Source organism: Pyrus communis, chromosome 9, assembly GCF_041283825.1.
Source record: "Pyrus communis isolate YQ-2024b chromosome 9, ASM4128382v1, whole genome shotgun sequence".
NCBI lineage: Eukaryota > Viridiplantae > Streptophyta > Magnoliopsida > Rosales > Rosaceae > Pyrus > Pyrus communis.
The window spans coordinates 27,653,507-27,797,685 of record NC_142573.1 but is presented as its reverse complement, the minus strand read 5'-3'; the positions used below and the strand labels follow the sequence as shown (position 1 = coordinate 27,797,685).

Here is a 144,179-nt window from a genome sequence, read left to right as displayed (position 1 = left end):
TGAAGAATTCACGATCGATCAATTCGGCGGAAGTATGCGCCCAATTCTTATCTTTTCAGACAGAAATGTTGGGAGCATAATCTTTTCACAAGCTTACCCTACTTACCAGAAAGAGTTCCACGTGGGTGTGAGGTTGGAGTCGTCTTGTGGTAAGAGGCTGGTGAAGATTATGGTGCAGGTGAGTAGTAGATTGCATCATTATCTTCACGCTGAATTGAATGGTCACCACTCATTATCTTACTACAATTCATAACCATCATATCGCACTTTGGTAGACCTTTTCGATGATGTGATGTGTTCGCCTCAACGCAGCTTTCCATTACTTGGCACTAAGATCCTTCGGTTTGTGAGCACGTGAGCGTGATGTTTGTGCGATCTTTTAGTAAGAGTTGGATGAAGGTCTGAGTACAGAAGGTCAGCGGATTGTATCACCATCTTACTATAATTCATAGGCATCACATCGGTTCTTTTCCAATTTTATGTGCCGTCTCAACTCATCTTTTCACTGTTTCACTTCAAGACTCTTTTGTTGTGAGTACGTGGTTATTGAAACACTTCTAGTAGATCTATTTAGTGCACTCTGGGTTGGCACCCCAGCGCGGTCGAGGCGAGAATCGAAAAATCTTTACACTTCTCTCGAAAGGTGTGTACTCTCATTTATTTTTTTTGGTCGATCACTTGAGAGTCCTTCTTTCCATCAACATTGACCTTGTTTTACTAGAAATCTGCAACTAAGCAAAATTGGAGAGGTGGTTTGAGCACTACAATGATTCCCAAGAGATACTGCTTGTTGGGAAAGGTGACTTTTCGTTTTCTGCTTGCTTGGCTGGAGCTTTTGGGTCTACTATTAACATGGTAGCCACTTCCTTTGAATCCCAAGGTACAGTTTTCAAATGGGTTCTTTGTTGGCAAAACACTGGTGTAGTTGGTCACTTTTGGAAGAATTGAGGAGGTTAGTATGCTTGATGCTTGATACTAGATAGAGTTTTATGACGACAGTTTCTGTTTTGTTCGGTTTGAGTACGCCATTTTTGCGACATGGTACGAGAGTTCTACAAGGAATACTGGTTAGCTGAGGAGTATTGTGAACTAGTATTCGAAAGATTGAATTTACGATGCGTGAAATTGTGCACCCTCAGCATATTACTGCTTGCTTATCAAGACAACAAATGTGTGATCGATATCACGGGCGGCCGACTGTGGTATTGAAAACTTATTCGTTGGGTTCGTTAAGCAAGTGGGCAGGAAGATTCGTCTTCAGCAGTTGGTACGGATTTGCTATTGTTAGGACTTAACCTAGAGACGCATCTTTTCTTGGAGTACGTGACGTTTCGTATGCTTAGGCGAGACCCACTCTTATTTTTCAGTTTTGAGTTTCAGTTTTGATTTTCAGTGTAAGTATTTTAACTTCCTTTTCTTTAATTATTTGTTTTTGTCGTTAAAATGTTTTGGGGGAGGTATTCTCGTTTTCAGTTTTAAGTTTAGCACGAATTTTTGACCTATATGTTAGTACATATCTATTTTGACGCTATAGTATTTTGCGTACTTATTTTTGAACTTACGTCTATATATGTTTTCGACTTTATATCTTATTAAAGTATGTTTCTACTTTTACACTGATGGGGAAGAAAGTAAGAGCTTGGAGGCATGATAGAGGATTTGGCAACCGCTTGCGACGGTGTGGCATATTCTCTTTGATGCACCCACTCTGACTTGAATTCTCTTTATACATATATTCTTTTTCCTATTTTCGAGTATTTCGTTTTAAGTTGTGATTTTAAATTTCGGGACGAAATTCTTTTAAGTGGGGTAGATTGTAACAACCCGTCCCAGAATTTACGTAAGAAAATGGGTATTTTTGTATTTTCACTATGTTTGGGGGATACATTCCTTTTAAAAATTGTTTTTGAGTCTTAATTGGTGAGCCCAAGGGGCCCACCCCCTGTTTTTGTTCCCCGGTTCTTTCCCTTTCCTTTTCTTTTATTTTTTTTTTTCTGAAAAGTCTTCTCTTCTCTCTTCTCTCTTTCTTCCTCTGTGCTCTCTCTTTCCCCCTCCTCTCGGTGCTCTTTCCTCCGACAAGAACACACACACACACACACACACACACACACCCATGCCCACACCTATAACTCTTTTCTAACCCCGTGGTTGTCTTTTGGACGTCAAACCATGAAGAAACCACATCGGAGACATTTCCCAATTTTCCGGCGAGCACCGCCCCTTTCGAGGCAATTTCCGGCCAAACCAAGGCGAGTTGGCCGGCGTGTGAGGTATCAATCTCTTCGTCTCGCTGAGTACTACAACTTTCCTTTTTGTTTCACCCAATTTCATTGAGTATTGAAGAAGTTATACTCATTTGAATCTTACCCAGTTTCCGGCGACCTCAGTGACTTTCGAGGCAATTTCTGGCCCAACCACGGTGAGTTGGCCGGCGTGCGAGGTATCAATCTCTTCGTCTCGCTGAGTACTACAACTTTCCGTTTTGTTTCACCTAATTTCATTGAGGATTGAAGAAGTTATACTCATTTGAATCTTACCCAGTTTCCGGCATACACCCGTGGCTTCCAGGCTGTTTTCTGGCCAACTCCGAGCATGATGACGGGAACCAAGGGTATATTTCGATTCCTTACCTTTGGAGCTTCAATTTGGTATATTGAATGACATGTTTTGGTTGAGTTTTGAGCTCCAACGGAGCATGGGAATTCTCCGGCTGAAAACCGGCCTTCCCCCCTCCTTGGAATCCGGCGACCACCAAACCCAAAGGCCTTAGGGCCCTGGTTGCAAGCCCAAACCCATTACCCTTTTAATTGGGCCATTGGGCCATGAGGTTTCAAACCCAAACCCACTTTCCTTCTAACCCAAACCCAACCCACCTAACACCTAAACCCAATTACCCTAACCCAAAACCCTAAAGCCCAAAACCCGTGACCCGTGACCCGTGACCCTTGACCCGTTGACCGTTGACCCGGTCAACGGTCAACGTTGACTTTGAGCGTTGACTTTTTGGGTTTTCGTGCAGGACCCCTCCTAGGCTAATTTCGACGTCCTGAACTTGTTTCCGATGTCCGTTTTCCCAAATGCAATCATTTGAGTATAGTTTGACTAAGTGTACCCTTTATGTGCTTAGGGGTGTTTATCTGCGGCGTTTCCTTCTTCGCTAGATGGCATGGCTTTTCGAAGGCAAAATACTGTGAGTGGACCCCTTCTGAAAATACATGTTTTGATAGTAGAAATGCATACATGAAAGCATGATTTGATGATTATGATTTATGAACGTTTTACGAGATAACATGCTTACTGAGGCTAGTTTGAATTATTACTATTTTTCCTATAACCCATGTTCTTATAGAATATCTGATGGATGACGATATGATATTTATAACATGTTTAGAACACTTCTTTATAGTATAGATGATGGATGACTTTATACTATGAAGTTGATTTTCAATATATGTATGTTCACTGATTTTGTACTTACCTAGTGGTCCTTTCCGCTACGGGACGTAGGGATAGATCCGGTCCGTCCCGGGCGACGGTTTGGTGTTGGCATAGGGCCTGAAGTGTGTTTTCCTCTAACTGTCTGCTCAGAGACGGGGAGCCGGCAAGGGGCCTGAAGTGTATTTTCCTCTGACTGTCTGCTCAGAGATGGGGCCTGAAGTGTTATATCGGACATTCACTAGTGTTTATTATTTATGCGAATTATGATTTGAGACATTGCACGACATGCTAGGTTTCAGAAAACCTATGTTTATCATTATATATATGTGTTTTCATAAAACCTGGGGGTTAGTATGTTGATAACTGTTTTATTATATTTATATATATATATATATATATATATATATGTCAACTTGGTCCACTCATGTTTGTTTTGCGCCCCCTTCAGGACTTAGAATCGAGGCATACAATCTCGACGTCCAGGCACTTCTGCATCGGCATCTTCGAGTCCTCGTGGTGTAGGACCCACTCCTTTGTCTCATTCAATTTTATATTATTTTCTTTTAGTGTTCTAGATTAGTGGTGTGCTCTGAACACGGTCCTTATTTGCATATTCATTATTCTTTTATATTTATAAGCCTTATTTATCATTTGTTTTCAGCATTTGCACTCAATAAATGGCTTTCGTCACCTTCGGGTGTCGGCCAGCACGTGCCTATCCTGGTATTCGGGGAATATCGGGGTTGGGCCGTGTCAATGGTTGTCAATTAGAAAATTTATCTCTGTAAAAACATGTTTCCAAGTAGAAAATTCCCTATAATCGCCTTCAACGCCATTGTGTTGTTTAGAATAACGTCGATGAACTTAACTACTCTTACCCACAGACTTAATCTACTGTGATATTTACAAAAAATGATGTAAAGGGCCGACGGTTTTTATCTGTATCTTTTAGATTCTCTATATGTAAAGTGAGCACCTACATTTGGTAAAACATTCTGAAATACCTAAAATACCCTTCTCTAAGAAAAAAATTCAACAAAAAATAGCCAAATATATTACGGATAGCTTAGTAAGATGACACAAATAAGAAAATAAAGAAATTAAGTAAAAAAAAATCGGCGTCACTCACGTACAGACCATGTTTGGGGGAATGTTTAGAATGATCATCCATTGGATAAAACACACCCGCAGTTGAGATAAATAATGGGAATAAAAGTCATAGACTCAGCTTGGGAATATACGAAGGAGGACTACTCGAAATATTTGAAGGAGGATTTAAGCATTGTTTCTTATTATATCATTTCATTACGTAACTATATAATGGGAATAAAAGTCTTAGACTCAGTAATCCTAGAGTAGAGTCTAGTATGACTAACAACTAAGTAAACCAACTATTCAATTAATCATATCAATAACTATATAAATTATTCAACAATCAACAATTCAATTATTCAGTAATTAACAATTTCATTCATCAATAATCAACAATTTCATTCATTAATAATCATATTGTGGATGCAAATTTCCACATTCCTTTGATTGACGAATCTCTTGACATAGTCCCGGAGTGACTCATTTGGATTCTTCTTGATGTTGAAGAGATGATCAGACTTCTCCTTGATCGAGTGGTAGGATGAGTACTCTTTAGTGAAAACTACGGAAAACTCATCAAAACTCCGGATGGACTATAGAGGCAGGGTATGAAACTAATCATGTGCCTCGTCCTGCAAAGTAGTGGCGAATATCTTGCACATTAAGGCGCGTTGGCACTGTAAAGGATCATCATGCTGCGATAGTGCTTCAAGTGCCTTTTCGAGTCTCCATCTCCCTTGAATAGGTGAAATACGGCGTATTGAACTTACGTGGAGGTTCTGTCTGCTCGACCTTGTCCGTGAGAGGTGATTTACCCATGTGTGCCACATCCTTGTGAAGGGCTTTGTCTGTGGTCTCGATGTGCTGGAATCCGTGCAATCGCTCAGTCAGGAGCTTCTCTACTTCTTCTTGAATTTTCCTCTATCGAGACATCAGGGCTTCCGATTGCCCCAATCATGACCTGCTAGTCTCGGATATTCTTCCTTATGCTTGGCTTATCTATGTCGTGGCTGCTGTGCATGTAGTACATTCATGGCAGGCTAGCAGATTACTCGTAGGCTGCTGGTTGAACTTGAGTCGGATTGTGTGACTGCTTCTCCCTGTCTGCCAAGCTGCCTACTCTGATGTGAGGTGGAAAATTATCATTGCGGGCCTAGCCGTGTATGAATACTTTGCCTGGAAGGTTGCCCATGTCGATTATTGGAGTGTGGCCCCAACCGTAAATGTTTACTCGTCCAGTGGCCTAACTGAGAGTGCACGATCCTCCGCTCGCTAAGACGAGAGTCTAAGCTATCTCGGAGGCCGAGGTGGAAGTGTACACTGCCATAACGCTCGGTTTGTGGTTGGTCGAAGGGTTGTTTGTTAGGACGTCGGTTGAGAGAAATGTCATCGTCTACCCTTATCCTACTTCTAGACACCTTATTCGGGGTACAATGTATCTCGGTACGCTGCAAGAACTGACTTACTAAGGTAGTCTGCTGCACGAGGGCGTTTGTCAGCTTGCGGGACTTGTCGGGATAGGTGTTATTTGCCATTTAGAGTGGAAAAGTCGGGACGGTAGACGTCTGCTTGAGTTGTGGAAGTGTAAGGGAGTCCAGGTGCAAAGCTTGACCCATCATGAATCAAATCTATAGTAAAGTAGGGTGAAAATACCATTGGTTCAATCGTTGGCCTTGGGATATAGATCTAGGGTGGTTGAACTGATTTTAGACCATGCTGAACCTTTTAAAGGGTTGTGGGAGCAGGTTAGGCGCATGGGCGTTGGGCCACCTCGGTTGGCGTGGCTTGGGCTGCCTCGGTGTGGGCAGCTCACATCCAAGTAAAGGTGGCAGACGCTAAAGGCTGTTGTCGAGGGCAAGAAGCCTTTAAACATAACATTTACATTGCATGCTGGCTGCTTGCGTCGTGGGCCTCCTGCACTAGGATTTCTTTGCATTGAGCGGAGGTTGCCCCTTGGGCAACTACAGCGGCGGTTACCGCTGCTAGTATAACCATGGTACCTTATGGTGGTAAATGTGCAGTCTTTACCATGGCAAGCCTCAATGAGCAATGGCGTAGAGCCACGTCACGATCTCCATCGGTTAGTCCATGTCCTTCAACGTATAGGGTCCCATTGGTTGTAGTTTTTGAATTTTCTGCCATCATAGTCGTGGATCTATGAACGAAAGAAATTGAAAACGAGAGTTTTCTTCGAGTTTTCGGATCAGAGCTCTCAATAAAAGTACCAATTTGTGGATGCAAATTTTCGTCTTCATTTGATTGACGAATCTGCACCTGCAAAATAATAACACCTAAGAGCAACTCCACCGAGAACATTAGCTCGATGGACTGGTGACTTCCCCATCCCAATAGCCCTAGCTGCAAGCTCCAACCCATGCGGGCGTGTGGGGCTGAGGGGGGCCCGAGCGAGAGGCCCAGCTCGAATTGGTGGCCTGAGAGCCTAAGGGTTGTGTGATGTGTGGCTGACGTCAGGGTGGCCCGGCTCGAATTCATCTGTTTTCCTTTGTTGAAATCTGGAAAAAGAATGGGATGCATGTAGGGAATTAAGCCCTCAAATTAAACCACAAGAATTGCAACACAACAAGATTTAAAGCTCAAGAACAAAAGATAGTGATAGAAACATCACCTGGGTTCGAGATTGAGAGCTCAAGCTCTCGGCTTCAATGGTAAGACCTCGCACCATGCACCGATGCCGCATGCAATGCCATGGTTGGGTTCCTTGAGTTCTAAGGATTCCAAAAATATTATTTTTGAGCTTGATTTGTTGAAGGTTTGAAGGGGAAGGAGGAAAAGAGTTCACGAAAGTGAGCTGGAAAAGAGGGAGAGAAAGAAAGGAAAAAGGAAGAGAGAGATAGAAAGAAGAGAGAGAGAGAGAGGAAGAACCAGTCAAATGAGGGTAAAAAGGGAAAATGTGATAGGGATGCCTGATGGATTGGGTGAGGAAAAAATACTAATATTTTATTGCTTATTGCATGGCTATTCAGTTTAGAGGTGGGGATGCAAAAGACAATTATTGTTCATTAAAGACAGGTACTGTTCATTGAGTGGATTCAATAGTGAGTTACTCTAAGGGGCCTTTGCAACGCTGGAGTTGCTCTAAGATTAAGGGCAAAAGTCTCACGCGCCCACGATGAATAGAGAGGCTTTGGCTGAAGAATCTTCAATGTCAAAGTTAGAATTTTAAGAAGAATGTGTTCGAGTGTTTGTGGGAAGCAAAGAACCTCTTTAGGGGTAGCTAAAGCTTATTGGATTTTGGAGATAAAGTGTGTATTTATAGGAGAAATGGAGGAAATGGGTCGGCCTTCTAGGGTTTAAGGGTGGCCAGGCCTTGGGTTGATGTTGGATGAGAATATTCAAAGATAGTTGTGTAAATAAATATCTTAAAGTAATTATGTAAATATTCTAAATAAATGAGATTAAGATTACTTACTTGAAAGATGTTTTCTCTGATAAGGATTACTTAAGCCGTCGTTGATCTCTGTCTACTCTACCTTAGCTGCGCGTGGTGAATGAGGTTGCTCCGGTTCATTTAATAAGGACTGTTTTGTCTTTCTTAAGAAATAATTCACGTGTCAACAAAATGATTTTTGAAATTATTTTTAACTCTACGCATATAATTCATATCAATAATCAATAAGCATATAACGCTATAATTCCTTATTAACATCACAAAATTTCATATTAAATTATCAATTAAGTTTAGAGATTTAAATTTGAAAATTAGGTACTTACCTTGTTATAGGCTTGGCTTGGAACTTTGATGTTGTTGGCTTGAAAGCTGGAAAGTGAAGGTTGTATGTGACGGAAGGGGCCTAATGGCAAAAGTGTTGTCTCCTCTGTCTTCTTCTGCTCTCTTCGTCGGTGGCCGTGTGTGCGAGCTGGGTGGGAGGATTGGGGGACGCGTGGTTCCCCTAATGATATTTTTTTTTTGGGTTTTTAATCAACCAAAACCACGCCGTTTGGCGTCTGATACGGTTAATTATCAAAACACCGCCGCGCGCAGTGCCGGCTGCGCAGCAGCAGAACCGTTCCAGATTTTCGGACGAAACCAGAGGGGCGACTACTCGCTCCTGAGCGATATTTCCGGCAAGAGGAGGAGTGGCCCTATGTAGTTTCGCTTCTGCCCTGTTTAGTATGATTTTGAACCGCATTCAAGTCAGTGCCTTGTCCGTGTTCTCTGATGTGATTTCATAATAATATAAAATTTGTAAAACTATATTCAATTTAGAATTTAAGATATTTAAATGGATTTACAAATTTATAGATTTTTATAGAGTTTAATTGATTTGTAGAGATTTTATGTAAAATGTTGATTGAATTTTCTCGAAATCTCATGAAAAAATGTGAAATTTGTGGATGCTTAAAATAAATTACAAGATCTCTCCAATTCCTTCTAATTCTTTAACATTTTCAAATTTTTTAAAATTAAATTCTAATTAAATATATCTGGATTTCTAATGATTTTAATAAACTATCTTAAAATCTTGATTGAATACATATTGAATTTTAGTGAATCACTTAAAATCCTGATTAAATACACTAGATTTATTAAAAAAATTAAAATTCATCAAAATTCCAATTAAATACACTTCCTTACGGGTAATAGAAAGCAACAACATTACTAGCCATTCAAATTATTCCCATTTTCTACATAAATTCCACTCGAATAATTTTTGAAATATGGTTAAAAAGGCACTGTCCAATGAAACGTATACATTCACAATGAAATGCCACTTCCACTACGCATTACTAGCCGTTCAAATTATTCCCATTTTCTACATAAATTCCACTCGAATAATTTTTGAAATATGCTTAAAAAGGCACTGTCCAATGAAACGTATACATTCATAATGAAATGCCACTTCCACTACGCAGTGTCGCGAGCAAACATTGATCATCACCACTGCCCAGAAAAATCACATACATGAACATCATAAATGGGCTGAAATTTGACAATGCAATCATTATTTAATTATTTGATTGATATTTAAAATTACATCCGACTCAGCCTCGACGAACCCAAACCCTTAGCCATCTGTCTGAGCACAAACTTCTGAATCTTCCCGGTCGAAGTCTTGGGAAGCTCGTCCTTAAACACCACCGTTTTTGGCACCATGTATTTCGGCAGCTTCTTCCTGCAATACTCCATGATCTCATTCTCGGTCGGCTTCGCCGTCACATCACTCTTCAAGCTCACAAACGCGCACGGCGTCTCCCCCCAAAACTCGTCAGGCCTCGCCACAACCGCCGCCTCGTCGACAGCCGGGTTCGCATACAGCACTGACTCCACCTCCACGCTGCTCAGGTTCTCGCCCCCGCTTATAATAACGTCCTTGGATCTGTCCTTGATTTCCAAATAGCCATCGGGATGAATTACCCCCACGTCACCAGTATAAAACCACCCGTCTTTCATGCACTTGGCCGTTCCCGATGGGTCCTTCAGATACCCGAGCATCACGCACCCGCCTCTCAGAACGATCTCGCCGATTGACATTCCGTCGTGTTTTACGCTGAGTCCCGAGTCCGGGTCAACCACGTCGACTCGGGTCATTCCGACCGTCCTCACTCCTTGCCTCGACTTCAGCCTCGCTCTCTCCGTCGCCGGCAACAAATTCCACTTCCCCTTCCACGCGCACGACACCACCACCCCCGCCGTTTCGGTCAGCCCGTACCCGTGACTCACCACGAAACCCATGGACTCGGTCCGGATGAGAACCTGTGCCGGCGGCGGCGCTCCGCCGGTTAGGATGTGTACCGGGTACTCGAGTTTCTCGGTTCCGGACCGGACGTTTGTGAGCATGTTCAGCACCACGGGCGCACCGCACATGTGGGTGACACGGTATCGTTTGATCAAGGCGTAGATGATTTGGCCGTCGAACTTACGAACACAGATGTTCGTCCCACCGACGGCTGCCATCCCGTATGGAAAGTTCCACCCGTTAGAGTGGAACATTGGTAGGGTCCACAGGTACACGGGTTGTTTGGGTACGCCCCAGTCGATCAGGGAATCGACGGTGATGATGAAAGCGCCTCTGTGGCAGTGAACTACTCCCTTGGGAGACGATGTGGTACCCGACGTGTAATTCAGCGTTATCGGGTCCCACTCGTTCGACGGCGGGACCCACTCGAACCCCTCGTCGCCTGTCTCCACGAGGTTCTCGTACGTGCAGAGGAAGTGGTCGAGTTGTGCTGCGCGTGACGGCTCGCCGGAATCGTTGGCGATGAGGACGAGTCTAGGGGAGGGGGTGTTTGGCGGGAAGAGAGAGATGGCTTCAAGGATTAGGGATTGCAATTCGTAGTCGACGAAGACTAGTTTTGATTCGCTGTGGCGCAGGAGTAGGGAGACGGTGCGGGTGTCGAGGCGGATGTTGATGGTGTTGAGGATGGCGCCGGACATGGGCACGGCGAAGTGTAGCTCGTACATGGCGGGGACGTTTGGGGAGAGGACAGACACCACGTGGCCTCTGTCGATGCCAAGGGATGATATGGAGGAAGCGACGCGGAGACAGCGACGGTGGGTCTGCGTCCACGTGTAGGTGGTGTCTTCGTAGACAACGGAGGGGCAGTCGCCGTAAACGGTGGCTGCTCTTTCCAGAAATCCCAAGGGGGTTAGAGGAGATGAGTTGACTGACGTGGGCTTCAGGTCTTCCATTATTTCTGTATGGAGTTGTTCACGGATGGTCTGAGCTAGCTGTGTTGTTCTGATGTGGGTTCTGTCAATGGAGAGTGCCTTGTTTAATATATAGAACGGAATAGATCCTCTTCGGATAGAATCTGGAAGATCAATTAATCGTATTCATTTATTATACATATTAAAAATTATTTTAAATTTAAAATTAAACATAAATAATATTTAACAAAAACTAACTCTATATGATAAAATTTTAACAAAAAAATCCGAAGAGAATTCTTGTTCAGATAGAACGACCTACTTTGGCCAAGGACAAAAATAATAACAAAAGAAGGACCACAAAGTACTGACAAATTTTGGTAATTTTTTTTTTTAAATTAATCATTTCGTCGTGCACGTTGTGTCTACATGGCGGAACTTGTTTTGTTCTTATAAAGAGTTGAAGTCTTGCTAAAATATTCAGTGTCAATTGTTTTTTTTACAACTGTTAGATTAAAAGGTCTTTCTTGAGTTTTAGTTCGGGTGTCTTCATCCCTCTATTCTTTTTTTTTTTTTTTTTCCAAGATACTGGCCACTTGAAAAGTTTTCTTTGTTATGAGCTATAACCTAAATTACATATTAATAAAATTTTGTTCGTCAATTAAAATTCTATCAAATTACCACTCTAACTCTCTTATCAGAATTGAACAAAGATAAAAAAAACATAGACAATTTAGCAATTACGCCAAACTCAAATTTTACTGTTATTTATACTAACATCACAGCTATGTAAATATAACATATCCTATTTAAAAATTAAAAAGTAAATAAATAAAAGGTAAATTACATTTTCATACATTAGGTTTGGGGCCTATTTCGATTCCTTACAACATCTTCAAAACATTTCACTTTTATACCTTAAGTACTATTTTATTTCAAAATAATACATCCGTTACATTTTCCATCCATGGATCCGTTAAGTGCTGACGTAGTTGTTAAATGTGTGCCACGTGGCAAATTTTTTTTTTTAATTTTATTTTAAAATCTGACTTTTCTCAAAAAAAAAAAAAAAAAAAAAAATTAAAACCCATCCCATCTCCCCGCAACCACCCCCCACATCCCTAAACCTGCAACATCAACAACAAGAAAGAATAAGGAAAAAAATAAAAAATAAAAAACCTAGGAAACACAGATCCCATCACCCCACCCCCACCCCCCGCGGCGGCCGAAACCCCATTTGAATTGAATCTTCAACCAGGAAAGAACAAAAAAAAAAAAAAAAACTTACAAAACCCAAAACCACCCCCCACCCCACCATGTTTCCCATCTGTAACCCATAAAAGAAGGGGAACAAAAAAATAAATAAAACCCATCCCATCCGCAACCCAGAAAAGAAGGGGAACCAGAAAAAAAGAAGGAAAAAAAAAAACAAAAAAAACCCATCTCCTTTTCCCTGCAATCCAGATCCCGTCTTCTTAATAAGTGTGAATTTAAGGAGTGGGATGTGTAGAGGAGGTGCGTGGGTGGGTGCGGAACAAGATGGCTTTTTTTTTTTTTTTTTCCCCTAATTCTTCTTCTTCTTCTGGGGTGGGGGTGGGGGTGGGGGAAGGAAGATAAAGTGGGGGTTGCGTTTGTTTTTGGTTTTTTTTTTTTTAATTTATTTTTATAAGAAGATTTAGGTTTTAAAAAAAAAAATTATTTTTTTACCACGTGACATATATGTGGCAGTCACGTTAGCACTTAACGGATCGATGGATAGAAAATGTAACGGATGTATTATTTTGAAATAAAATAGTATTTAAGGTATGAAAGTAAAATGTTTTAAAGATGTTGTAAGGAATTGAAATAGGCCTCAAACCTAAGGTATAAAAATGTAATTTACCCATAAATAAACCTCACAATTTCTCCCTCTCTTACTCACTCTTCCGTTTTTGTATTTGTATTTGTTTTTTTTTTTTTTTTTTTTTTTTTTTTGAGTTGTCAATTTAGTTGAACATGTGAAGCTTGTGTGCCAATTGCTAGTAATTATGAGGTGAATAGACACTAATAACTTAAAAAGTAAAAGACTATATTTAGCATTCAATATTTAATTATTTTGTAGGGATAGAAAAATGGCTTAATTGCAAATCAGGGAGAGGATAGAAAATACTCTTCTGAGTAATGATATTCATACTATATTTTTATACTACATTTCTATGCCACCTTAGGTGGCATCTGATATGAACAGCTACATCATTTGAAAAATTTGTAAAACCCAAGAAAAGGAAGAAGAAAGACTCATCGTATATCACAATTATCATTTAATTAACTAGTTTTTCTTAATTATTAGTTTATTAAATAATGAACTAAATTTAAAAATCTGATTAATTCAAATTATGTGGTTGTCCACATTAAATGCCACCTAAGATGATATGAAAATATGGTACAAAAATATGAATGAATAGCATTATTCAATTTTTTTTTTTTTTACGACAGAAGATGGCGCCTGGTAGGGCCAAATTAAGTAAAAGGTGGATAGAGAAAAGGGCAAGCATGATACACGAACACAATCCATCTTCTTCATTTTGACGGCAGCGCTGCAACTCAAAATTCCAGACTCCAGCAAATAAAACCTTACTGGGATAATAGTGGGGATACTTGTTTATTCGGTATCAGGCCATCCCCCTGACTCGTCTAGCGCCCCCCACCCATATACCCCAAAAAAAAAAAAAATGTGAGGCGACCAGACGGACCTCCCCCCAACCCCCCAAAAAAACACAAAAAAAGAAATGTGAAGTGACCAGCACCCACCCACCCCCCCCCTAATATACCCAAAAAAAAAAAAAAAAATGTGAGGTGACCAGACCTCCCCCAACCCCCCAAAAAAATGTTTTAGGACACATATTTGGGCTCTTAATCATGTTTTAGGAAAGAATTCTTGATATGATTAATGGTTATCCACCCCACCCTCAAATCACAAACATACACACCTTCCCCACCCCAAACTTAGTCCCCACACACCACATATCTTCTAGACTGATTAGTTATAAGATCCTTACAATAAGCAACAAGAATAGTTGAAATTGTTATTCTACAAGGAGCATCATAATGCAGCTACAAAACAGTAGATAAAATATCAACCAAATAAATCACGAACAAAAAGTCATCTTTGTCAAGATATCAACCAATTAGCAACCCTGATATACATAACGATCGATATATCTCAACCAAATAAATCACAAACAAAAAGTCATCTTCATCTGTCAATCATGTTTCTCTTTAACAAAATGTATATTAACAGCCTTAATATACATAACAATATCGTTGAAATCACCAAGAAAATGAAAACATAGAAAATTTTATGTCATGTGAAGCCTTCAAACATACATTTTTTTATCAACGTGTTTTCTACTTTTATTGGTTAAAGTTTTGTTCTACGATAGTAGATAAGAGTGACATGGAAAACTTGAAAAAAGAAATCATCTTAGTTCATATACATTGAAAGTGATTCGGGATATATTTAAAATTTTTAATTTACATTTAAAAATCTTATGGGGCCTAAATAATCATTTTATATAAGGGTGTATAAGTCATTTAATAAAAAAATTTAATGTTGGGAGTATTTAATAATATGTGGAGTGTTAACAAAAAAAACCATTCACCAATAAAATAATAGCTCTTTTGATGGATTTAAAGGGTTTGTAGAGTTCGTATTTAGGAATATATTTTATTTTTGAATAGTGCTATATTTACCATTTATTTGTATTATCTATCTAATAGAGGTAGGACCTACTAACGTATATAAGTCTCATCTCTCTTAATGAGATGATACAAATGATGGTACAAAAATTAAAAATGAGTTATATTATATAGGAATTATAAGGTAATGCTAGAGAGACCAAAATTTTAAACAAAAATTGCAAACCAAATGATGTGTCACAAATAGGAAATAAGCATGTTAATCAACGCTTAAGTAATAATCCAATCATCAACAACGACATCATTTAGTTTGCAATTTTGGTTTAAAAAAATTTGATCTTTCTAGCATTATCAAAATCATGTGACTTTGGCAAGTCATTTTATCTCAAACCACAGGGAAAAAAAAACACAAGCTCTAAAACCGAAAGATCTACAAAATTGTAGTTTAGACAATCTCCAAAGGAAATGTCAAATTATAAGAGTTAAATTACAATTGATGACTAATATAGTTGTCACATCCCGGCCCAGGGCGAATCACTTCCCAGGCCTGCTCCACCATCGTAGCACGATATTGTCCGCTTTGGGCTTACCATTCCCTCACGGTTTTGTTTTTGGGAACTCACGAGCAACTTCCCAGTGGGTCACCCATCATGGGATTGCTCTCGCACGCTACTCGCTTAACTTCGGGGTTCCATCTTCGGAGTTCCCATGGAACCCGAAGTCAAATGAGCTCCCAAAAGGCCTCGTGCTAGGTAGGGATGGGAATATACATATAAGAATCACTCCCCTGGGCGATGTGGGATGTCACAATCCACCCCCCCTTAGGGGCCCGACGTGCTCATCGGCACACCACGACCAGGGTTAGGCTTTGATACCAAATTGTCACATCCCATCCCGGGGCAGATCACTTCCTGGGCCCGCTCCACCATCGTAGCACGATATTGTCCGCTTTGGGCTTACCATTCCCTCACGGTTTTGTTTTTGGGAACTCACGAACAACTTCCCAGTGGGTCACCCATCATGGGATTGCTCTCGCACGCTACTCGCTTAACTTCGGAGTTCCCATGGAACCCAAAGCCAAATGAGCTCTCAAAAGGCCTCGTGCTAGGTAGGGATGAGAATATAAATATAATGATCACTCCCTTGGGCGATGTGGGATGTCACATAGTAACTGAAGCCTTATGTCAAATTTGTATTTCTCCAACTGAAAATGTTATTTTTATTATTTAACTAGAGCTTTAAATGGTTGTAGTTATTAAAAAAATGCTAAAACAAATTTTTTATTGGTTGATATGTTAGTAGAACAAGGGACTCACCATTAAAATGAATTAAAAATAAATTTGACATTGATATCAAATTTGACTCTAAATCACAAAGCCTTCAAATCCAGTTAGCAAATAACAATTCGGTTGGAGAGACTTTTGATGTCAAATATGCACAGTGACATTCCACCTAAGATTTTGATATCTCCTTTAGAGATGCTCTTACAAGTGACCAAACTCAAATTATAAGTTATTCAGTCAGTCAAACCTCCCTCAATTTCATTTGTTTCCTACAAACTGCATCGAAACGTACTTCCAAATTCAATTGATCAAGAAATTCACATGTTTTATAATAATAAATTATATCCTTAATCAGCATCCCTACATGAAAATAAGTCCAACAAATCCATATATTTCACTCATAAAAGTTAAAACATCCAAATCATTTAATGTAGAGATGCTCTTACAAGTGACTAAACTCATTTGCTTTAGAGATGCTCTTACAAGTGACCAAACTCAAATTATAAATTATTTAGTCAGTCAACCCTCCCTCGATTTCATTTGTTTCCTCCAAACTGCATCAAAACGTACTTCCAAATTCAATCGATCAAGAAATTCACATGTTTTATAATGATAAATTATGTCCTTAATCAGCGTCCCTACATGAAAATAAGTCCAACAAATCCATATATTTCACTCATAAAAGTTAAAACATCCAAATCATTTAATGTTTTGGAGCATTTTTAATACAGAGATACAAATATAAAGAGAATTGATATTAACACTTCAAAAATTTCATCTTATAATTTAAATTTTCTATAATTAAAAAAATACACTTACAAAAAATGTTAAACGAAAATTTGAAAGTTTTAATAATAGTTTTCAATATAAAAAATAAAAATTAAATTTCTTTATGCATCGAAAGTGGCACAGTAATAAAAAGCAAAGGGAAAACTTTAATAATCAGATCAATTCCCTTATACGTACAAGTCATCATTCAGTTTCAGGAGGGGTCAATTTTCCGTTACTTCTTGTTGTATGTTATTGTAATTACTCAATAAAATATTAACCGAATCAGTTGCTACCATATCTTATAACAGGATTTGGATTCCATTTGGGTTTAAATTGTGAGAATCTTAAGAATCCTCAAATCCTAATCATTCATCGTAAATCATGCGGTTATAAATTATTTTAATTTTTTTATTTAAAATTAAACACAAATAGTACTAAACGAAAACTGATCATACGATATATGATGAACAACTAAGATGTAAGGATCCGGAAAGGATCCTCATCCCTTATTACATATCTAAACTGTTACAACATGACAATATGATTTTTACAGTAAAATATTTATCGTCAATATGGTTCCCACGTATTATTTTTCCTACAAATGTAATAGATAATATTCGGTTGACCAAAATTTTAAATTAAAATTACAAATCATGTGATGCATCATCAATATAAAAAAATACGTTAATTAATATTTAAATAATAATTTAATCGTTCAAAAAAAATTTTAATTCAATCATTAACAACAATTACGTGATTCATAAAATTTAGTCTTTAGCATTACCAATAATAAATAATTTGACAGATGTGGCCTGTCGATCGCATTTGGTGAGATAAAGATGGACTAAATAAATAGTAGCATGTAATAGGAAAGAAACATGTTATCCACGCCTTAGAACTTGGACACGGTTGTTGACTGTCAAATTGTTTGAATTCGATCACTGATTGGTTGTTAACTAATTGTGACAACATATTGTTTGTCTTTTATTCACATAAATTTTGAAGGTGGTGCATATAACTTTTTTTCTTTTCGAAAAGGAGATTTTTTTGAAGATTAGGAAGACTCATAAAAGGCATTTCAGCATCATAAATTGAATTTAGAATATGCCGTGTGAAATACAGGTCTGAAATTCGTCTTTAACTACTCAGCATAATAGTTTGGTGATGCATATTACTTAATTAAACTTTATTTTTCATAATACAATTGTATAACATATAAACTCATCATGTTATTATAGATCTTCTAGTCCATGATGGGACTATGTTATTTTTTGGTACGGGACATTCTTTTTGCTTTTGATCAAATTGAAATCTTCGGAAACGATTTTATGGAAGCTCAAATAAAAGAACTTCTATCCTCCTTTGTACTCATTTAATAACCTCATCAATGAATATTATGCTGGTTCAAAAAATCAATGTTATTATTTTATACTACATTAAGAAGAGGATGATTATTTAAATACGAGACACCATAGGTAAAAAAGAAAGATCATATTCAACGAAGCAATCAACCAATTGCAAATCCCTCATCCTTGCATGATTTTTGATTTAGTACTCTATTTTGCGTGATCGTGTGGTTGGTGTCTGTGTTGCGAAAACTAGATAATCAAAATTAGCTTCATTAAGCTTTGAATTTTTGTGCTCACAAGTATATGAATAAGGTGACATTATAGCATATAAGAACGGATATTGTCTCATAAAGATTGAATTGATTCTAAAAATATTAGGGTAAATTACACAAAACTACCTTAACTATGGGTCGAACCACAATCTCATATCTCATATTTTAAACATTGTAATGTCATACCTGAACTTATGATTTCGTTGCAATATTAGACCTTCGTTAAATTTTTTGTCAATTTTGTTGTTAAATGATGACATGGCAGGAGTAAAACCCACTCATTTGCCAACTGAAATAAAAAATTAATTATTTTATTGATTTATTTATTAATTTTTTATTTAACCATTAAAATTAATTTAAAAAAAAAAAAAAAAAAAAAAACTTTCTCATCAAGACCGTCTGTTTTCTCTTGGCCTTTTTTCTCGATCGATTCTTGGCCCTCTGATTCCTCTTGAGAACCGACGACGATGATGAAGAAAGAAGAAATAAACAGGGCCTCAAGGCTCCCTTCGCCACACTGTGTCGCATGCAGACTTACGCCCTTGCCTGGGTTGACTCTACCTATAATACATTCTCAGGTCCAGAAGGTCGGCGGCGAGAACCCGACGAGGAACGATCGGTTCATCTTCAAGGTCCCGTATGATTTCTCTCAAGCAAGATCTCCCAGGTCTCCGTCCAGATCTACGCCGTGGGCTGCTTCAGCGATCACCTCGTCGGCAGCGTTCGATTTCTTATCAACGACTTTCTCAATGTCGCGTCCAAAGTTCTGTCGTTTACAGATATCTAGATTCGGAGACCTTCTGGAAGATTCCGTTAGTTCTACTTAATTCCATTGAGGAAATTGCCATTTTCTTCTCAATTTTCATGTAATTCCCCTATTGGTTGCCTAAAGATCAAAACAATATTATTTAGTACATTTAACCTCATCAAATATACAAAATCCCAATGAAATATATGACCAAAATATGTGAAATATAACCAGACCAGTTTGCACGCCTTTTGCATAAAAAAAAAAAAAAAAAAAAGGCATGTAGCTAGCTGTGTTTTTTTATTTAAAAATGCTTTCAATCTTTTAAAATTTCATACCAAACGAACTATTTATATACTTGTCAATTAAAGGCCTCCTCGTCCACGATAAGGCCACCGATAAAAATATTGGCGAACTGTCACAAAAATGAAATAAAATACTGGAACCTTGACAGCGAGGAAGATTCCATTGTTGGACTTTTGACTTCTTCCAAGTCATATATTAAGTAGGTGTCTCAACTGATTTAGGTGTTATTTTGGAAGTTACTGCTTTATTTACACTGGAAAGAAGGGAGGAAGGTTTCAACTTTGTTCGAAGAAAACCCCTTACCTACCGAGAAGAGGATGATGCTTGCATCTCCTTTTAGGGGATGAGCTTATTTTCCTATTTACTAGTAATGTATTTTTACCGTAAATTTTTTTATAATTAAAATTGTCAATGTTCTAATTTTTATATGAAGATCATTCTTATAATGTATCTTCACTGTAAAACTTTTATAAGAAAAACTGTTCAATCTTCTAATCTTCATGTATGAAATAATAAGAGATTGATGACTAAACGATCTCCGATTAGATTTTTTTTTTTTTTATTTATTTTTTTTTTTTGGCAGGAATGATCTTCAAATGAAGAATAAGAAATTGAATAGTTCCGATTATGAATATTAGTTTTTCTTTTATACTTTACTTGGATCGTTCAATTCAACTGCTGCTCACTCTTTGACAAAGATATGTTATTTGCAAGTGGCATGGGAATGAGCTCATCTCACCAAAAGAATGCAAGTATTATTCCGAAAAGGAAAAAAAAATTGTGTGGGGGCTCATCTTGTCATCAAACTTTGTTAAATGACATTTAAAACTCGCATTGTAATAAGTTTTCAATATAATCTATTATCATTTTTGTATATTTTAAATTGTCTTAATCATTTTTTCTAATAATTAATACACCTCAGGGATGGACACTTAGAACTGAAAACCGAAGTACGAACCAAATCAACCGCACCGAGCGGTTCGTTTTTTGCAATTTGGAAACAGTTCCAGTTTTAAACCGAACTGTAGTGTAGAGAAACCATTTGATTTTAGTTTCGAACATCGAAAACCGTACCAAAAGGCAAACCATTAACATTAGGGTTCCGAGCTGCATGTGATGGGAACTTCTACAGTCTACTTGTGTGAGAAATTATTAAGCGACGATTGACATACCTACTTGTGTGATGACAACTTTTACAGTCTATTCGTTATCCCAACAAATCCAATTTTTTTGGGGATGCAGGGTCCCTTTTTAAATTATTAAGAGGTCATTCAAGCTTTCATATACTTCCAAAGGTGTCGATTTAATTTCTTAGCTTTTAAGAACGTAAAAAATGGCAACTTTTTGGAGAAAATGAAAGCTGCCCAATAAATGGCAAAAAGAACTAAAGAAGGAAAGATCCAGGAAATGGGAAGTGAGAAATACCAAGACCACTTTCCTATGTAATATACTAATGTTGTTGAGAGAGGAAGACAGATAATTTTTTTCATGTTGTATGTAAATGATTTGAAATCAAACCAAAATCGTTTGAAATGGTACCAAATAAAAACCAAATGGTTTGGTTCCATTTCGGTTTTAACTTCAAAATTGTACCGGACCGAACGACAAAAATTTCAATCTTTGATTTCACTCAAAACCGCATCAAACCTAACCATACCTATACACGATGATATTATCTAATGGTTCATTTTTTTTTTCTCTTTCTCCTCCCTCCATTTTATCTTCCCAAATTGTCTCTGTCGTGTGCAGTCTTCTTCCCCACCCTGTCTTTCCTTTCTTCATAATTTTGTTAGATAGATATTAGAGAAGTTGTAATTGTTTGCTTTTGGATTCTTTGTGATAAACCAGCACAGACTTCATTGCATTTCCAATCCATATTTTCATCAATTACATCTTCCCGTTAAATTTTCCAATGACTTTTAGATCCCTAGATTCCCTATACATGAAACTCTATCTATTATCACCAAGCTTAAAACGCCCATGAACGAATGTCGCGTCTAAGAAGAACAAAAACTGGAAGAAAAGAGGGAAAAAAACAGGGGTCATTAGATGAATCTGTGTATATTAATTACGAGAAAAATTAATTATAATGATTTTAAAAATAAAAAGGTGATAAAAATTACACCAAGTTTATCACGTGGCAAATTTTATGTGGTTTTTAGTGCTGTTCCGTAAAACACAGCCACATGTTGAACTCTGCATAAGTTTTTCTCAATGACTATGACAATCCAACACTTCCTATAAATGATTATGTTAATTAACTTAAGCCTTAACTTAATTTTTTTTCTCTATTTACCCCCAATCTATCCTCTTTACTAATTCACTTTTTTTCTTTGGTCAAGATTACTAATCACATTAACACTATATTACGCGGGAATTGGATCCTCTCATGAGCAAAGGCTTGGGATCCTCCTGATCCAATAGCACGTGTTGTTGAATTTTGATCCAACGGCTACAATTCTTATAATTTTTAGAGAAATTCAGTATTTGTAATCGTTTAATCAAAATCTAACCGTCCGTGCTATTGGGTCAGAAGGATCCTAAATCTTTGCTTAAGAGAGGATCCAATTCCTATTACGTGGAGTAAGACATCACCTACACATTATAATAGTGTGACATCGCAATTCGCAATCCCACTCACAAAAGTATGGTCTAACTTGTCTTTTCAAATATTTAAATAAATAATTTCCAATACATGGCTCCACCTTTCAATCGCTTTCTCCCGAGTTGTTGTAGAGATGACGATGGATTAAATATAAAAAATCATTAAATGGTTATTAAAGTAGTGATAATTTTTAAAGGATTTTTTATCGTTAAAGAGGTTGTTTTTGGGTTAGTATCCATCACTAAAAATTTATTGTATTTTATAAAAAAAAAAAAGTGTAAAAGAAAATGAGGATAATTGATATGATTGCTTGGTGGTAAAGCTTTATAAAAAAAGTAAAATTATTTTGTGTTTGACAATTTATTTTCTATGTTGCTTATAACTTTTATTTTGATTATTTTTTTAAAGTTTTGTTGACAGAGTTTATTTGGTTTTCTCACTCTGTTTTTGTTCATAAAAAAGATTTTATTAATAGATAGTTTAGATAATATGAGTTCAACTCTATTATATAGCAATTTAGTCCGATAATATGTTGGTATATGAAAGCATAATTAAATAATAATAGTGTGTGATTAAACTGAAATACCATATTTAATCATAAATCAGTTTTATGTAAATTTTTCTCTAATATAGAAAATCTCCTTTATAAAAACTTGAAAACCAAAATGTTTGAATGCGGTCCATGGTTGTTAGCAACAATATTTTGTTTGTCCTTTTTATTCGCATTTTGCAGTTGGTAAAATTAACTAAAGGACTAAACACCCATCTCTTTCTTTCAAGCATGTACATTTCCGTAGAATATTCTCAATTAGATAAGTTCACACAAACTTGTCAGGGAGTTACAAATACTTGTCTTTGAATTGAAAAATATTCAAACAATGATAGCATAGTCTTATTCCATTAAGTAGAGGTCGTTGTATGAATTTTAGAACGCCACTGCACTCAATTTTCCTCTTATCTAATTTGACTTCTTCCAGCCCATCCTCTAATTCGTGTACCTGCAAAATTTAGTTAGAGAGAGCTTAAAAAGCTCAGTACAGATTTTAGGCCATCACAATAAGTAATTGACAAAATTCGATTATCAAGGAAACAATTAAAAACACATAGTACTTTTGGATGCAACGTAAAACACCTCGTCTATTCCTGTTGGTTCATTTGATAGAACACGAAGACATGTATGTTTCATACCATACATTTACCACTACAGTGGTGGTATGGAAGTTCTATTATATAAACCAACTCCTGTAAAGGCATGCGCACTTTGGGCTAATCTGACACTTTGTTAGTCGTCTTGCTTGACACTTTGTTGCTAGTATTGAATTATTTGATAAAGATCCTGTACATATTCGACTGACCTGAGATTTGGTGCCACCAAGAGTCAAATCCGGATCTTCTCTGGATCCTCTTTATAAGGATTCCAGAGATTTGCGAATTGTGTCCGTTCGTCGTTCATTCATACATCATGCGGTCAGAAATCATTTTAATTTTTTATTATTTAAAATTGAAGACAAACAGTACTTGACGAAAACTAACCGTATGATGTACGATAAATGAACACGATTCGCATATTCCCGAGATCCTAATAAAGAGGATTAGGAGAGGATCCTAATAGCCAAGGGTCAAGCTTAACTACACAAAAGTTCCTATCCACTACCCCAATTTTCATGAATTTTCTTAATAAGCCAACTCATTTTCACACACCTTTCTTTTTCCACAAAGCATCGACAATCAGAAATGAATTCTCAAAACCAAACCATATACAGAAACACAATCATATTCAATTAACATTCATAATCATTAGGGACGGCGGCGCCGGATTCTGGCGAGATGGGAGATACACAATCGGTGAGAAGGAAACCTCAGACAGAGAGAAAAAGAGGGTCTAATATAACTAAACTTTGTTTTAAATGAGAATCCCCTTTGCATAAAGGGCTTGTCACAAAAAAAAATTCTTATCTATTTCATTTAGCTGGAGGTGGCCTAAACTTTAACTCCCCATGCTTGAGTTTGCATGAGCTGTTGAGTTGTGGGAAACAATGATCTGAATTTGTAGTGTCCAACTTCAATTTTACGTAACACTTAATGTCACATCTTCGTCCGGGCTCCCATCACATCCTGGGCTCAACTCTACAGTAGCACGATATTGTCTGCTTTGGGCCCCGACCACACCCTCACGGTTTTATTTTTGGGAACTCACACGAGAACTTCCCAGTGAGTTACCCATCCTGAGATTACTCTCGCGCGAACTCGCTTAACTTTAGAGTTCCGATGAACTTCGAAGCCAATGAGCTTCCTAAAGGCCTCGTGCTAGGTAGAGATGGGAATATACATATAAGGCTTACAAGATCCACTCCCCTGGGCGATGTGGGATGTTACAATCCACTCCCTTTTGAGGCCTGACGTCCTCGTCGGCACATATCCGGCCAGGGATTGGCTCTGATACCAAATTGTCACATCCCAGCTCGAGCCCCCACCACATCCCGGGCTCGACTTCATCGTAGCACAATATTGTCCGCTTTGGGCCCCGACCATGCCCTCACAGTTTTGTTTTTGGGAACTCACATAAGAACTTCCTAGTAGGTCACCCATCCTAGGATTGCTTTCGCGCGAACTCGGTTAACTTCGGAGTTTCAAGCCAGTGAACTCCCAAAAGGCCTCGTGCTAGGTAGAGATGAGAATATACATATAAGGCTTATAGGATCCACTCCCCTAGACGATGTGGGATGTTACACTCAATACCACGTGCGTTTTAATTTCTAAATTGATATATATAGGGAATTGTTATTGGCACTCCAAAAATCTCATTCTACACTTGTAAGAAGTGTAGAATGAGATTTTTGGAGTGCTAATAACTTCCCTGTATTATTAATTTTTTTTTACATATTTCCCTATATATAATAATACTTCCCTATATATATAATTGTTAAATCCTTTATTTTTAAATTTTTTTTTGTATCTTTTAGCGTCTGCCAAGCTACTACTATTGAAAATATTATTGATTTTTTTTTATATTATTTTATAAATAAGGAGATATTGTTTTATTCATAACTTTTTTGGTTGTACAAAACATATTATCTACACTAAGGGGTGAAAGTAGACTAAGTCTCACACTAGGCTAACCATTGTAAAATGATTCAAATTCGTCTTTAGTGAAAACCGAACTTAAGACCTCTCACAGTACAAAAAATGGATCTTTTGATATAGACGTCTCAATTTTGAATTTTCTAGATCAAACATCCATGCCTTTTAGTGATTTGATTAAATTTTTTTTGTCATAATTTTGGTGCTATGACACACCCCGACCCAGAAAGTCCACTTGGACCCTGAATCGAGCTGTGCTGGCCGACACCTGGAAGGTGACGAAGCCATAAAATGTGATAGTGTACAAAAAGTGAATAAATTTGAATCTAAAAGTGTCTAAGTACCAGAGTGCGCTACGAGTGGGAGTGAACCCATTTCACACGCGATGTCAGAGCATAAGTAAGGTATAGTAGTATGGGTAAGAATCATACCCTCAAAAATATCCATCAATACTAAGATTCGCCACAGATTCTTGTCGATACAAACTCAGCAGCTAAAACCTGGAGGGCACCAAACAGAAGGTGTGAGTAAGCAATAAAACCAAGCTTCCCAAAGTTATTACCTCTCTAAAAGTAATGCCCCTAAATGTAAAACCCGTATCGTTTTCCATAAGACAGTACAACATATATACATATATCCAAACCATACTCAGAAATGACCAAAACCACGGTTTGCCATTAACTCTACCATACATTAATAAGTAGGCCAAATGAACTAAATCAATACAAAGTGATATATCAGTCCGAGTCATCTAAAATGACATGTACAACTTATCCGTATCTCATCAATCATGGCTAGCATATAAGTCGGAGTCACCTCTAGTGACCTGTACGACTTATCCATATCTCATCAATCCTGGCTAGCATATAAGTCGGAGTCACCTCTAGTGACCTGTACGACTTATCCATATCTCATCAATCATGGCTAGCATATAAGTCGGAGTCACCTCTAGTAACTTGTACGACTTATCCATATCTCATCAATCCTGGCTAGTATATAAGTCGGAGTCACCTATAGTGACCTGTACGACTTATCCATATCTCATCAATCCTGGCTAGCATATAGCTCAATAAGTATACCTGCACACGAGTCGGAACCACCTAAAGTGGTCTGTACGACAGGACTGGGTGTAAATAAATACGCTCAAGTGCTACGATCACGTGAAGACTGGGCGAATAATCGCGGGTCACCTACGAGTCGGAACCACCTAAAGTGGTCTGTGCGACAGGGCTGTGCACCTACCTTGGATCCAAGGTGAGCGTAAGGTGCGGGAGGTGAACATCACGTGAAGGACTGTGCCCTGGCCACGGGCGGGAGCACTAACACCGGGGTGCAGGTTTATGAGCTCTCAATGCATCTCAATATAACATGTGCAACTCATAGCAACCAGTACGACAGTATCGAAGTTGCCTAACACATAACTGTAGTCATGCTATAACGCAATCGATTCAACTAGTACCATAAACTCACCTGAACTTACCTGGGTGTCCTAAGTTCACCTTTGCACTTGAAAGCATTCCCAATAATTATATGCAAGTAATATACATATTGATATACCATGATGCAATCTAATACTCAACCATGTCGTAGCATGTTCAATTATAAACAATACAGTGAGAAGTGTACAATCAATAACGCCCTACTCCCAAACTACTTATTTTCAGGGATAATTATCCATGACGACCCAATTAACACTAATTTAGCTAACTAATTCATAAAACTAAAACTTGCCTTTACCAATTTCCTTCGCCTTACTCAATTTCCCAAGCAAGGCTTTTGTCTCAAATATTTTATGGCTGCATCTAACGTCTCGTTAGACTGCCTACGTACCCTAAATAGGGATCAAGCCATTCGTAGTTCATATAGGTACTTCAAGCATTCACAATAATTATATATGAAAGTAATATACCTAATCAATTTAAAAGTGTTGATAGAACTCTCAACAATATGTACGATAAAAAGGAAAAGATCCACTTACCTGGAGTCCATGCTATGATTCTCTAGCGCACACATCGAGGCGTCCTGAATGATTGGTCCCTATGACCAATTATCAAATCACATCTCAGAACTCTTATCTGAAGAATACGTAATTCACATAAAACACAACCTCAACGACATTCTAAAATAGTTTGATACCCATTGACCACAAGTCAACCGTCGATCAAAGATCGACGGTAGGGTTTACAACCCTGTATAACTTGACCCGGAAGATCCGCATATCAGATTTCCAATCCACAACTCCCAACGATCCACAATATGTTTCTAGAATAACATACTAAAATTTCATTACGATCCAACGGTCAGATCTCCGCCAATTGCCTAAAACAAGTGGCCATGAACATTTATTTTACTAACTTACAAATCCAATTCAGGAAGATCCGTAAGTCGGATTCCCGATCCATAAATTCCTATGATCTTTAAATATTACGTATTATAATGTATCCAATTTTGATGACGATCCAACGGTCGGATCATCGATTCACATTTTTATCAAGTAACGTATCGTAACGAATTTAGGTTCCAACTATCAACCTACGTCATTCAAATGACAAAACTGAAATCAAAACATTCGACATAGCCTAAAAATAGCATTGGCGGCTTACTGGCCACGCGCCGCCGCGGGTGGCGGTCGGCCGTCCCGACTTGCCGGAAAATCCAACTATTTCCAAAAATTCTCAAACTTCACAGAAATGAAGATCTCAGTGAGTGGAGCAACTTTCATACCTGCCACGAAGTCCAAAAGTGGACGGAAGATGGTCAATTTTGCCTACGAAGCCGGCGGGTGCCTAAAACTTCCCGACGTCGATTCGTCGTCTACGGTGGTCCAACGGGGTCAAGGTTGGTTGGGTTTTGCTCCTGGGATGATGGGCTACAAAGCCCAAGTGGTGGCATCGGCCATTGCTTTGCCGATTTGCCGGAAAATCGAAAAGGGTGGCCGGAGCACCATTGATTTTCGTCAACTTTCGTGGCCTCAAACCGCCCCATACCATGGTTAATCAAGGTGGTTCTTGGGTGGGTTTTGTAGAGGGGAATGAGAGCTTCAAGATGGTGGTGGTAGCATCGAAAAAATCCACCGGAGTTGGCCGGAATTGGCCTTGGAAGATGGACTCGCGGTGGTGCGGGTATGGGTGCACGGGAAGCTCTCTTCCCCTTTTTTTTTTTTTTTTTTTTTTTTTTCTTTCTTTTTGATTGGCTGCAAGCTTCACTTTTATTTTCTAATTGGTTCCTTGTCGCTTTAATTTAATTGGTCCACTAATCCCACAAGGTGGGAATTCAAATATTTAAATAACCAATTTCAAACGTCCATAAGTATACCGTTATAATCCGGACTCGCAAACGGATTTCGCCTATACGTTCGTACCAAAAAGTACTACGAGGATATGCTTAAAGAATAAGTCTCACATCTCTCAAGTCGATGGTCAACGGAAGTCAAAGTCCTTGCCTCTAGGGCAATTTCGTAAATTCACGCTTTTAAAATAAAATAAAAACGTAAAATTTGGAACGGGTTGTCACATGCTATATGCACATTATATTGTAACAAATTTCCTATAATCTAGCCTTTTGATTACACTCTCCTCTATTAGAGATAATTGTAAAAAAAAAAAAAAAAGTGGGTTAGATTCAATTTATTTTCACAATAATGCTACAATTTAACAATAATTATCTACGATTGAAGATATTTTCTTTCCAAAATAGTTTAAAATATTTTTAAATCCCTCAAAATCAAACGTACCGAAATGAGTTTTTCTTTTCGTACGTTAAGAGAAAATAGGATTGAAAATAGTATAAATGTACCAATGCACAATGTGTACAAAATAAAACGTACCAAAATAAAAATAATGTACCAATATTAATAATATATATCAAATCAAACGTACCAAAATCGCAAATAAACGTACCAATTAATGATTTTTGTAAATTCAAACGTACCCGCAAATAATATATACGTAATATATTATACCTAATAATAATTCGTCAACAACTATACTTAAAAAAACAACAAAAAAAATATATACATAATTTCACAAAAAAATTGAAAATTACATGAGCTTTTATGTTGATCACCATGTGACATCCCACATCGCCCAGGGGAGTGATCCTTATATGTATATTCTCATCCCTACCTAGCACGAGGCCTTTTGGGAGCTCACTGGCTTCGGGTTCCGTAGGAACTCCGAAGTTAAGCGAGAAGGGGGCTAGAGCACTCCCAGGATGGGTGACCCATTGGGAAGTTGCTCGTGAGTTCCCAAAAACAAAACCGTGAGGGCATGGTCGGGGCCCAAAGCGGACAATATCGTGCTACGGTGGTGGAGCGGGCCCGGGAAGTGGTCCCCCCCGGGTCGGGATGTGACAATTTGGTATCAGAGCCTAACCCTGGTCGTGACAATTGGTATCAGAGTCTAACCCTGACCGCGTGTGTGCCGACGAAGATGCCGGGCCCCTAAAGGGGGTGGATTGTGACATCCCACATCGCCTAGGGGAGTGATCCTTATATGTATATTCCCATCCCTACCTAGCACGAGGCCTTTTGGGAGCTCACTGGCTTCGGGTTCCGTAGGAACTCCGAAGTTGAGCGAGAAGGAGGCTTAAGCAATCCCATGATGGGTGACCCACTGGGAAGTTGCTCGTGAGTTCCCAAAAACAAAACCGTGAGGGCGTGGTCGGGGCCCAAAGCGGACAATATCGTGCTACGGTGGTGGAGCAGGCCCCGGGCCGGGATGTGACACACCAACTATTTGAAAAAGAAAAAACCATTTGAAAAAAAAATAATATTAAATGTTTGCATAAAAAGCATATTTTTAAGAAGAGAAAAAATAGTTTAACTACTAAAATCTCCACTAAATAAGGAAAAGTGCATCCTGCAGGTAAAATGATAAATTCAAAATTTATTTTAATTTTAAAAAATAAATGTGACTATTGGTTAAAACGCTTTAATCAAAATTTAAAAAGACATAAATGTTTAATCTAAATGATATAGAAAAAACGTAAAAAATTCCAATTTTCCCAAAAAAAAAATACCGATAAACTGTAGTATAAAGCGGCGTATTCATGACTTAAACATACTAAAGGATATCGAAATCTAGAAAAACCGAAAAAACCGAAAACAAAAAAGTTTGGAAAAAAAAAAAAGAACTGAAAAATAACGCAACATTGCCTTTATAATTACGTCGGGAGAATTAAATCAACGGAAAAAGGAAGGGAATTGTTATTAGGCCAATTACAGTTCCCAAAAAAAAGACTTGGGTCTTCGCCGTTTCAGTTTTCTTCTTCCGAATTGGGGATAAATTGAGTTTTCGCCATTTCGTATCCAGTTCCACATCTTTACAGTATCGATCGATCGAGAGAGAAGGAATGGGAGTGCTGTCGAACAAGATTGAGAGGGATCTTCTGAAACCTGGAGATCACATCTATTCATGGCGCCACGCGTACCTCTATTCCCACCACGGTTCTCCTTTTCTCCTTTCTCTCCTTTTAATTATTTTAATTTTTATGTGTTTATTCATTTATTTGCATATCAGGAATTGTTTGTTGATGCTTTTCCGCTTTTTGTTTCTGGGTCTGTTTTTCCTTCACTTAAGTATCAAAAGATTGGATTTTTATTGTTAGTTTCTGGGTCTGTTTTTCGTACTAGATCTTTCTGTCTGATCAGTGATCACAGTAAGATTAGTTCCTGAATCCACAGTTCAATAGCCTACTAGTACTATCTGAAAATTTCAATCATTTCTACTACTTTTTGTTGTTGTTAATTAGTGGGATCGTATAATTTGCGGAAACTGTTGTGTGCGTGTGGACATGGCTGCAGGCGACAATGGGTTGCTGTTTATATATATTTGTATGTGAATGTTGCTAGTAAGTATTGTTCAAGTAGGGGTATTGGTTTAAATTCAGCTTAAGTGGAAGAGGAAAATTCGAATAGCAAGTCAGGCGAAAACGAAGGACAGAAAAAAAATAATGATTCTTTAACCTTGAGGAAGTTAAGTTTTGTTATCAGACTGAAATGGTTTGAGACATCATTGAGTTTACAGTCAAGCAATTTGCACGGTTAGTCACTGGATCAGCATATTCACCACTACTTAGAAATTGTGATTAGAAGAATGTCGATCGAAATGATTTTTCTTTAACTTGGAAGCAGTTATTTTGGTTATTGGTGACTGCAATGAGTTTACAGTAGAGCAATTTGTATAGTTATTCAATTGTCAGTGGATCAGCGGCTTTTACTGATTATGAAATCCCTAGTTCTAATCGTCAATTGATTGCATTGCTGGTATGAGTCGTGATTAAAAGAATGTTATTGATCAATGTGGACGTACGGTATGCATTATTTTTTTTGGGTCAGTCTCCCTCTGGCACACACTTATACACAAGAATACTCTGGGGTTGGACTTTTGGAATATGATTCCATTATTTAGATTGAGAGGGCGAATTAGGAGAATTGAGTGGTTTTGTTGAAGTTATATATTCCATTTGGAGCATGTACTGAAGGAGTCCTCACATCTTAGTTCTCTACCTATGTGTCTGTAGTTTTGATGATTTTTTTGAAAACTTGCGCAGTTTAGTTTTCTTTCATCCATAGTTTTTCTTCTTTGTACTTCCATCAGTTTTCGTTATTGTATGAGGACAACTTTTGTGTATTTTACTTTTAAATCCTGCATTTAATTCACCTTGGAAGGCATGGCATTGCTGATCGTTTATCTGCTATGTGATCTCAGGGATATACGTTGGTGAAGGAAAGGTTATTCACTTCACTCGAGGAGCTGGCCAGGAAACTGGCACCGGAACTGTGTTAGATCGCTTCCTTCTAAGCAGCTCTCCATCCCATTCTTCGGACAATCCCTGCCCAAACTGCGGAGACCAATCGACACTTGATGGTGTCATCTCTTCTTGCATAGATTGTTTTCTATCAGGCGGTGATCTTTACCTCTTTGAATATGGTGTCAATCCAGTTTTCTTTATTGCCAAACCTAGAGGGGGTACCTGTACCCTTGCCCGGTCTGACCCACCCGAAGATGTCCTTCATCGCGCTTCTTTCCTTCTGCAGAATGGTTTTGGTAGTTATGACATTTTCAAAAACAACTGTGAAGACTTTGCTATATATTGCAAAACAGGTTTGCTTGTGTTCACTAGCATTAGTGTGGGCAGGAGTGGACAGGCAGCCTCCATTGTAGCTGCCGCAACAGCTGTTGTTTCTTCACCGCTTCGCTTTTTGACTACCAGTTTTACTGGTCTGGGTGTTGTAGGCTGTGGCATGTATTGCATTAGTAGATTTGTTTCTGATATCGGAATACGCCGAGATGTTAAGAAAGTACCGGTGGAGAGACTGATTACCCCCTGTGCCCTAGACGAGTCAGTGGTTGCAACTGAAGTGCTCAAGAAAGAATAATTTGTGTGCATAAACCGAATTCGTATGGCTTCAAAAGTCGAATATTTTGGTTGTATTATACATTGATTGTTGAGTGTTGGTATTAGTAGTTTATAATTGCTTGTATTTTTCGCGGTTGTGACGATAACGGTGAATGATATATTCATTCGTTGGTTTATGTATTTTGCTTTGATTTGTTCACTTGGTGTACTTTGTTCATCCCTCTGTTTTTTGCTACATTTATATCATGCCCATGAAATGCCCTGTAAATTTGGTGCGAAAATCACTGATGCGAGAAACGAAACAAGTTCGCTATTCTTGCAGCAAACTTAAGAACTTTCACAACCAACCTCTTACCGTCGACAAATATTGTAAGCTGTTATTTAATCATATAATTACATGTACAGATACAAATACAGGGATGACAACAAAATCTGTTGTGTTACAAGAAAGTACACAATCAATCAACATCCAAAAACTGAATGATATACCAAATGTTAATCCAACAATGAAATCTCCAGCTAGTAAGGCCAAATACTACCGCCGCCTGGCTTTTTTACGAGAATCTGACTGTATTCCGGCCTCGATGTCTGCAGTTTACACATTCAAATGTTAAGATCTAAAACTTTTAACCATTTAAATTGAACATTTACCAGGCCCTCTTGAAATGTGTAATATAGAAGAGATTAAGGAATGAACTCCAAGATCATTACATGGGTACATAAGAAGGATTTGCAAGTGACACCTTCCAAGTAGGGATTTCAAATCCCTCTCACATGGCTTTGTAATGGTCATGGAGAGTTTTTTGTAATGCCGTCGTCCCTCCTATTCAACTTTTTTGATCAACTAATAACTTCCCATCAATCCCTTGGAACTTGGAAATCCCTTAACCCGAAAATCGCCTAAAGTGAATCTTTATATCATCAAATCATAATATTATTGGTATGTGATAGTCTTTATCAAGGGTTTCTCACCCCAAGTTTATTTATGTTGTCTAAATAATGCAAGGTAGTAACCCAGCAAACATCAACTGCAATCAATTACTCTAGCAGCTTAATCATCATCCACTGAGGAAATTAAGGATTAATCATCATCCATTGCTGAAATTAAGGATTAATTTCAAATTTCTAGAAAAAGGTGATTAGCGTAAACAATCTTAGACTTAGCATGAATAGACAAAAAACCACCCACAAAGAAATCAATTTGTTATGAAGCTTCTATTCAATGGGATGTTTGGGCCTTAAATGCATCCTTGGTTTCAGATTAATGCAATCTAATTGGCATATACTGATATTTAGTTCTATCTTTGGAGGGTCTTTCTTTCTACTTGTTAACTAATGGAACTAGAAGGCATTTTGCGCCACAACGTGAAGGGGTAAATGAGTATGTTGTGTGAACTTCGGAATGGAGAATTCTTCTCTGGGTTTTGTTTACTCCTATTTAACTGCAATGATTCTATGACCAAATCAGATTTTGGCTAAGCTGTATTAGGTACAGGTTTCGACAGGTTGACCAGGGTATTTTGCTTTGACTATGCACTTGCAATTAACTTTTGGCACTAAACCAAAACCATTTTTTTGGTTCTTTCTTTTACTACTTAGCTTCCTAGAAATGCATAAACCTTAGATTCCTTTCTTACTTATGTTAAACCTTCATTTCAGCTACATTCATGAGAGGCTTGCTATTTCTAAACTACATAACCCCCATATAACAGACTGCGACTGCAATCCCTCGAAACAAGAGTGCTGGGGGTCAAAAGATTGATTCGGGGGTAAGTCCCGCAGAAATAAGCAAAAGCTGAACCTTTCTTTTTAAAAGTTACTTAATCTGTTATACAAGCGATGTCGGGGCAGGGGGACTTGAACATAGGATCTCAGGTGCAAGGGTAAACGCTCTTAACCACTTTGAGATACAAACCCTTGCCCTTTAGTAGCACTTCTCTCTCCGAATAGGTCCCAAATTCGAATACCCCTATCCCTATTGATTATAAAAAACTACTAGCAAACCCTTGGTTAATAATTTAAACGTTTTCGGTTCTATAATTATGTGCTCTTACATTACATCAAATATCCAGAACAGTTTTGCCCTATTCAATCAGCAAGAGTTAAAAAAATTCAAGGATTTGTATAATTTGTTCGTCCCTAAAATTAACATATCACATGAGGTGATTAATTATATGAACCGAATCAATTTCAAGAAAATTAAAATTGCATAATTAACGAAATTAACATAATATAATGACAATTAGGAAATCAAAATCCAAAAATAAAGAATCCAAGGAAAGAATCAGAAGAAAAATTGAGAAAAAGACGAATTGGGAACTTACGAGATCTTTGAAAATGATGAAAGCGATTACGAAGAAAAGAACAAAGAGGATTTCGAACTCGGCGAATCGAAAGAACCGAAAGACCGACTTGACGCCCCCAGTCAATGCGGCCTCGTTCGAATTCCGGCTGCTGACTCGTTTCGCCATCGTTGCAGTGGTGGCTCTGTATCGTGTGCCTTCGTTTACCTTGGTAGTTGGTAGTAAAGGGGTTCGCGAGGATGGCATTGATTTTGTCCAGTTTCCTTTTAAATTAATAAAAGAAAAATACAGAAAAGTCAGATTCAGATAAAAAGTAAAACAGAATATTAGTCAATGTGCAAATTTAGCTTATTCTTGTTGTAAAATCGACAGTGTGTGTGCAGTGGAATAAGACACAAAATTTACGAGGTTCCTCTACAGTCAGTGTGACTGGAGTACGTCCTCGGGCAGCAGTAGTGCTTTCATTATAATTTGGAATAATAAGAGTACAAAGATAACTCTATTTATTCTCTCCTCTCCTCTTCCTCTCTTTCTTTCTCTGCTCTTTTTCTTTTTTCTCTTTTATCTTTTCTGTTACACGAAAACATATGGAGTGCTCTATTTATAGAGCAACTCCATATTGATGCATTAACTGCATATTGAAATTTGTAACGCGTCTTCTGACAGCACAATTCATTTTCGACTTTCATTTTCTACAAATGGAACTGTGGGCATTCATTGCCCATGAGACTTTTCAACACTCCCCCTTGGATGCCCACATATCAACATGAGTTGCCTCGTTAAGATCTCGATCTATTTTTGGATGCTCCCCCTTGATGAGTATCTCCCCCTGATTTCAAATTATTTAGGCTGATCATTAATCCTGCTGCTTTAGTCATTTAGCGGTGATAGTTGCCGAATGAGGTGTTTCACTTGTTGTTAACTTTCCACAGACTTGTTCTTGAACTGGGTTTGAGGGCCTTCTGCTAGACTTCTTCCAAAGGTCTGAATTTACCTATTTTATTTGGAACTGAATTTGATTCAAGGATGGTGGACACTTGATCTTGAATCGTACTTATGATTTCTTCAAAGACCGTCTAGGCTTGATCTTGAATGAAATTGGACCATGAAGAGCTTCATGTGATAAGTGATCTTAGACTTTGTCGGGGATGAACTGACATGTGTTTGTTGTGGTTGTCTCCACATGCTTCAATGTATCATTTTCACTTGCCTTACTTGCTCCCCTTGCAGAAGTGGTATTTTCCTTATGCAGGTTTGGCATCTTCTCGTGTAGTATTTGTCCTCTGATACAGGAGTGGGATGCAAACCTGGTATTTGAATGGACCATCACTTCTTGGTGGCAACGCAAGTTTGAGTGGAGGTTCCGACATATTGCTTTCTCTGTCCTTGTCTTGGCAGGTAAGAACAAGGACAAAGGAAAGGACAGGGAGATTGCATGATATGAGATACTCTTGCTCTCGTCCCTGATGATATGAGATACTCTTACTCTGGTATGACTTGTTTGTAAAGGTATTCTCGGAGAGGAAGAAAACTGAGTATTTCGAGATACTTCGTGAAATATGCATTCTCGGAGATGAGGAAGAGTTAGATATTTTTCAGTTATGCCTTGCCATGAAGGACAGAGGTTGAATATATATGGATTTCCCAATAGCAGGTAGTAGTGCTGTGCCTTTACTCTTGTCAGCAACTGTGGTGTAATTAGAACAGTAAGATTCACGCGTTTTCAACTTTATCAGAGATCTTTGACAAAGTTGCACGTGATATCCAAGAGCTGAGATTGCGTCTGAGAAAATGTTGACAAACATCATGCAGAGAAATCCGGCTTTTGAAATTTGAAAATCGGTGTCTCTTCGATTTTTGAATAAGTGGTCATGTTGCCCCTCCTTTTATAGAGATATCAATTTTGTTCAGAAACACTCAGAAAATTGTTGCCTGCAGAAATTTCCCTTTCTTGCACTTCTGAGATTTTATCTGACTTCCTTCATCATTTCTGAAAATGGCTTGCCCATCTAACATTTGCTTAGATTTGAGTCTCAGGATTGATACAGGCGAGCAGCGTCAGGATAACATATGGCGCCCGTCCTTCTCATCTTCTAATGGTCCTCTTACGGTTGGGGACTCTGTGATGAAGGATAACATAACTGCTACAGTGGTAGCCAGGAATCTTCTCACTCCAAAGGACAACAGAATCCTTTCAAACCGGTCTGATGAGGCAGCCGTTCAAGACTCATTGGCTCTCAGTGTTCAATGTGCGGGCTCTGTATCCAATATGGGCCAGCGCTTACTTGCTCGAACTCACCAAGTTGAATCATTAATGGCTGAGGTGGCAAGTCTTAAACAAGAGATTAGAGGGCTTAAGCATGAGAATAAAGTGTTACACATGCTTGCAAATAATTACTCTACGAGCATGAAAAGAAAGCTCGACCAGCTACTGGAATCCGAAGGTCGGACTCAAAATGACAATCGGGGGTTCGAGTCTTTATTCCAAAGACATCCATTGTCTTAGCTGTCTGGAGTTTCACCAAGTATTGAGACTCCAAATAATCAACTTCTGGTGTCTTCCCCTTCTAGGGTACTTCCGAGTACTGAGGCTTCACATGAGTAACCTTTGTGAAGGTTCCTTTTTGTTTGTTTGTTTTAACTCATGTGTATATAATTGCTCGGAGATATTAATATATAAGCTTTATTTCATTCAGTGTATTGTGTTAAATACAATAAAGCATATATTTCACTAAGATGTGGTACTTCTGGACCAAATATCAATTTATCTTTACCCCTCGCGAAGATAAATGATCATTCTTAGTGTATTAATTATTTGAGTATTCAACTCATAATCTTCAATTCATATGATTCTTTAATGTCGTAAACATCATGGATAAAATTCGTGTTGGCATATTGTTCGATTCTGCAGTTCGAGACAATATTTCTCTCAACACTTTATAATCTTTCTTGACTCTTCAGGAGTCCCAATTTAATATCATCAACTCTTGCAAGAGATTTTAGTATGTTGCAACAATACCATAATGGAAGTACTCACTAAGGCAATTTATACCATTCATTGGTATTGAGTACATAATTTATGCTTTACCCTTCCGGGGCTTTCTTCAAGCAATTTGAATCCTTCAGGGATTTTCTACATTTCATGACACATTTTCCTCTAGAATTTATACAGAGCAATTTGCTTCCATGTATATTTGAAGGATTTATTTATGGAGATATTATGTGGGCGACTCATAACCCTTCATATATAATTCTCCATTCATATGAACTCGTTTCCAACCCTGTGTCTTATCATATGAGTGTATTTCACGGTATTACAAATGCCCATATGTAACCTTCTAGGTTCAACATCTTTTGGCTATTTGTATTGTATCCAAGTATATAGGTATATTTTTCCACGTTCTTACAAAATTATAATGGATTTGCCTTTATCCATTTTTAGCCCATAATTTTGTTGATGGAAAAAAAACGGGACTCAATATCACCACAGCTCATTGATGAATTTAGTAGCTACTGGTAAAAACCAAAATTACCATTGGTTATCATCAATCTGTGATCCCACATTCTCATGTGCATGCGCATGCATAAAAGTTTTTCATTTCTTTTGGGATATCCATTGCTTCTTCAAGGGCATTACACTATCTCTTCTAGGATAGTCATAATTTAGAGAATGCGGATCATAACCTCCTTTTGAGCGTTATAGAGCTTGGATTTTAATCTCCACTTCGGGAGTTGAGTCATTAGAACCTATACGTCTATCATGCTTCATGCATGAGACATCAATACTCTCATGTCTGCGGATTGACCTTTTCGGGACAAGTATCCTTGCAACAACTGTCATGCTTCTGGCATGCGACAGTTATGCAATAGTTCAGTAGTGCCATATTTTTCTTCTTTCGAAGGACTGAACCTTTTGAGTCTGAGGGTCTGCCACGCTTCAGGCGTGCAACAGATAAATCATTTGCTGCCATATTATTTTGTCCAACAGGGACATTAATTCTTGTAGGCACATTTGCAGCAAGCATATGTGATTTTATCACTTTCGTTTCATCATTAAATGCATCTAGCATTTGATTTGCATATCGTTGCATCATTCAATTATTCTCACTTCGTTTGTAAATTGATTGCTTCATGAATCAAAATAAGACAAATTCTCTTCGTTCTTCTGGAACGGTTTTTTCTTATCATTCTTTTGGAATGATATTTGTTCATCGTTTTTCTAAAACGAAGTTATTTTCTCCCCCTAACGGCAGGAAAATTGTCTTATCAAAATGACAGTCCGCAAACCACGCGGTAAATATATCCCCAGTCAAGGGTTTTAAATATTGAATGATAGATGATGTCCAACATCAATGCCTAATCCGCAATGATGCTTCATTTTAGTATGTTGTGGCAGTGCAATAGGCACATAGATAACACAACCAAAAACTCGTAAATGTATAATGTTTGGCTGGTTCCCAAACACGAGTTGTACTAAGAAGTATTGATGGTTATCAACAGGTCTCAACCAAATCAATAATGTATCATGTAAAATGACATGTACCCATGTAAAAAACTGGCAATTTTATTTTCATCAGCAGAACGCGGGTAATCAATTTCATCCGCTTAATAAATGCTTCTGCTAAACCATTTTTGAGTATGGACATAAGGAACTTCTGGTCCTTATTTAATAGTCTGCAGACTGAGACTCTTATGACTTTTATTACAATTAAGTTGAGGCACTGCGGCACTTCAAACTTAAGGTACTTATCAAGGAACTTCATGTCCTGATCTTTTTGTTTGATGGAACTTCAGGTCCAATCATTTTTATTTTATGAGGATCAAGAAACTGCAGGTTCTGATCTGATCAAGGAACTTCGGGTCCAGTATGTACTCATCGTAACAAAAAGAAGTACAATAAATAAATTAAAGCAATAGGCGGTAATTCCAGCCATAATGAATAAATTGCATTTAAGTAAATAAAGCTTGTGACAATGGCTTTAATTTAGCACCATTCACATAAATCAAAACTTAAAGCAGTAGGCGGTAAAACCGTCCATGATAAATAAATTGCTTTAAAGGAAATAGAACTTGTGAAAGGGTTTTAAACCAACACCAATTCACATAAATAACAAGAAGTATCATACCTCCTTTTATTTATTATTTTTCTTTCTTTTTGTCAGCACTTATTAAAACCTGCAACATGGTGCTGTGCACCAACAGAAACCTATTTATGTTATGTTGACCAAATGGTGCCATGCACCATTCAAATCCTTTTTTTTTTTTTTTTATATATATATTTTTTCTTAGGTTGCAGTTAACATCTCCTTTTTTTTCTTCTTCATATGTGCCTTGCCATTCCATCAATCCCCCTTTTCTATTATTTTTCTTCCTTCTCTGTCTCTGCCAGTCTCGAAACACAAGGCCAGCTGGGTAGTTATGGAGGTTGCCCAAATTCAATTCAGAGACTGGCGTTGTTCTTGCATGACCCAGGGAACATGACATCGTTAAGCAAGAACCTCCTTACAGAGACATAGATGACAGTGGGGTTGACGGAGGCACAAGAGAGGGAGGTCTGTGTGGATTCATTCTTGCCATCACCATCTCAAACAACCAAGTATTCATGGGAGTTCTCAAGATCCGTCGAAAACAACGTGATCTGGGTTTCCAAGTCTGATGAGATTCTTCTGGATCTCTGGAAACCAGTTGTCAAGTACGAGTTTTCTCATCTCGTGACGACTTCAGGTCGTAAATTTCAATTCTCACTGGAATTCGGTGGGGCGCTTCTGGCGCAGTGGGAGAGACGAAAAATGGACATACCTTTTATTCTGTGAGATTTTAGATGACTGAGGTGAGAGGTGGATAGTGCTTTACCGGATTTATGGTGTTATGCTTTCCACTGACATGAGAGCTTTTCGTGCTGATAACGTGTTGTAAAATCGACAGTGTGTGTGCAGTGGAATAAGACACAAAATTTACGAGGTTCCTCTACAGTCAGTGTGACTGGAGTACGTCCTCGGGCAGCAGTAGTGCTTTCATTATAATTTGGAATAATAAGAGTACAAAGATAACTCTATTTATTCTCTCCTCTCCTCTTCCTCTCTTTCTTTCTCTGCTCTTTTTCTTTTTTCTCTTTTATCTTTTCTGTTACACGAAAACATATGGAGTGCTCTATTTATAGAGCAACTCCATATTGATGCATTAACTGCATATTGAAATTTGTAACGCGTCTTCTGACAGCACAATTCATTTTCGACTTTCATTTTCTACAAATGGAACTGTGGGCATTCATTGCCCATGAGACTTTTCAACAATTCTTACATTTTTGCCACATAACTAAATTTATTAAGGCATTCTACACTAAATTATATTAAACCTAAGTTTGATTTCTATAAGGCTCTCAGAGTATCTCGGAAAAAGTTAGTGTTATACCAATGCATTGAATGGAAATTACATTTTTACAGAGGGTCGGCAAATTTGAACGTGATATAATTTATTGAACTCATGAGTTCAATATATCAAATTCATGATTGTGGTATCAACATATTGAACTCACATTAATGTAGCATTTCTGTTACTTAGGAAGTCTGATTCTAATATATAGGTACCACATTCACTTGAACCATTGTGGAAAACCTAATATTATTATTGCAAGTTTGTTAGGCCTTCTATGTATATTAAACGCATATAGTAATCACACTTTTAGAGTAAGCCAAAACACTTGAGTGTGATGCTAATATATTGAAATCACACTAGCGTAGCATTGTTATAAGTATCAACTCAATCTGACTAATTCATATACAAATATCACACTCATGCAAATTACTATAATATAACCTTTCAACGAGTCGTGCTTGTGTTAATATGTTATCTTAATATGTTATCTTGTATCAACTTGTTAAGCTATCGACTGAAGAAATTCAAACTCGAACATGACTTTGTAACACATGTTAACAACTTCTTACTTTTGCCAAATAAAACTTGAAATTTCATCTCAAAGGAGGGAAAGATTGATAAAACCAAAAGATCCAATTATAATCTTCTAAAATGGTATTTTTGCTAGAGCTAGGTACCCCTATTTTTTTTTTTTTTTGTTGAAAGCGACTCAAAATTTGTTACAATTGGTTCTTGTCTCAATTTATTTGTTGAATGCATATCTCGCGAGGCGAATTTTCATAAACACTCAAGTTTTGGAGAGACTTTTCATTATAAGAGAACACGATTCAGTATATAAGTGTTACAAACTAATTTGTTAGAAACTTGAAATTTTTTTTTTAATTAATTGTTTTGTCATACTTCATCCAAACTGTGTTTCCGATGTTCTTCAAGTTTTGAGAACTCTATCAACAGGCTCCAAAATATAATTATGTTTTTGATGAAATCTCACATAATTCTATTCATAGATAAAGACTTAACATAACAGATACAAGTAAGTTTTTCAACACATTTCAATATTTTAGAGGATCAGACATCATTTGGGGTGTGACTATTATGTTGCTTTTGGAAATGTGCAATGAAAAATACTTATATGTAACTGAAAAGAAATTAATCAAATTTTTAATATGATGTAATTATTTGGACTTGTTGAGGGCAATATAAGTTAGGTAATTTGGTGCTACAGAGACCTGCTCAAAATCCCTAAATTGCCAGTTGCAACTTGAACGAACGAGAGGCTCTCCCTTTTCCTCTGTGCAGGTAAATCCATGGCGTCAACGAGTCAACGATCCCTCCTCCTCATCGCCCTCATCACCCTCTCCCTCTTCGCCATCTCCGCCACCGCATCAAGGCCCTGCAAAACCCTCTTCGTTTCCTCCTACTCCTTCTCCCTCCGCCGTCTCCCATCCTCCTCTTCCTCCTCCGGCTTCGTCACCGTCGTCACCGAAATCGGCCAGCTCCGCCCTGTACACATCCACCCTGCCCGCTCAGAAGACGTCTTCGTCCCACACCACCACCACCACCACCACCACGACAGCGAGAAGCGGACTCAGACGGCACCGCTCTTTCCCTTCATCGGAACGGCTTCTTCGTCGTCGTCCTACGACCTCAGCTCCCTGCGCGATCGCACCAAGGACATCCTTAGCGTCGTCGTTTCGCTGCTTTTCGGCGTTGGCTGCGGCGCGCTCACCGCCGCCACTATGTACCTGGCTTGGTCCGTCTTCATCAGTCGCCACGACGACAGCGGCTCCAGCTCTTTCGATGACGATTTCAAAGACTTCAGCCCGAAGAAGGTGGGTTATGTCAAGATTCCGGAGGTGACCGCTGACTCCGTTTCCCCACCACCGTCTACGGTCAAGGAAGCCGCCGCCGCCGCAGTGTGAATAGCGTCATGATGATGGCAAGTTGGTAATTCCATAAATACCTTATAATTAAACAAATGTGCCCCTTGGATGATGAGAAGTTTGTGACTGTGTTGTGGTTTGGTGATAAAATAAGCTTAAATCGTACGCCGTGGTCTGTATTTATCGAATTACTACTTAATTATTGTCCTCTCAGTCTTTTCCTATATAGTTTATCCAGATAGGACACATTTGAAATGTTGTTGTATTTCGTATTCGTTATATACGCAAGCAATTGTGTTGATGCTGCCGATGGATGGACACTGAACATGCTTATGCATAATGCAAATACACTGAAGATGTTGAGCATTAAACCCTTACTGCTAGAACATAACTTATTCTAGGGGGTTTTGTTAACTGTTTTAGCCTTCTACGGAATTGGCATTCTTCATAAGAATTGGGGATGGTCGGTTTTATGCGATGTCCCTAAGTTTCAATTTCCCACCCATGAATGTGTTCCTGGTTTATTGTCTTTCCTTCAGCTTCATATTGCTACACCACCGTGTAATTGTTTTTCATGGTGTAAATGTTGTGGGTTCTCTCTATTGATACCCATTGGGTAGTTGCTGTGATGAGTTTAGTTGTTCTTGAGCATTTTGTTGTTACAACTTGCATGATTGGGTTTTTGCCTTTGTTTTTGGTGGCAAATGTGCATTTTCTTTCTCGGCTATGTTTTCTGTCTTTGTTTCGTATGAAAAATTACATTATATTTGAAACATATGATCTATAACTGGCTGGGTTATTTAGTGGTTGTTAGTACTATGATTGGGAAGATCTGGTTGAGTCAGATAGCATAATTCAAATTGCGAAGAATATGTTACCGCAATAGCTTGGATTGTTTGATTTATCAATTCGTAGGCGATAGATGAGCATCTTAATGTGTTTGCAGTGAGCCTTCACTTAGTGATAGAGAATGAACTAGGGAGTTACAGGATGTGAGGGAGTTTAATAATGGGAGGTGGTGGTTCGTAACTATGAATGCTTATGGGTTATTTAAGTTGTAGCAAATATTGAACAAATTAGAGTCTTATATAGGTTGGAACACGGTAATTGATTGGTGTTATGTGGTAGATCGTTGTTGGGTTAGTTGGGTTATGGTGTCGAATGTGAAATATGAAGGCGGAGAGAATGAACAACAGATTGTTGGGTCATTAGAGATGGGTTATGGGTTGCAAGTGAATTATAATTGGAGAGGTTGAGTTGTGACCGTTGTGAAGGCAGATGATAGCTCTAATAATCGACGATTGTGGAAGGTACTTGTTAGCTAGACTGGTGTAATCGGTTAGCCTTCCTCTTGCAAGTAATCACGGTGTCCGTGAGTTTCACTCTTCCAGGTGATATTTCTGATATGAATTCGTGTCACATCCCTATCAAACCAATGAGACTTCAAATGCTTATCAATCGGAAGCGACAACAACATGATATCGTCCATGAACACATGCGACCTATCTCCAGCGACAAACTCAAAAACATCGCCATAGGCTTCGACTGAGCTACATCCCGGTACCTTTCTCACCATTTTCTCCTCCATTTACTTAGCATTGTGATAGACCCTATAAAAGAAGACGAGTCATAAGGGCAAATATGTAACAATTTCAGGGGGGCACATCCTAACTGAATGGCACTCGCAGGTTCTCTTTTCCATATGTTCTTCCCGATGACCTATCCGACAGCCGCATCCGAAGTAGTGATTCCCTTCCTCGCTCAGGAAAGTAAGAAGGAAAGGCATAAAAGCAAGTACTGCGAACCACATCGTCCCACTGGTTGGTGGAGGCGTACATGTTTGGAAGAAGAACATGCACTCCACCCTGCTCTAAACTTTTCCCAGACAAATGCTCGACCATTTATTTTTATAACTCAACATATCCATGAACTCCACAGGCATTGAGCAATGCAACCAAGACTTACGAGTCTGGTTCCACCGGCATCTTCCTCTCTACTTTCTTTGCCTCTTCTAGCATACCAGCTTGTCCTAGTAAATCCACCAAACAACCACAGTGCTGTACCTCGGGCCGTATCAGTGTTATACTTTCAAAGACTTGCAGTCCCGAATCCACCAAACCCATCCGACTGCAAGCACTCAATACGCATATGAACGTAACCATGGACTGCATGAGTGATGATGAAAGAATTGTTGGAAAATAATAAATTTGGAAATAGACTCAGCCCGTTTGAATTAGGTTTTGTTAGAGATTAAGATTTAGTTTATTATAAATAGAATGCCTGTTATTTACTTAGAACAAGCTGTCAAGATGTAGTTGTTCAATTATAGCCGTCTCGGCAGTCTCGTTTAATCAATAATATTCATAGTATATTTCGTTTGTTAGTCGCCTTGGCTCCACATGGTATCCCATATTGACTGTATCTCTAAGAAAAAAAGAGTTTAAATATCCTAACTCTACTTCATCAAACATTGAGGCCGTTTGTGATAAAACCTCGCACTTGACGGACTGTGCACTTGATAATTCATTACCAAGTTGAGAACAATATCGATGTTGTTGGAAGTAGGCATTTGGCCCATCTCTCTGATAATTATATAATTTTACATGGTATCAGAGCTAGGGAGTGGGTCGTATTGCCACGTGATGAGTGGGTTTCATTGGCCTCGTGCAATGATGGTGGGTCCCTTGGCCTTACGTGTAGGGTGAATCTCCTTTGGCCTTGTGTGATGATGGTGGGTCCCTTGGCCCCGTGTGTATGGGTAAGTCCCCTTTGCTTTGAGTGGTTGCCGATGTGTGGATCTCCCACGTGTGACCCACTAATTGGGTTTCATGTGAGGGAACGTGTTGAAATATCCTATGTCGCTCTTTTATGAGAAAATAAGAGTTTAAATATCTTAACCCCACTCAAACTAATACTGAGGCCTTTTGTGATAAAGCCCTATACTTGACGGATCGTGCAGATGGTGATTAATAAGTTGGGGACAGTATCGGTGTTGTTGGAAGTGGGTGTTGCCGTCTCTATGATAATTCTACGTATGCAAAAACCGACGACGATATAGCTGCAAGAAGTAGTACTGCAATGTTGGTAATGCAGAGAGGGAAGGTTGAAGGTGCTGCTGCTGAAATTGAAGTAAAATGCAGGTAATTCATGGTCTTATTTCTCTATCTCCTCTGATTCTTCTCCTCTCTGAGTATATGTATATAATTGTTTATCGTTTTCTCCTTGAAAATCGTAACGGGGAAAGGAAAAAAACAAACCAAACATCACATGTACGTGCTTACATTTTTGTTTGACAGTTTTTCTCCGTTGTCTTTATCTGGTGCATGCGTTTCGAAGGTTTAAGCCCTAATTAAGTAAATTAAGGAATCTTTTAAACACAATCGTTATGCTCAGTGATAACATTATCTAAGTATATCCTAGTATAAGAGAATCACAAACTCAACTACTTCGTGTTTTGCTACGAATTGACAATTTACACTAACAAACTAACAATATATACGACACATGAAGACACTTTGACCAAAGACGATTAACTGTGAACATATTTTTAACAATCAAGGACACAGTCTATTGCTTGAGGTTGAGGGATATAAACTGAACCCTATAGATGTTATATTTGCATTGCAGATAGTGTTGCCCCGATCACCAAACCATGTTTGGTTAACATTCACTTTTATTTTTCAATGAAAAGATGGAGAGATTAGAAGGTTATTTCTTATAACACTTGTACAGGATTTTAGAGGGAAGTAAGTGAGTAAAAACTCTAAAGCTTGTCCTCTATTTATAGAGGTTTAATTGCCCCATTCTGAAGAGGTTAAACAACCCTTCAAAATCGTCACCCTTTGTTAAGAGGCATCACTTTCAGAAGGACATATCTAGTCACTTGAATTTAACTTCTTTTTCATTTTTAAAAAAGAAGGACAACCGATGGCAAGTCACGGTTATTCACCCATTTCTAACCCCGAAGAGGCTATGGGGAATTTCACCCTGCCTTGGAACTCGTCAAATCCCTTGTTTATTTTGAAATTTTTTTTCTAACATTATACGTCCAACAACATTTATTTAATTTGACAGGCTAATGATACAACACTAGCTTTCACAGATTACAGGTAAACAGAAGTTGACAGTCTAGGTTTGGGAATGGCGATGATACTCTTGGCCTTTTGAATTGTAATCCCAACAAATTCTTCCATATTGTCCACGACTTCAGGAGGGCATTCCCACTCAAAGGCATGGAGAAATGCTGCCAAGTAAAATTGCACCGTGCGATGAGCAAGTGGCCATCCTACACAGATCCTTTTCCCACACCCAAATGGCAGTAGATTGAAGTCTTGGCCTTTCACATCAATCTTCAAACCAATAAACCTTTCTGGTTTGAATTTGCAAGGCTCTTCCCAAATGCTTGGATCTCTAGCCATCCCCCAAATGTTCACCACCGCAACGCAATCCTTAGGAAAATGATACCCAGAAACCTCACAAGCCTTGTATGAGCGACGAGTAATGAGTGGGACTGCTGGGTGGAGTCGGAAAACTTCTTTCACTACTGCTTGAAGGTAAGGCAAATTCGCAATGTCGCTTTCTTCAACAAACCTGTCCTTTCCAACAACTTGGTCCAATTCCAGAACTATTTTCTTGTGTACATCAGGGTTTTTCAGGATCTCTGCCATTCCCCACTCGACAGTGCTTGTGCTTGTCTCCGTGCTTGCAATGAACATGTCCTGCAAAATCAAAATCAAGACAATTCTTAATTTCTTAAAATGAATCTATTTCAAGTAGGTTTGATTTTTACACAATCAGTAGTCCCAAAAGCCTAACAGCCACCGGAGTCAAAAGCTAAAACTGTTTTAAACAATGGACCAACAATGTATATCAAGCTTATATATTGACTTACCGAAAGCAAGCTTTTGATCATGTTTCTAGAAAGCGTTCTCAGGTCATCATCTTTATCACTTCTATAGTTCAACAATGCATCTAACATGTCCCCTTTCTCCTTCTTAGTAGTATTGTTGATTCCAATTTCCCTCTCTTTCAACCTCTCGTCGATAAGTTTCTCATACAAAGCATCATATTTCCAAAAGATCGCCAACGTTCTCCGTTTGAGCCCTTGAGGATCAAAAGGCTTGAATAATGGGAAGAAATCAGCAACATTGCCCGTGCCAAGAAGTTTTATTAATTCTCTTAATGATTCTTTCATTTCTCTCCCTTCCATTGTTGTGTACTCAAAAAGGCTCTTACTGCATGTAAGGTTGCTTGTAATGTTGGCTACGGTGATGAAAACCCACTCTCCAATGTTCACCGGATTCTTTGACGAAGAAGCTGAGTAGAGTTGCTTCAGTAATCCATGGACCTACAAACAATTGAAAGAATAAACCATATTTAGAGTATCAATATCAATATAAAAATGAAAATCTTTTTTCCAATATTTGAAAATTTCTTTCTCCGATATTTAAGAACATATCCTCAATATATAGGAGAGGACTTTATTATAAGAATGAACTGAACTCACAATCTCATTACGTGGTGTCACTAATACACTCATGTATTTCACCACTATTAATTATAGCACATAAATTAGTATCAAAACCAGGCAATGAAACTGCCTAAATAAAAAATTTCTTGCCAACAGCGTTCAATGTAAAGAACAGTTCTTTTCATAAGTGGTTTTACTGGAAGCACATCAAAAATGTTAATGCTTGCCTTAATTTTTTCTGCTAAATATAGTCAAAAGTACTTTTGGTCTTCTGAAAATATTCTTAGTTATTTCAAAAGCACTTCTTAAAACTCTCAATAGCTCGATCTAGAGACCAAAAAAAAAAAAAAAAAAAACCCAGTCTAGTAAGTGTGTATCTCTTATCAAATCTACAGATACTACTGCAATTACTTCATGGACTTATTGATCAAATCAAGATATGCCGAGATGCTTGAATGATTTCAAATGTGATCTTACAAATTATTTCAATTATGTAATCTAACATGATCCATCGGCAAAAGTTAAAACGGACGGAAATTAACGAACCTTTTGCTTGCGAAGTGGTGTAAAATTGTCAAGGGCTCTAGTAGAGAAGACATTTTCATTCAATATTCTTCTGAGCACTCTCCATCGTGTACCCATCGGAGAATATACAAGGGAGGTGGCATCATATGACATGACTAGGGAGGTCTCGTTGGCGACATGATTGGAGAAAACAGCCTCCTGTTCCTTGAGGATAATGCGTGCCATTTCCGGCGAAGCTGCCACAATGACCGGCTTTGGACCCAATTTCAGGCTAAAGAGCGGGCCATGAATTTTGGATAACTTAAACAAGTGTTCATGCATTTGGCTGCTGCTCAGTTGAAGAAGGTTTCCGAGTATCGGCCATCCAACAGGTCCTGGCGGGGAGTTCTTCCAATTCTCATATTTGCCGCCGTGGACAAGACGAGTGATGAAAAAATATGCAGCAACTGATAACAATGCAATGATCATGCAGAGAGGGAAGGCTTCCATTTTTGCTACGTTTTTTTTCTTTCTCTCTAGGTCCTCTTGTTGCAATCAAACTCTCAAAAAGAGAGAACAAAACAAACAAACTATGCATCTTTCTTTGGACAGTTGTCCGATGCATGCTGTTTTTCTCTGATACATGACACGCTTTCTGGTAGAAATTGTGGTGGTGATGACAAGTTTACAATATGCATGCAATAAAGTGATTTCGGATAAAAAAAAGAAGACAAAAAGAGCGTTTGTTCCACCATACTATATCGGACTGAATTAGTTTAAAAGTTTAAATTGGATCAGCTTAGATTAGCTTAAGTTGGACTAAATTAGTAAAGTATAATTGGTGTAGTGTTGGACTCAAGAGTCGGATAACGAAAAACCATATCACATTCATCATTACCAACAAGACCAACAAAGCAATTCATAACAAAAATCATACTATTTTTTTTTTAAATTTATAAAATTTTCATTGAATAAAGAATGATGTTAGGAGCTACACATACGATATGAAGTCATCAAATGAAGTACTCCATCGCGTATACAAAAAATATATATACCTTCTGCATGATTTTTATTTGACATACAAACTCAAACTCAGGATCTTCTCCCTTCTTCCAGTAACTGGTGGACTTGTGGACTCGAATCTGGAATCTTAATATCTGTTCTTCGCATACGAGAGAGCTTAACCTCGTGGCCGGAGATAAGAACACGCCAACATTCTTCTCTGCACCCAGCATGTGGAAATACACTTGAGGTGCCCACCCATCCCGCTGGTTTAGGAGAGGGAAGGACTGCAATTAACAAGTCGAAGCTATGACAATTCCTATAAGACCTCCAGCGAAGACGTCCTGCCAATGATCTAGTAATCATCCACACGAGAGATTCCCAATAGAGCAGCACATAGAAATGGAAGGAATACAATGCAGAGCTTTGCGAAGGTCTGTGACCAAACACTTTGATCTTCCAAGACAAATGCCATGCAAGAAAACCAAGACCTGCAAGTAAAACTAAAGTATTACACTAGGAAAGTTTTTATGTCCTTCCTTTACAATCTTCTTCTCTCCAGTGCAGATAGCATTGTTAGTATCAGGATTGTATATATCTATTCCATCAGGGAAAAACCACCACAAGAGTTAAGAGAGCAGAATAGAAGAGGCCCAATATGGCATGTTGCAAATCATGAGAAAAAATTTAAACATACATTATTTGATTTACATCAAGTTTGACAGCAAATTCTCTGCACAATTGTAAAAGAAACATAAGCAAATTACCAAAACCGATATGAAAGAGGGTCAGATATTGCTTAAAAGCCCTTCCAATCTTCCTTATGGAACATATAGGTAATAACTAAATGTGAATTCATTAGTCAAGAAGCACCTTAGAGGACATTAAACATATAAATATTCTTCTTAATCTGAAAAAATTCACCATATTAGTATTTTAGGTTTTTATCACAAATGGTCTCTGAAATTGACTATCACCATCAAGATGGTCCTTGAAATTTAAAATCAATCAATGTAGTTCTTGAAAATAGGTGTTGCAAATCAATGTAATTATTCCGTCACAATTATGTTAAAAATTCTGTTAAGTGCTGATGTGGCACATAAATGGGTCCCATAAATCCTTTTTTCTCACAAGTGTTCCTTGAAATTGACCCGAGACATCAAAATGATCACTGAAATTGAAAATCGATCAATGTAGTCTCGCAAGTAAGTGCCCCAAAACAATGTAGTCCTTCCGTCACAATTCTATCAAAAATTCTGTTATGTGCTGATGTGACACATAAATAGATCATACAAGTCTAATTAAATTAAAAAAAATTACAAATAGATATAATAATTTAATAGTTAATAAAAAGTTGTGAAACCAAAAACCCAGTCTTGCAATCAACTTTTTTAATTAATTATTAAACCCACATAGCACATAACAAATTTTTTTACAGAATTATGGTGGAATGATCATATTGATGTGCGACACCTATTTTGAAGGACTACATTCATTGATTTTTAATTTTAAGGACCATTTTGATGCAGCGGGTCAATTTCAGGGACCATCTTGGTGGTGTGAGTCAATTTCAGGGACCATGTGTGATAAAAACCCGTAAATCTTATGGGGCTCATTTATGTGCCACATCAGCATTTAACGGAATTTTTAATAGAATTGTGACGAAATGACCACATTGATTTGTGACACCTATTTTCAAGGACTACATTGATTGATTTTCAATTTCAGGGACCATCTTGATGGTGAGAGTAAATTTCAAGGACCATTTGTAATAAAAACCCTAGGGTTCATATTCCCTAAGTAATTTAGAACCCACTATGCCTGAACTAAGTCAGTGCGTAATTGAAAACAAGGAGCACGAGTGAGCTGCATGTGTGTTTCCAAAGCCAGGAATATGAGCATATTGAATATATAGCCTCCCATATATAATATTTAGGAAAACAAACGAAAAGAGCTTGAAAACTTTGAGTTTTAACGATAAAGACAAAATAAAGGGTAAAGTGAATAGTACCATGATTGATTTTTTAGTGTAAAATGTGGTTTTTCGGTAAAATGAACAGTACCGCGGGATTTTAGTTAAACCTCCCTATATATTTTGATGTAAGTATCAAATTTACACGCATATCTCATATTCAATACACATGATTGATAGTTTTCACCACAATAACACCATTAAATTCTTAAATTTTTTTAAAAAAATTCTCTTAGTATAGTTTTCTTGTAGGCTTCAGGGTTAGGAACAGAGTGTCCATATATGAGGAAAGGAAAGTGGATACAAGAGCGGATACAAAACAAGAATTAAAGTACGACAATATCAAATGAAGCCTTGGCTTAGTTACCTTCTAAATGTCATTTCTACGATGAAGTCATAAAATCCTCATTGGTGTTTACAAATTCACATCGTTTTTGGTAATTACTTTTTCTTATAGTTGTGCTGTTGTTTCACTCACTTCATTAACCAGCACAAAGAATTTGCTATTAAGAACTGGCATCCACTGAAAAATTATTAAGAATTTTCTATACCATTCAACTGTTGTGAATGGATGTTTAATTGAAGGAACCAAACCAGCACAAAAAATTCTATGGATTCGGCACAAGTGGTAGCAGGATCCTATCATCTCCACAAATTTATCTCCAGATTAAGTTAATTTAGTAAGTTGATAGGATTCCGCTGACTCTTTATTTTTCATCAAGGCTCTAAAATCATTTTTCTCCTACTTTATGTTGATGATATTGCTGTCACTGGCACTGACTCTTGCTACTCCAAAGTTTCATTGATGCCCTTGGTCGTGGATTTGACATTAAAGCTCTTAGCCCCGTGCACTATTTTTTGGGCTTACATGTTCTCTCCCATGGTGGTTCTTTGCACATAAATCAGTTGAAGTATGCTCATGATTTGTCACAAAGACACAATCTCCTTCACTGCAAACCGGCATCGACCCCCTTGGCTGCCAAAGTCCTTCTTTCACGGTTAGCCGGTTCCTTGCTTTCTTCTCCTACTGAATTCTACGAGATTGTTGGCTGTCTCTAATATCTGACTTTAACTTGTCCAGACATCAGCTACGCTGTAAGTACTGTTGCCCAATTTATGAGTTCACCTTGGGTTCCTCATCTTGTTGTAGCCAAGCATATTCTTAGGTATGTCTAAGGTGTTAGTGTTTCTGTTTTCTTAGATTTTCAATGGTTATATGAAAAATGGAGAAGAAGAAAGAGGTTTTATGAATGTTTTCTTCTCTGCCATGAAATGTAGCAGAGGAATATATTTCTCTTACTCTAATCCAATCACACTTACATCGTGCAATAGACATGACTGTTAGAGAGAGTGCCCTACATCACAAAATGATCTCAACCATACATTGAGCTATTTACTAAGATCATTACACATGGCATTATATGCCTTACATCTTTTGACCTCACACTTGGCAGTAATATACTTAAGTGAATACACAAATAAGCTCATCTTATTTCACTAATACTAATCAGCTATAGATTTATAATTCAACAAAAGGCACTCTTAATCACGACCTTGTCTTCTGTACTCAAACTCATTCTGCCCGCCTTTGTGCCTATGTCGATGCGGATTAAGCTGGTTGTCCGAATACTCGCCGTTCCACCAGTGGTTATCTTATATATTTGGGTTCAAATCTCATGTCTTGGTGCTAAAAAAAGCAACCTATTATTGCAAGGTCTAGTGCTTAATTCGAATATCGCTTTTTAGCTCACTCATGTGCTGAGACTACATGGTTGTCTTATCTGTTTTATGAGCTTGGAGTCCCACTCCACTTTTGGTGTTTCTTTACTGTGATAATCTTAGTGCTACATACATGGCCGCCAATCGGTCTTATGTGCTCGTACTCGCCATATTGAGCTTGACTATCACTTTGTTCATGAAAAAGTAGCATTAGGCAGTCACCATGTCTGTTTCGTTCCCTCTATTTACCAACCAACTGATGTACTCACCAAGCCTTTTCATCAGCCGCGTCATCACTTACTTTGCTCCAAACTTGTCCACCCAAGGCTGTCCAGTTTTCCAGGGGGTTTGTGTTAGTGGAATCCTATCATTTCCACAAATCTCTAGATTAATGTGGTTGTTGATCATTGGATTATTACTTAAGCGTTAATTAACGTACTTATTTCTTATTGGTGATACATCATTTGGTTTAATATTTTGGTATTCGAAACATTACACATGAATTAATTGTAATTACTCCACAATTCTCTAGAATAAGTTAAATTTAGTAAATTGTATAGGGAAATGAATCAATTGTAATTAATTGATTCATCAAATGTAACTCTGAAATGAATCAATATCCACAACTGAAGTTGAGTACATTAGTGCTTTAGAAGCCACTGCACATGCAACATGGTTAAAGTTTATTCTGGAAGACTTAGGTGAGTTTCAGACATAAGCAACTCCTCTGCATTGTGATAATACATCTGCACTAGCAATCACCAGGAATCCCATCTTTCACCAGAAAATCAAACACATTAACATGTGATATCACTTCATCAAAGAAGCATTGCAGCAAGGGACAATTGATTTAAAGTAATATCCAACCAAGGAGCAATTGGCAGACATTTTTACCAAGGCTTTGGCAAAGGGTCAGTTCAACAAGCTCAGAGAGATATTTGGAGTGAAATTAGTTCATCAATTAAAGGGGAGTGTTGAATTATAATTGAATGAATTGATTCTGGTTCAATACCTTGGCTTATATGCAAAGTAGTAGAAAATCTGTCATGTTTAAGTAGTTAAATAGAACTGCAAATGTCTAAACATAGTAGGCTGATTAGGTAGATGGCTAGGATGGCACGATATAAAGAGATTCTCTCTCTCTCTCTCTCTCTCTCTCTCTATGTAACCGTTGGAGAACAAAGCCAGTGATTGGCTCATTCACACAAATGTATTCGGTGGGAAAGATTGAATGAAATAGTTAAGTCATAGCCTCTGTAACTTTTATGAAATTCTCTCTTCATTCTCTGCTGCTTCTCTTTCATTTTTGTCACTCTTTTTCTTGATTCTGTGTACCTCAATCTCTTTAAAACACACACCATTCCATTTTCAATATATTCTTCAATATTCTTCTGAGCACTCTCCAAACTGTACCCATCGGAGAAAATGTAATGGAGGTGGCTTCATATGACACGACTAAGGAGGTCTCGGTTGCGATATTATTGGAGAAAATAGGCTCTTGTTGCTTAAGGATAACGCGTGCCATTTTGGGCGTAGTTGCCATAATGACTGGCTTTGAAACGATTTTCAGGCTAAAGAGTGGGCCACGGATTTTGGATAGCTTAAACAAGAATTCAATTCATTTATGCCGCTGTTTCTGAGTTGAGGAAGGTTGCCGAGTATCCGCCATCCAACGGGCCCTGGAGTTTTTTCTAACTTTCATTTTTGCAACCACGGACCAGACGAGAGATGAAAAAATATGCAGCAACTAGTAATTAACAAAGCAATGATCATGCAGAGAGGGAAGGCTTCCATTTTTGCTACTTTTTTTTTTCTCTCTCTAGGTATTTTCTCCTCTCTTATTGCAATCAAACTCTCAGAAGGGAGAGGAAAAAAAAAAAAAAAACTAGTGCTTCCCATGACCAAACTCTGCTTGGTTTTAATTCTAAATACATCATCCATTCTAACCAAAGATGAATCTGAACCAAATTATTATAGCTAACCAATTGTGAAGCCTAGCCAGCCCACTCCCCACCTTCATGTAGATAATATCATGTGATTTAAAAAAAAAAAAAAAAAGTACGCCATCTATTCTCTAAATTAGAGTAACATTCACTACAAAATCGCTATAACATCTGTTGATTAACAGTTGTTACATTGATCTTATTTCCAACACTAGGTATCACAGAACATTACAGGTAAACAGAAGTTGAGAGTCTAGGTTTGGGGACGGCGATGATACTCTTGGCTTTTTGAATTGTAGTCCCAACAAATTCTTCCATATTGTCCACGACTCTTGGAGGGCATTCCCACTCAAAGGCATGGAGAAATGCTGCCAAGTAAAAGTGCACCGTGAGATGAGCAAGCGGCCATCCTACACAGATCCTTTTCCCACACCCAAATGGCAGTAGATTGAAGTCTTGGCCTTTCACATCAAACTTCGAACCAATAAACCTTTCGGGTTTAAATTTGCAAGGTTCTTCCTAAATGCTTGGATCTCTACCAATCCCCCAAATGTTCACCACTGCAACCCAATCCTTAGGAATACGATACCCAGCAACCTCACAAGCCTCGTTTGGGCGACGACCAATGAGTGGGGCTGCTGGGTGGAGTCGGAAAACTTCTTTCACTGCTCTTGAAGGTAAGGCAAATTCGCAATGTCGCCTTCTTCAACAAACATGTCCTTTCCAACAACTTGGTCCAGCTCCAGAACTATTTTCTTATGTACACCAGGATTTCTGAGGATCTCTGCCATTCCCCACTCGACAATGCTTGTAGTTGTATCCGTGCTTGCAATGAACATGCATGTCCTGCAAAATCAAAATCAAGACCAATTCTTAATTTCTTAAAATGAATCGATTTCAAATTGGTTTGATTTGTTACACAATCACTAGTTCCAAAAGCCTAACAGCCACCGGACCCAAAAGCTAAAACTGTTAAAAACAATGGACCAGCAATGTATATCAAGCTCATGTATTGACTTACGGAAATCAAGCTTTTGATCATGTTTCTAGAAAGGGTTCTCAGATCATCATCTTTATCACTTCTATAGTTCAATAATGCATCTAACATGTCCCCTTTCTCCTTCTTAGTAGTATTGTTGATTCCGATTTCCCTCTCTTGCAACCTCTCGTCGATAAGTTTCTCATACAAAGCATCATATTTCTGAAAGATCGCCAATGTACCACCCCCACCCCAGCCCCCAACGATTGAGCTTGGTTTAGGTTAGGAAACGTGGAATGTTTGGAACCAAACTCAAACTTTTAATTGTCATATTACATTTTTTTCCATTCACCCAAAAAACTGAGTGGGGGCGGATGCCTCCCCTGGGCCTTTTGTAGCTCCGTCTGTGAACACTCTCCATCGTGTACCCATGGGAGAATATACAAGAGAGGTGTCATCATATGACATGACTTGGGTGATCTTGTTGGCGATATGACTGGAGAAAATAGCCTCCCGTTCCTTGAGGATAAGGCGTGCCATTTCTGGCGAAGTTGGCACAATGACCGATTTTGGACCCAATTTCAGGCTAAAGAGCGGGCCATGAATTTTGGATGGCTTAAACAAGTGTTCATGTATTTTGCTGCTGCTCAATTGAAGAAGGTTGCCGAGTATCGGCCATCCAACAGGTCCTGGAGGTGAGTTTTTCCAATTCTCATATTTGCCGCCGTGGACGAGATGGGTGATGAAAAATATGCAGCAACTGATAACAAAGCAATGATCAAGCAGAGAGGGAAGGGTTCCATTTTTGCTATACGTTTTTTTCGTTCTCTCTAGGTCCTCTTATTGCAATCAACTCCCAAAAAGGAAAGAAAACAAAACAAAAACAAACAAACGAAGCATCTTTCTTTGTGCAGTTGTTCGATGCATGCTCTCTTTCTCTGATGCGTGTAACGCCTTCAGGTAGAAATTGTGCTGGTGATGACAAGTTTACAGTATGCACGCAATAAAGTGATTTTGGATAAACAAGGCAAATAGGGTGTAGAAGCCTACACCTAGGAGGACTTACATGGTTCACCTCCACGTGACCTCCTGATTTTTTTAATTTATTACTAGCATTTGCCTACACATTTATGTGTATGAACACATTTTTTTAGAAAATGAGAAGGAGAGAGGGAGAGAGAGAGAGAACGTTGGGGGAGTGGGGAGGTTTTTGTTTTTGGTTTTTATTTTTTAATTTTTAATTTTAAATATTAGAGATATTTTAATTTTTAACATCACCTGTGAGGTTTCAATAAAAAAACAGTAAAATTTGGACATGTGAAATTACATTATTGGACCTGTGAAATTATATTTGTCACTCTCGTTGACAAAGAGGGTTTCATTAATTAATAAAGATTAGCAAAGGTCACACACTTCATGTGTGAGAAATATTACTTTTATTTTTATTTTTCTCAAATATTGTTTTAATTTTTATTAATTTTTTTTTTGGTAGGAGTTATGTAGGCATTGTCACATCCCGGCCCGGGGCGGATCACTTCCCGGGCCCGCTTCACCACCGTAGCACGATATTGTCCGCTTTGGGCTTACCATTCCCTCACGGTTTTGTTTTTGGGAACTCACGAGCAACTTCACAGTGGGTCACCCATCATGGGATTGCTCTAGCCCCTTTCTCGCTTAACTTCGGAGTTCCTACGGAACCCGAAGCCAGTGAGCTCCCAAAAGGCCTCGTGCTAGGTAAGGATGGAAATATACATTTAAGGATCACTCCCCTGGGCGATGTGGGATGTCACAGGCATAGACAAAAAAAGGTGTTGATAGTTATGGAGAGTGAAAGAGAAAGAGAGAGAGAGAGTTTAGAGGGTTATGATACGGTGACATGATTGTGAGGTTTAGAAAGAAAAAAAAAGTTGTTTGCTTTAAATTACTTTAATGCCCCTCTTTTGTTTATTTTCTCCCATTTTTTATGTATTAAAGGTTATAATTATAATTTCATTAGTTTTTTTTTTTGTTGACAAAGTTAGTTCTATTATTATGTAGTTTAGATTATTTTATACATTTATCGGCCTTTTGGCTATGATCAAGTTTTATTTAGATTATTAAGGGGTGGGAAAGTGGAAAAATTCGAAATTGTTACATTAATTAAGGGATGATGAGTTTTAAACTTGGGATGTATGGGTTGACCTCCCGGTTAAATAATGCATTGTCATTTGTAAGTTTTTAGCCACGTGGACAATGCATTATTAAATTGAAATGTCATAATGACGGTGAATGCGTTCCATGTTAGAGGGGATAGAGGAAGTGATATATGTGAATTTTGTTCACAAAAGAACCTGGCCAGATACAGCCTCAACATCCTGGATCAAAGGAATAATCTTGACGACATACACTTAACCTCAACCCCAAATTCAAATAGAATCTCAAGCCCACACAAATTGATATAATTAATAAACCTTAGAAGTGAGAGAAGGAATAATTAAGCACGGGTGTAGGCATAGACATTGCACTCATGAGCTCTCTGACGTTGCCTCTTGCTATTTGAAAACACTAAAACATCAAGCTGATCGATGTTAAAGAATAGTGCATTGCTAAATTTTTCCATCTTTAATAGTTAGCATCACGATTGAGTGATATTTCTCGCAATTAGTAATTTCATGTTGTGAACCACTAGAGGGCCACATGTTCCCTTGTTCCTGGCTTCCCTTCCCCGTAACTCTCTTCCCTTAGCTCTCTCATATCTCCTCCCTGTCTCACTTTGCAAATGCAAAGGATATCACATACACCACCATCATCGTCCCAGATGAGTCTCAATCACATACCACCATCACCACTCATTCTTCATTCCTTCTCGAGTTTAAGATCCTTAAATAGAGTGCTAGGCTCCAATTGAGACCTAGGCACCATGGAAGCCGGCGAGTTCCACCATCTCTGATTAGGTGAGCCTCATAGTCACTTTTCTCTGTCTCAAATTGATGTTTGGTGCGATTGCTAAGTCTGTATACTCATTTTGGTGAAGGATTAGCATGAAATCAACTTAGGGTAACAAACCCATTTTCCAGCGAGGAATGCCGCGGGTTGCAGACCATTTTTTGACCAACTCCGACCACGTGATGGGTATAATATTTAATATTCTTCCTTGTTCCTTGGGCTTCAATTTGATATATTGAATTACTAGTTTTAGATGAGATTTGGGGATGAACGGAGCTCTCCAAGCTCTAACTTTCTTCTTTGTGGAGATCGGCCAATCCATGGCCTGAAACCAAGTCAACCCGACCCGCAACCTAGAACCGAATCCAAAACCTTGTTCTGACTTGACCTGGATCCAGATGGAATACTCCGTTATATTCTTAGGAATATTCCTAGAATATTCCTTGTGTTGATTTTTACGAAATTTGCATGGGACCCCACTTAGGGTATTTCATTCGTTCCTCTTGGTAACAAATAGCTATTTGTTCATTGATACTCCAGACCTCATTCTGAGTATTGTAACTCACCTTAAGTTGCTCATATTCATTGGACAAAGAGTAAAAAGCTATATGAACAAGGAAATGATCATTGATTCCAATGTCCATTGCACTCAATTTGTTGGCCATGATAACCAATTTCAACAAATGCTCTTGAACACTGCTAGAACCATCATGTTTAGTGTTTATTAATGCTGACAAATAAACCCCTGTAGTCTCAGCTTTGTTTGACCTTTTAAACTTTTCTTCAACCTTGTCCATGTAACTCTTGGCCAAATCACAGCTAGGATTCCTTCTTCTGATATGTTAATCCATGGAATTTTGCATGATGAGTAGGGACATTTGGTTTGCCCTATCCCACTTTGCAAAATATTCCCTCTCTTGTGCAGTTCTTTCATCTGTTAATGCAGAAGGTTGAGGAGCCTTGAATGTTATGTTGAACTCCAACATTCCATGATTCATTTTGATTTGTTGCTTCCATGTTTTGAAGTTGTTGCTTCAACTTCTCACATTTACCGAACTCATCATATTGAAACCTACCATAATTTGAAAAGAATTTGGAAAATGTCATAAATACATGACCAAGAATGAATACTAAACTTCTTGTCATACTTAAATTATGGTTTCAGTCACACCTATAATTTGGGCAAGAAACTGTCCATACATAATAATGTATTCCAAAATTTTTGCTAGCCAAGTCATAGGACACTAAAACCATTTATATAACATTACCTCTGGGTAAGTTGGAGTACAAATATAGCCTGTGTTCCATCACTCTCAATACAATGATCACATAAATGAACCCAACATAGTCACTTCTTTGGAAGTATATTACTTGTTAATATTTGTAAACCACTACCAAAATGATCATTATGGGGTTCTGAAAGATTACATTTAGTCCTACACTTTTGGTGTTATACTAAAGTTATTCCATAATCCATTAGTCTGCCTTAAGCGCTAGATCAATTACAGTTATTCCATAATCCATTAATGTACTCCTTGCAAATTTAGACATCAGTAAAATAGCATAAGAGAAATAATGATGATAGCATCATATATTTCAAATAATTGCCTAGAAAACTTGATATTGAGTGGCAGCAATTATAAGAACAGCAAGATACGTAAGATATGTAAAGAGAATAATTATGCTATCAAAATTTGAGAATATCGTATGAATAAATGTGCAAACAAAAAATCACAAAGCCAATGGAATTCAACATCATTTCGCACCGCGGAACATTATAATCAACTATCATATGTATAAGGTTTAATTGGTGTGGCTCTGATACGTACCACATGTTGGCCATATTATAGATTGAACACAACTGAAACCTAAATGATGTTAAAGACAATAATGCATGAACTATTACATACTGCATTTATTACAGTAAATATCCATGCTTAAGGTTACCATAGTTAATTAAGTATACTCACTAGGTGTAGAAGACGTTAAAGCCATGCTAATACTTGTCTTCTCCTCTCTTGGTTACAGATTTGATCAAAGAACACTCAATGGGAAGAGTTCCTTTCTAGAGAGGACCACACAGACCTGAGAAAAGAGACCAAAGTATATATATTAGTTGTAATTGATCCACCCATAACATTCATTCTCACCAAAGACAAATTCGAACCAAATTATTATGGTTAGATTATGAGCTTATTCCACTCCCCCACCCTTCATGTAGATAAGATCGCGTGATTTAAAAAAATAAAATAAAATAAAAACGTACACCATCCATTCTCTAAATTATAGTAGCATTCACTACACAAATGCTATAAAGAAGCAGCAAAGCGAGGCTTTGTGCTTGAACGGATACTTACTCCCATTTTCACCTTTCACCCCGGAACCCCTTTCACTAAAAAAATGCAATGATCTACGACCATCTTCTCTGAATCGAGAGGTATCAGATCGAACTAAGATAAGTCATGTATTATAATCTTGCTTGCTTCTGGCGAAGCTTCTAGCACTAGATAATAGGCATATCTGTTGAATAACAATTGTTATATTGATCTTATTATTTCCAACACTAGGTATCACAGAACATTACAGGTAAACAGAAGTTGAGAGTCTAGGTTTAGGGATGGTAATGACACTCTTGGCCTTTTCAATTGAAACCTCACAAGCCTCATATGAGCAAAGAGTAATGAGTGGGACTGATGGGTGGAGTCAGAAAACTTCTTTCACTGCTGCTTGAAGGTAAGGCAAATTCGCAATGTCGCTTTCTTCGATGAACCTGTCCTTTCCAACAACTTCATCCAATTCCATAATTATTTTCTTGTGTACATCAGGGTTTTTTAGGATCTCTGCCATTCCCCACTCGACAGTGCTTGTGCTTGTCTTCGTGCTTGCAATGAACATGTCCTGCAAAATCAAAATCAAGACAATTCTTAATTTCTCAAAATGAATCGATTTCAAATAGGTTTGATTTGTTAAACGATCACTAGTCCTAAAAGCCTAACAGCTACCGGACTCAAAATCTAAAACTAATTTAAACAATGGGCCAACAATATATATCAATTTTATACATTGACTTACCGAAAGTATTAAAGTTAATCCTTTTATTTATAATTTGAAATGTTTTGGATCTCTAATCTATTGCCACATGTATGGCATAGATCTTTTGTAAAAAGGCTAACCATTTGCCTTATTAGCTGTCCAATGTACTAGGACATTCAATGAATATCAAAAAAATCTCTCTTTGTGAAAAAAGCTCTCTGCCCTCTGTTTCCCCGTTTGCTCTTTGCCCTCTGTTTTCCCACAACAAGCTGCTGCTCGTATTTGTCATATGTTGCTTCATCTTTCTAGCCTGTGTTTAGTTTATTGAGATGAAAGATTGTTTGAATATCAACATGGTATCAGAGCTAATCTGATAAAAAAGTGGGGCCTTTTTTTATTCTCAAAAGGGGAAAAATTCTAAGTGAAACCCTAGAATAAAAAATTTCAAATTCATGGTTGGTTCAAGTATCAGTGGAGTGATTCGAACTCCTATCTTCAGTGGAGAGAATTATGACTTCTGGAGGACAAAGTTGAGAACAATTTTTGTATCTCATGATTTGTAGAGCTTGATTGAAGATGGCTATGTGGTAACTCTAAGTAATGTGGTTTTGATAGACTCTCAAACAAGGAAACTGAATTTAAACATCAAGAGAGATGCAAAAACAATTGGGGGTCATCCAAAGTGCTATCTCAGATGAAATATTTCCGAGAATTTTGAACGAGACAAATGCCAAATCAGCTTGGGATGTGTTGGAGACAGTTTACAGAGGCTCTACTAAGGTAAGGGCAGTCAAACTCCAATCTTTGAGAAGAGATTTTGAGTACAAAAGAATGAAAGATGATGAATTGTTAGATGATTACCTGAGTAGATTGTCTAAGATTATTAATCAAATGAAAAGTTATGGTGAAACCTTGTCTGATGAGAGAATAGTTCAGAAGTATCTAATTAACTTGCCAAGAAAGTATGACAACATAGTTTCAATCATAGAGGAGACTAGGGATTTGTCAACTTTGAGTGTTGAAGAATTGATTGGTGCACTTAAGGGTTTTGCTCAGAGACTATCCAGGCATGACAATAATGATGTAGAAAATGTTTTCCAAACACTTACAGTGAATCCAAAAACTGAAGCTAGTTCAAGTTAAAGCAAAGCCAAGTCCAACAAGAATTGGAAAGGCAAAAACAAAGTGTGGGAAGGAAAGGGTAATTTGAAGAGAAGAAAAAGGTTGAGAAGAGTTTGTATGTTTTGAAATGCAAAATTTGTGACAAAGCTCATTCTGGTGAATGTTAGTTCAAGGGAAAAGTGAAATGCCACAAGTGTAGTAGATTCCGGCATATGCCAAAGGATTGTACCTACAAAGATAATCAGCTAGCTCACTACACCAAAGCAGAAGGTGAAGATACCAATATGTTTTATGTTGGTCATGATACAATTGTCCAAGGAAAAGCTAAAGTTTGGTTTGTGGACGGCAGCTATAGCAATCAAATGACGGTGAACAAGAACATTCTCCATAATATTGACACTACAAACCCAACCCGAGTGAAGATGGGAAATGGGCAGCTATTTGATACATTGGGAAGAGGTACTATTTTCGTGCATACGAAGAATGGAAAGATGTTCATCAAGGATGTCATGTTAGTACCTGATTTGAAGCAAAATTTGCTAAGTCTTGGACAACTCATTGAGCATGGCTACTACTTGTATTTTGGAGACAATACTTGCAAGATATATGATGGGAGGAATCGTGAACAACTCTTGGCTAAGATTGAGATGAGGAAGAGTAGAAGCTTTTCTCTTACAATTGAGTATGCAACTCAATCTATACTCAAGATGGAAGTGCAAGAAGATTCAAAGCTATGGCATAAAAGGCTTGGCCACTTGAATTTTCAAAGTCTCAAGAAGCTACAAGAAAAAGAAATGGTGCATGGGTTGCCGAGTATCCAAGAAAATGAAGAAATCTATGAAGGTTGTGCACTTGGGAAGCATTATAGAGATTCATTTCCACATGGTAAATCTAGGAGAGCAAAAACTCTATTGGAATTGATTCATACAGATGTTTGTAGACCCATGAAGACCTCTACTCAAGTGGGAAGCAAGTATTTCCTAATCTTCATGGATGATTATTCCAGAATGACTTGGGTATACTTTCTAAGACATAAATTAGAAGTATTCTCAATCTTCAAGAAGTTTCAAGCTATGGTTAAGTGACAATCTGGTTATCTAATCAAAGCTATTCGAAGTGTCAGAGTACACATGCACGGAATTTGATAAATTTTGTCAAGATATTGACTTGGAAAGGCAGCTTACTATCAGCTACACTCCATAACAAAATGGAGTAGCTAAGTGAAAAAACAGAACCATAGTCAAAATGGCTAAGGCAATGTTGCATGACAAGGGAATGCCTCAATATTTGTGGGGTGAGGCAGTTAATACAGTGGTCTACTTGATGAATAGGCATTCGATAGTGGCGGTTGAAGGCAAGACACCATTTAAGGCATGTAGTGGAACAAAACCTTCCGTGAATCACTTGAGAATGTTTGGGTCAATCTGCTTTGCTTATGTTCCGAAAGAACTAAGACAAAAACTTGATGAGTCAAGTGAAAGATGCATTTTCATAGGCTATCTTCACGCACAAAAGGGTATAGACTCTATAACTTAAAAAAGAAGAAAGTTGTGGTTTGTAAAGATGTTCCCTTTAGTGAGAAATCTTCGTGGGATTGGAATCAAGCAGCCATCCGAGAGGAATTTGCACTAATCAAAATTGAAGAAGAAAATTAGCCAAATGAAGAGGAAATTGAGCCGGAAATTCCAAAATTGTCACCTGAAAACAATCCTCAAGTTCACTCTCCCACACCTTCGAGTCCAAGTTCAACACTGGTTCAGTTAAGGAGCTTAAATGAAGTCTATGAAAGGTGCAATTTCTGTGTTGTAGAACCGAAAAACTTTGATGATATAGTGAAAAAAGATACATGGAAGGCTGCAATGCAAGAGGAGATTAATGTCATTGTGAAAAACAAGACATGGGAACTAGTGGACAAACCTTGTGACAACTCCGTCATTGGAGTGAAATGGATTTATAAGACTAAGCTTGATCAAGATGGTTCCATTCAAAGGAACAAAACTAGATTGGTAGCAAATGGTTATTCTCAAAAACTTGGGATTGACTTCCAAGAAACCTTTGCATCGGTAGCTAGGCATGAAACAATTAGAGGCCTTATTTCTGAAGCTGCTCATAAGGGGTGGTTTCTACACCAACTTGACGTCAAGTCTGCTTTCCTAAATGGGGTCCTAAAAGAAGAGGCATTCGTTGATCAACCTCAAGGATTTGTTCTTAATGGACAAGAGCACAAGGTGTACAAGCTTAATAAGACACTTTATGGCCTGAAACAAGCTCTGAGAGCATGGTATGGAGAGATCAACTCATATTTCAATGAAAGGGGATTTCAAAGAAGTGAGAATGAACATGCCATCTATGTCAAAACTGAAGGTATTTAAGATATCCTTATTGTTTCCTTATATGTTGATGATTTGGTTTATACTGGAAGTAGTGATAAAATGATCTTGAATTTCAAGAATGACATGATGAGGAAAAATGAGATGAGTGATCTAGGCATGTTGCATTATTTTTTGGAAATTAGTATCATTCAATCAAATGACGGTATCTTTATTACTCAAAAGAAATATGCAAAAACACTTCTAGAAAAATTCAAAATGGTTGGTTGCAAGCCTGTTGCAACACCTCTAGTTGTGAATGAAAAGTTTCCGAAAGATCGCCAATGTTCTCCTCTTGAGCCCTTGAGGATCAAAAGGCTTGAATAATGAGAAGAAATCAGCAACATTGCCCAAGCCGAGAGCTTTTACTAATTCTCTTAATGATTGTTTCATTTCTCTCCCTTCCTTTGTTGTGTATTCAAAAAGGCTCTTACTGCATGCAAGGTTACTTGTAATGTTGGCTATGGTGATGAAAACCCTCGGATTCTTTGCCGAAGAAGCTGAATAGAGCTGCTTCAGTAATCCATGGACCTATAAACAATTGAAAGAATAAACCATATTCAGATTTCTAATTTTCTGCGAGTATCAATATCAATATAAAAATGAAAATTTCTTTTTCAATATCTGAAAAAAAAAAATTCTCCGATATTTCATGTGTGTATTAAGTTTGACAATTTTCCCAAATACTTAAGCATATCCTCAATGTATAGGAGAGGATTTTATTATAAGAATGAACTAAACTCACAATCTAGTTAAGCGGTGTCACTAATATAGTCATATATTTCACTATTATTAATTATAGCACGTAGATTAGTATCAAAACGCAACAATGAAATTGCCCAAATAAAAAATTTCGTGCCAAAAGCGTTCAATGGTTTCTTAAAGAAGAATTCTTTTTGTAAGTGTTTTTACCGGAAGCACATAAAAATTTAAATGCTTGCCATTTTTTGAAGTATTTTAACTTTTTCTGCTAAATATAGTCAAAGTGCATTTGGTCTTCTGGAAGTGTTCTTAGGGCTCATTCAAAAGTGCTTTTAAAATAACTAAAAACGCTTTTAATGAAAATGTTTTTTAAACCAATTCTTCGTAAAAATTCAAGGGGATCCTAGAAAAGCACTAAAGTGCTTCTTCCAAAAAGCACTTAAAAGTGCTTTTGGAACCTAAAATTAAGGAAAAGTTAGGGTCCCATCCCTATTTTTCTTTCTCTTGATTTCCTTATTGCTTTTCAATTTTTGATCAAAGTCCTTAGATTTTAATAAATGTCATTAATTATTTCAATAATAAAATATTTTTTATTTCTAAATAATTCATTTAGTGTTCAAAACGTTATATTTGGTATATTTATATTTATGGCTAAATATTTTTATCATATATTTTTATTTTTACTTTGTACTCATTTTTAATTTGCAACCCTTTTTTTAAATTTGCAACCCCTTTATTAATTCTTTTCTGTGCCTATATTTTTAAACTTTATTTGTATTTGTATCCATATTTTGCAAAATGTACCCATGCTAATTATATATATATATATACACACACACATTAAATATGTTAATATTTATGTGGGTACATTATTGTTTTGCTATAATTTTTGTGAAGAACAATATTATGCCAAAATTGATTTTTAAGTATTTATTTATATTTAAAAAGTATTATTTGAATTTGTCTGAATTTCATAATTTGTGGGACATTAAATGCATGAGTTAAATTTCTTAAATGAGGCTAAGGACCTTAATCAAAATATAACAAATAAGGTTTTAGTCTTAGGGCTGAAACTAAAATGACCCTAAAATTAATTTCAACAAAAGCACTTTTAGTCATTTTAAAAGCACTTTCAAATGAGCTCTTAGTCATTTCAAAATCACTTGTCAACAGCCCCAATCATTTGAAATAGAATCGAAAAAAAAAAAAAACCAGTCTGGCATGTATGTACCTCTTATCAAATTAACAGATATTTTTATTAAATATTCTTCTGAACACTCTCCATCGTGTACCCATGGGAGAATATACAAGAGAGGTGTCATCATATGACACGACTTGGGCGATCTTGTTGGCGATATGACTGGAGAAAGCAGCCTCCTGTTCCTTGAGGATAAGGCGTGCCATTTCTGGCGAAGCTGCCACAATGACCGGCTTTGGACCCAATTTCAGGCTAAAGAGCGGGCCATGAATTTTGGATAGCTTAAACAAGTGTTCATGTATTTCGCTGCTGTTGAGTTGAAGAAGGTTGCCGAGTATCGGCCATCCAACAGGTCCTGGCGGGGAGTTTTTCCAATTCTCATATTTGCCGCGGTGGACGAGACGAGTGATGAAAAAATATTCAGCAACTGATAACAAAGCAATGATCATGCAAAGAGGGAAGGCTTCCATTTTTGCTACGTTTTTTTTTCTCTCACTAGGTCCTCTTATTGCAAAACAAACAAACAAACAAAGCATCTTTCTTTGTACAGTTGTCCGATGCATGCTATCTTTTGGTAGAAATTGTGGTGGTCATGACAAGTTTACAATATGCATGCAATTAAGTGCTTCTGGACACCTAGGAGGACTTGCGTGGTTCATCGCTACGTAACCTTCCGGTTTTTCTTTTTTTATTTTTTGATTTATTTTATTAAGCGGTGGGGGAGGAGGAGGATTCAAAACTGTTACATTAATTTAAGGGATGATGAGTTTTGAACTTGGGATGTAGGCGTTGACCTCCTGGTTCACTAATGCATTGTCATTTGTAAGTTTTTAGCCACATGATAATGTATTATTAAATTGAAAAATCATTATAACTGAAAACCCATTCCATATTAATTGCCCTTGGAAGGGTAGAGGGGATGGAGGAAGTGGTGAATTTGTTCACAAAGGAATCTCAAGCCCTCACAAATTGATATAATTTATAAACCTCACATGTGAGATTGGGCCTACTTTGTCCCCAAACTTCTATACTCGGATGAAGACTTGAGACGTTTACATCGGATGAGACATCGTCTTTTCCTTTGTTTAATAAGATGAGGTCCAAGAGGTCAACCCTACTTGACATAAACTTCAAACCCTAAGGTCATCTCAGTTTCTCGCCCCACCAAACTTACAAGCGCCAATGCAAACTCAATGGGTCAAATTGATGAGTCCTTGAGGATGTTTGATTCCACGTTCGACTAAGGACCTTGGTGAACTTTTTGGTTCAATTCTTTACAAGTTCAAGGCTCAGTACCTCCGAGCATTTACATGTAACTGCGAGACGAGGCTTCCCTGGAATGATAGGATTACACTACAACTAAAAGAAACACACACACACACACACACACGTATGCATGCATCACATAATCGTTAAGAAATGGTAGAGCGCGTACACACACACACACACACACACACGTATGTATGCATCACATAATCGTTAAGAAATGGTAGAGCAAGAATAATGCTGCTGCACCCACAAAAAGTGCACTTCATAATCACACACACACACACACACATATACATATGTATGTATGTATATATATGTATATATGCATCACATAATCGTTCAGAAATGGAAGAGCAAGAATAATGCTGCTGCACCCACAAAAAGTGCACTTCATAATCAATAATTTCTGGATGCTAAATTGGCTGCTGGAAACAAGAAAAATCCTTCTAAGGATACAATGCTACAAGTCTTTAACGTTGAATGATTTTCCCAAACTTCAAATATATTTAACCATAAACATCTTTTTCATCAGAGCTTAACGGTCTCTAAAAGATAAGCCATACAATACCCATGAAAATGCACGCCAAAAGAGGGGGCAGGAGAGAGAACACCAGATTGAGCTTCATATCGCATGCTAATGCATTCAACTGGAAGTGTCTCCCATAGTAAGAGGACTAGAAGCAAAACATGGAACGGTTTCACACAACCAACAAGTTTCAATATTCAAGTGAGCCAAGAGACGGTAGCCCTGAAACATCTTGCCCTTCACAGCCACTGCTGTTCAACCTTTGACCCGTATTTGGGCTAAAGGATTCAACTGCTCGGTGCCCCATTTTGTGCACATCCTCGGGAGAAAGTATCTTGATATACCAAACATTGTTCACAAATGACCTGAATATGATTTCATATATTAGTGAGACCTCAAAAATGTCTTATTACTTGTTGCTCCCTCATATAATGCATGGTTAAATATACTTCAGTAACTGCCTAAAAGGAAATGTTCAAGAGAAGACTAAAGAAACTATTCCTTACGGGTCAAAATGCCTTTTCGATATTATTTTCAATAATAAAACACCTCGTATCATGCATTCACATTTAACACTTCAATAATTCAACTTAAAACCTCTCACTCTGATACCATGATAACATTTGCTTGTTCCCCAAAAATGTAAACCATATTCCTTTTTATTTTATTTTTTTTTCTATACAATATCCAGTAGTTTAACTAGTCAAAGAATTAAATTAGTATACAGGTAATCTAATGGTAAACAGAGTAATATGTAAATGATCTGAGAACTTACTCCCATGGATCGTCTCCAAGGAGAAGCACATCATCCTCCCTGTCAACGAATACAAGCTGCCAGCCTGATCTAAGACGATATTCCAACTTCCCCTCAATTCCAAACATCTGTCCCAGCTCTTCTCGCAGCTCATGATAGCTGCTGAACCGGGAGATGTCAATTGAGCGGCCAACCGACCCTGACTTGTAAACCTGCACTAGCAACACAGTATCATCTGTCCACCAATTTTTAAAGATGAAAGCAATAAAATTGAAAAGCAAAAACACCTAATTACTTTCAGCTCACACCTTGACAAATGTACAATTGTTGGGGGTTGGTGGATCAACTTGCCCTGCACCGTGCAACAACTCAGATGAGTCTTGCATGCAACCATACAGAGAGCTCTGAAATCCTGAGTTCCCTAAAGGCATTGAAATGTCAGCATCATTTGACGAAGTCGCAAAACTGGGTGCAGTGTTTGGGAATAGAAGTCCAGAAGATTCAATATTAACACCAAACAGAGTAGGATTATGGGTATCTGAATTTAAATTCTCTTGCTCGACTGCGTTGTCTTTCTCGTTAAATGGTGGAAATGACATTGAGTTGGAAAAAGCATTGGCTTGTCCATGTGCATACTTAGAAGCCCAGGATTGTTGAGGTGACTGCTCAGTTGGCATTGAATGACCAGCACTGGACATGCTCAAAAGATTTCCGCTCCCCTCAGGACACAGTGTACCAAGCATGTTCTGTCTAGGAGTAGTAGATGCGGAGAACTTTGTGCTTGAATCACTGAAGTCTGATTTTGTAAATGATGGAGATGGCACATGACTCTGATGGAGCTGTTCATTTTGAACCTTGAGTGCATCCTGATAGGCGTTTTGCTGTTGCTGCACCTGCACATCAGTTTGATTGTTAAATTGTTGCTGGAGAAGTTGCTGAGGCATATTCTCCATCGAAACTTGTGGCTGTCCCTGCAGGATATTATGAGGGATTGACTGCTGAATTGCTTGCTGTTGCAACTGCAGCATCGGATTGTGGCTACCCGGCTGCTGAACATATTGAAAAGGCTGCTGAAAGTGCATCATCTGTTGTCTTAGTTGATCCCCACTTCCTAGATTCTGCAAACCAGCAGCCAACATGGACTGGTACTGCTGATTGTGATCATTTCCAATCAATGTCGAATCCAATCTCTGTTGCATCCATGGAAACATACCAACATTTTGAAAGTTCATTGACTGAAGACCTTGCTCCCCAGCTCCCCCCCTTAGCCACATTAAGCTATTAGCTTCATCTCTATTATCTGCAGTAACAATGAACCAAGAAGAACAATTAAGCTATTTGGACTTTCTAATGCCCCTACGAAGCGAGTTTTTGTGGGTAAAGGAAACATTACGTCTGCCTTTATAGTGAATTATATAGTATGCAATGAAATACCATGATTTCGAGTCTTGACCAGAACAATACAAATTCCATGGTCTCGACTGAAAGCATGGAAAGTAGAATTTTAAATGGGTCATGCTGTCTCAATGGAAAACGGAACCTTTTGCATGTTATGTTGACATAAACAAAACCAATATGATGTATATAAATGATTCACCGATTCTTAACATGAGTATTAACAATTTAAAGGCAATGACATTAGTATTATTACAATTTAGAAGGCAAGAGCAACTTAGGAACTTTGTAGTGAATTTCATAAGGTCCAAAGCCCCATAATACACCAGAGGTTTAAGTCTAAATATGCAAGGCCTAATAAAAATAGAAATCAATACCCCTATGGCTGAAGACTCCAGTAATAACACTTTTTTCTTTCATCAGAGTACAGAGGTCCTTTAGAGCATCTCCAAAGGGGCTAGGTATCCCATGAGGCACCTTGCCACACCGCCATTTTGGGTCTCCGAGGAATTAGTTAGTATTAAGGTAACTTTACCTCATCCCTCACATAAGGCAAATATACCTTGTTGAAAAGCATGAGGTAAATGGGTAGGAATAAAAGAAATATTTAGTGACTCAACATGCTCCTACTTGTTCCTAGTTTCCAGTATACAATATATTTCGTGACTCTACTTGTTCCTACTTTCCACCATCCACACAAATTTATAATAATGGTTTCTACCGTGCCTCATCACTTGCTGGGGGGCAAAATATTGATAAGGTAAATGGGTAGGAATAAAAGAAATATTTAGTGACTCAACATGCTCCTACTTGTTCCTAGTTGCCAGTATACAATATATTTCGTGACTCTACTTGTTCCTACTTTCCACCATCCACACAAATTTATAATAATGGTTTCTACCGTGCCTCATCACTTGCTGGGGGGCAAAATATTGATAAGGTAAATGGGTAAGAATAAAGGAAATGTCACTTTTTGCAAGTAATGAAGAAATGGTATTATACTGCACCCCTTGGTGAAATGTTATTATACTTCAACTAGGTTGTTAAACTTCAATTTTGCCTCAAAATTATACCTCACCCCTTGGAGATGCTCTAAGGCATAAGGAAATGTTACTTTTTGCAACTAATAATGAAAAACTGAATTTAGCAATGCGGTTTTGCTTAACGTGTCCTTTTGGGTGCAATGCTCAACAGCCCTGGGGTCTGGCTTATTGTCTCTCTCAGTACTATTGTCAGCTGGGTCATGTTTCCTGAACCTTCCTATACTGCTGCCACCTAGGTTGTTAAAATTTGTACACCTTTGCCTCAAAACTATACCTCAACCCTTGGAGAAGCTCTTAGGCATACAGGAAATGTTACCTTTGGCAACTAATAGTGAAGAAATGTAACAAAAAGTTTAACTCGAGTGTCATGTATCCTCCATTTGGGTCCTAATCTCAACAGCCTTGGAACTGTCTTATTGTCTCTCTCAGTATTACTCAATTTCTTAAACCTTCCCTTATGACTTCACCTAGGTACAACTCTCATTTTCTTTATGCATTCTCAACACCCAATCTTTTGTTCCTTAAGTCAGTTTCGTGCTAAAATCGTATTCAACCGACTCAAGACCTCTCCTCAATCACTTTGGCGTCATAGAGAGAGATAGAATGTCATGAAGTAGATCCGAGGAGAAAAGCTCCTCCATAACATTACCAACATTAAACAGCTTATATCATACATAAAGAAAAGTATTTTACTGGACCATTTTCAAATTCCAAATCTACACTTCTCCATACAGAAATTTACTTGAGCTCATCGATATCACTCAGAATTAGCCTATCAAACAAAAGTGTATCAAATTTTATCAACTCAATGCCAAAAGGAAAAAAGAAAAAATTGAAAATCGCATTGAATTTTTCTGAAGATAAAGGCACCAAATAATAAAACCACATTTGAACATATAGACTTTACCATGCAAAGAAGAGGCCCCAGGAATCCAAGGACGTTTCAGTCGAAGGGGAAACAGTGATGGGTACATGGGGAAAGTTGTCAAAGGCTCAATCTCCCATAACGATACCCTTGGCTGCCTCTCACCTGAAGTTGACTCATCCCAACCAACCTACACAAAGAAAAGAACAAACTGTTAAGAACAAAACTTTATGCAAGGCAGAAACAAAATGGTCCAAACTCGTAAATCATGGTACGAGTCTAGAAAGTGCACCAGTAAAAAATTACGGTATGTGGAAAAAGATTATGAAGAAGGGTTTAGGTGGTTTCAAGGTGTGAAATCTGAATTCCTTTTTTGTCTAACTTTTCATTTCTTCTTTCATATTTCATTTTCCAAATCAAATATTTTGTCTACTATTTACCACATTGACCATTTAGTGGTGAAAGAGATGGAGACTGCTTAAGGGCCTATTTTGAGCTTTTAAAAAAGAAAGAAAAAGTGAAAACTCTTGATAATGGCTTTGAAATAGCATAATTCTTTGTAGAATTTTGCTGTGATTAACAATCAGAGTGGACAGATACAGATGAATGTTGAGATATTTGGATTCGTCTCAAATGCATGAGGGAGGTCCTTGAACTTTCAAGCTGAGATGAGGTTAGCACAATTTACACTTACAAAAGAAACCACGAAAAATACAATCTGGTCTTTTGATAGAAACTCAGTTTTGATGTGCTCAATTGTGATTGAACTAAATTTCCGTAAACTATTAAAAAAAAAAATTAAAAAAAAATTGGTCCCATAGACAAGTTGTGTCATTGTATTACAGGCACAAACATAGGGAAGTAGATGGAGATTTGTTCTTCCTATCAGAGGTCTTAATCTTTCATTAAACAGCATTAGATATATAATTCTTACCCACCACATTATATAGAATTATAAAAGGAGTCCAGGGCGTAAAATCACAAGAAAATGCAATTGTATAACTACAGTACACAAATTATGCATCATTACCTTGACAGATCGCCAATGAGAATTTGGCCACCGAACAGGATCCAAGTCACTTATGCCAGTTATCGTACCCATGTACCTTGACAAGCCAAACATTAAGCATGTCAATTGTGTACATTTAAGTATATCAATGCAACACAGAAAAAAATCAGTTGGTGAACACTATTAAGGAACAAATGTCCATTTTCTGCTCTAAACTAGTTTATTCGGTATGAGTAAAATACACAAATATGCCACCTAACCCTCCATACAATGCAGTCTCGAAATAATGCCCAAGCATCATGATTAATGATCTTTTGGGTGTTTCAATTCTAGAGAACTTAGTGCCAAAATCAATACAAGTTGTTCATTCTCTTAAGTTATAACCAAACAATAAATTATTATATGGTTGCAAGAAAAACTGTACAAATGACATAGGTGATCATTAGGTTAACAATATGAATATTGTACTTGACCATGAATAACAATACCTTCTGACACTAGACTCTTCAGTCTCAAATAGCATCCGGAATCGCATCCCAACTGAAACACGTGTGTGAAATACTGCTTTAATGTATTTTGATAGGGGTATGACAAACTCAGATGGACTAGCCCTGGACATCATAAACATATAAGCAGGTGGGGTGGTAAAAGCATTGCAAGGAAACAAATATCTGGACTCTTTGCCACCTTGGATTATAAAAAACTGTAAAACAGCTATTAGTTGAAGCTGCATGAGCCGCAGCTGCAAGAAGTCCAATATGCATGCTATCGCTTGACAAAACAGAAGACGGCATCACAGTTTGTGGTCGAGTGGCATGACGAATCCCCAAAAGAAGCTGATTCTTTTCATTCCTATTATAGGATGTACCCAGGATATCAACGCATGATTTTACATGCATATAGAGAAGTCACAGGAAAAGAGAGACGAAAGACATACCAAATAAAAAGAACAGAATCTCCAGCAACAAGTCTTTTGGCACTAACAAACACACTCCAGCCTGTAGTAAGAAGATGTCGTTTCGGCTGTCCTGCAAGAAGAGCAAGGGATGGAACAGGTCAGTTTTCAAGAATTCCCTTAATCAGTATGAGGCGACCACCAAGACAGCATCATCCAGTCAGCAGTCCAGAGCATTTTTTTCTTTACAGTGGTTTCAGCAATAAAGATTCCAGCTTGTTTAATTATTAGAAGAAGGCAAGAAAGGGAGGATGCAGAAAACTAAAGCGTAGTTTATCCATCAAGGAATAATTTGAAGATATTACATTTAAAACTGTTCCACTTAAAAATAACAACAAAAAAAACTAATAAAGGAACAAGTAACAACATTTAAATATATTAGATTTAAAACTGTTCCGCTCATGTATTTCATCCTCCTTTGGCCCTCCCTAACTTTAAAAAGATTTTATTTGATTGTATCTTTGCTCATATTCCACTAAGCAATACCATCACCGCCATCTTAACACTCGCTTAAGAGGCAAGTTTTGAGAATAGAGTAGCCTGCTTTATAAACTATAAAGCATAAATCTTGAAAAATCTTAAAAAGTTTACTTTTGAAAATTTAGTTTTTGTACAATCACATAACACTGTAGGCATTGACAGTGGAAGCTGGAAAAAAAAATTATCTTTATCTTAGGCACACAAATTTACAAAGTAAGCTTATTTTTGTTATATTTTATTTACTATAATTAATAATTCATTAGTTATTTGGCCTTGTTTACAGTAATCTAGGATATTTTATTGTATGAGATTTCTATACAAAAAGATCTAACTGTGGGTTAAGATAAATAAATATAAATAAGCTAAAATGAAGATTACGGAAACCACCAAAAAGGTTTCGGATAGCCTAGTATTTTCTCAATGGATCACATTCTTTGATTTGACAATAAAGAATTGAGTTTATCCTACTTTGCCTCTCTCTCCTTGATCCCTTTTTTTCCTTAAGCCTCTACCCCCTATTTCTCTCTTACTCTCCAGGTTCTTCTATTCTCTCTGTACTTCCTGTTACACATCAATTTGGTGCCAGAGCATCTATCAAATCCCAAATTCAAATCATCCTTTTTTGCAACCATTCCAGGCATCACCTATTCAACAAAACCTAGTAATTAGCCACGTTGGATCCACCACACGTGCACAAACCACTGCATAAACTGTGTATTTTATGCATGCCACAATCTAATCATAAGTAGTTTCTTTCCCCAAGAATAAGAGACATCATAAGAATCAGAGGAAGAATATCCTCTGTTTCCTGGTTCTGTCATCTGGAAACATTGCAGCACTCCCCCACAAAACAGCAGAAGTTCTGTTGCTTGGCCTCATGCACTGACTATCACGGAACTGCTCCAACAAACAAGGGCACCACAGGTCTCAGAAAGAGCTAATCTAATTGAGCACAGTAGTGATTGTCAAACAGCTCATCCAACATGAATCAAAAGATGAAAAGCAACCACATAGCAGAAGATATGTGTTATCTAAGTGCCATAAATCTATCAGGGAACCTGGCTGTGTAGAAATACGAGAACTAAAGAATACAAAGAAAAGAAAACAAACTTAAAGCACTTGGAGCTGGCAACCAGTAGAGCTCAAAAGCTTAAGTCGTTAATGAATGGACCAGCATTGTGTGTCAAGCAAATAGCGGGAACAGCAGGTCAAACTTATTAAAACACAGCTCCATTGTTTTATCGATCATCCATATAATTCAGCTTCATCCACATCTTACAGCCAACATTAGCAACCCTTTCCTTAAAAGAGCTTCAGCATGGATTACATTTACTCTTATCCACAACAATGTTCATTACTAATTTGTAATACCTTGATATTGCTACACACCTTAAAACAATGAATGGTTGTCTCTTCACTAATTCAGGTGACTAACTCAGTGTGAAGGATCACACCAGGTAGATAAAATCTGTTCAAACAACACCCCATTGACAAAAATATTGTTCCATGATGATTCAAGTCCACTTTTCATCATAGTGGCAAGTCTTGTGATCCTTAACATATTCATACGACAAAGGGTTGCTTACATCAAGTCTCCATGTTTGAGATTTTGAGTCCCTCGGAAGCAATTCCCTATTCATGCATTAATAATTGCGTCTTATCAAAATGTCTTGTTCACATTAGGAACTTGGGACTTCAATATTCAGTGGCATCAGTGGAAGGGTTATAGAAACGATTATGTATACCATGCCAAGTGGTGTAGGACAGAGTAGGGCAGCAGAAATTAGATAGTTTAGACGAAGTGAAAACACAGAAAACATAAGGTAAAACAATAGTAAAAAGATAATTGGAATCGCACCATGGGCCTCTCACCTGTTCTTGTCCTTTGCACCAAGAATTGAAATTTGAAATCACCCCAAATAAACTCCTATAGCAGGAAATTTAACTCAAGAATTTAACTTATCATAAACTTATCTGTCCTCTATGAGGTACAAAAGGGAGTTTGAAAAGAGCATTATACCTAAGAAATCTTAATCCAAAATAGAATAGGAAATTAGCCAAATCCTTCTAGAAACGGGAAACTTTAAAGAAAACTAGGAAACTAATAATGAAACCCAGCCCTGAAAGTTTTAATCCAATCCTAAAAGGATTTGGATAGTATTCTCATTTTAACTCTTCCAGCAATAAATCCTTAAAACTTCTTGTTCCTCATCGCCAGGGTTATACATTGATAGCTAAACAACGTCCATCAGAAAAATTTAATGACACCGTCAACATAAAGGATACATGACAAATAAGTGGATTAGTCCACTGAGTGATCATATATGTATAACACCTGCATGTGTTATACATTAATGATTTGAACAGACAAAAGTCCTACCCTAGAAGTGTACCTACTATTGAAAATATGCTTAATACCTGAATTATAATCATTAAGGCAGCATGAGCATAATTTTAAAACTTAAAATTACAGTACCATCAAGAAGTTAACTGGGCATCCACTGAACCAGGGTTTTAAGTAAACAATCAATTGATGCGACCATATTTAGCTTTCCATATAAATGTCTATATGGAAAGCAGATCAAATCCCCCAAAATACAATAACCTGACAAACTAATCAATCCTGCAGCTGCATGAATGATTCTAACCTAAAATTTCTTCCATTGCTTGAATAACAGAAGAAGAAAGAGAAACTGCACATTTGTGCTTTCCTCGCACGAATTATGTCTGATGAACAATAGTTTTATGTTGCCAACAATTAGAAGAATACTAGCATTTAAAATAATTTTAAGTTTCAAGTATATTAATGAAGAAATTATTTTTTCGGTTACAGAAGAAATTATTTGTTAAAGCAAAATAGATGATAAACTGAGATATAAAATACCCTAAAATGCAACACAAGAAAGAAATGCTCCAAGTCCAAATCATACCTCGAAAAATATGCCTAAACTTCCACTCAACATCATGGAGATCCCTAGCAATTAGTTCCTGAGCTGGAGGTTGTAGCGAAAAATCCTGCAAGACATTATAAAAATAATGGGGTTTAAATAAAAAGCAGCACTAACCAACTAGAGTCAAATAAAGAAGAAACAAATAGACAATAACAGTTTGAGGAGGGAAGTACCAGTGGAGGAAAAACTTTCTCGGCAGCACGACGAGGAACAGAGAAGCCTCCGTGTGTACTAGTATCACTCGCCGTCAATGTCTTGCAAAAGTAGTTTGTCGGTTGCTTGCTTGGAAGCCCTAACTCCATTGGAAGAAATGTTTCCTTTTGTTCTTGCTGTGTGAGAACGGGTGTGGTTTCAAATAACATTACAACTTATTACGGTAATGCTAAAAATACTTCAACAAATAAAACCGAAAAAAACATAAGCATTTACCGGCGTCAAAGGCTGCAGTGTCATTTGGGCATATACTTCATCTGTCTCCACATCTGCCTGAAATCCAAAGCTTAATCAATTCCAGTTTGGGTTTCAATTTTTAACTTGCGTTCTTTCTTCTATAAGAAATAAGCAACTGAAAGTGAGGCAGCTGAATCAAAATTCAAAAAAGGCAAAGGGAACCCACATGCATGGTCACATTGTGGAGCTGACAGATCAACTGGGGTGGCAAGTTCGGGTAGTTTGGTATGTGGGCATCAACTTGCTTGTTGGTAGTGGCAGCAACCTGGTCGCTGTGGCCCTGCGGAAAGTAGACCACACGAGTCCCAGGTGTCGGCAGGGACACCAGAGGTCCCGCGCACGCATGCCAAAGCTCCGAATTCAAGCACTTCTTTTCCAATCCTCCTCCTCCTGCCCCTCCTGCCATTTTTCAGTTCAATAAACAAAAAACACTAACATTGACAGCAACAATAATAGTAATCAATTACAGAAATTTCAGAAAGCTACACCTAAAACTAAAATATCAGAAATATAATAAACTAAAAGCAAAAAAAATTATTCAAAAATATGGTTTTTACCTTCATGATCCTGCTGACCCAACCCTGATGTCGAAAGCTTCATATCACTAAATATATATAAATATCAACCTAAACCTTGCCCTAATTATATTTAAAAATTCACACATAGAAAAACCCTAATCTGCAAAACCACCCTCACCAACAGAAGAAAGAAGATGGAGTTCCTGACTACTACTACTACTTCAAGCTATCCAATTTATCCATCCTTCTCCACGAAATTACCATCCTTTTCTACAATTTGAAGCCCCAAACGGAGGAAACTGGAAACCCCTCCCCTCCCTCCATGGAAGCATCACGCTCTCCTCTAAGAGATCGCCATGGAAGCAGAAGAAGAAGAAGAAGAAGAAGAAGAAGCAGAAGCTCGAAGCTGATATTTGTTACTCAAAAAGCTTTTTCCTCCTCCTTTTCCGGTCTATCACCGTCCATTCGATTCAAACCCCCCAAAAGCCAAAGAGAGAGAAAAGTAGGGAGAGAGAGAGAGAGAGAGAGAGAGATTTTGCCTTGAAAGTTGCAACTCAGAGTGCCGAACAGAGGAGAGAGAGGAGAGAGAGGGAAAGGGAAAGGAAAGAGTAAGGGTCTTCACTCTTTCCCTTCTTATAAGGGTCCCGACCGAGCTGGACCTCAGACCACAAGAGAGTCTGGGAGCGATACGGGAACCTCTCATCATCGCCGTCCAGGGATCCGTACCTGTAAATCTTGACCGTTCAATATGGGACTGATGTGACAGTATCCATGTGCCACCATACTTCAGTGGTCCTTGTCAGAGTACGGACTATGTCTTACTTTAATAAAAGTTGTTTACGTAAGTATTTTTCAAGACAAGTTCCCATGACCGTATTATTCATTCATGCTATGAACTATCATCACGCTCTGCATTCACACATCACACGCAGGGACAACGTATGGCGTTAGCGTCATATGCAATTTGCATGTGAAATAATTCCGCTTGTAAGCGCTTTTATTATTAGTGAGTCGAGATTTTTAGTAAAAATATGTAATTATCAAACATTGTTTAGAAATTCTTTTAGAGATCTACATGCGATTTTGATAGCATTTTCAAACAAGTCATAGAATAGAAGATGAGCGAATCTTTTATTTAGAATGGTGAGTGGTGAAACCTTACAAAGTGATTTCAATGTATAGGGGATTTGCGAAGACAAAACTATCGTAGCATTTGATGTTATGGAAGTGAAATTCAAAGAATGTTGCAGCATGACAAAGTGAGTGATAAGAGCATCTCTAACGGGAGTCCATATTTTAGGGACTTAAAAAAAATATACGTGTCTCTAAAAGAATATTAGCTCTAATGGAACTGTCAGTATAAACCTTAAATCTAGGGACTAAAGGTGCGTTTGTTGCACTAGATTATTTCGGATTGAATTTCAACGATTAAGCTAGACTGGATTATGGTTCATTTAGAATTGCTTTTAAAATAACTAAAAATAGTTTTTCTGTGAAAATGTATTTGGAACCGATCTTTAGTAAAAAATGAAACTGAATCCTCACAAAGTACTTGAACTAAACCTTTCACCAAGTCTTTCTTCTTCTTTGCAACTAAATCTTTCACCGAGTCTCTCTATCAACGTCACCGTATATCACTGTCGGTGACAATGCAACCGTCGTTGATGTTGTAATTTTCGGTTGCAGCGCATTTGACGATCTGGGCTTATTCTGTGCCTTCAGAATCGTCTGCGACGCCATCTTCGTGCTGCTCGACCACACCGTGTCGTTGCCGGGCTTCTCTTTCTTCGTTGAATAGGGCGGAGAAAGGTCTCTGTACAACCCACCTAGCATTTTGACGACTACCTACTTTCTATCTCCACAGTTACAGAACTCTGAAAACCCTATGGAAATTAAAGCTTACGGATTAATGTGAATGTAGGCGGGTTTGATGGGGATTCAGTGGAAAATAAGAAAAGGGTTTTTGGAGGGAATCAGTGAAATCAAGATTTTGTGGTTCAGATTTGTAGCGAGATTTATAGATTGATTGGGATTTTGGAGAGAAGGAAGGAAACAAAGCTAAGCAAGGGTTGCTCTCACCAGTTCATGGGAAATAGGCGTTTGGTTAGGTCTTTTAGCAATCCCATGGTTCAGCGGGAGACTAATTTGCTAGTCTCATTTAACTTAGTCCTCAGACATAACAAACATGGGATAGTAGTCCTAGCGAGTCCACTCCCACTTAAGAAGGTTAAACAAATTTGCCCTTGTTAAGTTTCACTAGACTCGATTGGGGTAGCTAAGCTTATTAATCCGTGTTTGGTGAGAGCACAGACAATGAATTAAGCCAGACGCGCTCCGACTAAGGGCATCAACTTAGATAAACCCACCAAAAAGCATGAGATTGCTAATCCTGTTTCCAACATCGTTTGCACGCCTTTGTCGTCTGCACCTCCTACTCCCACACCTATGCCTAGATCTGAAACCACCCCCACCCACGACCTAAATCTCAAAATTCAACCCAAAAAATTCGAAACAAAAACAATAAAACCCCCAGAAGCACCGACAGACGAATCCTCCACACAAATTCAGAACAAAAAAGTAAAATTTCCACAAAATCCCGATATTTTCCGAAGAAAAAAAAAGTCAGAAGAGGCGTTAGGTGGAGAGCTCCGACGAACACTCAGCACAAGGAAACGGGGGAGAGGTGAGGGAGAGAGTGGCAGAGGGAAAAAAGGGCGGTGAGGGAAGAGGGGGGAGGATTCTATAGAAAATTTGAAATGAAGAGGATTGCATTAAAAAAAATAAATAAATAAAAAATAGTTGAAACGGAGGAAAATAGTGAAAGGAAGAGGGAGAAAGTGGCACAGGATAAAGAGGGATAAGTTTAGATAGAGAGAGAGAGTATTCTAGAAAAAAGAAAAAGATAAACTAATAATTAAATATTAATAAATATGAATTAAATAATAAAACAATTTAGTTTGTTAGTTATCAAGTTTTTGAGTTCTACATTGTACTAAATACTTCATTAATATCGTCTAATTTAGTTATTAAATTTAATCTAATCTATAATAATTTGTTGCAACAAGCACATTCTAAATGATTAAAACATCATTGTTTATTTTGTAGCCGTTAGTCTAATTAGTAAAATTACAAAAAACTAAAAAACAAAACTGTCATAGTCGTTGATATCCCACCAATAAATAAAAGAAAAAGTTGCGGGACCCGCCCATTGAAAGCTGCACAGCATTCTGAGAGTTCCATCATATGCTTGGAATTTCACCTTACTCAAAATAAACTTGGGCCCCACCACATTTGAGAGTACCTACGCAGTCCACAATTGTGAGGAATTTTTTGGGGCCTTCGGCCAGTCCCTCTACTATAGGGACTGGGAATTCTAGCACATTGGAAGCCACAAAGTTCTTAAATTTAAGGACATACGGTGGTGAGAACAGATACAAGGATAAGCATTGGAGATATTCTTAGGTAACTATTTATCCTCTTCTGTGTACGCAAGCCTATGAAACGAAGTTTTTATATTGTAATAAGAATTCATTTAAAACACATAATTGGATTGAAATGGATAACTTATTAAATTAAACATGCGTTAAAAAAAGGAATTATAAAATTATGACCACCTAGAGAATAATAAATAGATTATTCATGACGAATAATTATCCATTTAAATCCTCCTTAATATGGTAAAATTAAAAGGGATGGATTTCTTTCATAGCTAATCCTCTTCTAATCTCCTCCAAATGAATAACCATTCACTTCCACCTTCAACATACTTTGGTTATCTATTTCGATTCAATCATGTGTACCAAACCAGCCGTAAGAGGACTATAAATTCAATATTTATTATTACAAAGCTCCGTACCAATACCAAAAAATTTAAATTGGTGCCATGATCGAGCGCATGATAATTGGCTAGTAAATTGTAGAGTACTAACAACCTCTTTAAAATTATTCAGTTTTGTCAACAAATTTTTTTTTTGGAATATTAGATTTTTTTATTTATTAAAAACACCATATATAAGACACTATAATTGATGGCCAAAGAAAGACAACTCAAAAAATAAACGTGAATATTGAGAACAAAAGTTGTAGAATTAAAAAAAAAAAAAAGAAATGTTGTATATAAAAATAAAAAAAAACTCGAACAAAATGTGACGAAAATTCAATTGTGTGTTTGTTTGTTTGTTCTGTAGAGTGACAATGTTATATTTTTAGCCCAGGCCTAATCCAACACCAGCCCAGCCCAACCCTCCACCCCCACCCACTTCCCATAATCCCACAGGCAGGCATTTCTCTCTATCCATATCCACTGTCTGTTTGCTCTGTATTCTTGTGCAGAAGAACAACAATGGCATTTAAACCAGCCATACTGCAACACATGAATCCTTCAATTTCTTGCTGTCTGAAACAACCCTCTGAGTTTCAGCAGTCGAGAGAGAAGCCACTGCCACTGAAGGGTTTTGAGTTCCATGTCAAGAGAAGAAGAATAGGAGCAATGGCAGCAATAAGCTGGGTGGCACTGCTGGCAAAAGAAGCACTTTTCACAGAAGCTGCTTATGGGTTCGAGTTGCCACTTGTAGCGCCTGATCAGACGGTTGCAGAAGCAGAGGACGAAATCAGAGGGCACGCACAAGCTTTGTTGGAAGTGAAGGATCTGATAGAGTTCGAGTCGTGGAGAGAATTACAGGCAGCTCTGAGGAAGAGCTCATCGTTGTTGAAGCAAGATTTTTACACCATAATTCAAGGGAAACCAGCAAGTGAGAGGCCCCAACTCAGGAAGCTTTATACCGACCTCTTCAACAATGTTACCAGAGTAAGTAACCCCATTCGTTTTTCTTTTGACAAACGATAAGATAATTACAAAGAATATAAAGTGATGACGTAGCTTTGTCGTGGTACTGTGGTGTGAGTGCATTGTGAAAACTTGGGTCTTTCTTTTCTCTTTACAAGCGATATTATGGGACGGGTGAATTAAACTCGGGTCTTCGGGGGGTGAATGCTCTTAGTCTGGTGCAAAAAATGGATTCAGTGACTTGACCATGTTTTTGTGAATTTGCAGCTTGATTACGCAGCTAGGAACAAAGACGCGTCGTATATCCGACAATGCTATGACAACATTGTTGTAGTTCTGGATCAAATTTTATCAAGAATATAACTATCAAGTAATTCTTTCCTTCCTTATTTCCTTCCTGCATTTTTGTTGTGCATCAAATGATGGCTTGTAGAGGAAATCGCAAGTAGTAGAGCTTCTTAAGCCGGTCTGTTAACATCGAGCACTTTTGATTACGAGTAAGCTTGTAGGCTTAATGAAAAAATTAAATCACTTTGCCAAAAACACACCCTTTCCGTAAGGTTCCATTTGTTTCGATGAAAAATGCATGACGTTCTTAGCGTAATTTGAGCGGAGTTCCCCCGTTAGTTTCAGTTGCCGAATTTAATTCCTGCAATTTGAGCGAAGTTCCGCCTTTAGTTTCAATTGCCGATTTTTAATTACCCTACAAGACTGATTGTAGCAATTTAAGGGCACTAACTTGATTTAAACAATTTTTTCACTGCATAATTAGCTCACGAGTGACATGAGTAAATAAACATCCTTGAAGTGCAAAATTAGTAAACTGCAAGGTTTATATCGCGACAACTGAGACTGCAGGGATCAAATTATACTTTTGAGGTGTACTACACATTTTCCATGAACAAATTTCACTCTTCTTCTTAATCACACACCAGGTAAAATTTGAGCTCTTACAAATAAGACTTCAAAAAGAATGAAATATAAGAATTTTGAAACGATTTCCAAATAATAGACACCCCAGAGAAGAGATAACTACTCATGAGATTGCTAGCAGATAGATTGTCACTCAAATAAAGCTATCAAACAGTGATTTCCTCCCTTAACTTGAAACTTTTTCGATGATTTTCGATGATTGAGAGTTCCGTGGCAGTGGTGTCTAACCCATAGAATGTCGTCCAGTCATTCACAACCATGCCGGCTTCTATTACTTCACTACCACGGTTCAACTAGAGGTACCTGAAGAAGTGTTGAAAGTTCATCCAAGTCCTCAACTGATGAATGTGGATGAACCTGCACCGAGCATTGTCTAAGTTAGGGTTACGGAACATAATACTGGTAGTCCCTCAGAAAATACAGACGGAATGAGACATGTTCTTACCAAGCCACCTTTGTCGGACAAGGCACAATAGCTGCCCACAAGGATGTTGCCAGTAATTGTCTGCCTACAAACTTCTACCCTGAGTGTTTGGGCTAATATTTGAACATTGGACCTAGATGAAGGAAAGCCCAAGGATGCCAACTAAAAGGGGACTTGCTCAAAGCCCAGCACCAAGCCCAAAGGCAAAGTGAAGCCTTCTCAGCCAAGATACAAGCCAAGTGCTTACCACTGAAGTGACAAGTGATGAAGACTAACCTACTACCAGCCAAAGAACACTTTCTAGTGGCATTCCAAGTAAAAAGTTGATGACTCACTACCATTCAGATGCTTTCGGGCAAAAGCAAAGTCACAGTAGTCGGGCTAATTTACCTATAAAAGAAGGAAGAGGCCCCAGAGACAAAGACACTCAACCAATCAAACAAACAAGCATACAAACTCTGCTCTCAAGCCAGATTTGCATCCAAAAGCTGAAATCAACCGAGATTCAGTCCTTTTTAGTCACAAATTATCTCTTGTCCAGTTTAAAGTTCTATTATCTCCTTAAGTGGCGTAGTATCGATTCCCTTGTGTAAACTTATTTACCATCCATCTTTTTTTAGCATATAAACCCCTGTTAATTCAAAGAAAAGCAACTGCAAGAAGTTCAACCTTGCCATACAAGGTGAAATCTTGTCCGAAGCTTTTTGTTTGTTTTCAAAGTTAATAGATCTATTACTTAATGCATTCTCCAGTATGTATTCAAGTCATATCCACATGTTTTCTTACTTAAAAGTCTTATTTGTATCTGGATCTGGTTAGTTTAATGGACATGTCTTCATTAAAAGCAATCTAGGACAAAACAAATTACTTAAGGGGCTCTGGACTCCCTTCATTCGAACATATGAGACCATGAACTACAAGTCCTTGTTTACAAGGCAAGAACAAGAACTTAATGTAGACTTAACTTATCCACGACAATCCTTTGATAACAAGAAGTTCGAGTAACTTGGGGCATAAGTAATCGACTAAAAACATACTTGTTCTACATCTGCTATACTAAGATAGCAATGGCAGCCTTACACTTAGTTAGTTTTGATTGCGAGACTCAAGACCTACACCTAAGGCCCCATAAAGACACATTTCAGAACTAACAATGTCCTCTTCTTGAAGTACCTCAACAAGCAAGAGCCCGACTACACATCCAAAGTGCCAATCCCTTGGGGAACTGTACTGAGGTCCGATGATCCTTCTCCAGAGAAATCTTCGCCCAAACATAGTTTTGGCACACCCAGTTAGACATTCATAGTCTTGTATGCCAAGAAAAAGAAGGAAGGAGAAAACCTTCAAGCATAACACATAATACGGGCCACCCCAGTGTTTACCAAGATTGAGCATGACAAATCGTCCAGAAGATTTTCCTTCCCTGCAAGGACTAGCTATTTTAGAAAGCCCAACTTCATCTGAGAAGTCATGAGGGAAAGTAACCAATGAAGATTTGCAAGCCACCATGGTACAAATGCTAAAAAGTATAGAGAATATCATTCTGAAAACCAGAGGAGAAGTAAGCAGACTTTGTTCCTTAACAGGGAGTATGTAAAGAAGATTAGATATGAAGTACTCTACTCCAAAGAATGGTTATGCCAGGGAAATGATGAAGGAATACAGCCCTGAGAAAAAACCAGTTATCCCCATATTTCCTATGCTTGAGGAAAATAGGGATAAAGGAAAAAACAAGGAAGGATCTGGAGCTAGTTAGCCAGTATTAAAGGAGATCTTGGAAACAGAGTTGCCCTACCCCCTATTATTTTCATTAGGTAGTAGGGGGCAGAGCGGGCAAGAAAGAAAGAAGTATGAGATGCCCCAGTTAATCAGAGAATCTAGTGGAAAAGGCGAGCGGACCAAGGCAGACAAGCATCCTCTTTATAGGCCCCCACCATTGGCCAGAAATGAAGGGGATGCCAAGTGGAGACAACCCGACCCAAAGAAGGAAACCTTATCAGGCAATGATTGCAGCCTGAAATGGGGAGCCCCATATACCCCATACAATAATACAGCTAACCAACAGCTCAGAGATGAGTTAGCTGAGTTAAGAAGGATGGTGGCCCAGAATGCTCAACCTTATGCTTGCCCGTTGTTTAGGATCACTTACCAAAAGCTATACCCGGAGTATATTGATGAGCAGAATCCTTTTCTACTCAACTTCAAGATGCCCGCGTTTTCCACTTTTAGTGGGGAAAATGGCAGTGTATCCTCTAGAGATCACATCTTCAAGTTCTCCAATCATTACATGGCATTTGAAGACAATTCAAATTATAAGTTAAGATTGTTTGGGAACTCGTTGGTTGGCCTAGCATCTCAATGATATTCTCTATTGCCCCCTAATTCTATTGCTAACTGGGGGCAAATGGAGATAGCTTTCCATAAGCAATTCTATAGGATGGAGCCCGATATGTCTATCAATGACCTAGTGAAGATGAAACAATACGAACATGAGTCTATAGAAGACTTCGTGATGAGGTTTAGAAGGACAAGAATGAGGTGCCAATTCCCTATCAATCATGCCCAACTCATATCCATTGCTCAGAAGGCTTTAAGGCTGCCTTTGAGGAAAAAGTTTTATGATGTACAGTTCAATGAGTTACAAGAGTTGGTAATTGCTGCCACAAAGTATGAAAAGCTGTTGCTTTAGGAACATCAAGTGAAGCACTCATCTAAGGCTCATTCTTTCTACAAAAATAAAGCTGCAATTCACCAAGTGGTGTATGAATGAGCTGAGCCAGAACAAAATGATGGTTATGGAAGATAAGGGATGGACATGTGTGCAGCAGAGATGACTACCCCCTTCAAACCTTTAATAGTGAAGGGTTTAGTTCAACCAGTCAAGGATCAGAAAGTGGTGATGAATGATGGTGGATTTGTCCATATGAAGCTCCCTTAATACCAGAGTTATTCTTTTGACCTAACCAAGGCCTCAGAGATCTATGAAATGTTGGTACGGGTAAGAATGATTGTGCCTGACAGCACCAAAAAGATGCTTAAACCAGAAAACCTAAGAGGAAAGAAGTATTGCAAACTGCACTATAACTTCAATCACTCCATAACCAACTGTGTCCAATTCAGGGATTGGATACAAGACCTAATAGTGAAGGGAAAATTGTTGTTGGAAAAACCATAAGCCAATATGATGATTGACACAGATCCCTTTCCAGAAACCCCAATAAACATGATCAACTTGACTTGGGTGGAAAAAGGGAAAAGGAAAGCCAATTGGGAAGTGAAAACAGAAATGAGGCAAGTTGACAAACCAACAGAAGGAACTATCAAGCTGCCCGAGAAACCTAAAGCAATCATAGTTAAAGGACTAGTGTTGTGTAGTAAGTGCCAGGGCGAATGTGAGTTAAAAGTACCAGCATCAGGAGCCATTATTGATCAAAAGAAAGGAGAAAGAAGAATAAGAAGTTCGCAGAAGTATCATGCTGGCAGTTGAGAAAGAGACCTCCAAAAATGTTTTCTAAAGATTGGGAGAAGATTTTTAACCAAAGGGCTTATCAGAGGTATTCAGAAATTATGAAGCCTCTGAAGAGGTGGAGGACAGAGAAGCCAAAATACCAAAATGGGTGGATGTAAGGCTTCCCCAACCAAGTTACAATGATGTCAGAATGAAGGGAAGAACAAAGAGCATTATATCCCCATTAACCAAGAAAGATTCTGCCTGACTTAGGCGGAAATGGTACGTAGTAGGAAAAGATGGGAGGCCTGTCAAAGAAATAGGAGCCTTATGATCAGAAGAGTTCAGAGGCAACACAAAGCCCACATGAACTTATTAAAAGTCCCCACTAACTCGGAAACCTCTGAAAATGTGAAGTTTGAGAAAGTACCTCATAGGGGAAGAAATTAACTTTATTGGAGAAGCAAAAAGGAGGTAGAAAAGACAAATAACAAGACTGAGGGGGAAGGATACCATATGCCACAGAGCCCTCATCCTGGGAAGTACATAATCCTAAGGAGAGCTCAAAAGGAGATGGTAATGATACCAACACCAAGACGGAGCCTGGAGCCAATATGTTTTGGAACTATCTTGCCCAAGAGATGAATGCCTTCACCGTTGCTGGTTAATACTCTTTGTAAAAACCTAGTGCAGGCACAGAACTTTGGCATAACTCGGGAAGAAAGGTTGCCTGAGCTGATGTTGCCAAAAGAAGCACAAGCCTGGTTAGATGAATTTATAGATCACATTATGGGCAAGAAGAAAGACTTACCTGAACCTAGCAACTTCTATGTAAACATGACATTTGTTCTATTTGCCATGCTTTGTCCTAAACATGATCACCTACCACAATGGAAGGTGATTACTTGGCAACATAACCTATGATGACACATGTTAGTTTTGATTGCGAGCTTTACTTGTTCTATATCTGCTATACTGAGATAGCAGTGACATGCCTAACACTTAGTTAGTTTTGATTGCGAGCCTCAAGGCCTACATCTAAGGCCCCACAAAGGCATCTTTCAGAACTAACTCTGTCCTTTTCTCGAAGTAAATCAGCAAGCAAGAACCCGACTACACATCCAAAGTGCCAATCGCTTGGAGAGTTGTGCTGAGGTCCAAGGATCATTCTCCAGAGAAATCTTTGCCTAAACACTGAGTACATCTCAGTGTTTTAAAAAACTCATAGGCATGCCTAGGTGACTTTGGAGGTGGGGCTGCACCATTTTCGCCTCTGTTTTTTGGGAATGGGCGAAATACTCGCCTAGGCTCATCGGGGCGCGCCTCGGCGCCTGAGGCGTTAACTGGGCGTCTTTTTTCATTTTTAGGTTGCAGAAATTTGGATTTCTTTTAGTTGCAAGGCTGTTTTTGAGTTGTAGACCAAGAAACCATCGAAGGAGATGAATGAGACGAAGACGACAACTAGGGTTTTTTAAGCTGAGTTTGTCTTTTAATTTTTAATTTTTGTCTTTAAAGCTTTAACTACCCCACTTTGTTAATATTTATTACCCCACTATATTCACTTACTGACATTTATTACTCACCATCTCCTTACTCTTCAATTTTTGTTTTTAATATTTATTTCCTCATATACAAGATACATCTCTACTAATTAATAAAACACTCATTGTCAACCAAAACTTTATGAAATTAGTAGTTTAACCCTCTAATTAAAACAAAACATGAATAAGAAATATGGGGCAGAAGTGTAATTTCACACAACCAAATTTTGCTTTTTTTTTTTTCAAAACATCACCTACATGTAATTCTAACATATCTCTAATTAAAAACAAAAAAAAAATTCCCACTCCCACATTCTCTATCACTCGCTTCCTCTCTTCTTCTATTTCAAAAACAAAAATAAAAAATTTTCTCACACACTTTGTGCATGCTAGTATTAGATAACTGTTTTATTATTATTATTTTCCTAAATATGCTTATGATTAGCCGCTAGAAAAAACATCTTTCTATTATATTTTTTAATGTTATATATATATATATATATATATTTTTTAAGTCTTTATATTTAGGGAAAATTAGAATGCCCTTCATCTTTTATATAGTTGTTAGATTAAACATTCATCCCTTTTAAAGATTTGATTAAGATGCTTTGATCAATTGTCACCTCAATAATTTTCTATTTATTTAATTTCCATGTCATTAATTTAAATGCATTTATATAGAGGCATAAGGTAGCTTAGCAACTAATTGCCTATAATATAGGAATTTAATTTCGTCAATCCCCTTCTATGCATTAAATGACATTTTTTAAATAAAATAAAATAAAAAATTAATTAACTAATTCCTCATTACCTTATTATCAGTATTTAAAAAAAAAAAAATCTCTTTCTATTAAAAATGTCTCAATAATAGTCTTCAATACATATTTTTTCACGTATAGATATATAAAAAATATACTTAAAACTTATGGTACATTTGAGAACAAAAGTATCGACTTTTGATACGTTTAGATTTCAAATGTACCGAGCAACCATATGTACCAAAAACCAAATGTACTTTTTGGTACATTTAGATTTCAAATGTACAGAGAAACCAAATGTACCAAAATTTCAAATGTACCATAAAACCAAATGTGCCCATTGTCAGGTAACCATTTTGGTACGTTTAAATTCCTAATGTACCAAAAGACCAAATGAACAAAAAATCACAAATGTACCACAAAACCAAATGTCTCTATCAGATAACCCTTTTGGTATATTTACATTTCAAATGTACCAAGAAATACAAAAAATTAAATCCACTATAAAACTAAATTTGTCCATATTATAGGTACCTAGAAATAGATATATAATCAAACAAATCTTTATTATGTGTTGGGTCTTCTAAATAATAAAATCTGACAATTTTTTTTTATAAATATTCTACTATATTCACAAAAAAAAAAAAGTAAAATTATAACAAACAATAAAAAAAAAAGCATAGAGATGGATAATAAATGCATAAATATGGGGATAAGAGGAAAAGAAAAGAAAAAGAAAACGAAATGTCTAGGAAAAGTCATGAAAAACTAAAATTCTAAACAAAATTGAACTTATGTGAAAAACTGAAATTAATAACCAAAATTTTAGGAAAATGTTTGATCAAATTTTCAAAAAGAGTATATGTTTAGTTTAAAAAATTAAAAAACGAGGCGCCTATATCAAAACGTCCCTTATATTTATCCTTATTTATCTTTTTCTCGTTATATAATATATATATATATATATATATATATATATATATATTTATAAAAGCATTACTCAAGTAGATGCTTGAATATTGATTATTTTAATTGCTTGATTAAACTTGGTCATGTGAGTTAATTATACTTGTTTATAACTTGTGCACTTTTGAATGACAATGAATGTTTGTTTTACAAAGTATTATAATATATACATATATATAATATATAATATATAGTATAAAAATTAAGTCTCATGAGGCTTCACCTCTCGCCTCAAGGCTTTCACCTAGGTGGGACTATTCATCAAACGCCTTGTTCTTGTACATTGCTTAGGAAACTGAGGCCATCTCCAGCCGATCCGGCCAGAGGGTCGATAATTAACCTGAAATGACATGAAAACCATCTCTAACTGAAGGCTAGGCTAAAGGGTTCGTGCGCCTTACCGGGCCACAATTGCATAATCGGGCCAACCAGCTGGCCAAAACCAGCCAGCCCGGGCTGGTCCAAAAATTTGAAGCCTAACGACTACTAGCTGACGTCATGCTAACGGCAGCTAACCATTAAATTAGATTTTTTTTTTTTTTTTTTTTTACAATTTAAAAAAAAATAAATTAAAATTTCTAATTTTTCTTCCCTATAACTACCTAAGCCATTAAACAACATTAAACAATATTAAACAACGTTAAAACTTAAACAACATTAAAAAAAAATTTAACAACATAAAGCTTAAATGTCTACTTTATGCTTCTTTTGCGTCATGCTTCATCTTCTTTAGTAGACTCCTCATCTTCTTGGCTCATCTGTGCCCATTTTTCTTCCAATTCGGAATTGGCTGAGGACCCCCAGTTGGAATCTGAAGAGGATCCAACGTTGGAATTCAATGCAAACTTGTATTGAAAGAGGTTGAATTGAAAGAGACTGAATTACAGCCTAATATCCACCCTATTTATGGACATTGGAAGCTGAAGATAAGAAGTCATGCAGATAAAAATCCTTTCTAAAATTCCTACAACCAATTACATCTCTACATGTGACACTTGAAATCCAAGACGTAAAATTATTGAGATTCTATATCGACAAGAAATCTGCAAAGTTACTCACTTATCAACACGTGTCACTCGAAATCCTATCCGAAAAATTATTAAGATTACATCTCGAAAAATTATTGAGGTAGTTTAAATTAAGTAAGCATATTAATTCAATTAAAATAATAAATCATGTTTGGCCTATGGTCCTTTGGCCCTCTCGGTTGGACATGTTTTTTGTCACAGGATTAAGTTTGGCCAATGACCCTTTGACCTCTAGGTTAGAGATGGTAAGAAATATGGTCTGACACTGTTCATTAAACTATTAATTTCTTGAAGGGTTATAGGGTTAAAACTAACCCTTTGGTCCTCCTTCGATTGGAGATGATCTGAGGAGTAGTCTTTGTGTGCCCACAAGGACAAGGCACAGTAGCTTTTGCCAGCAATTGGCTGCCCACAAAGACAAGGCACAGTAGCTTTTGCCAGCAATTGGCTGCCCACAAAGACAAGGCACAGTAGCTGCCCACAAGGATGTTGCCACCTTTGTTGGACAAGGCACAGTAGCTTCGCCTCATATTGTAGTCCTTCGTCATAGTTCACGCCCAATTAAATCACCATAATTATTAAATATACAGTATACACATACATCATATAAGAAGGAAACTTGGACAAGAAGAAAATAAAAAGAAAGGCATACTGGCACCATGGATTAAACAAAGCTATGGACTAAAGTTTGAACTGTGAGAATTCTATCTTGTGTTTGTTGTGCAGCATTGGACCGGACTGGACTGTGAATAAACAGAAATTGTTAATCTTATGTGTTATGAATAGAATTGCTTTCAATGATGTGCAAATGCTGTTGGGAAGTTACGAAAAAAGGAGCAAACTTTAGGAATACAGAGCAAATTTATCCTAATTTTGACAAAAAAATTAGGACCCGAATGCATCTAAATTAAATAAAAATTACATAAATGTCATTACTTGTACATCTGCCACTCACTTTCTCATATGTTTTATATTTTGGACCCGACTCAGCTCCTCCCTTCGTTGGTGTCTAGTTTGCTCGCCGGCATAATTGAAATTATTATTGTGATACCCCAATATTGTAAATTCTTATATTATTTTACAAAGTCTTATAGTAGGCTTGTAAGAAGGGCATCACTATGTAGCTGATAGACATAAATTTTAAAATTTAAACTCATCTAACGATGATAAATAAGTTGCAAGCATAAAAAAATTGTGAGAAAAGTGCACCTACTAGTATACATGTAAGTTCCTTCCTCTAATCCGATGAGGGCCCGCTTATGTGGAGTGAGTGGAGAGAGATACAAATGCATTGAGTCATGGATGATGATGATAAGATATAAATATATATATATATATATATATATATATATATCAGTTTATTTATTTTCTTTTAGCATGTCCTTGCTTCCATTGACCCTAATATATACTTTAGCTCACCCGCCAGTCTTCATATTATGTATATCTATGTTTTGATGAACGAAGCCATCCTTTGTCCTTAATCGTAGAGTAAGGCATAATCAGAGATTATTGAAGATGAACAGAAGGATACATCAGCTGTGTATGCTATTAGCAGCAACTATTACAACCCTATGGTGGCCATGGACTTGCCTGATCATCACAGCCGTTGATGCAGACCCACAGATCAATCTATTAAACAAGGGCTGCAGCCAATACAATGCCACCAACGCGTCCGAGTTCTATACCAACCTCAACGCCACATTTTCGGACCTCAGAACGCAACTGATGGAAAACGGCAGCCACTTTGCGACGGCACAGCAGGTCAGGGGTTCCAACCCTGTTTACGCTATGGTGCAGTGTAGGAACTACCTCTCCGCTGCTGACTGCGTTGCTTGCTTCACTGCTGCCGTGTCTCAAATTCGCAACTGCTCCGCTGCCAACGGTGGTCGTGTCATCTATGATGGTTGCTTCCTCAGGTACACTTTACTTGTCACAAAAAGTAAACATTCCAATTAGTAATATGATAAAGGTATGAAGATCAAAATTTTAAATTAAATTTGCAAATCAAATTATGTGTCACAATCAAGAAATAAACACTTGAGTAATAATTCAATTATCAACAGAAACACGAACTCCAAATATTAAATCAAGTCTTAAGTCTAATATACCTGCTAACTCTGTTATTTAAGAGTTTCTAGAACCAAAATATCTCTTAAAATAAATTTTATAATAAATTATTCTATTTATTTGGTTTGTCATTCTCTTGGTCACATAGTGCGACAAAGAACTAATAGTTACATAATTTTTAAATCTGATACGAGTTGAATTAAAATATTAAAAATACGTCCATTTCTTCTCCATCCTTAATATTGAATCCAATATTAATTAGTTACAGTATAAGGGGTATTATTGTTTGTTTTAGGCCATTACCTTATTTGGGGCACTTGGTAACACTATAAACTAGGGTCTAAATAATTGTTTAGCATAGAGGGGCGTTTGTATCGTTGACTTCCACACCATTCTCTTAAATTTCTATTAGGGTTGACATTATAACACGTACCTAAATCAAAACATTAGTATTAGTATTTAATCTTAAAATTACCAATGAATAATTGCTTACCAAGTAACATATTATTACATGTTTTTCGAGCAAAGAAATATTAGTACATATTGTATTTAGTCCTAAACATCATGTTGCTTAAATAAATATTGTCGATTCTTCTAATAACGCCTCTATATATAGATAAGATTCATTGACTTTAGAAAGGAAAAAAAAGTCCATAAGATGGAGAATATATAGTCGTTGTCTTGGCAGCCTGGTTTTATACTCCAAAACTGCTGGCGCCCACATTTTTAATGCGCACACACATCCCACTTGAACTAAGGTAGTCAAATACCAAACACACTTATTTTTCTTATTTCAGATATTTGTGATAAATTTAGTCGCATTTTCTAGTTAATTTGTTTAATTAAAGGCTCGTTTGGAAATGTTTATAGTGAATTAGGTTGTGTCACATCCCGGTCTGAGCCCCCACCACATTCCAGGCTTAACTTCATCATAACACAATATTGTCCGCTTTGGATCCCGACCACGCATTCACGATTTTGTTTCTGGGAACTCACATGAGAAATTCTCAGTGGATCACCCATCATAGGATTATTCTCGTGTAAACTCGCTTAACTTCGGAGTTCCGATGGAACTTGAAGCCAGTGAGCTCCCAAAAGGCCTCGTGCTAGTTAGAGATGAGAATATACATATAAGGTTGACAAGATCCACATCCATGGGTGATGTGGGATCTTACAATCACATCTTGATTTTGGTGGGAGTGTGTCAGGTTGTGTCTTGATTTATTTACATTTTTATTAATGATGAATTCCAAAAAATATTTCTTCTAAAAACACTTTCAATCATTTTAAAATACTTTTAAACAAGCTCTAAATAGTTAAAAATATCATATGATTCAGATACTATATATTTAGTTGAATTAAATTTCAAAGGGCAACTATTACCGCAACTGGTCCAATCGGGTTAACAAAAAGTTGGAATGATGGTGGTTGACCAAAACAAGTTTCAATTATTTTACATGGATCCTCTCCGAATCCTTGCATTCTAATTTTAGGGATCTATCAATCTAGACCATTGAAATTTGATGCAATGACTATAAATAGAAGACCTATTTTAAAAAGTTATAATAACTTTAGCCGTTAGATCGAATTTCAATGACCTGAATTGATGAATCCTTAAAATTAAGATGCATGGATCTGAAGAGGATCTATGTCCTTAGTTATTGACCAGTTTGTATAAGAGATGGATTGTCTGCCCTCCCCACCCCATGCCTTCCTCATGCCCTCTTATTTTGTGCGGTCACGGTTAACCCACGTCAATATTTACTTTTGATCTTATTATTTTCATAAAAACAATTAAAATAAAATGTTGACGTGGCTTAATCGTGACCGCACAAAACAAGAGGGCATAAGGAGGGTATGGAAAGGGAAGGACAGACAATCCATCTCTGTTTGTACAAGGGGGTGGGGATCATTATTAACTTAAAATAATGCAACCTAATTATGAGTTAGGACTAGACAGATGTATAACATTTTTTATGAACACTCTTATAATTTAGACCATCTGCATTTATATTTATTGACCTGTGTGGCAATTTGAATACTGGAACGGAAAAAGATCTTCTCCAAATTCTCTTTGTGGGAATCCAGATGATCAATCAATTACAATCGTTCATTGTACATCATACAGTCAGAAATTATCTAAAATTTAAAATTGAATATAAATAATATATAACGAAAATTGAGTGCACGGTGTATTATGAACGATTATAATTGATTGATTTCTCGAATCCCACAAAAAAGAGCCTTTTCCTACCGGAACTTCCTACACAGTTTTGCATCCCAATAGGTTCTACAAATTTTAATATTTTATTTTACTAATAAACAAAATTCCAATATTTTATTCTTTTAATGGAGTGGGGAGAGAGAGATTTGAAAGAAGATATATATATTTTTTTTTTTTTACATATGAAGGAGAGAGAGGTTTTAATAATGGAATTGAAAAGTGAGTTGAAGAGTATCTAGATTTAGATAATAAAACGAAGGTCTCAAATTTGAAGATTAAGTTTGTTAACTTTGTTGGACCAAAGAAATTTGAGAATTTTAATAAAAAGCTTTTGGTACTATTCACTTTAATGAAAAATTATATTTTTATATTAAAAAGTTAATCATTATACTATATATTTTACTCTTTATTTTTGTCATTTTCGTTAAAACTCAAAATTTTCAAACCATTTTTATTAGTTTTTCTAAAAATATTTAAGTAGCACTTCAAATTTAGCAAAAAGTAGTGTATGTTAATGTTTTGGAGATGCTTTACACCTACATAAATCTAAAGAGTGGGTTTTATTATGCTTAGTCCATTTGTATTTATTTTTTTGTCATTTTTATTAAATAAAATTATTAAAATGCTTTTGGTTAAAAAAAAAATTGTAAGAGTCATTTCCATTAAAGCTTCCAATACTAATAGTTTGTAATCGTTCAATATTCATACAATTCTTAGAAAAAAAAAATGTAGGAGTCCCTTCCATTAATGCACCTAATACTAATAGTTTGTTTGATAACCATTTCAATTTTCACACCTAGTAATAAATGATTAAATTGAAAACAATATTCGTAATGTTCGTGGTTAGCCATGTGGTGAGAAAAGTTTACCATAAGCGTCAGAAAATATATATATATTAGCTCTTAAGACTCATGCCTTAACAAACAAAAAGGGTTTAAGGTGCCGATACACTTGTTTTAATGTTTGAGGAGATTAGAACAGGATTAGATAAATGGATAACTTTTCTTATTGAATGATCTCCTACCTCCAAGTTGACTATAAATTTTTTGTTTCTTCTTTCATATCTTAAAAATAGTTATCTATCCCAATCAAATCCTATATACCAACCAAACTAGACCAATGGGTTTAAGGGGCCAGATACACTTGTTTTACAATCTTGTTCTCCTAGACCTCATGGTCCAAAGAAATGGTCGTCACCAACCGTTCGGTTTTAATCCAATGATGGGTGATCAATTAACTTTTGTTGTTGTATTTGTACTCTACTGTTGGATTCAGATCAAATGTGATGAAGTGCACGTCAATAAATATTTGTATATTAAATTTGATTGTCTGTGGCTTTTCATATTTCAAAGTTATGTTTTATTAGGTGCCTAGTAACTATAATCCTATTATTAAATATCTATCTTACCAATATATTGTAATCTTTCTATTTAAAGGACTCAATATATATGTTTAAGACATGCTTGATTAATTAAAAAAATTATATTTTCTTTGTGCAATTGAAGTGAGTGAGTACTTTCAACTTTCTAAAATTAAGTGTTTGGCTTTGTCATGTGAGTAATTCACAATTACTACGTGAATGATTCCGTTGTCCTGATTAAATGATTCCCATGTTCCATCCTTGTTTCCTCGAAACCCCTATACTTGTCCTACGTTAGAAAGATGGGTTACCACCATTTCCACCATGACTGTTGTTTTAAGGTTTAAATGTTGACTATCCAAACAAAATATTTTAAAGTTTGATACATGCTTTGGTTTAGGTACGAGAGCGCAGGGTTCTATGACCAGACCACCCTTCCTGGTAATGTAGGGCTTTGTGGAAATATAACTGCATCACAGGTCACTACATTCACTGCAGCTGCTGGGTCACTGCTAGTAGATCTTCAGCTTGCAACACCTAAAATCAACGGTTTCTTTGCAGCAACTAGGAACAAAGTTGTTAGTAGTGGTGGTAGCGGAAATGTAACCGTCTACGGTGTGGCACAATGTGCCGAGACAGTTAGCAAGATCGGTTGCCAAGATTGCTTGAAAGTGGCATACAATAACCTACAAAGCTGCCTTCCAGATACCGATGGTAGGGCGGTTGACGCAGGTTGTTTCTTGCGGTACTCTAGTACTTCTTTCTTCTCTGATAATCAGACTATGAACATCGCGCCCTTCTTAAAAGGCGGTAAGAACACCCTTCCATATGTATGTCAATATTACTAGGGTTGTCAAATTTGTTCACCAAATGACATGTCAGTACTCATTCCTTCATCAAACTAACTCGATAATCCTAACAACACATGCAGGAGGTAATTCAAGAAAGAAAGGCATCATCATTGGAGTGGCAGCTGGAGGTGGAGGTCTTCTTCTCATTGTTGGATTTCTTCTCTATTTTAAACTCTCAAGAAAGCCCATGGCGGATCATAGAGGTGACATATTGGGAGCAACCGAGTTGCAAGGACCAGTGAATTATAAATACAAAGATTTGAAGTCAGCAACGAAAAACTTTAGTGAAGAAAACAAACTAGGAGAAGGAGGATTCGGAGATGTTTACAAGGTAAAATAAATAGCAAAATACAGAATTCAGAGACATGATTATGCTCGTATATCAAGTTAGTATTTGTGTTTGTGAAGTTAATAAAGACTAGTCGTCTTTGTTTGGCACTGTCTAGAACTAGATTGCATTCGTACTTAGCAAAGAGCTATACAATGTTTAACTTCTGCTAAAGACCTCGAAATGTCTTCAAATAACACTACAATCTAGTTTAATACAGCTACTATGTCCAGTCCAGTGTATAGTCTAATACAGTCCGTTCTCCTCGGATACAAACATGCATAAAGTTTTCGTAAAAAGGGAAATCCGTAATGTTAAGTCTTTGATCCTGCACGAATGTTTTCCATAGAGTATTCTCTAATTACACCCTCTAAAAACATAATCTCAATGTTACCTAATCTTTTGACAGGGAACTCTAAACAATGGTAAAATAGTTGCAGTGAAAAAACTAGCTGTACTTCAATCCGACAGGGCAAAGGCGAATTTCCAAAACGAAGTCACGCTTATAAGCAATGTTCATCACCGCAATCTTATTCGTCTTCTTGGATGTTGTAGCAAAGGACCAGAGTTACTTCTCATATATGAATACATGGCAAACAGCAGCCTCGACAGATTCCTATTTGGTAATTTTAGGCCTTTTAGCCCAGCTAGCTCTAAATTTATGATAAGGAACTGCATAAATGCATGTATAGATATGCATACACATATATACTCCCAACATATATGAATTTTATTTTAAGCAGTTCATTTAAAGACATAATTCTGTATGGGAAATAGGTCCAAGAAAAGGCTCTCTCAACTGGAAACAAAGAACTGATATAATCATCGGCACAGCTCGGGGTCTCGCCTATTTACATGAGGAGTTCCATGTATGCATCATACATCGAGATATAAAAACCAGCAACATCCTTTTGGATGATAGTTTCCAGCCAAGAATTGCAGATTTTGGGCTGGCAAGGCTTTTACCAGATGATAAGACTCATCTCAGTACCAGATTTGCAGGAACATTGTAAGTTACTTCACTTCCCACCAAGCATCAAACCCTGCAGGTTTTGGGATTATTGAACCTCATTTTTCCGCCTTTGGCACTATGCTAATTCGGGATTCTTCTGCAAGTTACACCCATATTGATACCGGTCTATTAACCTACTCACATTTTCTGTCCATAAACAGAAATGTTATGAATCTACTATGTAGGGCCGGTACACTAGAGCAACTTAACAATTCCATCTTGTGTGACAGGGGATACACGGCACCTGAATATGCAATTCATGGCCAATTGTCAGAAAAGGCGGATACCTATAGCTACGGCGTGGTTGTCCTTGAAATCATAAGTGGCCAAAGGAGCAGTGAAGTTAAATCCGATGCTATGGGTGAATTTCTACTTGAAAAGGTAACTTCCAAACTCTATATTATATCTTCTCTCAGATTCCATTGAGATTCAGAAATGGATCACGTGTTGCTTACATCTGTTTAGTAAATTTTTTACTTTTTTTCACAATTTATTGACTAGGCATGGAAACTGTATGAGAATGGCTCGCACGTGGAGTTGGTCGATGCAACCCTGGACCCAAATGATTATAAAACAGAAGATGTGAAAAAAATCATAGAGATTGCTTTGATGTGCACTCAATCATCACCTGCTCTGAGGCCTACAATGTCTGAAATTGTTGTTTTACTCAAAGGCACAAACTATTTGGAAAATAGGTCGCTTACTAGGCCGGTATTTATCGATTCTGATAAGAAAGTCCAGGGAGAGACATCAACCTCTAATGGTTCTTCCACATCGAATGCCACTGCATCTACTTCTCAACTTTCAGGTCGTTAAATGCTAACCTATTGGGAATGGAGTCCAATATTGCAACTCTTGTACATAAAAATTTGAAAGTTTTCTTCGATTTTTACTTTATTTGGTGTTTCGGGCTTTGATTTTGTAATTTGTTTCTCTTCAATACTATGAAGTTTTTAAGATACATAGCTTCAGGAGTTTATGTTTTATGTTCACACTTGGTTGTCTTGTAAAGCACGTTTGTTTGTTCTTCATGTTTATAACTAATAAAACTATATTATTTACATAAAAGTGAAGTGGAGAATGTCGGGGAGAGCTACTACCAACCAGTATATATTTGTTGACCCTAAAAATTACAAAGCCTATGTGGCGCGCAGGCCGAGTAATTAATAAGTTAACTACGTCATTCGATTGATGCGGGGCGTGCTAACTCGTCGGCCGAGCTCGGCAGAGGAGTAAAATTTGTTGATCTTGCGTTGAGCACGTTGCTGACTTTTTTATCTTGCGATTGCGGCCGAGGAAAGAACAAATCTCAGCCTTTGGATTCTCGAGCCTGAAGATAAGGCTGCTAGTTCTGCGAAGTTCATGAATCGTCGGCGTCGGATTCAGTCACGATGATTATATTCATGAGAGTATAAGCACGTCGAATCGACACCAAACTATATGGACACAAGTATTCAAAGGTAATGTGTGTCTTGATGGTAAATGTGGTTCGGCCCTCATAATGCCGAATTCTGAAACTCACTTGGGAGTATCCAATCATAAAACCACTCGGCGTTTAATGTGCCGAATGTCGTAACTCGTAACACCTTACTTCGTCGAAAAGGCTAATAAGATGACCTCTGCCAATAAGGATTCGGAAACCCTTCTCAACCGAGACTTGGATAGGTAACCAGTCGGCCTTGACATAGTGCTGTTTATCCAAACTGAAGGTGCTCCTCGGTCGGCTGATTCTACAGCAACAGTGTTGTTTATCTAAACTGAAGGTGTTCGCCGGTTGCCTTCACAGTGCTGTTTATCCAAACTAAAGATGTGTCGGCGGGAAAAAAGAAAATAAAAAAATCTCAAGATGTTTGAGAGGTTTTGCGCAGGGCAGTTGTGTGTTGAATTAGAGGTCCTTGAATTGCACCCTCATTTCTCTATTTATAGCAGCAAAACCCAATCCTAACCGTACTCGAACTAGGACTCCTTACCCCAATCCATCTTATCTCGGCCAATCCCACTTCTATTAGGATTTTGAATTTAACCTCTTACTAGGCCACATTCATTTCCACTTTTCGATATCCTTATCTGGTGAGAATCGTTACTGCATCAGGACTTAACCACTTCATTCATCTACTTCGCAATAGGGCCCACCTACTTCCTATTCATCTGGAATATTCTTTTCCAAACGGGGCTTGGCCGACTTTTAGTTAGGCGGCTGATGAACAGGCTGGTTTGTAGAAATCCTCGAACAGAGCTTCTGGGCCGAGAACAATTCCATACTCGGCCCAACCCAATAATTTTAGGTCCAAACAATATTCCTTTTGCTAAATTAAACTCCTCTTCCAGTGGCTCAAGTGAAAAATCCTGATTCATTAAAAGGTGGGGGATGATGAAGGCACCTTAAACATTTGTGACGCATTTTACATATATTACATGAAATTAACAACTAACCTAGGACAGTGGAACTGGACGTAGAATGATGCCACCCAGTTGCTGCGACCAGATTTCCGTCAGTGAAGCAGCTATCTATGGGATTAGGTTCCAACTATGTCGCACCCGACAGAATCACATTGAGCTTCACTACTGGGTATGCAGTACATTTCTTTCCCTGAAATGTGGCCAACTAAAACATTTATGACATGCTAATAGAGCGTGAAATTAAGTATATTAACCACTAATCAAAAGAACGGAAATTTCGATCGAATTTCAGGAAACAAAAGTCTGGCTGCTAATGCGGAAATTGCATTTTAAATGAAAGCTTATGTCAATAACCACACCTGCAAAACACCAGTAGCAACTAAAATCTATTTCACCACCGTAATGACTGAGGGATGCAACTGGCTTCCCGGCTTCCATAATTTGTTTCACTACCGCAATGATATTCTCATTCAGTGCCAAATACTTTGGAGCTTGACCTCCATGGATTACAAGAGCATCATAACTTGAGACATCTAGAGCGTCAAAGGTCAGTTGTTAAAATGAAATATGGCCTGGTTTCTCACTTTAGGTTTGGTCCCCTTCAAAATCATGGACAGCAGTGGCGCAGATATCACTGGCTTCCTTTTGGGGCAAACTGCATTGACATCGCATCCCAGAGCTTAAAGGGATTGAAAAGGCACAGTTATCTCATAATCTTTCATGAAGTCCTACATATAAATAAGTTAAATAACGTGAAGCATAATGTTACGGTCTTAATTTATGACGTTAAAGATTAATAAATGAAAACACAACTTACCCTACAGAGAAACAAGATCCTTCTATCCGAACCAGTTATGTTGACCCCCAGTGCCTTCACAAAATGGCTAATGAACTCGGGATTACCTTCATATGTAACCCCAGAAACACATGACGACGTGTCCTTAGTTTCTACCCTGTGAGCCTCAGCAGCAACCAATACAAGTCTCACAGGCGGAAACCCTGTGCACTTCCGCCCTCTAATCGAGTCTGCAGCTGCTAGGACCAATAAACCATGACAAGTAGCAGCAACTGGCTTTTTGGAGTTAGAAAACTTTCTCACCAATTCTACAACCGATGCATCCATAGCAAGATACTCAGGAGATCGCCCTCTTAGTATTACTAGTCCATCGTAGTTGTTAAAATCAATGTCATCAAACGATGCATTCAGCGTGAAATTATAACCACGTGATTCAGTATTATTCTGCAACCAAAAACTTACAAAAATTCATAGTAATTTTGGCTAATTGTTTTCCAAAAAGAGCGGGAAAACTAGCAAGTAGTTTATTTATTCCAAATAAATGAACTACGTCCACGTCAGGTTCCACTTTGCCAATAAGGGCATAAACATCATTTTACACACTCAGGAATGAAATTACATGGAAAATTAGGGATGAGTTGTCACAACCTACCCTCTTTAAGAAAATTTCGTCCCTGAAATTTCAACACTATTGAAGATCATAATTAAAGAACAAACATGGATAAAGATCTCGCATACGCCCCTCTGTCTCCCAGGTAGCTTCCTCAACAGAGTAGTTTCTCCATAAGACTTTTACAATACGAACGGTTTTGTTAATGGGAACTTTCTCTTTCCAGTCAATAATCGTCACTGGAACTTCATCACAAGTCAAATCTGGGTTAATCTCTAACGGCTGAAGAGGAATCATATGTGACGGATCAGAGACGTATCTCCGTAGCATGGACACGTGGAACACATTATGCACTCTTGACAATTCTGGAGGTAGATCAAGTTGGTAAGTAACTTCACCGACTCGTTCAATGATCTGATATGGCCCAATGTAATAGGGGCTTAGCTTTCTTTTCTTCTCGAAACGTACAACACCCTTCCATGGTGACAACTTTAAGAATACCCAATCTCCCACCGCATATACCCTGTGTGTCGAATGTTTGTCTGCTATACTCTTTTGTGGATCCTGTGCTGCCTTCAGATTGCCCTTTATCATTTGGATATTCTATGTCGTCTCATCTACAATTTCAGGGCCCACCAAAACCCTTTCGTCGACTTCGGACCAACACAGTGGTGTACGACAAGGTTTCCCATATAGCACCTTAAATGGTGACATACCAATGCTGGAGTGAAAGCTATTGTTGTAGGCGAATTCTATCAAAGGTAAGCGCTTGTGCCATTCGTCTTCGAATTGCAAGACTGAAGATCTCAGTATGTCTTCTAGCATTTGGATAGTTCTCTGGAATTGTCCGTCGATCTGGGGATAATAGGCGATACTGTAGAGTAATTTCGAACCTAGAGCTTCTTGAAAAGCTACCCAAAATTTTGAAGTAAATTTGGGGTCCTAATCAGAAATAATACTAACTAGAACATCATGATACTTGGTAATTTCAGAGACGAAAAGTTCGGCCAACGAACTTAGCGAGTAGTTTTCACGAACAGGTAAGAAATACGCTGACTTGGTAAGCTGGTCAACAATTACCCAGATATCGTCATAGCCATTACACGTACAAGGCAACTTGTACACGAAATTCATCGTGATATCTTCCCATTTCCACTGGGGTATAGGAAGTGGTTGTAGTAGCCCGAATGGTTTCTTTCTTTCCGCTTTGACTTGCTGACAAATCGAGACTCACGTACGCAGCAATTTCTCTTTTCATTCCTAGCCAGTAGTAGAAAGGTCGGAGTGTATAATACATTTTAGTACTCCTGGGGTGCATTGCATAAACTGAGATATGTGCTTCATCGAGAATTTCTTTCTTCAATTCTTCCACATTCGTTACATACATTCGGTACATGCCATCACGTCTCCGAATTCTAAGATCTCCTATATTGCCATTCAAAACTGCTTGCTTTAACTCCTGGGATTCTGAGTCATTCATTTGAACTTCGAGAACACGATCTAATAAAAATGGTCTGACTTGAAAGTTGGCTAGTAGGGCTTCTTGGTGATTCACACCCAAAACAGTTCCATTAGATCTTAGATCGATCAGAAGAGGAACATGACATGCATAAAGAGTATTGAGTCGACTGTGAGATTTCCTGCTGAGAGCATTTGGTACAGTATTCGTACTGCTAGGGTGATATTCAATAGTGCAGTCATAATCGCTGATCAATTCCATCCATTCACGCTGCCGAAGATTAAGTTCTTTTTTAGTAAAGATATACTTGAGGCTTTTATGGTCAGTGAAGATTTGACACGTTTCCTCATAAAGATAGTGCCACCAAACTTTTAGAGCGAAAACAATATCTGCCAATTCAAGATCATGAGTAGAGTAGTTCATTTCATAGGGCTTTAATTGTCATGAAGCATATGTGATCACTTTTCCATATTGAATCAGCACACAACCCAAACCATTCAAAGAGCGTCATTGTAGATCTTGAATTTCCCACTGTCATCGGGAAGTGCCAACACAGGTGCATGACAGAAACAATACTTCAACTATTGAAAATTCCGTTCACAATCATCATTCAATTCGAATCTAACTCCTTTCCTGGTCAACCTTGTCAGAGGCAGTGCTATGGCTGAGAAATCTTTCACAAAGCGTCGATAGTAACCAGCAAGACCAAGAAAAATCTGTACTTCAGTGACAATCTATGGTTGCTCCCAAATTTTCACTGCTGCTATTTTCTAAGGATTTACAAGAATACCCTGAGCTGATATCACGTGTCCCAAGCATGACACCTGATTCAGCCAAAACTGGTATTTACTGAATTTAGCATATAGTTGATTCTCCCTTAGCTTCTTTAAGACCAAATGCAAATGTTTAGCATGGTCAGCCTTGCTCTTGGAATACAGCAGAATGTCATCGATGAAGATAATTACGAACCTGTCAAGGTACGAACGGAATACTCGATTCATCTGGTCTATAAAAGCTGTTGGAGCATTGGTTAATCTGAATGGCATCACAAGAAACTCATAATGACCATATCGAGTTCAGAAGGTTGTTTTCGGAACATCATCACTTATAATCTTCAACTAATAATAATCGGACCTTAAATCAATTTTCGAGAAAACATAAGCACCACGAAGCTAATAAAAATATCATCGATACGAGGCATTGGATAACGGTTTTTAATCATCACTCGATTCAATTGTCTGTAATCGATAAATAGCCTCAATGTTTTGTCTTTCTTCCTCACGAACAAGACTGAAGCTCCCTAAAGGGAAGTGCTCGGCTGGATAAACCCCTTATCAACAAGTTCTTGCAACTGATTTTTTAATTCTCTCAACTCCATAGGAACCATATGATAAGGAGTTAGAGAAATGGTGTATGTACCTAAAATTAGGTCGATGGTGAACTCCACATCACGATTAGGTGGTAGGCTAGGTCAATCATCAGGAAAAGCATCAGGAAAGTGTCTGACTACCCAAACGTCTTCCACACGAGCATGAGTCTTTTCAGTCATCACTACGTGAGCTAAGTAGCCTTGACAACCCTTTCTCAACATTAGCTTCACCCTCATGGCAGAGATAACTCTGTGTTTCATACCACTACATTTGCCAACAAAAGTTACAATAGGCATGACTGGTTGATGAAAGGTAACAATTTTCTGGCGACAATTCAACATGGCCTAATTGTAATCTAACCAATCCGTGCCCAAGATAACTTCGAAATCAACGATATCCAAAAGAACAAGATTAGCTGGCATTACTACATCCTTGATTAGAACGGGACATCCTCAATACTCCCAACTAACATAGCAAATTTCACCCCTAGGCATCGAGAACTCCAAATCATAACCAAGGGGAGTGGGGTGAGGATGAGTCTTTTGATCAAACATATGGCAAATAACCGAGTGAGTAGCACCCGAGTTAATTAAAATTCTAGCAAAGTGGCCTAGAGCATTCAACTTACCCATGATTAAGTCGAGATTACTCTAAGCATCCTGTATGATGATGTTGTTGACACGACCCTACACTTGTTATCTGCCTCCATGACTTTTGTTTGCCTGATTCTGATTGCCACGTCCTTGATTACTTCGACCCTAGTTGATTTGGTTAGTCCGAGCTGCCACTGCTAGAAGCTACATCAAGATTCTGATATCGTCCTCCAGTATAACCTCCCTGGTATTGCTGATAGTCGCCCTGGTTATATGGAACGTCAGTTGGGTAATGATACACTGCTCCCGGATACTTAAATATATCGCCCTATCAGTGAAAAACACCATCATAACCTGTCTGCTGGTAGGTACTAGGTCTGGAATCTGCTGTAGAGGAACTGTAGGTGCTAGTGTACGAGGCTGATTTTTCTGATTCTGAGGACATTGACTAGAGTTGTGCCCCATTTGACCGCATGTGTAACATTCATTATTTCCCCTCTTACATTCACCGTAGTGGCAATTATTTCACATGTGACAGAACTGTGCACCGAAATTGTTGAAGTTATTTTGATTCTGAAAAACCTGAATTGCCAGTGGATCTGCCGCCCCTTCGAGTTGTATTGGAATTTGAACGTCCGCTAGACGATCTAAAACTGTTACTGTTTCTCTTGAAATTTTGAGTATTTCGAGGACCAAATGATGACTGCCCACTGTTGTTATTCTTCTGAATATTACTATTATCATATTCATCATCATCATCAGGGCCATTTTCGGAATCTTCCACATGAAGCAAAATCTCTAAAAATTCTTGACAGAATATTCCGTTAAGTCTAACAACTTTACCTAACGGCGTCAGAATATTCCCCTTCTTCTCCTATTGTCCTCTGTCGTCTGCCACCGTCTGGTTCGCCGGATTCTGGAAAAACTTAGCCGAATTTTGTAAAAACTTTGGAACTTCATAACTTCTTCATTTCTCAACCATTTTCGACATACTTTATATGGAAATGAAGCTTAGGAAGACAAGAACAAGAATGTACCTTTCAAAAGTCCAAAAAGTGGATGGAAATGGACTGAAAAAGCCTCAAAAGTCTCGGACCCATTTTCGTCGTCTCAAAATCGTGTGTTTTCACATTGACTCCACTTCAAACTTAGGCTAATGCTCCAAGGAGTTGTGTAGATGTTTCCAAACTTCCTAAAACCTTGCAACTCGAACAGAAAATTGTTGGAGAATTCTCACCCGAGTCGGAGCACCGAGTTGCTCCGAGTTGGACGCTCAAAACTCAATCATTTTAGAATTGGTTTGTACGGATGGACTCATGGTGATGTGGAGAGTACGATGGTAGTGGTTTAAGGTCCGATCTATGAGGTTTGATGATGGGTCTTTGTGTTGCAGAGATGAGAGACACACGGGGTGATAGAGAGAGAATGAGAAGAAGAGAGGGAGAGAGAGAGAAGACTTCTAATTGGACAAAAAGAGAGGGGGTGTTTGATTAAGGGAGAAAGTGTAGGAAGTGAAATAATTGATTGGTGAGATAAGGTCACAGGACCGCTTTTTTAAAGAGAGAAAGTGATTAGATTTTTGTATAATTCAAGGTACACGAAATCTATCTCCTTATCAAAAATAGTATTTCCTACACTAAATAATAAGCACACGTATACAATTCTACCTGTTGTTAACGCACTTTAATTAAACGTAACTTCTTCATTACAAATCCGATTCGGGCCTAACTCACGCTCACGCATTCGTAACAACGAGTACTATTTAATTACGATAACAAGAAAAATAAATTAAAAGCCGAATAACTACGTCCACATCAGGTTCCACTTTGCGAATAAGGGCATAAACGTCATTTTACACACTCGGGAATGAAATTACATGGAAAATCAGGGATAGGTCGTCACATCTGGATCGTCGTGCATCGTGCGGTTAGATATCTTTTTTAAATTTAAAAATTAAAATTAAATATAAATAGTACCTAACAAAAACTGACCAGATGATGTATGATGAACGGTTGCAATCACGGAATCCCTAAGATCCTTAGGAAAAGGATCCGGCGGGGATCCTTTTACTAGAATTATAACCACCTTTTAAAGTTTATAATAATTATAACCAAAAGTTGATATGAAAGTACGAATACATGCACCCTTAAAATGTTTTCTAGAAAAACCAAAAAGCAAAACTTCTATGCTTTCATCTTTAGGTAATAATATACACCTCCCGAATACAATTAAAACTTTTTTTTTTTTTGATAAAAGATATGATATTATTGAGAATAAGGAGCCATGACAAGAGGATAGTAGAATAAAAGAGAGTGACCCTTGAAAAGGCCTTGTCGAGTTTACCAACCCGAAATCAAGGAAAGAAGGGGCCACCGAATACATCAAATACTCGAAAGAAAGCTATGTAGCACTATCCTCTAACAAGGCATCTACAACTAAATCCGGAGGTTCCTCAAACCCAATCACCTCCTATTGCGATCCAATTCCAGCTCGTGCAAGTCGATGGGCCACTTGATTGGCTTCTCTTTGGACATGGCTAAATCGTGAATTAGATAACCCTTAGCTTCTCACAAATTGTGGCATCCTAGAAAGCTTCATTTCTGCCAAAAACTGAAATCCTGTTCCTTTATATCATGTTTATGGGGGGCAAACTGCCCCTTCAGCATAGATTTGCTGGCAATCTCTAAGAATTCAAATGAAACCCAAAAGCCAAGTCTACAATTATGTACCAAATATAGTTTGCTCATGTTTACTTGGTAAGGGATTATCTAAAGGTGAAAAAAGCTTGGATATCACGGCATCATAGAGAAAACCAGAAAGAAAATGAAGTGGGACGCGATGAAAGCCCATCCCCAAATCAATTTTGTTTCTTTCCAAGTGTATCCTCCAGACTTGTGACTTCAAAAGCAAACAACAAAAACGTCAATTTCTTTGGGTCTGATTGTATGAGCAGAACAGAAGTACCAAATTAGAAAATGAAGAGATCTATGGTGGACTATGGAGGAGGAGGAGAAAGAAGTCAAGTTCAATTTTTTTTGGAAAACCTTTTAGGCGTATATAATACTTTCATATCAAATTTTTGTTATAATTATCATAAACTTAAAAGGGTGGCTTTAATTCTATATGGGATTCAAATTTTGGTTATGTGTCCAAATTTCCCAAATAGCTTTCTTATTAAATTCTCGAAGGAGCTGATTCATTCCTTTAAAACATTTGCAATTGCAACTGCGTGCCTCTGTCAAATTGGCATGCTTGGAAAGAGCTTTCCTCAATGCAATTCCGCCTTATGACCTAAACATGTTATCCTGCCGCAAGTTCGCCTTCTTTAAACAAATGGGTACACGATAAGGCAACTCCTCCATTGATCAGAGCCTACAGGATTCAATTCTTTTTTTCTAGGAAGATCAAGTACTTTATTTCCATTCTCTTTGAAACTATTTTAGTAGTCTGTTCATGACGGTTTGTAGGGTTTTAAAAATTCAAATGATGATGTATCCATCATCAAAACGTAGAGGATGCGAACACAAGCGTTTGTATTTTTTTTTTCACATTTTTCACACTTGTAAATTAATTATTATGAATTTTTTAATGTGCTTTGGTGTTTTTAAATTACTTTGGTATTTTGTATGTGCTTTGAAATATTTTAATTTATAAGTGAGATTAAACACTATGGGTATTGTAGTAAGGTTTTTTTAGTAGTTTAAACTTAACAAACTAACTTTTTTCTTTGAAACAAGTTACCTGCGCGTAAACTTGTTAAGAACCCCAATAATGATCAAATTAGCTAATGTGTTGATCCGAATGCGTTATTTCGTGTTGTTTCGAACTGAATTAATAGATCATGTGAAAAATTTTCTCTGCAAATCCACAAAGTCAAGACCTGCTTTCAACCATGCTTGTGGCAGCCAAATCATATCTTCTCTTTGAAGAACTCCACGCCACACCACCAATACAAGTTGAACTTCAATTGTTGTAACACATGACACATATAGATAACAAATATACGAGTCAATCCTAACAGTATACATGTAAGTTTCTTCCTCTAATCCAATGAGGGCCAATTTTTGTGTGCTTATGTGCAGTGGAGAGAGATCGCAAATGCATTGCGTCATAGAGATACAATGCATTGCGTCATGGATGTTGATGATGTATAATTATATATATGAGTAATATTAGGGAAATTAAATTTGTAGACAAAATTATGTGTCATCAATAGAAAAATGACACGTTTACCAATGGTTAAGTAATAATCCAACCAGCAACTTCCATTCCGTCTCAATATATATATATAAATGAGTAATATTAGGGAAATTAAATTTGTAGACAAAATTATGTGTCATCAATAGAAAAATGACACGTTTACCAATGGTTAAGTAATAATCCAACCAGCAACTTCCATTCCGTCTCAATATATATATATATATATATATATATATATATATATATAAGCTCACCTGCCAGTCTTCATATAATGTATATATCTAACGAAATAACAACCATCCTGTGCCCTCAATCGTTGATAGTTAAGGTATAAGATTATTGAAGATGAACAGAAAGATACATCAGACGTTTATGCTATTAACAGCAACAATTACAACCCTATGGTGGCCGTAGAGTTGTCTGATCATCACAGCCGTTGATGCAGACCCACAGATCAATCCATTAAACAAGGGCTGCAGCCAGTACAATGACACCAACGCGTCCGACTTCTATACAAACCTCAACGCCACATTTTCCGACCTCATAACGCAACTGATGCACAACAGGAGCCGCTTTGCGATGGCACAGCAGGCCAGGGGTTCCGACCTTGTTTACGCTATAGTGCACTGCAGGAACTACCTCTCCACTGCTGACTGTGCTGCTTGCTTCACCGCTGCTGTGTCTCAAATTCGCAACTGCTCCGCTGCCAACGGTGGTCGTGTCATCTACGACGGTTGCTTCCTCAGGTAAACTTTACTTGGTGACAAAAAAGTAAACACAGTACTAATGTCGTCACAAAAATCTCTAGAACAAGCCACCGGCAACTGTGACTACTTTGAACTTTCTTTGCGCCTATGTGGTTTCCAACCAAACCAACCAAATCTAAATTAAACTCTAACACAAGCCACCGGTAATTGTGAGCACTTTAAAATGTTTTTTTTTTTTTGTTTGTTTGAGTGTGTTATGCCCTTGTGACTCATCAAAACAAAATCCTAACTCCGAATATTAAATCAAGTCTTAAGAGTCATAGATTTTTTTTTGTTAAATTTTTTGTTTTAATTAAAGGAAGGGGAGAGAATTTTAAACTATTACAATAATTATTAAATCTTAAGACTCATACCTGCTAACTCTGATTATTTGTGAGTTTCTTAAACCAAAATCTCTCTTAAATTAAAATTTAAAACAAATTCTTCTACTTATTTGATTTGTTATATTGTTGGTCACCTTGTGAGACTAAGAATTCATGATCACGCAATTCTTAAATTTCATATGCAAGTGGTCCTCTACTATAGTGGTGAAGAGAAGTGTTGTCTTTACACCACGACGTAGGTTCGAATCCCATCAACTACCTAATCTAACAAATCTATCGTTTGACCAAAAAAATTTCCTAAATTTGATATGAGTTGAAATTAAAATATTAAAACTACGTCCATTTGTTCTCCATCCTTAATATTGAATCTAATAATAATTAGTGACCATATATATTTGATCGTGATCCAAAAAAAAAAAACATATGATAATTTGTATTGGGTATTATTGTTTGTTTTAGGCCATTACTTTATTTGGGACACTTGGTAACATTATAAACTGGGAGCTAAGCAATTGTTTAGCATAGAGGGGCGTTTGTATCATTAACTCCAACACATTCTTTCTTAAATTTCTGTTAGGGTTGACATTTTAACATGTACGTAAAGCAAAACATTAGTGTAGTATTTAATCTCAAAACTGCCAATGAATAATTGCCCATCAAATAACATATTAATTAGTACATGTTTTTCGAGCAAACAAATATTAGTACATATTGTATTTAGTCTTGTACATCATGTTGGTTAAATAAATATTAAAGTTCACAGTCCTAAATTTGAAGATGATTTTCTATGATAGCCCGTCCCAAATTATGTTATCGATTTTGCCCTTGGACGTTAGTTGGTGTCATGAGTGATTTGTTTTTTTTGGTTGGTGACTCAGTTGGACATCACACACTCACACACACCCATACCTTTCCCGTTGACCTCTCTCTCTCTCTCTCACTCCTTTCTCTCGGATTTTCTTGCCATTTCCATACAACCCGTACAGACAAACCTCAAACCCTTCCAGTAGCAAATCGTGATTGTGGTTGGTGTTTTTGGACTCCGTACAAGCTCAAGAGTCGATCCATACTTTTGGTTGGACGTAGAACCTTCGAAAACCCTAGTTTCTCACGAGCTTCGATTTGGGTACTGTTCATGCAATCGTGATCATGGAATTTTCAGTGAGTTTTAAGGTTATAGGAAGCTTTAGAACGTCTTCACGAAGCTTGGAGAAGAAAAACGAAGTGATTTGGACGTCAACGAGTTAAAGGTTTGGCAGGAATATGGAAGGTTTTTCAGGCTACTTTCCGTTGGTTTTGAGGTCCCCAAAGTGGTAAGGTTTTGTTCTACTCATTGTAAGCTTCATTTTAGTGCAAATTTCATGGAATTTGATTAAGAATTGAAGAACATATGAAGTTTTGAAGTTTTTCCAGAAACTGGCGAAAATTCAAGTTGCAGACGGTGTCAGTTATATATATATAATGGTATATTCCATTTTTGGACAGAATATTCCCTAACGCCGTTAGGGTTTCCGTCCGTGTGCCAGGCACATGCCTGCCCATGGCCGACACGTGGCGGCGCATGAGAGGTCGGAAATTTAATTGAAAAATATGGGGATGTTCGTGGTGTTGAGTATATCACGTTGGTATATTCAAACACCCTATTTGAGCAATGTATGAGAAGTTATTAGCTAGTTTTGTTTATGTGCTTTAAATTGACGTTTATATAGCTGTTTCACATATAGCTGAGACCTATCCTTAGGACGAGCGCAGTCAATCGAGGTTCGGGGCTACGACCCTTTCACATACCAGTGAGTAGGCTTTTGGTTTTCAGTATATACCTATATGCTTGGTATTTTTCCCAGAAAATGAATTTGAATGAGCGTCTTGAAATGCCATGCAAAGTATCTGCCTATTTTACTCATGCATTAGTAGTTACAAATATTTATGATTGGTGCTGTAGACGCATAGGTAAGTGCCAGGTAAGTTTATAGATTATGGTTGTGAGATTGATGATTATGTGAGATGTGTTGAGAGCTCATAAACCTGCACCCCAGTGTTAGTGCTCCCACCCAGAGTTAGGGCACAGTCCTTCACGTGATGTTCATCTCTCGCACCATATGCTCATCTTGGATCCAAGTTAGGTGCACAGTCCTGTCGTACAGACCACTTTAGGTGGTTCCGACTTGTATGTAGGTATATTTGTTGAGATGTGGATTTGAGCTGTACAGGTTACGTTAGGTGACTCCGACTAGAGGGATGAGCTCTAGATTCAGCCATACAGGTCACGTTAGGTGACTCTGGCTGACATATCATTTGCATTGATTTATATCACCTGACTTACATATATTTTATGCTGAGATATTTAACATGGCATATTGGTGAATTTTGCTATTCCGAGCATGCTTGTGGTATATATAGATATATATTATATTTTCTGGGAAATTATACAAGTTTTACGGCGAGGGGTTAGAACTTTTGAGATATGAAATGATTTTGAAAAGCTTTGTTTTTGTCCACTCACACTTTCTGTTTTGCGCCCTTCCAGGTTCTAGGTAGGAGTATGCAATGGTGGCATACGAGGATTCCTGTGGTGGTTCTGACAGATTTTACAAATGTAGGATCACCTTTGGGTGTTGTTTAATTAGTACTTGTCCAGTCAGACTGCACTTAGGCTATTTATCCTCTGGATGTGTATTTCACACTTACTCCCACACTAGCATGCTATCTTAGCTAGTACTGTTAGTAGTTTGGTTTTTATTTATTTGTATTTCTCTTTATCATTTTGCTTCCGCACTATGCACATGGTTACGTCACTCTCACGTAACGGCCAGCACGCCTTGATTTAGGTCGAGGTGTGTTAGTTGGTATCAGAGCCTAGGTTTGGTAGTCCTGCATATTTTGTGATTATTCTAATTATTTTGGTGTCTTCTGTGAGAACTATGTCGCCTCGTAGAGAGCCACGTCATTTAGCTGAGCCTAGTTTCCCCGATATAGCTCAGTTAGGGGAAGCTATTGCTACTGCTATTCAGTATGCACTCCACCCTCATTAAAAGACACCCTTGGAGACTATGTATAATTTAAAGTTGGATAAGTTTGAGGGTAATGAAGGTCATGAATGGGTAGAGCGGTGGCTCGACCATCTTGAAAAGACTTTCCGAGTGTTGCAGAGTCAAGGGAATCTTCCCTATGAAAGATGGGTCGAGATGACTACATAGTTCTTAGGTAAAGAACCAGCATCTTGGTGGAAACACGAGGCTTATCCGATAACACCAGAGGAAGTAGTTGACTGAGAAGTGTTTAAACAATTGTTTTAGAAAAGGTTTATTCCCCCTGAGTATATTGATCGCAAGAAGCAAGAATTTACTCAATTGAGACAGGGGAAGCTGACGGCGAATGAGTATTACAGGAGATTCACTGATTTGTCTCGCTATGATCTAGAAGTTGCTGCTAATCCGGTTGAGATGTTTCGTTATTTCAGATTGGGTACTTAGAAGAAATGGCGTTCTATGGCAACCACCACTCCTTGTGCTTCTCACCAGAAGTTTTATGAGATTTTGTTGAGGATTAAGGATTAAGAGAATATGCCTAGTGAGAGTGAGGAAGAAGAAACTGACGGCAATTAGAAGAAATATGATAAAGGTAAAGGTCAAGCATCTCAAAAACCTCGCAAGACTCAGAGCTTTAAGCGAAGTGGAGCTAGTTCTAGTTCTTCCAGCGGTGGTTTTAGTGCCACTAGTCAGGGAAGAGGTGGTAGATTTTTTGGGGGTCCTAGATTCCAGAGACAGGGGGATGCTAGTAGAGGAAGGGCTCCGTTATGCCGTAGATGTAACAATAGGCATTTTGGAGAGTGTAGACGAGGCAGCAGTGGATGCTTTACATGTGGACAGATGAGACATAGAGCTTTAAGTTGTCCTCAGAATTAGCAGAGGCCTTAGCAGTCTTCCTTGCCACCATTAGCGCCAATCCAGCAAGTTCCAGGTTCTGGAAGTTATGGTCAGATGGGTCGTGGTGGTGCTTACCATTATCAGGGTTACCCAGTTCCTTATGTTCCAGGACCATATCAGTATTCCCAAAATCCTTATTATTAGAGTGGGTATCCTCAGTATTCTAGAGGTTATACACCGTATCCTCTTATTCCAGCTAGTGGACCTCAGTGGTATCAGGGAGGACAGCCCCAACAAGGAGAGATTACTTCCAGTAGTGCAGGATCTTCAAGGCAGTCTGGTCAGCCTAGTCAGGGGTGATGTGTGCAGGGTCGAGGTGGTCAGACTAACAGAGGTCGTGGTGGATAACAGCAGACCCAGGGGCATATCCACAACATCACGCTGCAGGATGCTCAAAATAAACTAGACTTGATCATGGGTACGTTAAATATTCTTGGTCACTTTGCTAAAGTGTTAATTGATTGTGATGCTACACATTCTGTCATTTCTCATAGATTTGCTCAAGTGACGCAACCTCATCCTATACCTCTAGGGTATGGTTTAGAGTTTACTATGCCTAGAAGGGAGAAATGTTATGTTGATTGTGTATATCCAGGATGTCCAGTGATGGTGGATGATATAGTTATGCCAGCTAACCTTATCCCGTTGGATATTGTTGATTTTGATGTGATTTTGGGCACAGATTGGTTGCATTATAATAGTGCCAATATAGATTGCTACGGGAAAACAGTTACTTTCCATCATCCTGGATTACCTGTGGTTACTTTTATGGGTGAGCAGAGTGGGGTGAGGCATTGTTTTATTTCTGCCGTGAGAGCAAAAAGATTATTATCAAAAGGTTGCCAGGGATATTTAGCTCATGTGGTGTTGCATGATGTTGCTCCTAGTAGTGTGGAGGATGTGTGAGTAGTCAGGCAATTTCCTGACGTATTCCCTGATGATTTACCTCGATTGCTGCCAGACCGAGATGTGGAGTTCACTATTGATTTGCTTATAGGTACGGATCCTATGTCTTTGACTCCTTATCGAATTGCTCCTGCTAAATTGAGGGAATTGAAAATCCAGTTGCAAGAATTAGTTGATAAAGGTATTTTTGGGATACGTCATATATGCTCAAGGTATTCAGGTGGATCCTCAAAAGGTAGCAACGGGGGAGAATTGGGAGCAACCTCAAACCGTCACTGAGGTACAGAGTTTTCTTGGCTTAGCAGGATACTACAAACGGTTTGTTAAAGATTTTTCGGTCGTTGCTTTGCCACTGACAAGATTGACTAGAAAAAAGGTTAAATTTGAGTGAGATGATAATTGTGAATAGAGTTTCCAGTATTTGAAGTATTATCTCACTGATGCACTTGTTTTAGCATTCCCAAATGATAGTGGTAATTTCGAAATCTACAGTGATGCTTCCTTGAATGGTCTGGGATGTGTGCTGATGCAACATGGTAAGGTGATTGCTTATGCTTCACAACAATTAAAGCCTCATGAGAAGAATTACCCTACACATGATTTGGAGTTAGCAGCCATTATTTTTGCCCTGAAGATTTGGAGACATTATCTTTATAGAGAAAAATGTAAGATTTTTACGGAACCTAAGAGTCTTCCATATCTCTTCACTCAGAGGGATCTTAATCTTCGATAACGGAGATGGTTGGAACTGCTTATTGATTATGATTGCACGATTGATTATCACCATGGTCGTGCAAATATGGTAGCTGATGCGCTTAGCAGAAAATCTCAAGGCCGTATTAACGCTTTGTATGCTTGTCAGGTTCCTCTTCTGGCAGACTTGAGATCAACTGGAGTGAAGTTAGGGGAGAAGATCGGGAGGAAGCCTTACTTTCTAATTTCCAAGTTAGACCAATTTTAATTGATCGAGTGCTTGAAGCCCAGATGGATGATGAGGAAGTCCAGGAGTTAATTGAAGCCAGAAGTCAAGGGAAAAAGAAAGATCTCAGAGCTCGAGAAACTGATGGCATGCTTATGCAAGAGAGTAGAATGTATGTGCCGAATAATTTGGAATTAAAGAAAGCAATTCTTGATGAAGCGCACTGTTCGGCTTATGTGATGCATCCCGGAGGTACTAAAATGTATCATACCATTCAACCATTTTATTATTGGCTAGGTATGAAAAGAGAAATTGATGAGTATGTGAGTAGGTGTGCCATTTGTCAGCAAGTCAAGGCAGAAAGGAAGAAGCCTTTTGGGTTAATGCAGCCGTTTCCCGTTCCACAGTGGAAATGGGAAAACATTACTATGGATTTTGTGTACAAGCTTCCATGTACACATAATGGTTATGACAGCATTTGGGTAGTAGTTGATCGGCTTACTAAGTCAACACATTTTATTCCAGTGAAGGAGAAGTATTCTTCAAGCCGACTTGCTGAATTATTTATATCAAAGATTATGAAGTATCATGGAGTTCCTGTTAGTATTGTCTCGGATCGTGATCCCAGATTTACTTCTAAGTTGTGGGTGGCATTTCAAGAGGTTTTAGGATCGAGGTTACTTTATAGTACATCATATTATCCTCAGACAGATGGACAATCAGAGATGACCATTCAAACGTTGGAGGATATGTTGAGATCTTCAATATTGCAATTTGGTGATGCTTGGCACAAGCAGTTGGATTTGATGGAATTTGCCTACAACAACAACTTTTATTCGAGTATTGGTATGGCACCATTTGAGGCACTTTATGGCAAATCTTGTCGTACACCTTTATGTTGGTCAGAGGTTGGTGAAAGAGTTTTGGAGGGCCCTGAGATAGTGGAGGAGACTACTCAGAATATTCAAGTGATTAAGTCTGACCTGAAAGCGGCCCAGGATCGACAGAAGAGCTTAGCAGATAAACATGCCACTAACAGGGTGTACAAAGTTGGCGATTGAGTGTTTATGAAATTATCACCGTGGAGAGGTGTGGTACGGTTCAGGAAGAAAGGCAAACTAAGTCCTAGGTACATCGGACCTAATATGATCACCAAATGAGTTAGTGAAGTTGCGTACAGGCTTGAGTTGCCTTCAGAGTTGTCTAAAGTGCATAATGTTTTTCATGTGTCCATGTTTCGTCACTATGTTTCGGATCTGTCACAAGTGATACCTCCTTAACCATTAGAAATAAATCCGGTTTTGACTTATGACGAGGAGCCATTGACTATTCTGGATTGGAAAGAAACGGTTCTGAGGAACATAACTGTGAGATTAGTGAAAGTTTTGTGGAGGAATCACTCAGTTGAGGAGGCCACTTGGAAGATAGAGGACTGGATGAGGGATATGTATCTAATGTTGTTTTATGATTACTAGTGGGTTGTATTTGTTATGTGAATTTCAGGACGAAATTTTCTTAAAGGGGGTAGGTTGTGACATCCCATCCCGAATTATATTATAGATTGCGTGAAATGACGATTTTGCCCTTAGATGTTAGTTGGTGTCATGAGTGATTTGTTTTTTTTGGTTGGTGACTCAGCTGGACATCACACACTCACACACACCCATACCTTTCCCGTTGACCCTTCTCTCTCTCCTCTATTTCGGATTTTCTTGCCATTTCCATACAACCCGTATGGACAAACCTCAAACCAACCATTCCAGTAGCAGATCGTGATCATGGTTGGTGTTTTTGGACTCCTTGCAAGCTTAAGAGTCGATCCATACTTTTGGTTGGACATGGAACCTTCAAAAACCCTAGTTTCTCGCGAGCTCCGATTTGGGTATTGTTCATGCAATCGTGATCGTGGAATTTTCAGGGAGTTTTAAGGTTATAGGAAGCTTTAGAATGTCTTCACGAAGCTCGGAGAAGAAAAACGAAGTGATTTGGACGTCGGGAAACCCACGTTTAGCGAGTTGCAGGTTTGGCCAGATATCGAAGGTTTTTCAGGCTCATTTCCATTGATTTTAGGTCCCCTAAGTGGTAAGGTTTGTTCTACTCATTGTAAGCTTCATTTTGGTACAAATTTCATGGAATTTGGTTAAGAATTGAAGAAGATATGAAGTTTTGAAGTTTTTCCAAAAACCAGCGAAAATTCAAGTTGCAGACGACAGCGGACGGCGGCGACCGGCAAGACTCACCGGAGAAGACGAAGAATATTTCGTCAACTTTGACGGAATATACTAACGGCGTCAGGTATATATATAACAGTATATTCCATTTTTGGACGGAATATTCCCTAACGCCGTTAGGGTTTCCGCTCGTGTGCCAGGCACGTGCCTGCGCGTGGGCGGCAGGTGAGAAGTCGGAAATTTATTTGAAAAATATGGGGATGTTCGTGGTGTTGAGTAGATCACGTTGGTATATTCAAACACCCCATTTGAGCAATGTATAAGAAGTTATTAGCTAGTTTTGTTTATGTGCTTTAAATTGACATTTATATAGTTGTTTCGCATATAGGTGAGACCTATCCTTAGGACGAGCGCAGTCAATCGAGGCTCGGGGTCTATGACCCTTCCACATACCAGTGAGTGGGCTTTTGGTTTTCAGTATATACCTATATGCTTGGTATTTTTCCTAGAAAATGAGTTTGAATGATTATACGTCTTGAAATGCCATGCAAAGTATCTGCCTATTTTACTCATGCATTAGTAGTTGCAAATATTTATGATTGGTGCTGCAGACGCACAGGTAAGTGCCAGGTAAGTTTATAGATTATGGTTGTGAGATTGATGATTATGTGAGATGTGTTGAGAGCTCATAAACCTGCACCCCGGTGTTAGTGCTCCCGCTCAGAGTTAGGGCACAGTCCTTCACGTGATGTTCACCTCCCGCACCATACACTCATCTTAGATCCAAGTTAGGTGCACAGTCCTGTCGTACAGACCACTATAGATGGTTCTGACTCGTAGGTGACTCACGATTATTCGCATAGTCTTCATGTGATCGTAGCATTTAAGCATATTTATTTACACCCAGTCCTGTCGTACATACCACTTTAGGTGGTTCTGACTCGTGTGCAGGTATATTTGTTGAGATGTGGATTTGAGCCGTACAGGTCACGTTAGGTGACTCTAGCTGACATATCATTTGCATTGATTTATATCACTTGGCTTACATATATTTTATGCTGAGATATTTGACTTGGCATATTGGTGAATTTTGCTATTCCGAGCATGCTTGTGGTATATATAGATATATATTATATTTTTTGGGAAATTATACAGATTTTACGGTGAGGGGTTAGAACTTTTGAGATATGAAATGATTTTGAAAAGCTTTGTTTTTGCCCACTCACACTTTCTGTTTTGCGCCCCTCTAGGTTCTAGGTAGGAGTATTCGTTGGTGGCATACGAGGATTCCTGTGGTGGTTCTGACAGATTTCACAAATTTAGGATCACCTTTGGGTGTTATTTAATTAGTACTTGTCCAGTCATACTGCACTTAGGCTATTTATGCTCTGGATGTGTATTTCACACTTAATCTCGCACTAGCATGTTATCTTAGCTAGTATTGTTAGTAGTTTGGTTTTTATTTATTCGTATTTCTCTTTATCATTTTGCTTCTGCACTGTGCACATGATTACATCACTCTCACGTGACGGGCAACATGCCTTGATTTCGGTCGGGGTGTGTCATTTTCAAGATTCCAACTACTCCTAATAACGCCCAGGTATATATTCTTTCTGGAATCTTCAACTAAAATTTCCATGCATGCATCATTGCCGACTGGCAATCCATGTCATAGTTAAGATTCATAGAATTTAGAAAGAAAAAAACTAATAAAATCCATGCCCTGGTTTTATATTCCAAGCTGCTGCCGGCCACATTTTTAATGAGCACATAAGTACCACTTGAACTAGGATAATTAAAATAGGAAAATAATAAATACACAATTACTTGCTGATCTCACGCATTTATCATTCATTTTAGTCGTTCTTTCTATTTAATTTATTCAATTAAATAGCTAGAACTTGTGTGAAAGAAAAAATATCATTTCATTCAGATAATATGTATTAGTGGAATTAAATTTCAAAAGGCAATTATTGGCGCAAATGACCCAATATGGTTAACAAAAAATTGGTGCAATGGTGGCTGACCAAAACAAGTTTTAATGATCAAATTGACTAGTTTGTATGTGGTGTTGGTGTGGGGATCATTGTTGACTTATAATAATGCAACCCAATAACGAGTTATGACTAGACAAATATATAACTTTATCTTATGAGCACTAAGTTAGTGCATCTCTAATTGCTTATACACATGCGACTCTTCAAATACATATTGTTTGACATGCGTGACAATTTGAAGACTAAAATTTACTATTTCACAATTTTACATTCCAACAAATTCTACAACTTTCAATATTTTATTTCACTAAAAAACAAAATTTTATTCATTTAATGGAGTGGAGGGAGATTATTATCAAGTTGGATGCATATGGAGGAGAGAGAGAGAGAGAGACAAAGATTTTAACAAGTAATGGAATTGAAGAGTGGGTTGAAGAGTCTTTAGATTTAGATAGTGAAATGAAGGTCCCAAATTTAAAAACTAAGTTGATAACTCTACCAAGAAATTCTACGTGGCACTTCAAATTTAGCAAACAACGACTAATGAACTTCATGACTATTGAATTTCACTTTACTATGCTTATCTGAACTTCAAGACTACTAAAGCAAACAAATTGCTTCATACATTCAAAAAATAGAAAGCAAAACAAAAAGTATCCAAAGAAAAATAAAATCACATAAAGTAAAAGTAGGATATTCTTAGAAGTTTAGTAAATTACCAGAAATTGAACCCGCGCGATGCTACGAGTTTTAAAACTATGTTGAATGTGTAAAATATATTAAAATATATTCTCATCCATATCAAAATTTATTTACATCCTAATGTTCAATAAAGAACCAAAACAGTCCACAAACATGGTATTTGGCCCCTCAATATGCAGACGCCATCCCCCATCTTCATTCTGCAAATGAATTAATTCATTTTTCTATGCCGAAATGAAAGCTTTCTTAAAAAGCATTAATTTCATGACAACCATTCTTACCTGATGATTATAGAGATATATGCACCATAACACAGCATTCAAACCTCCAGTAATTGAAAGTGCAATGATCTGTTGCAATTGGTAAGCAATACTTTTTTTTTTTTTTTTTTTTTTGAAACCGGTAAGCAATACTTAGTCACTCAACAATTACCAAATGGACCAAATAACAAAGAAAAAACAATCTTGGTTAATTCATTTTACTGAGAAGAAAGGCTATGAAGTTCCGAAATGAATATGCAGCAATCTTTTGGAATGTCAAAACTTATTCATAATATTTAACCATAATATACAAATTCTCCGTGTTTTCATCTTCTGGATTACGTGGAAAATTGTGTTACAAAACATGTTAACGTCAAAACTTATATGATTTGGCCTGAAACCACTAAAATTATTTGCTTATATTGGAAAGGGTTTAACAAATTATCATGATCAAGGACACTAATTCGAAGGATGGATAAAACTCTCCGACAGCTATAAGTTTCAGGCAAAAACACTCAAAGAGCTCAAGTGGATTACATGGAATCTCAACACAGATCACAGGCCACTACATTCACTGCAGCTGCTGGGTCACTGCTAGTAGATCTTCAGCTTGCAACACCCAAAATCAACGGTTTCTTTGCAGCAACTAAGAACGAAGTTGTTAGTAGTGGAGGTAATGGAAATGCAACCGTCTACGGCGTGGCACAATGCGCCGAGACAATTAGCAAGATCGGTTGCCAAGATTGCTTGAATGTGGCATACAACAACGTACAGAGCTGCCTTCCAGATACCGATGGTAGGGCAGTTGACGCAGGTTGTTTCATGCGGTACTCTAGTACTTCTTTCTTGTCTGATAACCAGACTACGAACATCGCGCACTTCTTAAAAGGCAGGAAGAACACTCTTTCTATGTGTATTTCAATATTACTAGGGTTGTCAAATTTGTTCACCAAATGACATGTCAGCGCTCATTCCTTAATCGAACAAACTCGATAATGCTAACAATACTTGTAGGAGGTAATTCAAGAAAGAAAGGCATAATCATTGGAGTGGCAGTTGGAGGTGAAGGTCTTATTCTTCTTCTCATTGTTGGAATTCTTCTCTATTTTAAACTCTCAAGAAAGTCCAGGGCGGATCATAGAGGCGACATATTGGGAGCAACGGAGTTGCAAGGACCAGTGAATTACAAATATAAAGATTTGAAATCAGCAACAAAAAATTTTAGTGAAGAAAACAAACTAGGAGAAGGAGGTTTCGGAGATGTTTACAAGGTAAAATAAATAAAAGAATTCAGAGACATGATTATGCTCCTATTTGTGTTTGAAAAATTAATAATGACTAGTCGTCTTGTTTGGCACGGTCTAGTGGAGGTGTACTAGACTACATTGGAGTAAGCTATACCGAACTAGATCGTATTCATACTTAGCAAACAGCGATACGATGTTTATCTTCTTCAAATAATATAGCTTCAGAAATTTCTGTTTTATGTTCACACTTGGTTGTCATGTAAAGCACGTTTGTTTATTATTCATGTTTGTAGCTATAAAAGCTATATTATTTACATGGAAGGGTTCATATAATGCAGTGGAGAAGATAGCATATTAAGAGTGTCGAGAATATGCGTTTTGTGGAGAGCTACTAGTATATATTCCTCTGGCTTATTAACTATATTGAAATCTACGGTTTTCTGAAACAAGAAATGGAATAGCTTAGTTGAGTTCTTGAAGAAGAAGAAAAGAGAATTGCTGAACTTAAAACTTTTCATTAACCACCCATACTATTTTACAGAAAATCTATTTATAGCTTGCCAATCTTAGTTTAACAACTGAGCTAACATTCAGCTTACATGTTAAGCAATCAGTCTGAATCAACATATGTTGAGAGAGTAGTACTAGAAACAGCTTATATCTCAAGCCACAATGTAAAGAACCTTGAAGGCATCTGAGAATTCTTTTCACCGAGAAAAAAATGAGACTATGTAGGTTGACTCTTATATTGACACACAACATTGACAGCATGTGATATATCAGGTCTAGTAAATGTAAGATATTGAAGTGCACCTGTTAGACTCCTATATAAGGTAGGATCAGCCAATGGAATGCCTTCTGTGATGCAAATTTGAGAATGAGGTTTGGATGGAGTTGGTGCAGGCTTGCAATTTTCAATACCTGCCTTTTTAATTAACTTTTTGGTATACTTAGATTGATTAACAAACAAGTCTCCATTGTATTGATACTAATTTGAAGCCCATGAAAATAGGTAAGAACACCCATGTCCTTAAAATTAATAAGTTCACCAAGTTTACCAATGATTGATTGAACCTAATTAGCATCAGAACATCTAATGATTATATCACCCACATATAATAACAAGATCATATTGACCCCCATCATGTTAATCTGACAAACAAGCTAGCATCAGAAGAGGAAACTTTGAATCCCAGAGAAGGTAGTACTCTTGTAAACTTGGAATGTCATGCTCTAAGGGCCTGCTTAAGACCATATAAGGACTTGACTAAACTACAATCATGTGATAAATTAGTAGGATCCACAAAACCTTGAGGTTGACGCATATAAACTTTCTCTAGCAAATCTCCATGAAGAAAGGCATTCTTAATGTTTAATGTCTGAGAGACCATTTATGAGAAGTAGCAAGAGCCAAAATAAATCTCACAATAGAATGCCTAACAACAGGACTAAAATTTTCTAAGTAATCAATTCCTTGCTCCTATGTAAAACCCTAAGCAACCAGTCTTGCTTTATACCTAGCAATTGTACCATCAGAGTTTCTCTTTATTTTATAAACTCATTTACTTCCTACAACTGATCTATCAACTTGAGGTGGAACCAGAACCCAAGTTCCTTGAGTTTTTAGAGCATCAAACTCTTCCTTCACTTCTTGTTGCCACCAAGGATCTAGGCAGCCCTAAAGGTCCTCGGTTCCTCCACATCAGTGATATTAGTCAAGAATGTATAACCAGAATAACTGATATCATTGTCAGTAATAAATAGAGATTATAGTTCTGAAGGTTCAATAAAAAATTATTAGGCAAGGAACATGCAGTCAAATAAGCAGAACAATCTTGCCTATAAATAGACCCAGTCTTCAACCTTGTTTGCGTAACATGATTATGAGAAGATTCCACAATACTAGAAAACGAAGAATCAATACGTAAAATTACCTGAAGATGACTTGGATCAAGGACAGGTAGCAAAGGAGGTTGTGGAGTCCTATAAATTACATAATTTACATGGCGAGCAGGACTATCAATTAAGAGTTATCTATGTGCTTCGGTGGCTTGATCGCTGATGTGGGCGTGCCAATTTTCTACCAAGCATAGTTGGGCGAATACCTTTGAATGTGGTAGTGTGGTGAAATGCGCTGTTGATTACTATAACAAGTGACTTCGGCCGAGGAAGGAACACTCTCCGCCTTGGGTTCTATAACCTGAAGACAAGGTTATGCATATTAGAATGAAGTTCTGGGCCTTTTGCCCCAGGTTCGACAGCCTCAACTATATTCGTGAAAACATAGCTTCATCGACTCAGTATCAAAATGCACTGTAAAAGTAGTTTAGTCGTCTGAATGCCAAATTTTGAATGTAACCTGGAATATCTGATCGTAGAACACTCCACTTAGCCAAGAAAGCTGATGAAGGGACCTCTTTCGGTGAAAGAATCAAGGATTCTTTGCCGGCTGAGACTTAAAGATAGATAGCCAGTCAAACTTGAGAGACTCCCCGTCTAACTAGACAGTCGTCGTCCGTCAACTGCCAACCCCACCGTCTAACCAGACATGATTCGTGCTGATGATTAGTCAAGCAATTAGTGTTTCACAGAAAGTTTGTGAGAAGTTTTGCTGACGATTAATCTTTCTTATTGAACAACTCCTCTCGGTTTTGTTCTCATCTCTAAGCTCATAATATATTTCTCCAAGACAATTACTACAATAATTAAGAATAATTAAGACTGGTAGTAATATCTAGGAAAAATATTAAGCTCAAGAATGATTACACGGGCCGATAGTGCAAAGTTAGGCATAAACAGCTTTTTAAACAAAAGCTTATGTCAATAACCATAACTGCAGAAACACCAGCCGCAGCTAAAATCTGCGGGCCATGGCATAGGGATGCAACTGGTTTCCCCGAAGTCCTACATACAAATAACGTGAAGCATAACGTTACGGTTTTAACTTAGGACGTTAAAGATTAACAAATGAAAGCACAACTTACCCCACAGAGAAACAGGATCCTTCTATCCGAACCAGTTATTTGCCTCCTAGTACCTTCACAAAAAGCCTAATGAAATCGGGATTACCTCATACGTAACCCCAGAAACTATATCACCGTCAACAACAGACGACATGACCACGGGTTCTACCTATTGAGCCCCAGCAGCAACCAATACAGGTCTCAAAGGCGGAAACCCTGTGCACTTCCGCCCCTCTAATCGAGCCCGCAGCTGCCATGACAAGTAGCGGCAATTGGCTTTTTGGAGTCAGAAAACTTTCTCACCGATTCTACAACGTATGCATCCACAGAAAGATACTCAGGAGATCACCATCCTGATATTACGAGTCCATCGTAGTTTTTAAAATCTGTGTCATCAAATGTTGCATTCAGCGTGAAATTGCAAAAATACATAGTAATTTTTGCTAATTGTTTTCCTAAAAGAGCGGGAAAACTAGCACTCAGTTTCTTTCATCCAAATAAATGAATTAATAGAAGTAAAGGCTGCAGAACAGAGGAGGTTGATTGACCTGGTGAGAACTGAGAAGTAGAATGTTGATGAATGGCGGTGGGGCAGATGTCACCAGATTTCTTGCCAGGGCAGACCGCGTCTACGGACACTCCAAACGCCTGCAATGCTTGATACCGGACCACCGCATCATACTCTTCCATGCAGTCGCCGCACAGCAACACAACCCTCCTCCCCTCTCCCTTTCCGTTCCCTCCGTTTTAGTTTCTTACTTTTCTTGCTTGGTTTTTCTTTTCCAGAGAGAAATACAAACGAATTCGGTGGATTCAACTCCGAGGGTGTAAAGGGGTATGGAGGATGATTGAAGAAGAAATGGAAACTCGTATACGGTATATACGCTTGAGCTGCTACTGCTTTACTAACAAATAGCATAACACGTTCATCGTGCATCTTTACTCTGTTTTCTTACCATTAAATTTGACGTCTTAGAGAAAACTTCGTTGTTGGTGCTTGGAGCTCAATGCGTTGTCGAAAAATCAAAGTTGAAAGAGAAAGTATAACATAGGTCATGCCAAAGGCGTAGTGTTTGGTCGACATCATGGCTCTGGATTTCCTTCCTTAATCTCCAGTCTACACAAACGACAGATTGACCATTTGAGGTTACAACAGTGCTAATTTTCTTTGCATGTCCAGTCCACTCCAGTTAGTGCTTCCAGAGTCTTCGACCATAATACACCCACACATATACGTACATATCGACGTTTTCTATGGTTCGGTAAACCGCACTTGGGGATACTGGGCAATCGGCCAAAGTGAGGTTAACTGTGCCAGAGAGTATTTTATACATATACACATATATATGCTTGACAATAGGACCAACAGATTGAGCGGCTGAGCTTTTTTCACAGTTAGATGTGCAACCATCGAAGGAAAGAAGTTACATGGAAATACGGCATACATAGATCAAAGCAAGAGTACGCCCTCGTAGATACAGACATCAACTTAGACAGAACTTACATGTCGCCCTTCTCTGGTCGAACATGGCATACATCTCTTATTATTTCACAATAATAGTTAAACATAACTCACACAAGCGGTTGACCTGGTAAATGCAGCTAGAATGATACTTGAACACCAAGTAATGTCATCAACTGAGAAATGAACTCTGGGTGGCCTGGCCACGCTGCTCCAGTAACCAAATTTCCATCCGTGAAGCAACGATCTATTGGATCAGGTTCCAGCCATGTGCCTCCCGAAAGAACCACATTAAGCTTCACCGCAGGGTATGCAGTACATTTCTTTCCCTGAAACATAGCCATTTATAAACACTTACGATGTGCCCAAAAAGTGATTGAAAGGGCACAGTTACCTCACAAACAAAAAGCAAAAACACGAAACTCCCTAGCTTAATCACATCGGCACATCCATCAGAAGTCAGAACATTCATTCATTCAGGATGAACTAGGCAGATGATAGGTTCTAGAATTCAAATCGATGCTAAAGCAAAAAAAATATTCCCAGATAATTTGTTTTGCTAAACTAAACCTACGGTGTTTTGCTGCTGCCTCAAGGCCCACTTTGGGTACAGTTCATGAACGTCTTTTAAGATACTGATCTAGAGATCTGAACTCTAATCTGTTTTGGGCATAATAGTTTCCGTTACCTTCTACAATGTAAATGTACACGACCACAAGTACAGAATATCTACTTTTTCTTTTTCATTAAGCATTGACATAAACATTATCTATGCCCAATTGCCCATAAGTATATATTTATATACTGTGTATACATGTCTTAACACATTTGTCTTAGAACTATGATATTTTGTTTTTTATCTTATAAAACACAATATTATGTACACTTATATGTATACCTGACATATCTAACAGGAGACTAGAACTTAAACTTTTATTTTTCAGAAAAAGGAAAAAGCTAAGCTAAACACAGAAATACACACTGTATTTGTACATCTACTTTTTAATTTGAAATTTTAAAATCTACAATTTTAATATGCTTAAAATTGATTCTGGATTCTTAAAGATTTTTGCGTCATTGTTTGTGAAACTTTATGTTATTGCTTTCGTATTCGGTAATGGGACTGATCCCAATAAAACAGCCTGGAACTCATCCCCGAAAACCCATATCCCATATTAGAAAATGAGCCGCAGAAGCAATAAAATAATAAAGCTACCTAAACTGGGATTACAGCTTCACTTTGTTTCCAGTTGAACCAAATTATTGGAGGAACTCCTTTGGTTGCATCATAAGGATTGACCGAATATCCGTGAAAGTTGTAGCAAAAACATTACTATGGTTGACAGCCTCACATGAATTAATCAGATAAGGAAATAATCGAATTTGATTGAAAAACTTAAAAAATATGAACCAAAATGAAATTTGGATCAAACTTAAGGAAAAAGGCGCCTTGCTGAAAGGAAGAGAGGTACTAATTGGGAATTTCTCTTAAATGATTATGTCAGTAACCATACCTGCAGAACACCAGCAGCAGCTAAAATCTGCTGCCCATGGCAGATGGACGCAACTGGTTTCCTGGCTTCAAAAATTTGCTTCACTAATGCAATAACTTTCTCATCCAATGCCAAATATTCAGGAGCTCGACCTCCAGGGATTACAAGCGCATCGTAACTTGAGACGTCTAGAGCTTCAAAATCAGCTGTTAAAGTAAAATTATGGCCCGGTTTCTCACTGTAGGTTTGGTCACCTTCAAAATCATGGACAGCAGTTGCACAGATATCACTAGCTTTCTTCTTCGGGCAAACTGCATCAACATGGCATCCAAGAGCTTGAAGGGACTGAAAGGGCACAGTTACCTCATAATCCTCCATAAAGTCCTACAAATATTGAAGAGAGAAAGTGATTAGTAACTGAGAAATCTAACATTTTGATCATTGCCTAGAACAATACATACATAAGAATTAGCTCATAAAAAAATGACAAACCCCTTTAATTTCTTTTCAAAACGCAAATGTAAAGGAGTCAATCCTGATTTATTGACCATCTTATCACTGTTAAACAATCAGTAAGTTTGATTCCAAATAACAAGTAAAAGAAATAATTTGATGCAGGAGAGGTTAGAAAACCAGCCTATTAAAGCATACATGGTGGGCTAAGGTATGTTTTGTTGCATTCTAACTATTGGCATTGTAAGTGGAAAAGTTTAGGTAGGCTCTGAAAGTGAAAGATTTGTTTTAAAAGGATAATTAAAGGACTGGTTTCAAGAGATTTGGTTGCATGACATTTGACAGCAACAAATTGGGTCGCGTCTGGAATTTGAAGAGCCAATTACTGTCTCAGGATATGGGACAAGTCTGGGATTTCAGTGACGAAGAGGGGATGAAAAATAAACTTTGAAATTCTGGAGTAGTCTCTTAACTAAAGTAAAAGGAGTTCTCTACCTAACGTGTTCCATATCCATAACTCACACAATTCATGCAAATGACCTGAAAAGTGGTTGGTATACATGTTTGGTTTTACTTTCACAATTCACACATTGACCTGCAAAACACTAGTGTTCTAATGTGAAGCACAACCCAAATAGGCAGAGCACTGAAGCATACAGGCAACAGGCAACGCTGCATACATTATACACATAGGAATGCTTGATGAAACCTGACACCAAAATTGTGGACAATGTGGTAAAGCCTACCCAGGTTTCTCCCCTTTCTTTTTCGAAATAAATTGTCAAGGGATGGTTCCATCAATTATCATATTTTAAGTTTATCGTTATTCCCATTCATGTATATGCACAAACAAAGAAATTAATCAGTTTCACACTTTCAAGAGAACATACACCATTCCACCTATTCATGTTCGTAAATTATTTTGTTTCAGCTTAAGATTTGACTTCACCGTAACATTTGTCATAAACAAAGTACGTCAAAACATAAATACTGTATAGTCAATTTCACGTTCTTATATATTTATATGCAATCACAGACTTATATTTCTCATTGCATTTCAAATGAAAATAGAACTTACTCCACAGAGAAAAAGGATCCTCCTATCTGAACCAGTTATGATTCCTCCCAATGCCTTAACAAATAGCCTAATGAACTCAGGGTGGGCATCGTATGTGGCCCCGGTAATTATATTACCATCAACAACACAAGCGGACATGGTCTCAGGCTCCACCCAGTAAGCACCTGCAGCAACGAGTACTGGTTTGACAGGAGGGAACGCTGTACACTTCCGACCTTTAACTAAGCCTGCCGCTGCTAGGATCAGTTGCCCGTGGCAAATAGAGGCAATTGGCTTTCCAGAGTCAGCAAATTGTTTCACCAATTCTACAACTGACGCATCCAAAGCTAGATATTCAGGTGCCCGTCCTCCTGGTATTATTAATCCATCATACTTGTTAAACTCAATGTCATCAAATGAAGCATTGAGTGTAAAATTGTGACCCCGTGATTCAGAATAAGTCTGCAACCAAGAGCAAAAACACATTTACCCCCAAAAAGCATATTAAAACAAAGGGTATAGAAATATATATAGCTTTTAAGATTTGTAATTGTGCATACAGTACAAGTGAAAAGCATATCATGATTCAGAAAACCTAGGTACAAGTGTAGCAAGTGATCGCGCCAAGAATTTGTTCAGGCTATCTGTCCCCTGAACACGACCTATTTACAGGTCAGTTATGGAGCTCATATCAAGCGAGCAAACACTCTAATAAACCTCCTGGCTTTTGTTCCCTTCCACACAAACTAGCATCAAGTTGTTAGTGAGAATTCCACAATCTCAACTGAGTAGATGTTTGCATTTCATTTCTACCACACCAAATAAATTCGGTATCAGAAATTATGCAACCAAATATAAATGCTACATCTTGAAATTTGTCAACCTGATAGAGTGAATCTACTGAATAGTAAACTTTCTCCCTATTGTCTATAAATTAGGGCTACAATTCATTGGTTGACAAAACCAAATTAATGCGAGAGTTGTAACCATTCCAAACCAAATTAATGCGAGAGTTGTAACCATTCCAATCTTTGGGGCAAATACCTTGTTTGGGTTTTACAAATTCAAGTTACGTAATCATTCCATCTAAAGCAAGCAACTTGTAGCTCAGTTGGTTCATAACTTTCAACCATTGCCCCCGAGGTCCCGAGTACGGTCCCCCCTCCCCATACAAGTTGTATCAAAACAGAAACAATACAATAAAATCTTTCACCTAATTGATCGTGCTTTGATTACAAAGTAGAAAGGGACCAATCGGGAATTGAGAGTGTAGTATGACTAATTGACTATGAAAAGCAGAGAGGTGAGGTCACCTGGTGAGCAGGAGATAGTTCATGAATGGCAGTGCGGCAGATATCACCGGATTTCTTGGCAGGACAGACGGCGTCGACGGAGACTCCGAATGCCTGCAAAGCTTGAAAGGGGACCATCGCCTCATAGTCTTCGACGTAGTCACCCAATACCATCAGCACTCTGCGCTCCTTCGCCATTTCTTTTCTCTTTTTCTTGGTTTTTCAGAGAGAGAGGGAGAGAGAGAGGTGAAGCTGGGTGGACTAAATTGTGAAAGTAGATAATGAAACCCAAAAATCCCATGGCTTCGGCAGACGCAGACCGAAGAGTTCTTGGAAACTTCTGGACTGAGATCTACGACAAGACCGCGTTGTCCTTTGGTTATCGTGGCAATTTCCCATTGTTTTTTGTTTTTGATAGGGTGCAAGTTGGATTGAAAATTCCTGCCCGGACCAAAAAATCCCCGAGCCCCAACTTTTTTTATTTAAAAAATTGTCGAAAGATTTAGCCAACAATTAAAATGTATCTATCTACTCGATTTGAAATTTATTATGTTTAGATATTTTATTTTGTATATTTAATTATACTATTATATATTAAATGTCCCAATAATTCAAATAAAAAAAAAATTGAATGGTGGATACATAAAAATTGTAAAATTTTAAAAGTCTAGCAAAATGTAGGAGATTCAAATTATGTTTCGAAAATTCTAAAATAATATTGACTCTGAAATTTTTGATAAATTCCAATGATCCAAATTCCGAAATTACAACTAACATTTGATTCCAATTCTTTTTTGGATTGGCATTGGAATGCTTGTTTTTTTTTTTTTTTTTAAAAAAAGTTGAAGTTATATCATAAAATTAATTGGAAGTATGAAAATTAGCTCAACTTGCTTCTGTGCAATGTCCCTCGTGTTTTGAGAAAGACGAAAATTTTCCATCTTTTTCTAGCTAAAATAATTTCAACGTTGAATCTGTTTACTTTTGCATTATTTGTATTAGCAAACAAATGATATGTCATGACTGATAAATGAGAATAATACTACTAAATTTGTAATGAAGTACAATGGCGAACAAATTACCTCCACCTTTCTTCATATCTAATTTCTCTCATATATTCCTCTATATATAGCAAAAAATATGAAAGATAAAGACTAAACGAAATGGTTACAAAACGGTTGTTTGTGTTGTGTTATTGTTTGGGCCCAAAATATTATTGCTGGGCCGAGCAGCAAGATGTGCTCGGCCCAAGGAGATGATAAATACTATGGGCCGAATAATAGGGCCCGGGCCAGCTAACAGGGTCGGCTAAATCCTATCATAAGTAGTCCAGATAAATAGAAAGGTCGAGGAAGTCCTGGTGCAACTAGGATTCTCGACCAGCAAGGAATGAAGTCCCGAAAATAAGGAAAATTCAGAATCCTAGTAGGAGTAGGTTTGTTCGAGGAAGAAGCGAAATGGGACAATGACTCCCAATCCAAATCGGAGTCGGTTTCAAGGAATAGGGCACTATAAATACAAGAAATCATGCAAACAGAAAGGACCTTCACAATCAGCATACAATTGCCCTGCGCAAAACCTCTCAAACACCTTGAGATTTTTCCTTTTCTTTTCCCCGCCGACACACCTTCAGTTTGGATAAACAGCACTGTGGAAGCACCCGGCGAGCATCTTCAGTTTGGATAAACAGCACTGCTGCCGCAGAATCAGCCGACCGAGAAGCACATTCAGTTTGGATAAACAGCACTGCGTCGAGGTCGACCGGTTATCTATCTAAGTCTCGGCCGAGAAGGGTTTTCGAACCTTTATTGGCAGAGGTCACCTTGCTAGCCTTTTCGGCATAGTCAGGTGTTACGAATCGCATTGCTCGGCGTACAGGACGCCGAGTTATTTTATGATTGGATACTCGCAAGTAGGTTTCAGGGTTCGGCATTCCGACGGCCGAACTACGTTTACCATCAAGACATACATCACGTTCGAGTACCTGTGCCCATACAGTTTGGTCTCGATTCGACGTGTTTATACTCTTACGAATATAATCACGGTGACCGAATCGGGCTCCGACGATTATTGAACTCCGCAGAATTAGCAGCCTTGTCTTCAGGCTGTAGAACTCAGAGACCGAGAGCGTTCCTTCCTCGGTCGCAATCGCAAGATAGAGAAGTCAACGACGCACTCCAAGCGACATCAGCAAATTTTACTCCTCGGCCGAGCTCGGCCGACGAGTTGGCACGCCCCGCATTCAACCGAAGGACGTAGTTAGCTTACTAGTTACTCGGCCTGCGCGCCACGTAGGTTTTGTAATTTTCAGGGTCAACATTTTGGCACGCCCAGTGGGACCATTTGTGCTAAACCTTCGGAGTTCATAACCATTGAGACACGGTCTACGAAGCAGAAAACAACCATGGGAAAGTCAACGACTGACTTGCCAGTGCAAGGCCTTGGGCAGGATTTGCACCCTACAAAAAATCCGATCATAATTGCGCCGCCCGAGGCCACAAGTGTAACACGCCGAGAGAACGAAGTCTGTCTCGGCGGGCAACTTTACAACCCCGCAGTCCCGAATCAAACAGCTGGAATGTTCATGGAAGGGATTGTGGAAGATTGTGATGACGATGGTGGGGAAGGTTCCGATCCACCAACTAGGACATTCCTTCGGAGACGACTGGATGAACAATATCGTCAGGTCGAGCAGTCGATTGGTCAGAAGATGAATGATTTGCTAGACGCAATACGTAGTAACAGCGATACACATACCAGAATGCTTGAACTATTGGTTAGTAAAGCCTTTGAAGATGGCCAGGTCGGCCAGCCTCGGCAGCTCCCGACGAATGTGCCTATACCAGCCTAGAGAGGGTCCGCTCGGCCGCAACCAGTCCCCTTGGAAAGAAGAGGACCAGGAAATAGAGCCGAGGGACCAAGCCAGGGAGAAGAAGTCGCTTCCATAAACGTGACCGAAGTCCAAAGAATGATAGATTCGGCCCTAAAAAAAGGGCCGAAGTTTCCAAAATTCATTCACCCATACCCGGCCTATGTGGAAAGGTTTGAATACCCACGAGGATTTAAGATCCCCGATTTCAGCCTCTTCGCCGGGGAATCATCTTTATCCTCACTAGAACATGTGGCTCGGTTCACAGCGCAGTGTGGGGACGTCAATAGCGATTTCTACAAACTACGGCTGTTTAATTTTTCACTGACAGGCTCAGCTTTCGCCTGGTACATTAATCTTCCACCCAACTCCGTGCAGAGTTGGGAAGAGTTGGTCGAAAAGTTCCATGAACAATTTTATCGGCTAGGGATGGAGATGTCCGTATTATCGTTGGCCAGGATGGCTCAAGCATCTGACGAATCTCCAATGGAATACCTAACAAGGTTTAAATCGGCCAGGAATTGGTGCCGAGTGCCACTCCCCGAAGTGGAATTCGTCAGGATCGCCCTCAACGGATTAGACGTGGAGTACAAAAAGAAGTTCCTGGGGGCAAATATTCGAGATATGTACGAACTTGCTCAACATGTCGAACAATATGATTATCTACTCCGAGAAGAAAAAATATCAAAGTCACCATCCCGAGGGACGTTGTATAAGAACCCCACGGTTAGCTATGCATCGGCCGAAGGTGAAGAACCTCAGTATGCTAGTGTGGATGCGGCCGAGATAGTAATAGACAAACCCTATGTTTGCAAGGCTTTGGCGCAAGTAAATACCAAAGACGCCAAAACCCGTTTGGCCGCCGAGGAAACGAGTAAGTCATCAAAAGTATACACTTTTGATATCACCAAAGCTGATGCAATTTTCGATCAATTATTGGCAGCAAAAATCATCAAGCTTCGGCCGGGACATATTATCCCTAAGGCCGATGAATTAAAAGGAAAGATATACTGCAAGTATCATAATTCTAATAAGCATGCAACCAATAATTGTGTTGTGTTCCGGGACACAATTCAAAGTTGGATCGAAAAAGGAAAGTTGAAATTTCCGGAAAAGATGGAGGTCGATGTTAATCCTTTCCCTTCAACAACGATTGGTATGGTGGATGCTCACCTTCCCAGAAACAAAGGGAAGGCCGAATATGTCCCGGTGCAGCATATCCGTAAACGGAATGGTCAAACAAGACTAAAGCTTGATATATTTTCAAATGCACCACCAACGGAACAATCGGTGCGACCCGCCGATGAGCCGATGACGAGGTCAAATTCCGACGAAACTTGTGGATCGAAGGTTTTATGTGACCATTGTAAAACACCAGTTGAACCTGGGAAGAAATCTTCAACACCACCAACGGCCCCTACGGCGTCATCAAAGGGATTAGGTCCACGACGTCAAGTGTTCGACCGACTCGGCCCACAAGTAAAGCCGAAAGAACAGACCTCGGTCAGGCGGCGTCTTGACTTCGACGCGCCATTCTATAATGAGGATTATTATTCGCGCAATACCAACAGTTCGGGCTCGCCAGTTGATCGCAAAACTTTCAAGCCACTCAGGACATCGGATCAACGCTGGTACAGTTACAACTCTCCAACTGGCTTGTATACGGCGCTATCTAAATCTCAAAAACATCGCCGCCAACGGATAGATTGCATGGCTCGGCGACGAGAAACGCAGGCTAGCCCGGCCAACCAATGGCAACCAAAAAAGGCCATGGAAGATATTAGCGAACGGCCAACCCCGACTATCATGACCGAGTTAGCCGAAGGGAAGAAAGTAGCGGATGCTGATTTCGAAACCACCATTGAGGAGGCTGAGAAACGTATTAAGGTCCTTCTCCGGCCTGGGGAAACGAGAGCTCGTCTTGAGTACTTTACACAAGAGGCCGAAAGGAAACTTTCTCCGTTACCACCGCGCGAGCCGTTTATCAAAATACGGCGCAACTTACACCCTCCATTCCTTGGTGCATCCATGGAATACATGCGAGAATTTCGTAAGAAATACTCCGCAAATGACTTGTACGGACTCCCCAAGGCATGTCAGGAAGCCCTCGACTTAGCGCTAACTTGCCCTGATGCCGAGCAAATTATCCAGAAAACTTCTGATCCAGCCATTAAAGCTAGGTTTCAACATATACGGGAGGCTCGGGTCCTTGGTTTTGAGGTCGATCCTTATACAGATATCGACGCCGCCGAATTACCCTTTTCGCTCGAAGACCTTCAGCATTTACACTATCATTTCGAAGTCTTCTCGGCTGTATCGCTCTTCGGCCTCACGGCCGACGAGGAAAAACGGATAGCACGATTGGATACCTATCTGGACACGAGGAACGCCCGTATTGCATATGAAGAACAAGCCCGTGTAACAAAGGACCAACGTAAATCTTCGGCAGTCCACATCGTCGAAGGAAATGGCTCACCCGCACTCAATTTGGTTCCCACGTCTCGGATACCGGCTCTTACTGAGGAACTCAAAAGTTTGATCGAGGATTTTCCGACGACTGCTACAGAGGATAGTTCTCCGGAAGACGATGACCATGACCCAATGGGCCCCTTGGTCCTCGAACAGATGGAGATTAGTATGGTACACGTTTTACCAGCTGAATTCCAACCGAGTACCCACCAGTCAAGTTTCTTGGATGGGGACGTAGTTGCCGAGGAAGCCACACAAGTAGACTTCGTCGCAAACGACGACGACCGAGAAAACCAGAGCGGAGATAACCTCAAGGTAGCTTTGGCCGAACTATTTCCCCGCTCCTCCTCGGTTAATCTCCAACACCTGAAGCCGTTGTACGTCACGGCTCACATCGAAGGATTTCCCATTTCTAAAGTATTTGTCGACTGTGGAGCCACAGTCAACATTATGCCAATATCCGTCATGAAGGCTTTACGCCGTTCTGATAATGAACTCATTCCGTCAGGGATCACTATGAGCAGCTTTGTTGGTGACAAATCTCAGACCAAAGGGGTGCTCCCGTTGGAAGTTAGCATTGCCGGTCGTCAACACATGACGGCATTCTTTGTCATTGATTCCAAGACGGATTATAACGCATTACTTGGCCGCGACTGGATCCACCAAACCAGTTGCATTCCTTCATCATTATACCAAGTCCTCATCTTTTGGGATGGCAAATCGGTCGTAGTTCACCCGGCCGATAACCAACCATTTGAAACCAACATGATTCAGGCTCGCTATTATGATGATCACGTCGGCTACATCACCCTCCAAGGCCTTAATGAGGATGGACGGCCGACGAGAATTTCAGTACAAAAAGTGATTGAGGTCGGCGCCGAGACTGTCCAACAGGATTTGGCGAGACTTGGCTTGGCGAACTTGGTTATCAATGCCGATGATTGAGCACACCACACAAGAACGGCGTCAGGCCGCGGTTTCATCTACAATGGAACGTCTGCTGGCCCATTGGTACGCCATTACCAAGCAACCACATTCTGGCGTCAATTTAATCGAATTTCTGGCCGAAGCAGATAACGGCCCTTTTCTATCTTTCGATAAAGTTCAGGCTGCGCTGGCCGAACTCGAAGACCATCGACCTCAAGTCAAGGACCCGTTAGAGGAAGTGAACGTCGGTACGGCCGAGGATCCTCGAACACTGCTTATTAGTGCGTTACTCCCACCGTCCATGAAGGTCGAACTCCGTAAACTACTCCACGAATTTAAAGATTGCTTTGCGTGGAGTTATCATGAAATGCCAGGCCTCGACCGAAACCTTGTAGAGCATGAGCTACGCATCAAGGAGGGGTGTAAGCCTTTTCGACAGCCTCCTCGCCGATTTTCAAACGAAGTACAACTCGGCATTAAGGAAGAATTAGTTGGGCTTCTAAAAGCCGGGTTTATTAGGACCGCTCGGTATGTCGAATGGTTGGCCAATATCGTCCCCGTATTAAAGAAAAACGGTGCCCTTCGCATTTGCATCGATTTCCGTAATCTAAATCTGGCTACTCCCAAGGATGAATATACGATGCCGATCTCAGATTTATTAATTGATGCCGCAGCTAATCATGAATTGCTATCTTTTATGGACGGTCATGCGGGTTATAACCAGATTTTCATCGCCGAAGCTGACGTCCACAAGACGGCTTTCCGTTGCCCGGGGGCACTTGGTACCTACGAATGGGTAGTCATGCCTTTCGGCCTCAAGAATGATGGCGCCACATACCAACGAGCCATGAATATGATCTTCCACGACTTAATCGGTACAATCGTCGAAGTTTATATCGATGATGTGGTCGTAAAATCCAAACGTCGTCAAACACACCTGGACGACCTGAGGCAAGCGTTCCTTCGCATGCGCAAAAACAACCTCAAGATGAACCCGGCCAAGTGTGCTTTCGGTGTTTCGGCCGGTAATTTCTTAGGATTTTTGGTGCACCATCGCGGCATCGATGTCGACGAAAATAAAGCCCGCGCCATCATTAGCGCCCCACCGCCGACGACAAAGAAACAGCTCCAGTCGTTACTCGGGCAGATCAATTTCCTCCGTCGTTTCATCGCCAATTCGGCCGGTAAAATGAAAGCATTCTCTACACTCCTTAAACTGAAGGAGACCGACCGATTTGAATGGCGCGAAGAGCATCAAGCTGCATTTACGCAAATCAAGGTGGCTCTTTCCACCCCACCTGTGCTCGTTCCACCTTGTCGCAACAAACCCCTTAAATTGTACATTTCGGCAGCTGCTGAATCCATTGGGTGCCTACTCGCACAAGATAACAACGTCGGCCGCGAACAAGCTATCTTTTACCTTAGCCGAAACCTGAATTCACCAGAACTTAATTATTCCCCTGTCGAAAAACTTTGCTTAGCGTTGTTTTTCGCCGCATCCAAGCTTCGGCATTACATGCTCCCCACAGTTACGCAGGTCATCACCCAAACCGACGTAATTCGTTACATGCTAACTCGGCCTATGGTCAAAGGCCGAATTGGGAAATGGACACTCGCCTTATCCGAGTTCAGCCTTCAGTATGTACCACAAAAGGCCTTCAAGGGGCAAGCCCTCGCCGACTTCCTGGCACAACACCCATCCCCTTATGGTCTTGAGGGGGGCGACGTCGACATCGGTTTCGTCACCACACGCGATAACCATTGGACTATGCATTTTGATGGTTCCAGTACTTCGACCTCGGCAGGTGTCGGTATCGCAATTCAGTCGCCTGACCACTACCGATGGTATTTTTCTCTCAAGTTAGATTTCAGCTGCACCAATAATCAGGCCGAGTATGAAGCCCTCATTATCGGCCTCCATGTTTTACATGATCTGCGGGCCCCCCGCGTTCTCGTCCTTGGTGATTCCGAACTTGTGATTAACCAACTGAACGGCGTGTTTCGTTGCATGAGTTGTACTTTAGCTCCCTATCACATGGTCGCCACTTACCTGGCCGAGTCGTTCGACCAAATCACATTTGAACACATTTCACGTATCCACAATACTGACGCCGACGAACTCGCCCAGATCGCCTCCGGAGCACAACTCATGAGGGGCAAACTAAGTCGAATTGTGGAAATTGCGAACACGGGTCAACGCTCGTACCCCGTTTTGATTAATCAGCAAACTCTCCAACGCGCACACGTAATACGTACAAGGGTGATGTCGCTCCCATCCCTATTAGAATGAGGAGATCCCATAGAAGTATGTGCCGTCGAAGTAGAACCGGATGATTGGAGAAAGACGATGTTACGGTACCTCAATAACCCCAATGGGAAACACGACCGAAGAACGAAGGTGCTCGCGACGAATTACGTGTCGTATCAAAATGAATTATATCGCAAGGGCGAAGATGGTTTACTACTATTGTGCCTCGGCCCACACGAGGCTGCCCAAGTAATGGCCGAGGTAC

The 144,179-nt window shown here is 38.3% G+C and overlaps 9 protein-coding genes and 3 pseudogenes across 11 annotated transcripts; 4 read left to right on the top strand and 8 right to left on the bottom strand.

Moving 5' to 3' along the window:
* Positions 1-9,328: 9,328 nt before the first annotated feature.
* On the bottom strand, positions 9,329-11,343 carry LOC137739515 (2-methylpropanoate--CoA ligase CCL4). The gene has a single exon (XM_068479109.2). It carries the CDS (start codon positions 11,180-11,182, stop codon positions 9,524-9,526), a length of 1,659 nt encoding a protein of 552 aa, XP_068335210.2. The 5' UTR covers positions 11,183-11,343; the 3' UTR covers positions 9,329-9,523.
* An 18,996-nt stretch (positions 11,344-30,339) lies between these two features.
* LOC137740078 (protein LEAD-SENSITIVE 1) lies at positions 30,340-32,794 on the top strand. The gene is made up of 2 exons (XM_068479878.2): positions 30,340-30,679; positions 31,944-32,794. Exons 1-2 carry the CDS (start codon positions 30,586-30,588, stop codon positions 32,612-32,614), a joined length of 765 nt encoding a protein of 254 aa, XP_068335979.2. The 5' UTR covers positions 30,340-30,585; the 3' UTR covers positions 32,615-32,794.
* Positions 32,795-32,946: 152 nt separating this feature from the next.
* On the bottom strand, positions 32,947-35,170 carry LOC137740079 (uncharacterized). The gene is made up of 2 exons (XM_068479879.2): positions 34,920-35,170; positions 32,947-33,183 (listed from the first exon to the last, which is right to left on the bottom strand). The coding sequence occupies exons 1-2, from the start codon at positions 35,142-35,144 to the stop codon at positions 33,115-33,117; spliced, it is 294 nt and encodes a 97-aa protein (XP_068335980.1). The 5' UTR covers positions 35,145-35,170; the 3' UTR covers positions 32,947-33,114.
* Positions 35,171-42,479: 7,309 nt separating this feature from the next.
* Positions 42,480-43,527, top strand: LOC137739715 (uncharacterized). The gene has a single exon (XM_068479394.2). The coding sequence runs from the start codon at positions 42,581-42,583 to the stop codon at positions 43,193-43,195; it is 615 nt and encodes a 204-aa protein (XP_068335495.2). The 5' UTR covers positions 42,480-42,580; the 3' UTR covers positions 43,196-43,527.
* Positions 43,528-46,971: 3,444 nt separating this feature from the next.
* On the bottom strand, positions 46,972-49,695 carry LOC137739061 (geraniol 8-hydroxylase-like). The gene is made up of 3 exons (XM_068478540.2): positions 49,173-49,695; positions 48,048-48,503; positions 46,972-47,874 (listed from the first exon to the last, which is right to left on the bottom strand). The coding sequence occupies exons 1-3, from the start codon at positions 49,638-49,640 to the stop codon at positions 47,260-47,262; spliced, it is 1,539 nt and encodes a 512-aa protein (XP_068334641.2). The 5' UTR covers positions 49,641-49,695; the 3' UTR covers positions 46,972-47,259.
* A 504-nt stretch (positions 49,696-50,199) lies between these two features.
* Positions 50,200-50,810, bottom strand: LOC137740779 (lipid phosphate phosphatase 2 pseudogene; annotated as a pseudogene).
* Positions 50,811-55,994: 5,184 nt separating this feature from the next.
* LOC137740778 (iridoid oxidase-like) lies at positions 55,995-68,564 on the bottom strand (annotated as a pseudogene).
* Positions 68,565-69,723: 1,159 nt separating this feature from the next.
* LOC137739093 (auxin response factor 8) lies at positions 69,724-81,013 on the bottom strand. 2 transcript variants are annotated; one of them, XM_068478580.2, is made up of 13 exons: positions 80,349-81,013; positions 79,958-80,190; positions 79,771-79,827; positions 79,515-79,670; positions 79,321-79,405; positions 75,893-75,983; positions 75,643-75,807; positions 75,444-75,566; positions 74,977-75,052; positions 73,989-74,136; positions 70,952-71,943; positions 70,665-70,855; positions 69,724-70,254 (listed from the first exon to the last, which is right to left on the bottom strand). In XM_068478580.2, exons 1-13 carry the CDS (start codon positions 80,389-80,391, stop codon positions 70,080-70,082), a joined length of 2,535 nt encoding a protein of 844 aa, XP_068334681.1. In that variant the 5' UTR covers positions 80,392-81,013; the 3' UTR covers positions 69,724-70,079. The 2 variants fall into 2 exon arrangements, with proteins under 2 accessions (XP_068334681.1, XP_068334682.1); XM_068478581.2 differs by having other exon boundaries at positions 79,958-80,181; positions 80,349-80,919.
* Positions 81,014-84,562: 3,549 nt separating this feature from the next.
* PQL3 (PsbQ-like 3) lies at positions 84,563-85,678 on the top strand. Its single transcript, XM_068478284.2, has 2 exons — positions 84,563-85,116; positions 85,363-85,678. The coding sequence occupies exons 1-2, from the start codon at positions 84,652-84,654 to the stop codon at positions 85,456-85,458; spliced, it is 561 nt and encodes a 186-aa protein (XP_068334385.2). The 5' UTR covers positions 84,563-84,651; the 3' UTR covers positions 85,459-85,678.
* Positions 85,679-95,553: 9,875 nt separating this feature from the next.
* Positions 95,554-103,103, top strand: LOC137740339 (cold-responsive protein kinase 1-like). Of its 2 annotated transcripts, none has more exons than XM_068480200.2 (7): positions 95,554-96,109; positions 100,245-100,654; positions 100,776-101,026; positions 101,433-101,646; positions 101,801-102,032; positions 102,266-102,416; positions 102,537-103,103. In XM_068480200.2, the coding sequence occupies exons 1-7, from the start codon at positions 95,709-95,711 to the stop codon at positions 102,849-102,851; spliced, it is 1,974 nt and encodes a 657-aa protein (XP_068336301.2). In that variant the 5' UTR covers positions 95,554-95,708; the 3' UTR covers positions 102,852-103,103. The 2 variants fall into 2 exon arrangements, with proteins under 2 accessions (XP_068336301.2, XP_088555497.1); XM_088699371.1 differs by having other exon boundaries at positions 95,563-96,109; positions 100,245-100,558.
* A 1,360-nt stretch (positions 103,104-104,463) lies between these two features.
* LOC137740777 (protein DJ-1 homolog D-like) lies at positions 104,464-131,182 on the bottom strand (annotated as a pseudogene).
* Positions 131,069-135,782, bottom strand: LOC137738957 (protein DJ-1 homolog D). Its single transcript, XM_068478427.2, has 4 exons — positions 135,423-135,782; positions 134,131-134,571; positions 132,621-132,983; positions 131,069-131,435 (listed from the first exon to the last, which is right to left on the bottom strand). Exons 1-4 carry the CDS (start codon positions 135,597-135,599, stop codon positions 131,247-131,249), a joined length of 1,170 nt encoding a protein of 389 aa, XP_068334528.2. The 5' UTR covers positions 135,600-135,782; the 3' UTR covers positions 131,069-131,246.
* Between the last annotated feature and the right edge of the window lie 8,397 nt (positions 135,783-144,179).

Excerpts from the sequence above, each read along its gene's own strand:
- LOC137740339 (XM_068480200.2), top strand. The coding sequence starts at position 95,709 with ATGAACAGAAGGATACATCAGCTGTGTATGCTATTAGCAGCAACTATT. Across the intron at positions 96,110-100,244 it reads TATGATGGTTGCTTCCTCAG|GTACGAGAGCGCAGGGTTCT; the intron begins GTACACTTTACT and ends GCTTTGGTTTAG. Across the intron at positions 100,655-100,775 it reads CGCGCCCTTCTTAAAAGGCG|GAGGTAATTCAAGAAAGAAA; the intron begins GTAAGAACACCC and ends CAACACATGCAG.
- LOC137738957 (XM_068478427.2), bottom strand. The coding sequence starts at position 135,599 with ATGGCGAAGGAGCGCAGAGTGCTGATGGTATTGGGTGACTACGTCGAA. Across the intron at positions 134,572-135,422 it reads AACTATCTCCTGCTCACCAG|ACTTATTCTGAATCACGGGG; the intron begins GTGACCTCACCT and ends TCTTGGTTGCAG. Across the intron at positions 132,984-134,130 it reads GGATCCTTTTTCTCTGTGGA|GACTTTATGGAGGATTATGA; the intron begins GTAAGTTCTATT and ends CAATATTTGTAG.
- LOC137740078 (XM_068479878.2), top strand. The coding sequence starts at position 30,586 with ATGGGAGTGCTGTCGAACAAGATTGAGAGGGATCTTCTGAAACCTGGA. Across the intron at positions 30,680-31,943 it reads GTACCTCTATTCCCACCACG|GGATATACGTTGGTGAAGGA; the intron begins GTTCTCCTTTTC and ends ATGTGATCTCAG.
- LOC137739715 (XM_068479394.2), top strand. The coding sequence starts at position 42,581 with ATGGCGTCAACGAGTCAACGATCCCTCCTCCTCATCGCCCTCATCACC.
- PQL3 (XM_068478284.2), top strand. The coding sequence starts at position 84,652 with ATGGCATTTAAACCAGCCATACTGCAACACATGAATCCTTCAATTTCT. Across the intron at positions 85,117-85,362 it reads TCTTCAACAATGTTACCAGA|CTTGATTACGCAGCTAGGAA; the intron begins GTAAGTAACCCC and ends GTGAATTTGCAG.
- LOC137739093 (XM_068478580.2), bottom strand. The coding sequence starts at position 80,391 with ATGAAGCTTTCGACATCAGGGTTGGGTCAGCAGGATCATGAAG. Across the intron at positions 79,828-79,957 it reads TCCACAATGTGACCATGCAT|GCAGATGTGGAGACAGATGA; the intron begins GTGGGTTCCCTT and ends TTTGGATTTCAG. Across the intron at positions 74,137-74,976 it reads CTCATTGGCGATCTGTCAAG|GTTGGTTGGGATGAGTCAAC; the intron begins GTAATGATGCAT and ends TTCTTTGTGTAG.
- LOC137739061 (XM_068478540.2), bottom strand. The coding sequence starts at position 49,640 with ATGGAAGCCTTCCCTCTCTGCATGATCATTGCATTGTTATCAGTTGCT. Across the intron at positions 48,504-49,172 it reads CACCACTTCGCAAGCAAAAG|GTCCATGGATTACTGAAGCA; the intron begins GTTCGTTAATTT and ends AATTGTTTGTAG. Across the intron at positions 47,875-48,047 it reads TGATCAAAAGCTTGCTTTCG|GACATGTTCATTGCAAGCAC; the intron begins GTAAGTCAATAT and ends TTGATTTTGCAG.
- LOC137740079 (XM_068479879.2), bottom strand. The coding sequence starts at position 35,144 with ATGCCATCCTCGCGAACCCCTTTACTACCAACTACCAAGGTAAACGAA. Across the intron at positions 33,184-34,919 it reads TCATCATTTTCAAAGATCTC|ACATCGAGGCCGGAATACAG; the intron begins GTAAGTTCCCAA and ends TGTAAACTGCAG.
- LOC137739515 (XM_068479109.2), bottom strand. The coding sequence starts at position 11,182 with ATGGAAGACCTGAAGCCCACGTCAGTCAACTCATCTCCTCTAACCCCC.